General features: G+C 35.4%; 5 protein-coding genes across 5 annotated transcripts; 3 read left to right on the forward strand and 2 right to left on the reverse strand.

The window, feature by feature from the left end:
* The first annotated feature begins 7,156 nt into the window (after nucleotides 1-7,156).
* LOC144450669 (acyl-CoA 6-desaturase-like) lies at nucleotides 7,157-26,165 on the forward strand. Its single transcript, XM_078141317.1, has 12 exons — nucleotides 7,157-7,454; nucleotides 7,734-7,937; nucleotides 14,705-14,857; nucleotides 15,134-15,280; nucleotides 16,412-16,513; nucleotides 16,870-16,929; nucleotides 17,958-18,084; nucleotides 19,144-19,226; nucleotides 19,681-19,778; nucleotides 20,718-20,894; nucleotides 21,685-21,810; nucleotides 22,159-26,165. The coding sequence occupies exons 2-12, from the start codon at nucleotides 7,743-7,745 to the stop codon at nucleotides 22,223-22,225; spliced, it is 1,335 nt and encodes a 444-aa protein (XP_077997443.1). The 5' UTR covers nucleotides 7,157-7,454; nucleotides 7,734-7,742; the 3' UTR covers nucleotides 22,226-26,165.
* Nucleotides 26,166-26,967: 802 nt separating this feature from the next.
* On the reverse strand, nucleotides 26,968-31,185 carry LOC144450751 (ran GTPase-activating protein 1-like). The gene has a single exon (XM_078141454.1). The coding sequence runs from the start codon at nucleotides 31,066-31,068 to the stop codon at nucleotides 29,347-29,349; it is 1,722 nt and encodes a 573-aa protein (XP_077997580.1). The 5' UTR covers nucleotides 31,069-31,185; the 3' UTR covers nucleotides 26,968-29,346.
* Nucleotides 31,186-31,486: 301 nt separating this feature from the next.
* Nucleotides 31,487-56,573, forward strand: LOC144450505 (uncharacterized). The gene is made up of 21 exons (XM_078141145.1): nucleotides 31,487-31,652; nucleotides 36,657-36,846; nucleotides 37,279-37,445; nucleotides 37,882-38,055; nucleotides 39,194-39,259; nucleotides 40,109-40,213; nucleotides 40,617-40,715; nucleotides 41,569-41,751; nucleotides 42,392-42,557; nucleotides 43,066-43,121; nucleotides 43,616-43,715; nucleotides 44,033-44,084; nucleotides 44,365-44,542; nucleotides 45,359-45,583; nucleotides 45,980-46,071; nucleotides 46,551-46,769; nucleotides 47,468-47,629; nucleotides 50,871-51,112; nucleotides 51,856-51,942; nucleotides 52,362-52,523; nucleotides 53,390-56,573. Exons 1-21 carry the CDS (start codon nucleotides 31,647-31,649, stop codon nucleotides 53,467-53,469), a joined length of 2,811 nt encoding a protein of 936 aa, XP_077997271.1. The 5' UTR covers nucleotides 31,487-31,646; the 3' UTR covers nucleotides 53,470-56,573.
* Nucleotides 56,574-57,568: 995 nt separating this feature from the next.
* LOC144450765 (uncharacterized) lies at nucleotides 57,569-77,435 on the forward strand. Its single transcript, XM_078141476.1, has 11 exons — nucleotides 57,569-57,887; nucleotides 68,381-68,460; nucleotides 69,083-69,180; nucleotides 70,124-70,208; nucleotides 70,983-71,046; nucleotides 71,253-71,385; nucleotides 72,501-72,622; nucleotides 73,400-73,644; nucleotides 73,979-74,984; nucleotides 75,466-75,591; nucleotides 75,893-77,435. Exons 1-11 carry the CDS (start codon nucleotides 57,783-57,785, stop codon nucleotides 76,073-76,075), a joined length of 2,247 nt encoding a protein of 748 aa, XP_077997602.1. The 5' UTR covers nucleotides 57,569-57,782; the 3' UTR covers nucleotides 76,076-77,435.
* Nucleotides 77,436-108,635: 31,200 nt separating this feature from the next.
* Nucleotides 108,636-113,506, reverse strand: LOC144451010 (mesotocin receptor-like). The gene is made up of 2 exons (XM_078141768.1): nucleotides 112,462-113,506; nucleotides 108,636-109,093 (listed from the first exon to the last, which is right to left on the reverse strand). The coding sequence occupies exons 1-2, from the start codon at nucleotides 113,504-113,506 to the stop codon at nucleotides 108,636-108,638; spliced, it is 1,503 nt and encodes a 500-aa protein (XP_077997894.1).
* Between the last annotated feature and the right edge of the window lie 30,673 nt (nucleotides 113,507-144,179).

The following is a 144,179-nucleotide window of genomic DNA, read 5'->3' on the forward strand; positions in this document are numbered from 1 at the left end:
GAAGAACTAAATTTTGTATACCAAATGTGATGCAATGGAGATAAATTTGCATACTTGCATTCAGTTGTTTGCCATGTGATAAATATGCATCTCAACAGTCACATGATAATATTACATCTCATTCTCAAGTGATGCACATGTGATTAATTAGCATCACATGCACTAAAATGTTGTCATGTGATGCACATGTGATAAATTTGCATCTCAAAAGTCACATGACAATATTACATCTCATTCACTTAAAAATATGTGATGCACATGATGAATTAGCATCTCATGCACTAAAGTGTGGTGTGTCATGTGATACACGTGATAAATTAGCATCTCATGCACTAAAGTGTGGTGTGTCATGTGATACACGTGATAAATTAGCATCTCGTGCACTAAAGTGTGGTGTGTCATGTGATACACATGTGATAAATTTGCATCTCATTCACTAAAAGCACAATAATTGATGCACATGATGAATTTGCATTTCGTTCACTACAGTGTGACATGACGTGATACACATAAATTTGCATCGCATTGCTGTCATATCATGTGATCAACATATTGATAATACATATACAACTCTCTGTGAATTGCATAAAATCTTCGATAAATCGTGTTTGACATTTTACAACTTAAATATGATATATTGCAACTTGGAGTAAATAAGACAACATTTTATTTCAATTTCATTTGAACTCAAAATGGATACAACTCTGATTTTTTTTCCCTTTAATTTTCATACAAATAAATAAGATTCAATAGAATGTAGGATATTCATTCCAAGTAAGCTTTTCAAATCATCCAGAAATATTAATTCCATGAAAAGTTAGTGTACAGTTTTAATGATTACTTTATGTTTAATAGACTATTAATTAGTAAAGTCTGTAGTTTTCAGCAAATATGGGGTGTATTCATTGTGAAAATGTTTTTGTTAGGACGGTTTTCAAGTTGATGTAGTGTTGAGTTTGTATATTTAGTTATTTATGTACTATGCAGTTCTTGCTGCAAATAATGTGTACACGTTTTCTAAGCTTTTGAGCTGGGAAATAGAGAATCCTAAGAAGTAGGCATACCTTTATGAACCAAAAGTGAATTTTGTTTTTGAGTTCTTGATTTCAACTCTGCAGCAAGTCATGCAGACTTTTAGTAAATCTTTGCATTAAGTGACAGTCAGTATGAGGGCGACGAATTTATATATAAGTAGTAGTACGTAGTCTTGATTTATGTGTACAGAACTTTTAGCCAAACAACAAAAAAGAAGTTTAAGGCCAGAAAAAAGAAAAGAATTGTTTCTGGTCAGGACAGTTTGTCTAAAATGGTGCGACGGCACGATTTTTGAATTTTTTTGATTCTAATTCTCAACAAACCTGTCACTCAGTCTTCTATTTATGGCAGTTACTGTTCTTTTTATATGGTACTTTAGAGCAAGTGTGTATGTGGGGCAGATGTCATTTGCTTGTTCATGATTGGCTCTGCAGTTGTCTTCACTGAAGTGGGGGGGGGGGGTTATTTTTGTGTTTCCCCATGGATCTGCAGACTGCATGGGTTGGACAAAACGCACAAAAAAGACATGTGGGTATTTAAGTGATGCGCGAGCTGATCACAAACAATTCTCTCTTTTTTTGCCTAATGAGACTTGTCTTTTTGTTTTTGTAGTATTTTGTACATGATAGAAAGTCTGATAACTTTCAAAAATCCAAAATATTTTAGTATTTCCATCAATATGATGTCTAACTTTTTATGGCTTTGATATGCACTTGTTCAAACTATGATAACTCAATCATATACAGTCATGATATTTGAAGGCTTTGTCTGAGCTTTACACATCATGTGACGTGCACTGTTGAAGGATAGTGATTTGATTTGGCTATAATTATTCATATTGCATACTTGTACACACTGTTCAAATATGGAATTAGTATGCTGATGTCCAAATATGGATTGCCATGATGTCCAAATATGGCATTTGTGTACTGATGTCCAAATATAATATTGGAGTGATGTCCAAATATGGCATTTGTGTACTGATGTCCAAATATGGTATTGGAGTGATGTCCAAATATGGTATTAGTGTTCTGATGTCCAAATAAAGCATTGGGGGGGGGGATGTCCAAATATGGCATTTGTGTACTGATGTCCAAATATGGTATTGGAGTGATGTCCAAATATGGCATTAGTGTTCTGACTGAATCAGTAATGGGAACAGAGCTATGGACAATGTCATACTGATTGTGATCATCAACCAGAACAGACCCTGTTGATCTTTTTACTAAATTGAACTGAATTTAAAACGTTACTTTGTAAATCATTTGATATGCCAATCTCCAGGTGCTCAAGCTAATGTAAGATATTTTGAAGCAGACATAAGTATCAAATATCAGCCTGTCACAAGTTCAAAATCTTAAAACATAATTTTCAAGCTCTGTTTCCAAGTTCCTTAGTTTTAATGTGTACAAGTATTTCCTAAAAAAAAAGAAAGAAAATTTACAAAATATGTAAATATAAATATTTGTTGCCAAGTTGTGTGTTTTTTATGTTTTAGTAAATGAATGCCAAAAATAGTAGCTTCATCAATTCAAGTTAGTCTGTCACATGTTCAAAATCTTGAAATGTAAATTTCAAAGTCTGTGATCAAATTGTTCTTTGTTTTAATGGGTACTTCTTGAAATGAAGGAAAATTACAAAATCTTGAAATTCGTTTCCAGGTTCTACCTTTTTGAATTATGCATTCTATAAAAAAAAGAAAGAGATGACAAACTTGAAATATATTATTTTTCAAGATCTGCCTCAAAGATATTCTTTTTAATATGGCCAGTATTTCCTAACAAAAAATTAGGATATAGCAAAAATCATAGTCTGTAAACGCCATGTTAGGGTGCCCTCACACATCAGCCAATCCATTTTGGTGGATGTGTTCATAAAAACTGTTTGCAATGAGTTAGCTGAACTGTCCATGGTGCTGGTTCTATGCTAGCTCTGGTGTATGATGAGAGTTAGTGTTGGTACAGCTAAGTGCCATGGACAGGTTAGCTAACAGATCGCAAATTTTCCTGAACTCGCACGCCCAGTGATTGCTGATAGCATGACGTAAATGTCATATCTTACAGGCAACAAAGATCATTGTCATGTTGTTTTGGGTTCGATCCTGTAGGGTTAGTTCAAAAGTAAGCTCACTTGTGATGAAAAAAATCACCCTCGTTTAAGAGTAGGCTAACTTGATGTGATTAAATAACTTATTTTTTTTACGTTTATGTGATTTGTTACATATTGATCAATGCACATGCCATGATGTTCCATATGTCAAATTTTCTGCAAAGATTTAAATGAGAGAAATTTTACTGTCCTTTTTTGATTGTCACAAATTGTGTTGTTTTTCTATTGTACATCAAGAAGACATCTCTGTGAAACTTGAAAATGAAATGAGTTTTGTTTTCTGTTACAATATAAAAGGGAATGATGCTGTGTGAATTCACGTTGTTTAATAAAAACTTGTGTTAATTTCATTAATTTTCACGTATCAATATGAAACTGGAATTGGTGGGAACTTAGATGGAAGTGATGTGTGAGACTTGCAAGGCAACTTTTTGTTGGACAATCAGTTAACATTATACTGTCAATGGCAATGCAATGCAAGACTTATTTGTCACTTTCATTTAAAGGGGCACAGGCTGAGTTCAGACGGTTTTAACTTTGGTTAGTAATACAAAATACTTTTACATAAAACCATGGCTAAACTAATCAAGTATAGTGTTTACAACGATTCATGTAGCCATGACGTGTCACTTTTTACCAACCATCCAACAAATGCGTTGTTCGTGTAATGACAGGGCTTTCCTCAGATTTGTTGATACGTACCAACAATTATGTCATCAAGTCTTTCATATATTATATCTAAATACCAGGATTGAGTTATACCAGTATCAAGTAATGAATGAGTGTGCTTCAGTAAGTAGAATACAATATGTAACACTTCGTAGGCAACAAAAATTGTGTCCAAAAACTGCCTAAACTCAGCGTGTGCCCCTTTAAGTTTGGATCAAACACCAACTCTGTACTTATATATATATGTGAATGAAACAAGCATTTTATTTTATTTAACATCTAAGGTTTTAGTAAATATTGTGAATTCACAAGATATCCTTTCCCTCTAAAGTCCAAATAGCTGTAGCTAAAATGATTTTGTTTCATAATTTTGTTCTTAATTTTTTATTGATTTATGTTGCTATTCTCATTGTTAAAAGTATGAATGATCATGCAGTTGATCCAACCTTATCAGCATACATTGAATTTATGAAGTGTTGACAAACAATTACATGGTTAACTTATTCACACTGTTTATATATGGACATCAAGCCAGTGTACGCAATAATGCCAGTCACTTGTAGACAAGTAATTTAGCTAATTAGAGGGATTGAACCATGCCTAATTCAGGTTTTGGTGTATATGTCAATTGGCAGAATTTAATAATGAAAAATTACAGCTCAGCTCAAACAGTCAAAAAATTCTAACTTACCTCAACTTTCATTTTTTTTGTATTACCTTTACATTATACTTGCACGTGTTGTTTACCAAAGTTTTGTCAAAATATTTGTCAACAGCATTTATTTTAGCTGTAGTGTTTTGTGCTGAAAAGTACAGTTGTTGACCAAGTCTTATTTGTAGGAAATTTTGCTCAGATTTTCATTAACGATTCAAGAAAATTAAAAAAAAAACTAGGAAATCTTTCTTATCAGAATTTTGCTGAATCGAAATAATAATGAACATGACAAAAGTATGTTACAAAAACAAAAACAAAAACAAACAAAAACCTCTGACATAACAATGGGAGACTGTGATAGGGCATTTGTAAAAATTTGAAATTAATCTCTTCAATCACAGTTCCTCTCAGTAGAACAAACTACATAGTTGCCTTGTAATGTCATACAAGACTTTATTAATCTTAACTCTACTGCCCCTTTGTATTTATTTATTTCTCTCTCTACTTTTCAATTCCAACATATAGAACTGTACAACTGCCATTATTACATAAAAAATATTATAAACTTTTGATGTCTGTGTTTGTCTTTTCTTGTGTTGTATCACTGTTAACACCACTCCAGGAAATGAAGGCATTTTCAGAATAACATCTCTAATTGTCAAAGCATCCCAGCTAGACAATGTCATTCCAAAAACGATAGTAATAAGTAAAGGGTTGTTAGAGGGCGCAATTTGTGTCTAGCGCTCATGTGGGGGGAGAGAGAGAGCAGCTAACTCGCATGTTCTACTTTGAGCTCGTTATTTACATATGGGGTTATTTCTGACAAATCAACCAAATGATAATAATGATATCTCGACTGATCAGAAAAAAATACTTGTTTAATATCATTTGGAGGATGGGGTGGGGATAATGGTGTGCGTCATGTGCCATGCCGTGTACATTTCATGAAATTATATACCGGCATGATGACAAGCTAAGAGATACATTTATGTACAAAGTTTATAATTAATTTCTATGTATACGTGTGTACGTGCACGTGTGCTTGTGTGTATCTTGTTTACTTTTTCGGTAGGGTTATCGACCTCTTTTTCTTTTACCCAAAATTAGGAAACTTCAAATGAACATCATAAAAATATTTTTACTTCTAAGTAAAAAACGTATGTATACTATTTTGATTAAAAGTAGCATAATTAAGTGTGCAATGTTATGAGCAACTGTAAAATTTGGTTTACACAGCGGTGTCACTGTTACATCATGAAACTTAATTATTAATAAATGGAGTTTTCCAACATTTCCCGTGCGCTGACGTAGTGATCATCCTAAATATGAAATATACTTCAGGTACAGCAACTAGCTATAATAGAGGCCAATGTGAGACACTTAAAAATGTATTATATAATTACTCTAATACACGAAACTTACTAGTATGTAGTGTTGTGATTTGAATCTTTCGGTTCCATAAAATCATCCAGACTTTATTTATTTTAGACTATAAGATACGTCGTGTATTGTTCAGTCCTATCAGGCTTCTTAACTACTGATAGCGTAGCACGAATGTCTGTATCTCACAGACTATATTTATTTATTTACTTATTTCATTTTAACTTTCAACAACAACAAAAAAAGGCCTAACCAGCTAAGCTTATAGCATCGCATCTTGTTCATGACTTTCGTGCCACTACGTTTCTGTCAGGGACATCAAAGTTCAAACTTTCGCTTCGCATTCTATTGTCCATGGCATCAACAAATTGTTCATTTCGCTAATGAAACAAATCTCGGGAACAGGTTATGATAATTTTTAAACAAAAGTCACATAAAATATTAACTTCAGATCAGGAGTGATTCCCTTTTTAGTTGGGCTAAATTTTAATTTTAAAAATCACGTAGGCTTAATTAAAATTCATTTTTTTTCGTATGGTAAATAATGCTATTACATAATCAGCAAGGGAATATTACGGTGTTTTGATTGTGGTTTAATATTACCGTGAAACACTGGAAAATAAAAGTACAACTTTTGGTTACACTTCTGATATCGACCTCACACAAACCACGCCTCGCTCAGGCTCGCCCCCCCCCCCCCCCCCCAGAGGAGGTTACGTGCAGCTGGTTACGTGATAATCTATAAAACACGTAGGTGCCAGGTTTGCCATTGCCAATAAATCCAAATGTATCACGATCACGGTCACCGTGCGATTAGATCCCGGGTGCTAGACCAGCTAAGCTCTTGCGCCAGACATATAAATATGCAAATGACGCCGTTAACGACACGTAACGATGGACTTGTTTTCCATTAATCTTTTGTCGCTGGGCTTTGTCGGTAGAAAACAATTCTCGCAGTCATCTGTGACGAGAACTAACTTAGGAAAGTTTGGCGAGATATGCATTGTAATGTGTCACCGTGCTCATGTGCCATGCAGACGATCACGTCACACGGACATACTTTCCGCCCAGGCTGGGTTCAAACCGATAAATGAATGAACACTTTGTAATTATTTATTAAACAGCAACGCTATTGATTGGTGGACATAGTGGTCTGATAGCGATTAATATGCATAAGGTGGAAACTGAATACTTTAGATTTTACTATAGTTTGAATTTCAATATGTTAAAGTATTCGCATTCCCTGGCCTTCTTATATCAGTGCAGCTAGCAACAGCGTGTACCCGTGAGTACGGGTGTAGGCCGAGTTATTAGGATGAGGGTAAAGTTCAACTCTTGCTTCAAAGGTTGGGCATGCTTTGTTGCAATATAGGGCTAGGCACGTCACCGGTGTGAATATCTCAGCTTGCTCATCGACCGGCCGTTTGTAAATTTTAGATCGTAGCTCTACGTCAAGTACGTTGTGTATAGAGTTTCTTGAAGATAACGTCTTGAAAGCGTCTTGACACCCTTACCCGCAAGTGCTAACACAGCCGTACAGCCAACTCTTCTGTCTACACGTTCGCTTGTCAGTCGCGGCGTTTTGTAGGACACGATAGACATAAGGGTAAGAGTATTTGATTAATATATTTTACCTCTAAAAATAAGCCAAGCAGATCTGAAATTTCAAATCCTTGGCGAAGTAGAACTTGAGTTGAAACACACAACATGTCATTAAGCCAATACGTTTCATTTATAATATAAATCATAGTATGGTCCATTCCAGGGGATTCATTGCTGAAATTAGTGTTGTGTCGTTGGGTACGGACACAGCACTACCACGGGGCAAATGTTAGATAACACCATTGAATTCTTGTCGAATTAACATTAGAAATATTTATTACAGACATCAAAAATGGGCAAAGGCGGCGACAAGGTGGTTTCGAATGGAACGGAGAAAGTTTTTACGTGGGATGAAGTAAAGAAACACGCGAGCCGAGACGATAAATGGATTGTAATCGACGATGAAGTGTTCGATATTACTCGATGGAGTCGAAAACATCCTGGGGGAGGTAAAGTTATCAGCCACTATGCTGGACAAGACGCAACGGTAAGATATTTTTTGCGCGTAAATATAAACAGGGGTTTGGTAACCTTTCCAAAATAAAGTAGGTCAAAGTCACTGGCACGGAACTACAGAAGGACTTAAATTTCGCGAATTTGTCCAGACGATGTTAAAATTTGACCGATCTGCACAGTCCACTTGTATAATTATGTTATAATATGCTATCTTTCATCAGATTGGACTTGAAGTAATCATTAAAAATTATGGTAAATTGCTTGGTGTATTTTTTTTAAAAATTTAAAGTAATTTCCATAAACATTGTTTTTTTTTCTAATTTGTTGCAAAACAAAGTCAATGGTGCATGGTGCTACTTATACACAATTACATGCGACAGTTTATTAGATGCACTCACATGCCACTGCATGTACTGACAGCTCTGCTCTAGTCTATGTGCAGTGTAGTGTATCGAAAGCGAGTTACACAAGCAATCATTGCATTGGTGTTTGTCGAATCATTCCAGAACGATCACGGGCCTTCAAATCTAAGCCTTCCCAATGAGATTTTATCAAGCCGACAGGCAGTTTTCACGAGCAAAATGTAGAGCTGCTATTAAAAAACTGAGAGGAAAAAAAATGGACACGATATAGATTTTCCATTCTAAAAATTATGCAATTGTATTTTTTTTGTTGCCAAGAGAATGGCTTTTATCGGAAATCACCAAACCCATGTTGATGGGCAACAAACGAACCGGATTGTCTTGACCTTAGTTTACGCAAGGCAACCTGTTTTGTTATGCAAATTAAACATAACCGTTCTGTCGATAAGCGTTTACAAAAACTCACGAATTTGCCGCCAGAGAAATGTTAAACCGCATAGCTCCCTAGCGTTTACGTTTTGAAATGTTTATATTTAATTTTTAGGGTAAAATTTTTGTTTTTTGATTAGAATTGCTTTTGTAGGTTCGTATGTTTTGACTTATGCAAGGCAAACATGTAACTGCACACAAGTTGAACACGTGTTCGTCGAATGGTCTGTAAAAAACGTACGTCACCCATGAAGTAACATCTCTGTCACTGTCAGTTCTCATCAAAACCAGTATTTTCTTTGTACATGGGAATGATTTACATTAAAAATTAGTGCTGCCGTTACATGTGACAAAAGAAATCGATAGTTTAATAAACAACAATAAACATTTGTGGTCTATTTACCTGTTGCCTGGTAAATTTGCATATCAAAGGAGACCGCATACTATTACTTAATGATTGTAAACGCTTTCAACTTTCAGAGACCCTCTTTCAACGAAATTATTGTTCACAAAAATCACAAGGTCGTTAAACTTTCAGTAAATGTAACACCCAGTGACATTTTATTTTATTCCTTAGTGTATTTTTATCCCTAACAGAAAGGTATTCAGCCATATTGTATGGCCATATTTGTAGACTATCCAGAACTTATTTTTTTATGCCAATGTATTTAAATGTTTGTATTGGAACTTGATTGTAGTGTTGCCAACACAAACTTCACACTTAAATGGGCATAAATATTACAACTTTCATAGATTTCACCCTTTTCCTAATTGTTGGGAATAAAACAATTAGCGCCGTCTGGGAAAGGAGTTTGGGATGGAAACTGCTTACATATATACTGATATTACTATTGCTAGTCAGAGAGTTCAACCTTGTCAAGGGTTGAAATTCTGTACTAACCCAGATTACATAATGATTGACTGTCATAAATGATACATTTTAGACATTTAATAAAATTACATTTTAATCACATGTTTGTGTTTGATACAGAGAACATTTTTCAGGGATACACATCTTGAAATTAAACGCTACATTTAAACACTACATACTGACTGATAGTTACTCAAAGTTTTCCAAACACATACCGATACCGATATATTTAACAAGAATAATTAGACTAGAATATGATAAATGGCACTTCTACAGAGTACACTTTTAAGATCAGAGTGAAATTTATTGAGATGAAGGAAGTGCTAGAATCATTACCTTAGTTTGCAGAAAAAGTTCTCAAACAAAATTATGATATTTTCATGATCTGCTCCTCTTCAAAGTTTACAACCAGTGTGTAGCAGATTATACGTTTACTTTTATCCAGTACCTTGGTGGTTTGCTCTTTAACGTTAGGTGGAGTGCAATTTTAGTGAAATTTCGATATAACCAGCAATTCTTCAATTGAGGATCTCTGTGTATAACTGGCATATACAATTATTGTAACACATGATGGCTGCCATGACTTTTGAGGGTTGGGATATTTTTAGCTTACCTTTCCCCTAAAAATAATCATCTTTTTAAAAATAGTTTGCATTTTATATGATTTTGTCATTGATTGACAGTTGCAAATAAAGTATTGTTTTGGTTAGTTAGTGAACTGTGCTAGACCTGTGGACAATTGTGTTAACTCATAAAAGTGACCATAGATTGCATACCAGAGCTACATTCCATAGAGATTCAACAGAGATACTGTCATCCATAGACTTGTTTCAGGAACAGAGATACTGTAATCTGTACAGGCTTTTGTAACCCTCCAAGTGTAGATATTATGAGGTCTTTACTACAAGAGTATGATTCGGTTAGCTTCAGAATCAGAATCAGAATCGGAAGCGGAAGCTGAATCTGAATCAGAATCGGAACTTGCACAGCAGTTAAAAAAAACCTTTCATCATATGCAATAAAATCTTGCCAAAATTACTTTATCATTTGCCAGAATTCTGAAACTTCATTACAAACACTGCAAGCTATGAGATAAATTTTATATGAATATTTATTTAACTGAAAAAAAAAGTCTTTTATGTTGGAAGAAATTTGCGATAATTTGATCCAAAATGTATTTTTATCAGAATTCATGTGTTGGCCCAGATAGAACAGCTGTTTGAAGGTGACCTTGATTGAACTTCATCATAATTATTTTGACATGGGTCTGGGATTTTAAAAAGATGAAAAACTTTGATTTGATTATGAGTTAATTAAGGTTAAAGTTATAAATAATCAAAACAAATAGATTTGAGATAAATTTTCTGATAATTTTTTATTGACGTGTGGGCAGTCTTAATATTTGTTGATTGTTTCAATTGGTTTGTAGGAATGGCATGATGTGATAAAAAATAACCTTTTACAATAGAGTCAATGACATGATAAACTGAACTTTGATTCACAAATTTTATCAAAAAAACAATAACAATACGTCATTTGTCTTTGGGACACCCCATCTGTGGTTTGGTGAAATGCCAAATTTTTGCCAGTCAATAAACTATTAAAGACAGACTTAAGACAAAATATGATTTGAAAAATCTGTGTGTATTTTTGGTGACGTGCTTAGGTTGGTAAAATCTGAAAAGGACACCCCAAAATCTAAAAAGAACAGCTCACCCCCCCTCCCCCCCCCAAAAAAAATAAAAAAAATAAATAAATATATTTTTTATTTTTTTTTACTGCGTGTCAGATTGGATTTTTTTCTTTTTGCCATTCCCTTCTTTGTGCTCAGTTTTCAGTTTTGAAAGCTTAAATAATAGAACCATTCTCTAATGTATCAACTACTAATTTTTGGAATTCGAACTCAGTAATTTGTTTTTGTGAACTCCAGATGTGATGACTTGTAATGTTGAAAAACATCCATAAACAACATTTAAGAGAAATATAGGAACCCTTTCTTATCAGATTGATGTGTTGGACAAAAATATTTTGTAAATTGAAAAAAAAAAGAAAAGAGGGAAAAATCAAATTCTTCATAAATTTAATGATGGAGTCACAGGAAGTCATTGATAGTCAAATTTAGATAGCCCTGATACATGATAAATGACACAACAATACTTCAATGTCATGTACATGTACACGGCATGCTTGCCTAGAGCCAGAGACATCTGGTGAATTTACCCTGTCTTCTACGTCATTGTACTAAATCTGAATTTTGCAGAGGAACCATCAGATATTAAACCTGGCAACTCCATCATCATAAACCATATTAGCCTCTTTGAATAATGACACTTTCCGCTGTGTGTCAACAGGACAAATTGTACACTGGCTAAGCTTGCAAAAATGTGCACTTCTGGTAGATTTTACTTTCTGACAGTCTTCAGTGACAATAAAACATGAAGAGAGGCTAAATTTTTAAGGTGTCGTAATCATCTTTAGAAATCATTGTGTTGTAACTCATGATTCTGAAGTAATGGTGAAAGGTCAGACTATCAAATAAGATGTGTACATAGCTATCAATGCCAGTCTGCTTACCAAGATTTGTAATCATGGGTTTCCTGCTTGTTGTCATAGATACTGATTACATGATTTAGATAATTGAGGTAACTTAGCCTAAATTGTATTCTTGAGGGTCAGCTGAGGGATGACAAGCAAAATTCAGAAATTCAAAATGTCATTTATAATCACTTAAGATGTTAGCAGTTCCTTTAGGTGACCATCAAGTCAACAGGTAGACTGGGGGTGTAACTGAACCGTCAGAAATTTGTTAGGGTGTGTTAACTTTCCTCCAAGGCCTCTACCTGGCTGTCTTGATTATAAATTTAGACAGCAAATTTTTGAACATTTGTAAAGTTGTTTATGTCTTAAAGGCCCATGATTTAATCCCAGGTTTGTATATCATTTCAGTAAGCCATTGTAAGGATTGTTTAAAATAATTTATGATTATAAACAAATGTAATAAAAATTTATAAAAACATTTTTTAGTTAAATAATTTTGGTAGGAAATTATTACAGTTTTAGTATGAATTCGTAAATCAGTACTATTTGTATGATTTGAGGATAAAATAAAGGGGAAACTTGACAACAATTTACAGAAAAATAGGAAATTCTGTACTGATAATTTTGGGCAGGAAAGTAAAAATTTTAGTGTGAATTCTTAAATAAAGATCAATGTTTCTAAAACGGTCTAAAATGAAAATATGACGTACTTGAAATTTCAGAAAAACAGCAATTTTGTACCTGCAGACGTCAAAAAGTGTTAATTTTCAATTTTTAGTGTCTTCAATCCAGAACAGGTGTAATATGACAGCTCAATGTGAGGTGATAAACTGCAGCTCCTATCACTTTGGAAAAAAATTATTAAAAACTATTACTGAATATTCTGCCAACTAATGTAACAAATTCTCTTCTTTATCATTTGTACTAGGCTTGGACATCCCCTTTATTAAAAATGGTCAAAGTACTTTGCTTTCACAACATTAAATCAGAGAACATTTATAAACAATGAAGATTAAGATCTATTGCCCAATTGTCCAAGTAACAGGGACAATGCCAGAATCCTATCCCGACTGACTCCATCTGCAAGGAGGACTAATTTGAAATATATACCTGTAGCAGCCGGTGTCATGACAACATAAATTGAACCCTTATTTTAATTGACCATTTGTTGTCAGGATTGTGTCCAAGATATCACAATTCTTTCTATAATTATCAAACAGGCAGATTTGTCTCTTAATTGTTTGTTTACCAGTTACGTGCAGATACCCACATATTAGTTGTGACCTTTAACCTTTAGAATTCAAACGTCAGCCACTCATAAACTAGTTTTCGATAGTCTCAAAGTCTAAGGCCCAACCAGTATCTACATATATGTAATTAAGCATTAAGTAAACAAAAAACAAGTCACCTCACTGTAAATGGGGAATTAAATGTGTTAAAACACTCGAGAGAGACAGTTGTAAAGTGGCAAAATGACGAAAATCACGAACTTTGATTTATCATTGTGTAAAATGAGTTTGTGGAAGATGACATTAGGACAACCCTTTGTATTTCTGTGGTTCTAATCATAACATCTGGATTTTGAAATGATGGTTTGGTCGGTTGGTTGATTAAAAATGTAAATGCGTTAGTCGGTCAATTAAAAATATTTTTGAAAATATTAAAAATCTGTAAGTTTGTACAATATTAGTGATGCTTTCAATTCATAATCATTCTTTTAGTAAGCTGTCAATCTGATTAAAATCTGATGTGGTGAAAGTGGCTAAATACCTTAATTTACCTCTATTTCCATCGTTTTGTGTTGTTTGTTTTGTTCTGGACGTGGGACAAAACAAACGACACAAAACAATGGAAATAGTTGTAAGGCAGCTAGCCACTTTCACCACATTAGATTTTAATCAGATTGGCAATATGTATGATAACAGTCCCAAGATATCACATTTGTATGTATCAATCAGATGGCACAAGTGAAGAATTTTATTACAGGTCTCTCATTTCTGCGAAAATGATAATTTTTGCCCATATAGGAATTTTTGGAGTTGCCATCTTATCATAAGTGATGTTGCGATTTCTTTTAATCATTCCATAGATAGTCAATTTTTTCCGATCATTTTGCTGGATTATGAAAATTTAGGGTGGTATTTGCACTGGAGTGCAATATTGAAAACATTATTGCATACTTGTATGCAAATTATATGCAAATGAGGACGCAATCACTCGTACCCAAAAGTATGTGAACTCATAGTGTCATTTCTACGGAAATTTGTTGTTTTTGATACATATATGTAATAATAAAGAACCCCAAGCCATGCGAGTGCAAGTGTGGGTGGGTACTCAGGGGTATTTGCACTTGTCCTTGCAGTGTTTTCCTGCTACACTTTCACGTAACACTCGCTACGCTTGTGAAAGTACGGGCGCAGAGAACACAGAATACCTTGAGTACGCCACACTTGCACTCATGTGTCATGGGGTTCTGTCCTATAATTTCATTAGCAGGATATATTAATTATAAGCAGGATACATTCTTTGTCAACAAATAACTAAGATATAAAATTCATCGATACATAATGTCTGTATGTTTGATAATTTGATTTGCAGGATGCATTTGCAGCCTTCCATCGTACTCATAGAAGAGCATTTGTCAGTAAATATATGAAACCCATACGTGTCGGTAGACTTGCACCAAATGAAACCAAGCAGCAAGAAATTGAAAAAGACTTTAGAGATCTCAGAGAAGTTGCCGAAAAAATGGTAAATATGACTTTAATTGCTTCATTTCTAGGACATTGTTCTGAAAGGGAAACGATACCTTGTGAATTCAGTGTGTTTGATAAAAATGTGGATATCAAATGACTTAGATGTGTTGTTTCATTAACATTCATTTTCACTCGTTAAGGGAGCACAAAACTGGTATTCAGTGCTGTTCCCCAGATGATTTTCAAATAAGATGGTTTTCAAATATTAGCCAGAACGGTTCTATTAAAAGTTAGCATATTTACTCTCAATTCTCATTCTGTTTGATTTCAGAACTTATTTACACCAAGTTATTTCTTTTACCATCTTCACATCGTAATCGTAGTGCTTTTTGACATTTTTGGATACTTGTTCTTACAATATTTTGGCGTCAACTGGTTAACGTTTATTGCCACAGCTCTTATACTGGGATCTGGAATGGTAAGTATCAGATTTGTTCTTTTGGGAAGGTATTTCCTTACAGTTTGCTGTAAGGTATAATACTGTAAACCTGGAAATGTTCGTGTAAGATTTATTTTCGCTAATTTCACTACAAAACAAAAACACGAAAATAAGTAGTAGCGAAAATGTATATTTCTGCATAATGCAATGTACCAGTATTGTTATAAGTGAAAATTAATCTTTGTGAACTACATGAAGACTGTAAAATCACAAAATTTTCTAGTCGTGAAAATATGCAGGTTTACAGTATTTCGACCTTTTGTAGATAGATTTCTTCAAAAATATATTTAAGTGAAAATTTTTATCCATTTGTAATTATTATACTTTTTATTTTGAATTATTGTAAATTGAATAGAAATAAACAATATAGTTTTTAAACGAAAAATTTAATGTATTTTGAATTATTGTAATTTGAATAGAAATAAAAGAGTTTTTAAATTGTAAATTTAACCTATTTTGGTACATTGAATAGAAATATAAATGTTTAAAAGTCAGAAATAGATGTTAATGATTGTTGGAATTAATGATTTCTGTCAGAAGCTTTTTGACTTTGTTTTGAACAGTACTGAAAACTGATTTAAAGTAAATTGGTATTCTCATAATTGTACATGATGGATCTCCATTGTTTGTGGTGACATTATTAATCATACTTTGTGAATTAGTCACTCAACAAATTGTCGTTTTTAACACAAATATGGACAAATATAGAGAATTTTGATAGCAATCAATGTAGATGGCTTGTTTCTATTATTCCTGTCTAAAATGGAGTTAGAATGTGACAAAAATTGACAGAAAAACAAAAAGTGTTGTCAAAATAATTTTGGAGGGAAAATAATCAGATTTTGATATCATTTAATAAGTTACTCATATTTGTAAGATTTAAGTCTAAAATTAATATGAATGTAACATAAATTTACAGAAATATAAAAATTTTTGGTGAAATAATTTTGGCGAGATAGTAATTAAATTTTGAAATCAATTCGTAAGTTATGAATATTTGTAAGCTTGTAATCTAAAATAAGTTGAAATCCGACAAAAATTAACACTGTGTGGGTCCTCATGTAAATGAACGCCTAAGATTAAAATTGAAAATCTTTTATTTTTGTCTAGGGGCAAAGTGGTTGGCTGCAACATGACTTTGGTCATTTGTCAGTCTACAAGTCAAACAAACTCAACAATTTCGTACACCATCTTCTTATGGGGCCACTCAAGGTGAGTTATTTTTGAACAATGCCAATAATTTGGTCAGATGAGCACTGTCTAGAGACATGATGTACTCTGCTTTGACTCTGATTTCATTATTCAAGACAAAGCACATTTATTTATATATAATAACTTTACATCAAAATCCACAAGATCCATTGCCTTGGTATTTGTTGAGGAATTTACTCTAGTTTCTAGTTGTAAATTTGTTCCAGGGAAACCGATTTAATCAACGGGACTTTTGGTAAACAACTACTTTTGGTGAAAAGTTTTACACTTATCATTGAATCTTTGAAATCATTAAATCATTGTGTAAAATATGCACTTATGCTGTAATTACATTTTTAGTACTACATTTTTTATAGGGTGCATCTTCAAGTTGGTGGAAACACATGCATTATCAGCACCATGCCAAGCCTAATGTGGTAAGTATGTCTTCAAGTTGGTCTTTCTGTATGTATGTATGTATGTATGTATGTATGTATGTGTGTGTGTGTGTGTGTGTGTGTGTGTGTGTGTGTGTGTGTGTGTGTGTGTGTGTGTGTGTGTGTGTGTGTGTGTGTGTGTATGTATGTATGTATGTATGTATGTATGTATGTGTGTATATGTGTGTATATGTGTGCATGTTTATTTGTGTCTGTATGTGTATTTGTGTATGCGCGCGCGCGTGTGAGTGTGTGTGTGTGTGTGTGTGTGTGACTGTGTTTGTGTTCCTCCCCTACTTGTCTTTGTTTATCAATCCCTGCCAGTCACAACTATCAAAGGAAAGTTTAATTTGAACACACTATGTGTCATCTTCCGACCACAAGAGGGCAGGCTTTGCTATAAATTGTCTCCCCTCTCCCGATACGGTATTTGTATACAGTTTGCTCGTTTTTTTTGATGACAAATCAGTCACTGCCTTCTATAAACATACTGATCATATATCCAATATGGTGAATATGTATCCTGTATCGCCTGCTCAACGGGAATTTGGGCAAAAGAAAAAAATGTTGACTCGTCAAGTCTTTCCATGAGAAAAACTTTCGGAGAGAAATTTGTAAAATTTTGATGTTTTTGTAACCATGTCAGCTTACCAATACCAAAATACCACTCAACCACAAAGGAGTTACTATTGTGAGCATGTGATTTCTGTTTTGCTGCAGCTTATCATGAAGCTGCTTCCTGATTGGTTAGGCAGTGATCGAAACTGAGGGGTGACAGATTTTTGTCAAGGGATGGGTAGGCACAGAACAGACTAAATCATTTATTGACAAGTCCAGATGAATTTCTATATGTTTGTGTGTGAATACTGTTTGTTCATCATCAACAAACAAACATTTTCTTTCAACTTAGAGTGATGAAAAGGAGAAATTTAGAATTCACTCCATCCTTGAATGAATTACAACAATATACTGTGTTTATTGTTTCCAACACACCTTTGATATCATTCACTCCAATGTTTGATCTACAGATGGACAAAGACCCTGATGTCAGAGTAGAAAAGGTATTTGTTGTCGGTGACAAGATGCCTAAGAAAGTTGCTAAGGAGAAAAATTACTGGTTACCATACAACCTCCAGCACAAGTATTTCCCCATCAGTGAGTTAAACATCTATGTTATAGATCAAACCTTATTGATTATTGTCAAAAGTACAATATGTCCTAAATGTTTGTAAACAAATATGTCTTTAGTTGTGACTTAAATGTTTCAATTGATGCAGTTGCTCCTGATGTGAATTGGGAGAGCGTTCCATAACTTAGGACTGGCAACAGAGAAGGTGCAATCACCACACATAGTTGTTGCAAGCTATTATATTTAATAAAAACAGTTTTGAAACAAATACCAGTCGCAGCTAGTGTAGCTTCAAAAGTATGACAAGATGAAAAGAACATATATAAACAAACTAAGCCAAACTACACACCAATATCTAATTCTTAATAACAACATAGGGTATGTCAACACACATGCATGACTCTGATTTTGCAAGTCTCCACATGACATCCAGTGACCTATTAAATGACTAATTTGCATACATCTAATTTGCATGCATGATTACATCTAATTTGCATCCATGTATTGTCAGAACAGAATGGTCACTGTACAATGACCAGGGAGAAGAGTGATGATGCAAGAGGTCAATGAACTTTTAAGTCTTTAGAACTAGCTCATTCTCTCCTGTTAATACATTTATCATCTTCATTTCCATTATTAATACAGAATAAAATTCATAAATATAAAAATATAATTGTTTGTGTACATTCCCTATCTGCCAATTCTTTTTTTTTGAAGAAAATCTGTTGTAAATTTTGTCATCAGTGTCGTAAAATGACAACATCAGGGATAATGTTGGTGACAGTTGATCACTGGCTATGTTGTGTTACATAACGTTACATAAGAAATGTTAGCATTAAAAGACTAATATTCAAAGTGAAGATTTTTAAGAAGTCAAGTTTTACATATATCAAGAATGACATACACAGACTTGGTCAATGTTGTTTTGTGTTCATTTTTCAAGGAGGAAGCCATGATAAAATTGTTTTATAAATTAAAAACCCAAAATAGCTCCCAAATCCTCATACATAATTCAAACAGATCACACACACTTTAATGTCTATGTGACATTATTTCAACAACTTTTATGTGTTTTCATTTTTCAGTTGGACCACCACTCCTTTTCCCCGTTTACTTTCAGATTATGTTGTTCAGATTCTTTTACCAAAGATGGCGAACTCATTACATGGTAAGTTTTAAATTGGTGACATAGAAATAAAAAAAATGTACCATTAACTTGTAAGTCTGTTATTAGAGAAGGACGGCCGCCACTTTCTTACTGGGTTAGGAAGTGAATACATACAAACATGTACCGAGTGTACCATAACAGATAGAAATAAAAAAGTGTATCTAATGTACTTGGAAGCCTGGTGTGAGAGAGGGAGGGGTGTCATTCTTTTGTGTGTGTGTGTGTGTGTGTGTGTGTGTGTGTGTGTGTGTGTGTGTGTGTGTGTGTGTGCGTGTATGTGTGCGTGCGTGTGTGCGTGTGTGCGTGAGTGTGTGTGTGAGAGAGAGAGAGAGAGAGAGAGAGAGAGAGGAATTAGATGACAAAGTTAATCATAATAAGACCTTTTAATAGTGTTAAAATTTTATTTGCATAAGAATCAAGGAAAATATAATACCATTGTGTCTGTTTTTTGCAGGAAATTGCTCTTTTCCTGACTTACTACATTAGATTGTTCTACTGGTATGCTCCCATGGTTGGTATTCCTGCTACATTCTTACTCTATGAAATGATCAGGTAAAGTATACAAATTGAAATCCTTTAATAGACGCTTTACAACTGCAGACATCAGACCTGGAGGAACAGAACCTGTTAGAAACAGGGAAAGTAAACAACTGAATTGGATTAATAACACCTGACACATCATGTTGGAAGGACAGAGACTTGTATTACATTACATCATTTGATAAGACCAGTTTTATGGCCCTTTTGCATAGTAGTTAATGTTCGCAAACAAATTTCTAGTTCCCCTGGCATTTCATGTACAGATAAAGAGGCCATAAAACTGTTCTTATCAAACCATGAAATGTAGTACAATCTCTACTGTTCCAACATTCTGTGCCAAGTGTTATTAATCCAATTCAGTTGTTTACTTGCCCTGTTTGTAACAGGTTCCATTCTCTATGCTCATGGTGTGATGTTGACAGTTTTAATTTGGCATAGTCTCAGTCTGAATGTTTGTTGCAGTGATATTTCTAGTCTGTAAGGTACACCGTGACGGGGCGCCCTCAAACATCAGGCAACCCCTAACAGACTAACAGAGGAGACCGGTAAATGCGAAACGTCATGCCATATCTTACAGTCTATGATATTTCTTGTTATTTCTTTACCTACCTAGTTCCTTTCTTTTGAGGTTTTGTGATCAGAAAGAATATAAAAACAGACAGTAAAGCTTAGGAACAGAGTTTATTGCCATACTTTTCAGTTTTAGCAATGGTACCGTACACATAAATATGACGATTTCTATAGCACTGTATCTGAAATGATTGAAGTAATGTTTTGGAGTATTTAAGAGCACCTGGTTCACCCAGGCTTCACAATCCAATAACAGCTCACAGTTTTAGAATTGTCAAGAGCACCTAGTTCATCTGAATTGCACAATCCAATCACGTTTGACCTTTTTAGAGTAGTTGAGACATCATGTATAACAGGCCAATCATATCTTGCACTTTTTAGAGTGGTTGAGAGTACCTGGTTCACCTGGGTTTCACAGTCCAATCATATTCCAATGGAGATTGATCAAGACCAAGAGAGACCATGGGTTCCACTCCAGATGCACGCGACCAGAAATATCGAAAAATCATTCTTCAATGATTGGTTCACTGGACATTTGAACTTCCAAATTGAACACCAGTAAGTGAACATGTGTAGACTCTTAATGTAAAAGAATATCATGTGACCCTTATTCTATACAATGATTGGATAATTTCAAGTCATGTGATTGACATTGAACCACTTGATTGGTTACTTTACTCCACATGATTGATATCATGGCACATGATATGGTTACTTTGTTAGGAGCTAGTACCCGCCAACCAAGTGATTTGCACATGACCTTTGACCTTGTTGGTGATGAATTCATACTCAATGTAGAATTCATAATGCTGGCTGCAAAAATTATGATTTATGAGATTTTTACTAGACGTGATATAAATTGATAATATTAATGCTGATAAATATAAATTAATTTTAATGAATATTATGAATATTACAAAGGAATTAGCATTCTTATGTGGGTGGGAAAAAACTATCCATGGATATTTCAGTTATGGAGTCATGATAAGCCATTGTCACCACCTTGATTTATTCGAAACAGATCAAAGTTAAATTGCTTCAAAATCAGTTTATGTTCCCGTGAGAAAAACTGAGTAATAGATTTGAATCGATCCACATTAGCTTTTGCATTAGTTTCCAAACTGATTTACTTTGAAGCAGTTCAGACCCCCCTCCCCACCGAGGTGGTTTCAAACTGATGCAGCTAAATTGGTTTAAAGTAGTGTTAGTGCATGTAGGGGCAGGAGAACTGACTTTGATTCAATGTCAAACCGCTTCCAAACTGAATCAAGATTCCATGTGGGTACAGGTATTATGATGCTGATGTGAAATGACGTTAGCATTTATTGTTTATTTCTATCAATTACAGTCTGTTCCCTACTATGCCGCGTCATAACCTGTACAAAATCAAACCATTTGTCAAGGAGTTGTGCAAGAAACACGGACTCGAATACCAGGAAGTCTCCCTGTCTTATGCTTTTAAAGATATCTTGAGGTGAGTAACGGTAGCAGAGATTTCAGTTATTTTATGCTTTTATCATTTGTTGGTAACTACATCAGCTTTAGTACAGTGAAACTTGGTATATGCTTGGAAGTGAATAGAGGAAGAAACATAAAAACAAAGTAATTTTGATTGGGTGTATAGAGGGCGCTATACACATGGCAAGATTCTGGCGTCCGGAGCAAGCATAACTGAACTACTGATATTTAAGGAATATTGAAGTATTTCAGTGTCTCACAAATTATATTTAACCATCTTGTTGTAATTTTTATCGTATCAAAGTTCTACAATATTGATTAAAATTGAGAGTTCTTATCATTTTGTCCGTATCTGTCTTTACAGGTCTCTGGAAAAATCCGGACAAATGTGGTTTGATGAATACTACCATTATCATGAAAAATATGAATAAGAAGTCGACATCAACATATTTCCTATATTCCCAACAATCAAGAGTACATTGTATGAGGATAACTATCCATTTAAAAAATGTGACGAGTTAAAAAATCTAGATAAATAGTCGAGAAATGGGAATTAAGGTCGATGAAAAATTTGAAGAAAAATTTCCATTTCATGTGTAATGTCACAATTCCAGATGTAATGGGAATGAAATGGTGGGTTGGGGAGGGGGAGAGGGATTTCAGTTTTGATTGGATGTTGAGAGCACATGGGCATTTACATAGTGAAGGTTAGGGTTCTATTCATATAAAAACAAAAGAAGTCAAGAAGTAAACACTGAGGGTGTTCTCTCATTCTGCAATGTTTTCCCCATTGATTCTGTTTTGCATCCCCAGTATACTACATTCTAGTGATATGATTTGAGGGTAGTCCAGGAGACATCCTAGTAAGAAAATACACACGTTAAAATCTGCTGAGATGAACAGTTGCTATTATAAGAGAAAGGAAACCAGTAAAATATATTTTGAAAAATTGTAGTCATTCTTAGACTTAATAACTCAGCAGCAGCTATTGACATTAATGATATGTGATGTTTAAAGAAAGCCATATACATAGTATAAAAACAAAAGAAAAGGAATTTTGTTGTAGAGGGCGCTATCACCTTTCATTTCATTTCAAATATTGCAATGGAAGGCCTACAAATGAAAATGTGACTTAGTGGCACAATAGGACATTAATACAGTAGTTGTAGATAATATTATTAGAGTGACATGAAGTAACTCCTCGCAGCCTATCGGTTTTAAATGTCACCTTCAACAGAAATTATTGATAAAATACATTTGCAATCTGAAATAATCTAAAGCAAAAACCTGAAATGAACAAATTTCTTTACGAGATTTGTTGAATATTTGTGATTATTTGAAATAAATATTGTGTAATATTGCAGGCATGTGATTGTCTAACAAGCCTTTCATATGTTGGACGTTCATCGTTGATAAAAATCAGCATATTTGACCTGAAATGTGTGAAATTTAAAATTTAATGCTTGTGTGGCCGGGCATTATTTGATAAGAGCTTACTTAATAATAAGTGCATTTGTTATTTTCAAAAAGTTCCATGTATGAAATTGACATGTCACAACTGAAATTTATCATTGTCGTGTATGTAAATAACCATAATTTGTGATTTTGAATTATTGTAGATTTCCCAGCAGTGCAATTTTTTGTTACCATCCACTCTTTTTTTTTCGGCGTATGGCCTTGAACCAAATGCTAAATATTCCTGTTTCAATTCCGGTATTGATAAAATGGAGGAGAGAGGTCGAACAAATTTGAATGAATCATTGGAATAGACACCAGTGAACTTGAACGTCACTCGATGTTTCCAAAAAAATAAAAATTGATAGTCGGTTAATCAAAGCTGCACTAGCTGCAATTGGATGTGTTATTTTAAAACTGTTAAGAGATAATGACTTAATTGCAATATCGTACACCCTGCACAGTATTGAATCACATGTTGGTAAATGTATTTGTGTAGCAGTACACATAGTATGATACAATATGTCTAGTCATTGATTTCGGGTCCGCACCCAAAAATCAGTGCCCCAATAAATGACGATTTCAGTTTGTTACTGTACTAGTAGATGAAATGAGACCTCTAATTGACAAGCACAATGTCTAAATGTTGATATTTTAACAACTTTCATTAAATGTATGTGCTAGTTTTGTGATAAAAAAAATACCTCAGTTACAGTTAGTGCAGGTTTAATATTTACCGAATCTGTACTGGTAACAGTAGAGTGGTTGTGGTAATTATTATTTTAGTATAATGTTTATCGTAGATTGTAAGATACGTTGTGCTGTGCTGCTCCACCCTCACTGATGTGTGAGGGCGCCCCACCATTGCGTACCTTATAGACAAGGTATATCAAAAAACGTGTTACATTATAAGGAGTTTATTATTGAAATTGCACTGATTGTATTTTAACTTGTTGAATGAAGGGTGCTATAAATGTTTTGAGTATTAAAATTCTGTACACTTTTTTGGGGGAAGGGGGTGTTTGAGTAAATGTTCAGAATTATTGTAATAATTAGTTCTTGTGTCATGACCAAGGAATCTAGATATTTACAAGTAACATGTGACCTGTTCAGGTTGACAGACGAGAACTGCTTATTACTAAGTTGTACTGACCTGAGGAATACATTTCAAGAGTGTAAGATTATGATTTTGAAAACTGTACCTTGTACAAGAAACGTTGAAAGGAACTTTGTTATGTGATATAATTTTGTGAAAAAACTAGTTTCAGCATTTTTGTAGCCATGGTTACTTTGAATCCAAGTTGGTGAAGAATTGTGTGTGACTAACGTAGATTTATTTGCGTAAAGGATAATTTGTTTTCTGTGCCTGTGTAAAGAGTGGAAGAACTGATGTTTCAGACTCTGAAGGGGATGAGTGATTGTGAAAATTACTAATCTTTGGATGCTAGTGTATAATCTGTTGCTATTCTTGACTTGGCCAATAATTGGTGCTTTACGAGAATGGACTCTTTTGTTCGTAGTTAGTCATGAAAATTTCTACACACATAGACAACAATTTGGTTTGAAGTGAATCACAAATTGTCACTGACTTGTCAGCATCATCAGGGGTGTACTACAGTGGGCTGTTGTTTGACAGATGTGAAATAAGCTCGAGAGAGAAGCCGCTTGGATCTTGTTATCGACATCCTAGTTGAAATCGTTCTGTCTTTCGGAGTAGACATATTCATTAGTAGTCAGTGCTTTGATTTCTTAGGATCTGCTTGATATTTTAATCACCCTAATTAATCACTATCTGCTTGATTGAAATAGACATATTGCTATCTGAAACAGAGTACTTTTATATAAATAACCTCCAAGCCAATGAAAGATTCATGTTTTCTTGCAAATATGTAAATTTAAGGAGAACACAGTGGCCAATCAATGGCCTTTATTTTACAGCCAATATTTAAATAAATTTAAAGTGAGCATCTTGGCCAATGGAGGGTCTCTATTTTCCAGTTAATATGTCAATTTAAAGTGAACACCCTGTCCAATCAATAGTCTCTATTTTCTAGTTAACATGCAAATCTGGAAAAAAAAGTTGCCAAAACAATAAGTGCTCGCAAATATGCAACTACGAAAAAAAAATCAGTTTAATATATTTCATGTTTCTGCCATGTGTAGTATCATAATCTTTACATAATATATTATATTTAAGGAAGCAACCTGCTTGATTTGCATGTATTCTGTTCAAACCAACTGTGGTGTCACGGAAGATAGACACAACTGTGTTGCTATAGTTACATCTATACACTTTGGAATCTTCAATATTAACATTTTGGACTTAGATGTTAGGTAAATGCTAGCAATTGTGTTTTAGGTTTTTATGATATTTGGGAGAATTGTAAATTTTACTTACTTTTACAGTTCTTTGGTCTTAATGTTTGAACATCAGCAAATAGAGATGGGTCAATAATGTCTCGTAATATACTGGTCAAATATCAGCCATTATTTTAATAAGGTATGCTTTGAGCAAGGCATTAGCAAACCAATATTGTCCAGTAGTGTCAGAAAATTTGGTTATAGCGCCACCAGTGGCAACATTGTGTAATTCTTTCTTTTCAAATCATAGGTTTCCATAAACAAAATTTCCTCAGTGAAAGTGGTTGATATCAAAGTTATTTTCTCCAAGATTTGTCAAAAGAAATGATGTAATTTGACTTTAAAATGAGTAATAGCTTAATTTATCTTAAACATACTTTTCAGTTCATGAGATATTGTCATGATTTGTGTTACTCCTGGTTGGAATACATTAAATAGTAATGCAAAGCTAGCACAGACTTAGAATTGCAGTGTAGTGTATTACATGATACAGTATTATAATGTTGCACCTTGCTAATTTATTATGTTCACCAGTAGTTATTGAATAAAGGTAATTGATGGCATTAATGATCTGTTGTGAAGATTTTTACAGTTGAACCGTAGTAAAGTTTGTGTTTTAGGGGAATCTCACTTAGCCAGTTGAGTCGGCTCTAATCTTACCTAACATAAACCACCCCCCCCCCCCCCCCCCCCCCAAATATGAACAGTTAAGTGGGGGTGGGGTTAAATTTAGGTCAGGTAAAAGGGGGGGGGGGGTGTCCGTAGAGTTGACTTATCTTTTGTGTCTGATACAAAATTCCATTTGATTACGTAAGTGTGTTTAGTTTTCTCCATAAGGAGGGTTTCAGGGTTAAAGTTCAGGGTTACTGCTAAATGATTGGAACAAATGAAGGCCATGCTAATATTGGATGACTTTGGTATGTGATAATATGTCAAGTACAAAAATTCAGTGTGAATGGTGTCTCAAATCCAGCTTATTAGTTTTACTACTTTATGTCACCTCAGAGTGAAACTAGTTGTAGTCTGAACATAGTATATGTGTTATAATAATAATAATGTTGGGTTCTTATATAGCGCTTTTCCCACGCCATATTAGTGTCTGTAAATCCCTAGCCCAGTCTAATTAAACTCTGGAAAACAAACGACAAGAAACACGGAATTAGAGGTAAATGTGGAAATCAAGCTGTATTCCCATATTTTTTGCCCCTCGCGTAGACACTCCCAGTTGGCTTCCTAATCCTATCCCCTGCACAGGGTTATCAGTTTTTTTACTATTAGTGTAAATCAGTGTTGTAAAATAATTTGAAAGTCGAGACAAGATGTATCAGATAATAACTGACTGAAGCAAGACAGTCTTCCCTTTATTACAGTACATGAATGTGATAGTTCAGATGACAAAATAATTACATATAAAATATCACTATCAGAGATGAGAACTGACGAAACATTCATGTCGCGAATATTTCCTGGTTGAACGAAGACAAATTTTGCAGATTAATTATACCAGGCTGTGTAAGGTAAATAAACGTTTTGGTATTTAGTCAAGAATGGCAGTACTAAAATGTAAACACATGTTGTGTGACAGTGTGAGCAGGAAATTAAACCTGCATTGTTTGTTTGAATGTGTACAACCTGACTTGCACATCATGGTATAATATTTCAGGTATACCGTATGTAGATAAGGGCCGGCAGCCGGCAAAATGAGCCAGCTATCCCACAATGTTTTGCCGACTACAATTTCAGAATGTCTTTGTTTCAAGAAGCATATTGCCATTGGTGGACAGATTTGTGGCTCTTGTTCTGTTGATTTTTGTGTGATATTTTTTTCATGTGAAGAATTACCCATGTTAGTGTACTTCCAAAAACATGTTCACCACCAATTGCTGTGAAACCTTTGGCATAGCTATAACAGTTAGACAAACCAAATTAATGATTCAATAAGGTATTTTTTGACTGCTCCCTAACAGTACTACTGCCAACAGGATCATAGATAAAATGTACATGTAAACTGTCAATGCCATAGGGATACCTTTATACTCTTTCAAGGCAAAACTCAACATACACAAAATGAGGTTCATGGATGTATTCAAAATTTAGACAAAATTGTTCTCTCTCACAACTATGTCCCTTTAACTAAATCTATACAAACGTTTATACATTCAACTATTTACACAACATTTTTCACTAAGTATACAGATTTCAGTCATGGTTGTATTCTCACGAGAACTTTTCTTTGGAGAGCAGTTCATTGCATACACAGTACCACCATCTTGAATTATCATGTATTGTTTAATTCCATACAAGCCCTTGAATACATTTGCATAATATTTGTGTATCAAGCATGCCCTCATGTGGCTATTCTGATTGTACTCAGTAAGGTACACTTTATAGGGGTGCACTAACACATCATAATAACGTGATTAAAATTCTCCTCTATTCATAAATTTTACATATCATATTGAAGGTGCTCCCAGAAATATAAAATAGTAGTGTCAATATTTCCATTTCTGGATTTGCATATATTTCATACTATTGTGTAACTTTCCGACAAGATAATTCTGTGGAGAATACCTAATACTGCGAGTGAAGTCACTAAAAACTAAACTAACAACGTTTCGTTTGAATACAGTGTGTCAATATGGATGATAAGAATATACATGTAGCATACTGCATTCACAATGATCTCCGTAAAATCTATTCACAAGTGGGCTCAGAGGCCTGTAACATCTTCTGTAGTCTTGGTTACCCAGACTCCACTGAGTTCTGACTTTCATCACCCTAGTCTCAGCACTCTGGGGAAAAGCTTCGTATGCGATTGTTGGGCAGTGGAAGTCAGAACCCACAGTGGAGTCTGGGTAACAGTGACTACCAAGTTGTTAGTTGGCAATAACGGTGAAAGGAACCTGGTCTAGTTGCTGTTTTGATGTAACATTTTTGGATAAAAAGAACATGTCTGGAGCATGATTTTGTACTTTATCAAGTGATCAGAAATCACAACAGGGCTTGGCAACCTTGTTACTTCATTTAGGGAGAACACTTTTATAACAGTTCTTTTTTTTAAAAGGTTTGTTCTACTAATCTACGAAAAAATATATACTATGCTGCAACTCAAGAAATGCTTGTGAATTACATCTCCTTGAAGTTTCTTGATACCTGAATTTGAAATTCTTAAAACAAAGAAAAATATTTTCCGATATGTAAACTTTCATAAATATATCTTTTAAGTCTGACACTTTGAATATATAGTACAACTTTCAAATATAGAACAAATGTAATTTCATTCTCCGAGAAACAACAAAATTTTGCAATCACAAATATTTCAGGTTTACAGTCAAAATAAAAAGTTTGTATAATGCCTGTAGTAATGCTGTCGATAAACAGAAAAATTTAATAACTGCTTATGTTGATGTACCGACAGGAAAAGTAAACACACTGTGGTTGGTGAAACAAATATGTGATAGGGTTTTAATACTTAAAGGCCCATGTACCAACCCCACATGCTATTTTATCAGTGAGCCATAAGGATTTGTTTAAGACCAACTTTTTCTATAGCTACACATGTAGCTCCGCCAGATAATTTTTCTCACTTTAATCTTAATCCTAATCCTAATCCGACTTGGAGCTTTTAACTGCCTCTAATCCAGACTTTTAACTGCCGAGCTTGATCACACATTTTATACAGTAGTTTTACTTTTCTGTTTTCTTACATTTTACATTGTTTGCTTTCAATTTGTCCTTAAACTGCATATAAGGCTTGAAGCAATGCATGTCTTGCTTTTTGACTACTTTCTAGCCTAGGATGGGCTCTTGACAGGAAGGCAATCAATGATCCAACTGATGATTTGGGGAAGTACTTCTGGGTTACAACGTGAGCGAGAGTCAGTAATGGACCTGTGATGTCTTGTACAGGTTTAATCTTCTCTTCACTCTTCAGAAGTCCTAGATGGACAAGCAAACTGTTCACGATATCACTTGGTGCTACGTTTCCACTGGTGTGGGCTTTTGACATAATAGCATCAGCGCAATCGTACACAATATTTTTATCGTTTTCCTTATCGCTGTCCATCACGCTTGAAACTCGTAGGAATGCCTTGATGACGCTGTCAGCAGAATCAATCTTACCGAGGTCATCAGCTAAGCGTTTTGCCCGATTCTCACCTAGTTCGCGCAACGTAGTTGCACTTGGTAACTGGTAAAATTTATCCAGTGAACATTCAGCTGCTTGTTCAGCTTGTGGACTCCTTGGAGTGATGGCTGTACCCTGGATAGACAAAACTGGATCTTGAGATATTTCTCCTTCTGTTTCTTCATCTGCCTCTTCCTCCTCCTCCTCCTCCTCATCATCATCATCTTCATCCTCATCCCCTTCGTCATCACTAAGTGACCCCAGACTTTCAATTTTACCGTTGCTTTCCAGTACACCTCTAAGAGACTCAATGCCCTCATCACCAAAGTAGTTACCATTTAGATCCAATTTCACTAACTGGGTCTTGCCTTCAATGCTCTCTGCAAGTTTCATAGCAGCCTCTATTTTGATTTCACCATATGATAAATTCAGCTCTTTCAACTTAGGTACACCAACTTTTAATGCCTCTGCAATAGCCTCTGCCCCCTTTGACCGTACTAAGCAATCACCAAAATTAATCATCTCTAACTTGAACATCTTGTGGAAGGCTGTGGCCATAGCTTGTGCCCCTTTCTCGGTAAACGTATTGTCATTCAAGTTCAATATCTTTAGCTGACTGTTCTCTGCGAATGCGTTGGCTAATGCTGATATCCCAGGGTGATTTATACCATTTTGTGGCATTTCAACACGCTCAAGGGTTCCGATTGCTTTAAATGCAGCTGCCAATGCAGTAGCTCCTTCATTTTCTAGACGGTTTCTACCAGCGATGAACACTTTCAGGGACAGCGGCTTTCCTGCTGACAAACTCTTTTTGTGGCATTCCAAAAGGGCTGCTGACAAAATCTTACCACCTCCTATACCAAGGCCATTATTGTTGAATTTCAGCTCTTGAATGGAGTAACCGGACTCACTTTGTAGTAACTTCGCACATGCTCTAACTCCATCTGGACCAAAGGCATTATCACTCAAGTCAAGTTCGACTAAATGTGCGCCAGACGTGATAATGGCTCCACACATGCCTTCCAACGAGGGTGGAATCTCAGATCGTAATCTACCGGTGAACATATCACTCCATTTCGCTCTTTTAAACCCTGGTTTTCTTTCTAAAGCTTTGGCGATCTGTAGAGCTGCGGCGACACCGACAGTATTTCCTTCTAAACGTAAACTTTGTAATCCCTCGCATTCGTTGATAGCTTTCACGATCTCATCGGCATCTTCCGCTTTGTCAAATTTCAATCCCTTACCGGCGAACGACACTTCGTTAGCTTCTTCGCTGCCTAGCGTTGCTTTTGCCAACAAATCAGCAACATCGATTTCACTTCCTCTTGCCATCTTTGAGACTTTATCGTTTACTGGCTTATAAAAGTCACTGGAGTACACGCCGTCAGAGTAGAAAATTTGAAATTCAGTGGCTCACAGAAATGGCGGTTTACAACGTGTGGAGTTTCGATGACACGAACAAACTGGCTGTCGTCCCCAAAGAGGTGCATCATGGGTAACGAGTTATTCTATTTTCAGACAAGGGCAATTATAAAAATGGTCTTATGGTATTCATGAAAGAAAAGGAAAATTTTATCACATGAAACATGAAGAATTTAATAAAAATGTTATTATTTAGCAAAATATGATACAATATGGCAAATTACAAAATTATTTTATTCCTCCATACTCTCTTATATAGCTCGACACCCCTGTTAATTAATGCGTATTCCTTGACAACACAACGTCTAACTTCCGGGACTAGGAACAGTGACCTGCAGCATAATCTCGACTTTACAAACTGTGTGGTGACACAGCATACCAAAATGAGCAGCGTTTTACCCTACCGTTACCCAGAGACTCGTCCATGAAAGACTTTCCGTCGAATCTGCTTCCATAGTGAACTGGGTGCATTTTGACACCGGGCAAAAATGTCGGTAAGTGAACCGCACGACTTTTGCTTCACTGAGGTTGCAACAAGTTCGAGATAATACAATGTAGCCCATGTACTTATGGACTTTGGCGACAACTCTCGTACATTAGTGTTGAGCTTTAGTATTTGAGCCATGGATGTATTACTAATACATTCATGTTTGAGGTAGCATGTATTTGCTGTGTAATTTATGATGCTTGCTCCCGCCTTCGCAGTATTACCATTAGCATTACTCCTGTTGAAACTTGAACTACATTCTCAGGGCCAAATAGTTGAAATACAAATCCTTGTATCCTTACTTCTCACTGGTTGAAAAGTAATTTATGATATTGGTAACGCAATCCCATTGTTTAAATTTCCGTTCTTGCATGATTCAACGAGATAGTCATGCGGAACACTATTTTCCACCTATTCATGTATTCGTACAGATTCACCAAACTGTGCACGCCTAAAAAAACACAACAGTAAACAGTAACATACCACATACAGTAGTGTTAACTTGTCAACATACAGTAAATAGAGTACAAACAAACGTGTTATTTATACTGCACGGCTTTTGTATCTTTTAAAGCTCAAAAGTGTGAACACATTTTGACACATGTTGTTGTATATTATGAATAATTCATATATACAGACAGACAACAATAAGATGCATTATTTTTAGCTGCAATACATTCAAACATAGACCCTCCTCCAGGGTGGAGGGTCTGTGATTCAAATCATAGTGATACAATATATATAATATATATCAGTCACTTTGCAATGTTGAGGTTATGTTGTTTTGATTTTACTTTCATGTACATCTATATGTCTGGGCTTGAAATTAACAGTAGTCCCATGCCCACAGACTACCAATTCTTGTCATGGGACTACCATAATTTACAGCTGGTAGCACACTCAGGCTAAATGTACCATTGATTACAAATGTATGTGATGAAGATGGAAGATTCATGGACATGAAAGTATTTTAATAACACATATTTCCAAGAGAGGAAATTTGTTTACAGTTCAGGAATCTGGGACTACAGGTCACAATCCTTGGGCTACCAATTTCTGAAATTGATAGCCCACTAGGACTACCAAAGAAAAAAGTTTACTTCTAGCCCTGCATGTGTTGATCTTTTGATACACATTTTGATCTTTAATATTATCGTTACTATTAGTAGCTATACCTGTAACATTTCCATTTCATCAGTAAAAAAATGTGCTCTTGCGTGCTAGAATGAGTTGATATATTACTTGCAGCATTGAATTTGATAATGAAATGAATGAAACAAACTGAGTATATGTAGCTAATCCTAACAAACTTACAGAGAGACCAATATATTAATTTAAATGTTTGTTAGTCAGAACTTTTGCTGGCTATTTTGTGCAACTACTAATCTTCCCATCTAAGGTAGTGTAGATGCTATCAGTGGCTTTGATTCTCAAGATCCAGAGATGATTTGATGCCACGGATAGCATCTCGACAACATCTAAGGTTACTAAATTTTAAATAAATGTTCCAAAAATTACAGATCAATATATTGGTCTAATTGGAATTATGCACCAGAATGTCCAGATGCTGTAAGATATCATAATTGATACAATTTAAAGATGTTTTTAAGAAAACTCATTTTGAAATTTTAAATTGATATTGTTAGACAAGAAATTTCTGCACAGCTTTGTTATAATGATTGAAAATCACTTGTTGCCTTCTGATCAACATCAGTGATATGTAAGTAATAATATGAAATATGTAAAACATTCCATAGTTATCATACCACAAGGATACATATGATGAATATTAGTCCTACTTCAAGATGGAGTAACTTAGTAACTTAAGCCTGGACTTGATTCAGCCATTCAATGTCCTTCTCCTTAGGGACATCGTCAGAATCAAGTGCTATACTTTGTCTACATACAAGCAGGACTAAATAAATACATAATATACAATCTGATTAACATCCGATGTGGTCAATTATTTACCTCTCTTTCCATCATGTGCTTTGTTTTGTTCCGGATGAGCACCTGGTACAAACAAACATCACAACATGATGGAAATAGACATCTAGCTGTTTTCAACACATCATATTTTAATCAGATTGTATAATATATTGATGCAGTATTCTTAAAAGCAAGAATACATAATGGTTTTGAATGCAGTACATTTAGAAAATTTCAAGGCAGGAATGTAGAACAGTAGACCGACTGTACAATATATAGACACTTATATTCAACTAGGGAGTTAGGATTAGCATAGGTTAGATATCGGAATATAATTTAATATGGATGGACTCCCTAGCACAAACCTAATTTGTATTACCTTAACTCTTCAGTGGGTTGACAGTTTTCTACGTGTGTCCTCAAATTTCAATATTTTTCAAAATTGACTATGACCGGTCAATATTAGCAGTCTAAATACCTTTGTCAAAATAAAACTTTTAGAACTAATGTTGAACCAGTCAACAGAGTTGATGACTATCCAAATGAAATGTTTTCCCGTAAAAGTGATAATTTCAAGATGATACCATATCTATTGCTCATTAGATTTGCATTAGTATCATCAAATTCTAAAAATAAACCCTGAATGTTAGACCTATACATTAAGGCACTCATTAAATTTACTCATAGCATGACTGTTATTTTGTTGCTATGGTTACATAATGATCAATAGCAAAATTACATAGTAAAAGGTTAAAAGGACATAGTTCAACACTTTAAATGTTTTCTTGTCATTTTTCATGTATTTTTAAAATTGGTAATTGTTTTACTCACTAACTATTATAATAGTTATAGATAATGAGTTTTTGATAACGGTGGTACTCAACTCCTTGTAATTTCTGACCTCATGCTGAACAAGATGACATGAGCACCAATCACTATTGTAATTTATCATGTGTTCCCCCTAGACAGTAGTCTGGATACCAACTGTCGTTTCTAACCACAGTTGGTGAAGTGAAGGTATACATTCTAATGATACTGTATAGGAACTAGACTACTTAGACAGAGGCACTATGGTCTCTTGCCATTTCTAGGACATTACTCTCTCTAAATAATGTAACAGGGACATTGGGCCCTTTTATAATTTCTATGTTATCTCTGAACAAGGCAACAAGACTCTGCACCCCAAGTAATTGTTTTGTTCTCTGTGAACAATAAACAGGGCTGTGAGCCCTCTTGTAATTTCTGTGTTCTCTCTGAACAGTGTAATGAAGTTCTCTGTGAACAATAAACGGGTTGTGAGCCCTCTTATAATTTCTGTGTTCTCTCTGAACAATGTAATGAAGTTCATAGAATTTCTTTACCTTGTAATTTCTATACTCTCAAAGAACAGTGTAGCATGGACAGAGTGCTCATGTGTTCTCTCTGAACAAGGTAACAAGGGCTTAGGCATGAAGTTCTGTAATTTTTGTGTTCTCAAAGAACAGTAAAAGTATATACTAAAACAGGGACAGAGTTCTCTCTCATCTCATGATGGGGCAGTGTATGGTATTTTCTATGTTTACACGCTTTGTTGAAATATTAATATTGACGGTATCTATATTCAATAAATTTTTGAAGTACCTAAAATGTATAATATTTGCATTACAAAATATACATTGACAAAAAAACCCACACAATATGACTGTGACAATACATGTACATCAGTCCTCAATTTTGCCAAAATAATCTATATACCATTGTGCCGTAAATCTTAAAAGTTTTCATCAAAACAAATTTTCCTTTATTTCTCAAGTAAAGAAAAATGCCACAACATGCTAAGCTGATAAGATAAATTATGACATAACTGATTATCCTATCAGCAATGGAATGTTCTGATTTCCGCTGCTATCAAAATTAAGAAATATGTCAACAATGTGATTAATTTGTATTTAGTTTCCTCGTTTGTCTACCATTATTGATAGCTGTGGCTCAGGTAGAATTATAATATTACAAAAATGAATAATGAAATAGGACTAGGCCAAGAAAAAAATATTATTTGTCTCTGATTACATGTACATTTGTATATCTCACCTACCTTGTAAGTTTTTCCCACTACAACCATAGAATTAGAAGTCTAGTCTATGCACTAACCATTAACCTAGGAGTGAACTGTTGGCTTGTAAGTACAAGCAAAGTAGATAAAATCAGTATATTTTTCAATGACAACTATTTACAGCAAAATTTTAGTATCAATAAATCTAAGGCTAGTATAACTCTGAAGTAGTCAAAGATCAAAAGTTATTTATATCTGTATTGATTAGTCTCTAAAAGGTACTGGTAATACAAAAAGAACTACATAGGTAATAAATTGGAAGTGTTTTCTGAACTATGTGTGTAGTATATTAAAACGCAGATTGACTTTGATCAGAAGCACCTGTTGATCAGTAAGTTTTCTATAACGGCTATTTTGTAACAAAGATTTGTTTCTTTTGGTAAAATGATAATGTTTTAAACATGTTTAGTGATAATTTTTGAAAAAGAAATTAAAGAAATTTATCCCAGTGGGTTATTCTGGTACAGTTCTTAAAAGGAATATAGAATCATTGTGTGGTCCAGAGTCGACATTGCTAAATTATGTAACACTAACAGGGAACTACTCAGTCATGTTTCATATACCCCTATGATTAGTACACAATACACACACACACACGCACGCATGCACGCACGCATACACACACACACACACACACACACACACACACACACACACACACACACACACACACGCAAGCACGCATACACACACACACACACTCACTTGCACACACACATGCAAGCACGCATACACACACACACACATACACAAGCACGTGCGCACACACACACATGCATGCACACATTCATTTTGACATGGACACATTGTACTTGCAGACACACAATAAATGTACAGACACATAATGTATGCACATAGATACACACACAGACATAAACACATACTACAAAACATATATATACATCTCGACAAACTACTACCCCCATATTGATATAATCTATGATGAAAACACAAGTTAACCTCACTTTTACAACTCTGTTCCACTTCCAGTCTAAAAAAGAACAAAGAAAGATATCAAAACGGGAAGCTAGTAGGAACATTCCCAGTTTTGAAGTCGCTGCAGGTGGAGAAGGAAATATCGGATCTAATACATCTCTCAGAAGAGAAGCTTCTCCTGCAACACAGATCCATGCTGCTGCCGTCAATGGTGATAAAAGTGCCCTTCAGAAAGTCATAGCAGGTAATCACATTATCCAATGTTTATTATTGCCTAGAATCCATCCAGTTATGAAAGGTGTTTGCCATGATATAAAGACACTATGAAGCCCAGACTATGAAGACACTTTATTCCATCAAAATGTTCATGTATCAAAGTGAAGCAGCTGCTAGCTTGTACCTCCATAGTCATCGTCACAAACCATGACCGTTTTATGGCACCGTTCTTAATTAGCCGATCCCTATTTCCAAGTGTAGTGGAAGAAATAATAACTCTGGTTTGCGAGAATGCTCCATAGTAGGCTTGACGGTTGACCATTCTTGCCAAATAAATAAGAAAAAGAACACTTTTTCATGCTAATGTCTTTTTGTGCATTTTATATAAAGTGCAATTCACCCAAATTACACAAATAAAAGTTACTGAAACTTAAAAAGTATACCAATCCTTATTTTTCAGCAAATCCTAAACTAATAGATGGACAAGATCAGTTTGGTAGAACACCTCTAATGTTTGCAGTGTTAGCTGACAGACTGGAGTGTGCTGAGATTTTACTCAAAGCTGGAGCTAGAGTGGATGCCAAGGATAGTGGCGGAAGAACTAGTCTACACTGGGCTGCCCATAAGGTGAGACAAACACACACAATACCTGGAATATTTCAGTTTCAGTAAGGCAAGGGTTAACAATAAATGAACTAACCTGGCCATAGAAGGCATTATTTTTAACATAATTTTGGTCTGATTTAAAAAATATAGTGTTGCCATGGTTATGAAAAGCAATGAAATAATAGGACTGCCCTAATAAAAATCACTCTTGTAAGATTTAATAATCATGGAACTAACTTTATTTCAACAGAAGCATTCACCTTTGTACCAGCTATACAGTACAGAAAAAATCTCGCTTGTAGTAAAGACAGTCCAAACCTTGTACAAATGAATAACCAGCTACATAAAAATAACAAACACTTTGAATTCCACCTTTTGACCACAGCATAGATTACAGACTAGTAACACACTGTGTATAGATCAATGTATTTTAATGACTGTATTCAATTTTTTACAGGGTCATTTCAAGTGTCTGAAGTTACTGATATCAAAGGGCGCTAATACTAAACAGAAAGACAATGAGGGACAGACATCATTACATCTATCAACACGACATAAAAATACTAAATGTTTAGCTCTGTTGATGAAACAATTGGATTTAGGAGAAGTCGATGAACAGGATACCTCCAAGGTAAATTAAAAACACTTATTGTACCTCCTGATGTAGTCTACATTCTTGGCACTCAAAGAAGTAAAACTTACACAGTAGTGCAGTGAGAAAAGACACTAAATAAATTGGTTTAAGGGTGGTAGCAGATATTGGGAATCCTGATAAATTTGTGTGGTTCATGTACTTACAAATATAGAAACCCAAATAGCTGTTGTCATTGATGGTGCTGTGTACAGTTACAGCTACAAGGGCTTACTAGCATAATGTTGTAAGGAAAAAGTGATACAGTCCATTTCAATTTACCGTTCACCCGCTGTGTTTGATACAACCACACAGAAACCACTAACAATGCATATTATACACTAAGATTATCTTAGATAGCAAGACCACAATTTCTTGCTACATTTTGTATATTATGAAATAAATGAACTGCAACTAGATGTAGAGATGTTGGTGCATGTTTCAATTCTGCATGGTGGCATACTAGTTCTTTTCATTTAGACAAAATGTTGCAAGAAACTGTATTCATTCAATCTTGCTATCTTAAAGTGTAGCATGTGCAGTTTCTTATTCAGTTATTGGTTTCAGAGTGGCTTGGTTTGTTGAGAAAACTGTTATCAGTCCAACTGCGAGTGCATGACACAAAGAAATTTCAAGGCTGGGACTTGACATGAGTATAACATAATGATATAGTTCAAGGAGACAAGTCCAAGATTTACTAAAAAATGGGCATTTATTAAAAGTACGAGACGTTTCAGTCTTACACAGACAGCCTTTTTCAAGGGATGGAACAGTAAAAAGAAAAATAGCCAAATTAAAAATCGAATCTGTGGTACGAAATCATAGTGAAATGTAAACAGCAGATCTAAAGTATGGATGAAAAGTGCTGGTATAGCAGTGAAATAACATAGAGTCATTTCTGAGTGGTTGTATAAAACAGAATCGGTGAATTGGTAACTGGAAAAAGGCTGTAAAATGGAGCATTTTTCTACCTTCTATATACAAACTTTATGAAAAGACTGATTGTCTCTATTGAACAAGCCTCATTGGTATGGATATGAGTGTACAGTTAGATATACCTACTTGTGATCAGTTATCTAATCAAGTGAGTTCTATGATGTAAATGTCTAAATGTTGTGATTTTGTTTTGTGTTGACAGAGGACGGCACTACATTGGAGTTCTTCATATGGTAATGAAGAAGCTGTCAGGATGTTGATAAAACAGGTAAGGCTTAAAAAAAATAATTGTTTGGTTCTGGTTACCCGACCCACCTAGTTTTTCACTGCTGTCCCTAAACTTTTTTTATGTATTCAACAAAAAATAAAAAAAATTGCAAAAATTGTGACGTCTCCTGAGAAATAGTGGATGCGGAAACTAACATCAACTTAAAAAGAAAATATGAAACTGTTCTTCCAATCTGTAATGGCTGTACATCTGATAAGAAGAGATCAATAACATATGGAAAACAACGGAAAACATAACTAAAACATAACAACCTGAACTAGACACGGACAAATGAAAAAAAAATCTCCCCCAAAAATAAGTGAAAATCTACCTACCCCACCTATTCTAAGATTGAGCGTAATCGGAGTTACACAATTTTTCTTTTTATGCCGAAGAGAGAATATATTGTATCATCACACATCAAGAGTTTTGTGCTAGCAGATTTGAGTTTTCCTGAATAAGTGACATTCTGGTAACTTTTAATTCCGAGGCACATACTATGTTAAATGCAGACAATGTGTCAAGCATTCATGTAGAGGAGTAAACTAGAATTTTATCTGACATTATGAAAACACAGTTTGTTTGAACCAAACAATTTCTATGCAGCTACTTCAAGTACTTGACACAAATACATGAGGTTCATATTTGCCATGAAGAAAGTCTTCAGTGAAAGCTATGTAGTGGTTATGCCAAGTCTACAATGTTCACAAGCTGGGCTACTTTTCTATTCACACATGTGTTTTCCTACCTTGAATATGTTCATGTAAATGATTCCAAGTATCTAATTTACATGAGATTTTCAGCAAAACTCAGACCTATTTGTGACTTTGACATGTGTTTATCCACCAGGACTCCAACATTGGTATACCAGACACTGAAGGCAAGACACCATTACATTGGGCTGCCACTGCTGGTAAAGATAGCTGTGCTGTTAATACTGTCAGATTACTGTTGGTAAGAACATACTATTAATTCTACCAGTATTATTATTGTCTTGTAACTTTTTGTCACGGCATTCTAACCTAAGAAATGCAGCTAAGATAAAATCAGCTTCACTTTAGTTCTACTTTGAATTTCTCTTGATCACTGAATGGCAAATTTTCAAATGCACTATGTATACCTTTTTATTTTTCAAAATGTCCATTTGAATTCCTGGGCACAGCCATATGATAAAGATGGTATCAATCTGTCATACAGCAAGTGGAAACAAATGACCCCAGAAGAGTATTCAGAACATATTTCAGCAATCATGATTTTTAAGTGAAATTTTTGTAGACGTCACCCAGTGTTGCCCTTCCAAAATGCTTGGTGATCATATGTTTATTTACTATGTACATGTATATTTTGTGACTGACAGGAAGCAGCCCCTAGTGTTATCAACTGGCAAGATTATGAAGGAAGAACAGCTTTACATTTGGCAGTAGCAGATGGAAATGAACCCATTGTAGATGCCTTGGTAAGTTGATAACTTTATGAACCCACAGTAGATGCTTTGGTAAGTTGATAACTTTATGAACCCACAGTAGATGCTTTGGTAAGTTGATAACTTTATGAACCCACAGTAGATGCTTTGGTAAGTTGATAACTTTATGAACCCACAGTAGATGCTTTGGTAAGTTGATAACTTTATGAACCCACAGTAGATGCTTTGGTAAGTTGATAACTTTATGAACCCACAGTAGATGCTTTGGTAAGTTGATAACTTTATGAACCCACAGTAGATGCTTTAGTAAGTTGATAACTTTATGAATCCACAGTAGATGCTTTAGTAAGTTGATAACTTTATGAATCCACAGTAGATGCTTTGGTAAGTTGATAACTTTATGAATCAACAGTAGATGCTTTGATAAGTTGATAACTTTTTATGAACCCAGAGTAGATGCTTTGGTAAGTTGATAACTTTAGAATTGTCCTCTGATTGTGACCTGGTGTGTGTGTGTATATATATATATATATATATATATATATTGTGTTTATTTCATTTGTATGTGTTTGCTGCCCAAAGTTGAATATGAATCTGCACTTAATTCAGCTGAGGTCACAAAGCTAGATTTAATGTCAGAATATAAGTCTGAACATGAGTTAAGTCGACAGATATCATCATGATGTTTATTTTGTTTACAGTTATTAGATGTGAATGTGAATGTGAAACTAGTTCAACCGAAGAGGTACACTATTATTTTTACTCATATATGAGGATCAACTTGTGAATGTAAATCTGAATCTAGTTATAGAAATGATACACCTGTAGCACAGAATGAAGATATCCCTGTAATAATGTTGTGTGTTTCTCTCTTTTTCATCCCCAGACATGTATTGATAAATGCAATGTGACTGCTCTGGATAACATGTTTCGTACTCCACTACACTGGGCAGCAGTACTGGGTCATACTAAGATAGTGGAATTATTACTAAGCCGTAAGGCTGACTATGCTAGTACTGATTCTAATGGTGCAACCCCTATGCACTATGCTGCTCAAAATAATTACTATGTAAGTACGCATATGATACATCATTGGGCACTTTTGAAAATGTCAAGCAGGGAACAAGCTGCCCCTATTACCATGTTATGGTAGAGTAAGGCTATCCAAAGTTGCATGTCCTCATGACACAAGGGAAGCTCAGGGACCAACCTGACTTAACCTCAAGTGGGAGCAACATGCAATTAGCCATTTGTATGAATTATGGTAGAGTGGTGCTCTTTTCCAGAGCTCTGACTATATTTCAGGACAAAAAGATTTTCCCAATTCAAAAATGTCTTTAAAAATACTTTATTGTTAATTGTACATTTAATGCCTGTAAGACTTGTGTTCCTCATGGTATCCCAAATATGTTTGGTTTTCATGACCCAAAACTATCATTGTATCTAAACTCAAGGCTTCCATGTGAGGTAATTCTTGGTACCTGCAATAGCATTTCACCTCATGCTAGGAAGTCCAAATAGAACAAGAAGATCTCATGCACGCCTATAGTAATGCATGTGAAGCACATGGAGTGGAAGTTATGGTGGTGACCAAAAAACTGAATGCATTGTTTTTATACCTAGGCAATAATATTTTATTTCGGGTACCAAGAATTGAAAAACTGTGGGCAGATACAATGCATATTTACTTTGCTTAATTCCTTATCCAGAAAACAGTTGATGCCTTCCTCTCAAGAGAAAATGTAACAGATGAACCTGACTTAGAAGGTAGAACAGCTTTGATGTGGGCATCTGGTAAAGGTGCTGATGAAGTCATCAAAACTATACTGAAACGATCTCCTGATATCAATGTTACAGATAAGACTGGTGGTACAGGTGAGACACTAGTGTTCATATTATCTAAAGAAAAAACTAAATGATATTAGGATATGTATGTGGAGGGTGCACTTACATAATTTATGCAAGTCAAAATGAAATGAGCTACCATGGTGAAGTTTTTTGATTTTTTGGAGAACTCAATAGGGAACTTGCAATCCAGACTGAGCATGCTCAGACGCTAAGGACTATGGGATTATCTGTGGTTATCGTAATACCTAATCTGGAGCTACTGATAAAATTAACCTCCCACAATTGTAAGAGTAACTATGAATTGATTATTTGTGGTTACAAACAATGTATCAACATTGTTTACAATACTAATTGATTAGTATTTATTATAACATTTCCCATGATGCAACATTCAACATGGCGGGTTTGCAAGTTCCATATTTTAATCTGTGGATGGGATCTGATGTTTTGTTTCAATTTGCGCAATAGGAAAATGATGTAATTAGTCTAGCGCTACATTGGTGTTGATACACTGTACTATTTTTATGTTCCACAGCCCTGCATGCTGCAGCATTATCAGGACATGCCAAGTCAGTTGAAATTCTGATGGAGGTAAGAACAGCACCTTTCCTCTGTAATATTATCGTAAATTGACTTTGTTTCTACAGCTACAAACTTTGACATTAGAAGTGTTATCTAGTTGTATTCTTCTAACCATCAAAATCAGATCAATCAGGGAACTCAGATCTATGTAGATTATGCTATTAATATGGACATATTGGACTGGAAAGCAGTGTCAAAGTCAGTAAGTCTCTGTCGACTGAGTGAAAGGTTATATCCTGTATTAAAAACAGAAAAATTGTGGTGCAGCCAATGGTTGCAGTAAATGGGACACCTAGTACCCAATGTAAGAGTACTTAGTGATTATATATGAAAATTTATGCAAGACTATTGTGATATTCAAATTATATGATAATGAAGTGTTTACTAAAATGCAAGATTTTCTGTGGCCCCAGGTCTTGCACTCAGTCTAATACAGGATGTTTGGAAGTCATGTACTTGAATATTAGACTTGGTTAAAATGTTGATTCTGTTTTCATCTTTAGCATGGTGCACAGGTAAATGCTGAAGACATGGTGAAACATACACCACTGTTCAGGGCATGTGAAATGGGACACCTCGAAGTTGTGAAGACACTAATGGAAGGTACGGATATACAACAAGAAATGTTTCAAAGTAGATTCTAAGATGGTGCCAGTGCTAACAATGCTATGATGCTAGAAGACCTTTTCTAATGCCATTGAAGGCATACACTTACATTAACATTATACTTGAGTAGACTAATCAAAGTTTTATGTATCTTTTGCAAACCACTCATGTAAAAAAGCTGATAAACTTGAAGTTTGTGCTACTTATGTTGGCATATGACCCTTTTGAAGTTTTTCAGTATCAGGAAAATACAGAAGTATGTATTAAGGTATGTACAACGTAAATTCTAACCTGCAGTGTCTTTTGACTTCCAGGGGGTGCAAAGGTCAATATAGTAGATCAGGATGGAAGATCACCTTTACACTGGTAGGTACTTAGATTGTAGTTTTGGTAGATTTAGTAAAATGGACGTGTTCATGTGTTTTCATTTTTACACATGTCGTCAAGTTTGTTGGTGTGCAATTAACTTGATGAAATAAATGACAAGATAATAGCATAGTGGTGTAAAGTGAGACCGCCTTCCATAAACATACTTGATATAGCAATTGTGTCAATCGAGTCGACAAGAAATTTGAATGTGATTGCATGTCAGTTACATACTGTAACTAATCACAGTTAAATACATATTATCATGTTTATTTATTAGGGCTGCATTGGGTGGCCATGCAGTGATCTGTGAGACATTGATGAAGCATGGTATAGGAGTAGATGTACGTGATCATATCGGTAGAACACCTCTACAGTGTGCTGCTTATGGTGGTTATATCAATTGTATGTCATTACTCATGGAGAATGGAGCAGATCCAAATCTACAGGATCATGAGGTAATAAAATGGAAATTTTGTGGTTTTTTGGAGGTGAAGAAATTTCGTGTAAGAATTTATCTTGTTTTGTATCCAGTGTGTGTCTAATTATTGTCACTAAGAAATTTATGTTTTGATAGATTCTAACAATATGCTGGAACTGAAAATGGAATTATAATACAAGTGTGTACTGTACTCATCCAATGATAACCACCTGGGATTGGGGAGGGGGTGGGGTGGCAACAAAAAAGGAAACAAACCCAGGTGATGGGTTTATACATGAGCATGAAGTTATACATGGATGAGGTAATGCACTGGTAGTAGTTATCTTTGTATCCGACCTTTGAGTGTTTTCTTCTAATTGTATGTTGAAAATGCTCTGAAATGTTATCTTTACAAACGCACTATTAGTCCTCAACAGGGGCACAAGCTGAGTTTATATGTGTTTAGGTGTAATTTTTACTGCATATGTAAAAGGCCGGTACTCGCATTATTGTACCCACTGAAGTACCGGTACACTTAATTAAACACCACAAATCCCTTAGGTCGTGAGTATTTTCCATCTGAATGAAGAAAAATGTTAGAGAATAACATACTTGTATCAGTGCCAGTAATATCAAAGAAAAATTGGGGAAAGTGATTGCAATTTTGAATGTTTCGACTCGTATTTCGAACACAGCAGAACCAGTGATGTAGACACACTTTGTTGTGACATAGACATGCATTGTCATTGGATGTGTGTTGCCATGGTGTAGAATGACCAGGGTATAAATTCCATATTTTTCTGTTCAACTTGGCTTATGTGTGGTATAATCCTTGTTATTTTAACCACTACAGGGTATGACAGCATTACATTGGGCCTGTAGTTCTGGATGCCTGGATGCTATCAAGTTACTGTTTGAATACAAAGCCTTTCCTAACCATATGGAATTTAATGAAGATAGATTTACACCATTAGACTACGCCTTACTTAATGATCACCATGATGTAGCTCAGTATATGATAGAACAAGGGGCACTATCAATCACTGGAATACAGGATATTGCGGCTTCTAAAATCCAGGTAATGTGATGTGTTATGATATGATGTCATGTCATAAAGTGTGATATAGGAATGTTATGTAACATAGTGTAACATGTCGTGGTGTTGTGATGTGATGAAGTAACACATAGCCCAGTTTTAGTGTGACATATTGCAGTATTAGGTGAGGTGTGTGTGTTTGATGAGGTGATGTGAGTTAGGTTGAGGTGAGGTTGATGAGAAGTGCAGTGCAGTGAGTCGAGGTGATGGTAAGTGAGTTGGGGTGAGGTGATGTTTGAGCTGGGGTGTAGTGCGATGAGTTGAGATGATGTTAAGTGGTTTGGGGTGAGGTCAATTGAAATGAGGTTAGGTGAGGTGAGATGAGGTGAATTGAGCGGGTATGACAAATTTTAAATATGTTCATTTCTACCTTTATAGGCTCAATACAGAGGATACAGGGTAAGGAAGACATTCCTTGAAAGAAAGATGTTATTAATGAAACATGAACAACTCAGGAAAGATGCAGCAAAGTAAGTTATTGACTTTGTCTCCCTGAGAATTATTGTGAATGCTCTTCTTTGTCTTCATCCATAATTTGATTTTGAAATGCTGTGATAATCTAAGTATACTCAAAGTTATACTCTCAGAGTTTTCATGAGTTTGATGAAAAGTACTTTATTGTGTTAGTATTAAAATCAAATTCCTTCAAGTTCTCCTGGTGTTTTGACCACGGATCATCTCCAAAGTTATCATTACATGTATGTAAACTGTGTATACTAGATTTGCCATATACTATAGATGCCACGCATACTGCCATCTAGTGGTGAACAATAGTAATAATCGTCACTTTGTTTGAAGAAAGGCAAAAGTATTGGTGACACATAGACATGAAAAAAAGTGTCTCTGGTAGGAATGAATGAAAATTATTTTAATTATATCATATGTGACTTCTTTCAAATTATCTTTGTGAACTTTCAGTAAAATTGTTGTTTTATTTTTGTCTGTGTAGGAAAAGGGAAGAGTCCAAGAAAAGACAACAAGAGTACAGAAAACGAGAGGAGTTGAAACGACAGAGAGCAAAACATGGAGATAACGAGAGTTCAAGTGAATCAGAACAAGACACTGGAGAGTCAATGCAGAGAGAGAGTGTTGCTAGTGACACAGAGGGATCTATCACAGCAGTATCTGTTTCTAATAGGAGTGAGGAATACAGTGAAAGCTTTGAAAGGTACAATATTTATATGATTCAAATCAGTCATTCACTCAGTAAATAAATAAATAGAGAAATGAACCAGTCAGTTAAAGTGGCCATATGGATGAGAATTTGGTATTTATTTTGGATTTTTAATTTATAAATGATTTTTTATGGCTTCCTACTTGAAAAATCAATGTGAAACAACATAGGCAAAGTCCGTGTTTAAACTCAATACATTGCAAAAAGCTAAAAAATGTGTAAAAAAGTTTGTTATTGTACATACAATAACAAACATTTTGCACACTTATCAGTCTTATGCCATTTATTGAGTTATAAACAAGGACTTGGCATATGTTATTTCACGTTGATTTTTCAAGTAGGAAGCCATGATAAACTTGTTCTATAAATTGAAAATCCAAAATAAATACCAAATTCTAATCCATGTGGCTACTTTGAGCAGTTATACAGTTAATCAATCAATTGCTCCAATTAAGAGTGAATTAGTCAATACATCATTCAATCAGTAAGTCAAGCAATTAATCAATCAATCAATCAATCAATCAATCAATCAATCAATAGGTTGTATTTGAATTATACAGTGCATTGAGCATAGTCTTGTAGTTCAACTTAAGACTTTTACTTCTGCGGTGCGTATTTCAATTCTGTATAAAACTTGGTGAAATTTGAAAGATGTGTATTTGGTTTTACATGTGATACATTTTGTCTTGCAGGAGTTCACTGAAATCTGATGTGGATGAAGAGTTGGTAGACAGAGAACGTAGAAGTAAAGAGATGAGGCAGAAGAAAAAAATGGTTGATAGAGAAAGAATGAGAGTAGCCACTTGGAGAAATAGAAACAACGCTGCTGCTATCATACAGAGAGCTTGGAAAACGTAAGTTGTATGACGTAGGGTAAATATTGGTTTTAGTGGATCACAAACTTCTTGGCCATAGTATTATGTGACCATTGCGGTGTGAAGCTCCTAACAATGTTATTTCCCAGAATGCCTCAGTTTATTTTCCAGAATGCCTAACCAATAAGCATTGTGTGGCTATTGCATTAAGAGGTGTGAAGCTCCTAACTTTGATTATTTCCCATCATGCCCTATTGTTTATTTCCCATCATGCCTCATCCCAGTGTACAGCAGGCCTCTTCAAAACTGGAGATATAGGGTTGGAGAAAATGACTTTTTACAGTTCCCATAGCATGAAGAAATGCAACTAACACAAAATGAGCTTCACCTTTGTTTCATTTTAATGTATCAAAGTGTTTATTAATCTAAATGTTTGAAATGTGTGAGTAAACAATTTCACATTTCTTGTATGTGTAATGTCATCATCTCCTTGTTTTTTTCACCATTGTTATTAATACACCATAGATGTTTTTTTTTTATTTTTCCCAACCATATTAACTCACCACAGGTTTTGTTGTGTTATTTCCCTGTTGCACTGTGTTTTTGTATCGCAAGAAAAAACATGCATGTGATTGTGTCGATAATATCTAGCCTCGTTCCCATCTCCAGCCATAGACATGTACATTTCATCATGAATATGCTTGATTGTCCCCTCATGAATATGCATGATCTCCCCATCATGAATATGTATGAGCTGTTCATTCATGTATATGAATATGCATGAGTTGTTCTACTATGAATATGCATGAGTTCTTTGTTCCTTATCTTGTCTTGTCTTTTTTAATATTCCTGTGATGTACTTGTATTGTAACTACTGTGCATGAACATAAATTATTTCTTTTAGCTGTCAAATGTGCTTTTCCAAAAGCTTCATAATAACTGTAATATTCCCATAACTTGGAAAGATGTAGACTATCACATAGTCGTTGCTGGTGCACTGATTACATATACTACATAACTAGTCTCAGTTATCCAGACTCTCATAGTTGGGGGACTACACGTGCCTAGTGAGAGTCTGGGCAGGTGTAGCTCCCAACAACGGGAGTCTGGGTAACCAAGACTAGCTGTGTAATTTGAAAGTGTAGAGCACCACCAATGATTATTTTACGGTCTGCAAAAGATAGTGTGTGCTGTGGAATACTTTATTAGTGCTGGATTGAATTTTTGAAAAAATGGTAAAAATGTCATGTTGGCACTAATTTAACTTCACACACACATCTTTCTGTTTGTTGATGTGTAATTAGTGTGTCAAAAGAAATCATTACTAAGGCAACAAGACACTAACAAAGTGAGATCACCTTCCATAAACATATTTGATGCTCTAACTTAAGTGTCATTCATGTCAGCAAGGAGTGTGATAGCGGTTGTTGTGTAATACTCTGAATATCTGCAAACTATAACATAGAGCTACTGCAACTTTAGCAATGCTGCTTGGACAGTTAGGTCACCAAAAGTCATGTATTGTTGAAAGCCTATCAGTATAAAACTGGAATGAAATTTGTCAGAAAATTTGCCATCCTGAAAAGAGCTGAAAATAAACTCCAAGCAGAAATAAAGTATTCCACAGTATAATCTGATAAGTGAAATCATCATTAGCAAGCTCCATTCTTAGGATCCTTTTCAATTCTCGTTACCCAAAATAGCATCTTATCACCTTGGCTCATTGTTATGAAAATGTTTAATGGTTTCTGATCCATGCACGACATATGCATTACTATAGATTGATCTTTTTTAATCTAATTTGATCTTCTAGTGCAGTGTTTTTGTTAAGGGCAGTAAGTAGGTAAAATCTACTTGGGTTCCCATGTCATTTTACTGGGTTCCCAAACAAATTTACCATAGACACTTTGGGAAACACTGCCACTTTTACCCCTTTCCCCATTTCGGATACCAGGGTTCCCCAACCTTAGCGAAAACACTGTCGTGTGACCAGTGTGCCCTCTAATGATAGCCAAATTTTGTTGTTGTAAGTCCATAAAAATGAGAAAAACTGGCCTTTTTTGTTAGTCTTCACATAGAAAGAGATGGAGGAACACCAAATTTTAGTGTGTCAGTAGAAATTGTGTGCGTCAGTGGCACGTCATATTGGCTTAGAGGGCAAACTCAACACATAGTAAGAGATAGGGAAACACCAAATTTTGGTGCGTCACTAGAACGTCAAATTAACTTAGAGGACACACTGCGTGTGACATAAAATGCTATTACAAGTTCCGGGAATTCTATTTAATTAGATACAGTGATACTACAAAATGTTTATCCTTGAGACCTTCCTCTATGAATATGAAAGTCATCCTTTGAATGGAGTCGTGCAGAAATGTTAAAATTAACTGTTAAATTTAAAATAGCTGAAGAATACTATACGAATATATAACACAGAGATAACTATTGAAAATATATATAAAATTGTGTAATGTTTAACAAAATAAATGAATGTAAAAAACTTTGACTATTTCATCTACTAATATATGGGTAAGAGCCCCAAAGATAATGCAATAATTAGAAGTCTGGTATCACACTTCTTGTTATTTCTGTGGGCCTTATGCATACAAGTAAACAGATTTGTATCTGGTGAAATGTTACAAGTTATATTCAACTTTGTAGTCTAGATTTGATAAATGTAATTATTTCAGTAATATTAATGCATGCTTTCTCGATAACTTAAATATGTGCCTCTTAATGTTCTGTCTAAACTATCAACGGTTTTCATCCCATTTCCAACTTCATTTCAACCCAATTTTGTGTATGTAGCAAACTCCAGCGCATGACCAAATGCGATTTTTGGACCAGAAGGCTTCTTTCGTACTAGTAAAAATCAGTGCCACATTTACCAATTACCAATATTGTGGACCAATCAGAAATGTTCTCTTATATTAGACTAACTACCATGTTGACCAATTACCTTATTGTGCAATCATAGACCAATCAGAACACTTTTTATATCAGAAAAAAAATTGGCACCATATTGGCAAAGTCATAGCTTCCGTATACAATGTATGGCTGTTGTTACTTGAAATTGACACTTACTATTATGAATTAATATATATGACAATAAGTTTTTAAATGCCACCAATGAGATTAGCCATGTGAGGGTGTGCTACATACACAAAAATCTTGCCAATGCCTTTATAGGTTGAAATAAAATTGGAAATAATTTTTTTAAAATCTTGATGGTGCGGGCTACTCTTATTTCTCTAACCTCCTTACCAACTGTATCTATCAGTTACTTGTTTCGACGGACTGGCATATCTAGGACTGCAGGTGAGGTGGCTAGGAATTATCGGCGTTTGAAAGGTGAGGAGGAATACAGGAGACAGATAGCAGCCTGCGTTATACAGCTTGCATGGCGAAAGTTTATTCATAGGAAGTTACTCAGATCACTGGGAAGACGGAGGAAAATACTGCATACTTGGAGTCCCACTGTGAGAGCAGAGAAACAGAGGACGCTGATGGAACAAATTTATAGTAAGTTTAAAGTGAAACGCTGCTTCAGGAAATAAGTGCATTTTTTAAAACTTTTGGTTTCATGGTTTGACATCACCTACATAAACCTGCGACCACTTTGAACTGCTGCGTAATTTGGAAATGTTTGCAGCTTCAATGATATGAAGGTAAAAAGCACTTAGACGTCAATAATCAGTGTGCCCTCTAATGATAGCCAAATTTTGTTGTTGTGAGTCAAAATGAGAAAAACTAGCATTTCTTGTGAGTCACCACATAGTAAGCGATAGGGGAACACCAAATTTTGGTGCGACACTAATAATTGTGTGTCAGTGGCATGTCAATTTGGCTTAGAGGGCACCATGAATATTTGTTGTTCACCTATTGTATATTCATTTCTACTGCCATGGGTGTACGCTGAAATTCATTTATAGTAATTCATTTATCAGTCAGAAAATAAACAATTGCAGCCATTAAAATCATCAAGTCCATGTGTAATGTTTGCATTAGTAGCCTGTTTTCACTGCACTGTGAAAGAATAGCAATGCTTATCAGTGTTCAATGTGATTGGGCAAAGGATCCTGCTTTGTGTGTTGCATCTCTGTTATTGTTAGTCTGAGTTGAAATATATCTATCATTGTGTCAAAAATGTAATGTCCCATGAGTGAAACACCAAGCCTACATCATTTTAGCTGTAATGTCCCATGAGTCCACATCTCAAGCAAGTATTGAAGTAATCCTTACACTGTGTATCTATTGGTTACTAGGTGAAGTAATCGTAGCGCCTGAATGGTATCCAGATCTACCAAGAGCTATCAGACCTGACTATATGAAGTATATGCCATCAGCTGCAGGTAACTATGACAACAAACATGACATGATAATCACACAAACACCATACTTTTGTAAGCCTGGTATTTGCTAAAGGGAAGGGAGGGAAAATATGAAAAGTGGGTAACATCTGTCAAGGTTCCCAAGCCATTTCTACAAGGTTCCCAAATGAAATTATGAGAGATTGTAATCCCCTTAAAAAGATATTAAAGTGTAATTATTAGTATTAGAAATTACATGAATTTCTAAATCATACCCCCCCCCCTCCCCATCACAAAAAATGACAAAATGAATAAATGAAAACAAGAATCCCCATTTCTACCACAATATTGACTCTACATAATTTTGTAATATTGTGTTGTAGCATGTCATACAGTGTTTCTGTGGGCCAGTACCATCCAATGCTATGACGTAACTATATAACTTACAAATTGTGTTGTAGCTATGTCATATAATTTTGCTGTGGACCAGTACCATCCAATGGTGGCTAGACAGGGTGCCAATAAAGCTGAGAGAGTGCCGTCATGGAGTCCAAGAATGAGATCTAGTGCCATGAATAGAGATGAATATGGATGGTCTCCAGAAGGAGATGACTTCTTTTATGGTAAGTTTCGTTATTTTCAGAGTAAACTTTGTGTCGTGTGCAGTATTCTCCACTAAAATCTTTGGGGTGGGCTCACAAACCCCAGCGACACCTTCTGGAGTTGCCTGTTTAAGACCAGGAAGGGAGAATTTAATTTTTCTATGGTGGCTGTTTTTATACTAGTTTTGCAAGATTTGCTAGTTGAATTGTTCATCATAGCAAGAGGTTGCTCAGAAATTAAAAGAGAGCTTCATACCCCATGTTTCCTAGTTCAGTGATATTGCATATAAAATAAAAAAATAATAAAAAGGTTGTATTATATAAGGTCCATGAGAAAGTTCTATGTTAGTTCCAATGTCTTTACTATGTTCTACAATTCAAACATTTATACAGTTCTCAGCTATGCTAACGCTGCCTACCTATCTTAAACACGATCTAAACCGTCCTAGGAACATATCCAGAAAATTAGTTGATAATGAAACCTATGAACTATCTGATAACTCTATATTGTATAAAGACACAGCGTTTAAGACTGCTTCAAAAATTATCAAAGATTAAACACATCCACTACATACAGAATGTGGCCATCGCCTCAGAGTACTACATGCACGTACACACAGGTTTAAGTTTAGTCTCGTGCCAAGTTCATTTCAACTCATTAATCACATGTAATTGCTGCTAAATGTAAATGTATAAATGTATTTATCTATAAGTATGTTGTAACCTTTATCCCTGTCAATGCAAAGGAAATTTCATGACGAATTGTGAATAAAGTAATTATTATTATTATTATTATTATTATTATTATTATTATTATATGACTAAAATATGATATCGTTATTTGAACTGTGGTGATAAAATTCCAAATGTTGTCTGTTTGTTTGTAGATGAAGATCTGAGGCAAATGCCACTAGTAAATGGAAGAGAGTCTACAGCTGATCATTTCTCATACAACCTCCATAGGTGATAGTAAATATATCAAAACTGAAACATTTTGTGTTCACTTCAACTGTCCTCTTTAAATATCTTGTACTGCATATTTTTATTCTGATAGCTGTCAGCCCCATTGTGCCAAAACGTTTTCAGTTTGCTAATTTTGATTAGCAGAATTTGCATACAAGTACTATATCCCCATGTCTCTTTAACCTGAATAATTTAGTTACCTTTTCCTTTCTCAACACATATCCCTACTGTATCCTTAAAGGCACATGCTTCATTGCTATGTTATCAGTGGAGCTATAAGGATTAGATAGGACCATTCTATAGTCTTACTGGGTTAAGGATTTATCCACCAAACTTTTAAATCTAACTCACATTGGGCCTATAAATAAAGGTTTTAGATGTGTATTGTCCCCATTAGGACACTTACATGTAAGAAACCTTATGAGCAGATGAGATGGTGATATGTACACAGTTCATTGCATTTCACAGGTTACATACACCCATTTACTGTCGTAAAAGACTTTCCATAGCTGTGAAGGAAATAAATCTGCCTGTAAAAAGTGTAACAGATTACTTTCATAGCTGTGAGAGAAATTACAGGCAAATTGCAGTTAGCTTGGTATTTCATAGACGTGACATTTCTTACACAGAATCAGATAATGTCAACTGTAAAGTACACATTCAATTATAGAGGGACTGCACGTGTCTGTATGTAATCATTTTCCCAACAACCTGTTTCTACTGCGCACTGTAAAAGAATAGCAATGTTTATACTTTTCAATGTGAGTATGGCAAAAAAAGGATTCTGCTGTGTTGTGTCTCTGTTAATGTTAGTCTAGAGTTGAAATGTGGCTATTTTTTATGCAAAAAAAATAAATCTTGTCACAGGAGTAAAACACCAAGGCAACCCAAATTGCACTGTAAGTCAGATTCACTATTCTATCACCAAGTGACACAAGCTAAGTTTACAAGCTTTTCACTAAAGTGCAAATACTTTCAAAAATTCATTTCAACTATTCTAGTATAATGTTAATGTCAATGCATACTTTCTATAACATTACACTTTGTGTTCTGGCATTCTTAGAACAGTTGATTGCATAGTAGGGCATCCCTGTACATTGTTTGATATGTATTTTAATAAATTACGTCATGGGATCATTTATAATTTATATCTTAATACCAGGTTTGAGTTCAGTCAATTGTAAGTGGTGATTAATTATACATCAGTAAGTAGAATACTGTGAGTACCTTTAGAAAAAATTACACCCTAAAAGAATATAAACTCAACTTGTGCCCCCTTAACAATAAACCTATTATACATTTGAAAGTTATTTCATTTCCATACACCTAGTATTAATAACCTGTCAAATAACCTTGAGCATATCAATTTAGTTATATAATATTACATATTTTTATTTGAACGTTTACTTAAACCCATTGTGAGAAACATGGATTCATCTTTTCAAAAATACAATGTGAAATTTTGATTTCATTTTACTATATTGAAATGGTATTGTTTCCTACCAAGGTTTCTGTACATTGTTAAACATGTTTCTTTTCACTGCCCTATTGTCTTTGTTGTCATTTATATTTTGGGACACATTAGTTAATGCTTATTGTTCTTTTAATCCATATTGTATCCATATATCACATGAGGTTGTAGCAGTTATATATGCATGGGTAAACCATGTGGATTTTTAAAATTAAAAATATTTAAAACTCGTACAGGCTCATCACATTCTATCTTCATATTTTGGGACACATTATTGCTGTCCTAATCCCAGGGGGATGGGGTGGGGTGTAGTATTTGACTTAGTAATAGATACAAGTGAACCTTGGCAGATCAAATGACAAGCTCAAGCAATAAACATTTTAAGTTTTAGAAAAAATTGAAATTCAGCAACTTTGAAACAACATTGCTGAAAAAAATTTCAGAAGAATTTGAAATTGGCAACCTGGAAACTATGTTGTTCAAAATATGGGGTGCAAAGTCGTATGTGGTTTAAAAGTTCTTAAGCAAGTTCAACACTTGAGACAGCTCTACTAAATAGTAGTTCTCTAACCTATTATAGTGTCATACTTGCCACATGTGCCATAGTATTGCCCATACTCATTCCTGGGCATAGCATGTTTCTCCACAGTAATTAGGATAGCATGAATTCCAGTCTTTCTCAGTGGTATACTATCAGGGTAAAAAATGAATTTTGATTACAAATGATACGTTTTTTTAACAATATGTATGCACTTACTATTGTAAGTAAATAGTGCAAAGTTTCACAGTATTGTTTTACAGTGAAATTAGTCAGAGAAAAGTTAGCGGAATATGAAAGTTTTAAGATCAGTTATGAAAATTAGGTTTTCATAAAAATCGTGAAAACAAGGGCAGAATCACATTAGGCCTAAAAAAACTGTTTGGTTCCAGTTACCTGACCCCCACATAGTTTTTTATGTCGACCGTAAACATTTTTTTTTACATATTCAAGAAAAAATCAGATAAAATCGCAAAAATTGTGAAGTCTCGCAAGAAATAGTGGATGTGGAAACTGACATCAAACGACAATACAAAACCGTTTTTTCCAATCTGTATTGGCTGTACATCTAATGAGAACAAACCAATAACACAGAGACCATTTGGAAAACAATGGAAAACATAACTACCTGAACTAGACACTTACATATGAAAAAAAATATATATAAAAAAGATGAAATAACAAATTTACCTACCCCACCTATTCTAAAATTTGGAACCACACAATTGTATTGTTAGGCCTTAATTAAGGACAAACAGTTATCCATTCCAATCACAAATAGGTCTAACAAAATGAAAAGTAAATATACCCTTTAATCCTTAGTTTTAAACAATACACCAACCCACCTGTCAAAAATAAATGGGGTTATTCCATTGTACTTGTAGTTTTAGGGGGGGGGGGTTGGGTTTAGAGTACTTGCCATTTTATGTGGAATTATCACTTTTCAAGTTGAAAACAGGATTCTATATTGGTACATTCATCATATGATGTACATTTATAAGTATTTCCAAATGTATATGATCCAGCAAATGTCTAGGCTGTCTTCATTTTAGACATTTTAGTTTTATCATTTATGAGAATTTTACTGTATGTAAATATGAATTTAGTATTGAGATTTTCTACTGGAAATACAACTTGTACTTGTAAATAAATATTTGAATACAATGGTTGTGATTCTTTGAGACTAATATTAAAATAAAAAATATTCTATGGAAATATGTATGTGTGTGTGTGTATGTATGTATGTATGTATGTATGTATGTATGTATGTGTGTGTGTGTGTATGTATGTATGTATGTATGTATGTGTGTGTGTGTATGTATGTATGTATGTATGTATGTATGTATGTATGTGAATGTATGTATGCATGCATATATATATATATATATATATATATATATATATATATATATATATATATATATATATATATATATATATATATATATATATATATATATATATATATATATGTATATACTTACATACATACATATATATGTATATCCAAAACTCAAGGAATTAAGTGACAAGTTGTTACAACTTCCTGTAATGACCTACTACTAATATTGCATTGAGCACTGTTTTCTTCATGAGTGAGATGCCTCTATCTATTACAAAAAAAAAAGTAGTTATATAAAGTAAATTTAAATATATAAGGAATGGATTCGTATTTCTACATCAGATTTTAATCAGATTGTATACTGGTGATGGTCTGTAAATGTATACGTCCTTTGGCGAACTTGCTCGTTCTAGGAATGACATTGTTGATCCCGACATGGGTGTTTCCTCAAACGCCTGCTCTAGGTCGAATGACTCGTAGTGAGGGAGACATGAGAAATGCTGAGCAACGACTGTTATTATATCCATTGTAACGGCATATTGAGAAGGCCCTTCATAATGTTGAATAGGTAATATAATCGGTATATCCGGTGAAAGAGGTACTGCATTGTGCAGTGTTTGAACTGTTGACATTCTAATTTTGTTATAGAGTAGGGCCTGTCTCTCAAAGAGGTGTGGTAAAAGGCAAGTTATTCTGTCGTCATTCATACTAATTTGCATATGAACACAACAGAACACTTCCCGCCCAGCGTGCTTGTGTGTACAGTCAACTTTCGTACAGTTGTAAACTGTTGTGGACCATTAGTATGACCGTGACGATGTGCCCGGTGTCTCTCTGAATAATTATTTGTAACAATTAATCACTTCCACCGAAACCAGGACTTTTGGATCGAGAGGACAAGCTGTGTATCGAAAAATTTGGGTTTAATATCAAATCTGTGGTTAAATTCGTCGGTCGGACGCGATCATGTTGAAGCACTGCACCCAGTACAAGAATTTGCAGAAGGCCAAGTCACTTCCTTCTTTGGCCCAACCTGAAGACTCCTTTACGTGGGAGGAAGGGGAAAGCTATGTAAGTAGTGTACTCTGTTTGTAAACAAAACACGCGATATGTCCAAGTGTGTTGTAGTTAGCTCAACGTGTTTAGTTCTTTAACCAGTTCAACTTAGTAGAAATATTACAGTAAAGTTTCTAAATTTGATAGACAGTTTCGAATATTTTGAAAACCTCAAAAATATATATGCTTATCCCCCTGTTAAAATAATTGTGTTTTTTATAATGGTTTCAAAAACACTAGTAAATGCCGTCCCCCAATTTTAGCACATCGCTTGATACAGTAGAGCATTGTACGGTTACCAGACGCCCCAGGCCACGGACTCGACTGGGTAATAAATCACCAACGTGGTTGTAGCGTAAGTTACGTCCGGAGCAACAGGTGTTTTATACTACACATAACCGGACTTCACTGACTGATCAGAATATCGCATGTTAAATCAGTCTCATTTGACTGTGTTTATTGTACGATCGAAGTAAACCAAACACAGTTACATCATTAAAACTCCACTCGCGGGGATTACGCTGAAATGTCATTCTTTGAATAGTTGGTCGTGATTTCTGACTCCGAGACGATTAAACGCGGTATTTTCTCACAGTTGCTGAGTGAAGTTGTCAGTAAAAGGTGTCCTTGAATCTCCAATCATATGGGACTGCCCTAAGTGAAAAGACGGCTTGTTATTCCAGTTTACTTGTCAAGAAAAGCACTTTAATTCTGTGTTTGACCACTCCGAGTCAGCGAAGCGATGAATACATCTGAATTGTGATCAAGAGGCGAATCGATCGACCCAAATGGTCTCCATTTGTAAATCTCTTTACGGAAAATATCACGAGTGTTTTTTCAGTCTTTACCGATAAGTCGCTGATTCCGGTATGACGTAATTGATAAACACTTTCACTAGTAGCACAAATATAAATACAGTACACAAAGCCGGGTGTACTAACACTTACTAACGGAAGTCTCCTTCGATCAATAGGGTCTATGGTTAAATACATTGTAGTAAAACGCTAACGAAATGACAACAGTTTCACGCCTGTGATTGTTCTTTGATTTCTTTCAATTTGCACCTGAGGCAGCAAGCAAATTAACACGACCCTGAGGTGACGTCAGAACTGAAAGTGCACAAACAACTACTAGTACTTCTCCCACCGAAGAAATCAAAACTTTCTAGAGATTTACTAGCTATGACGTAAAACGGGGTACAACCTTTGAAAGTAAATTGTTCTCACGGGATTTATGTATGTTTAGAATGGAAGGGCAGGTATAGGGTAAGGGAATTAAGCTTACTGACTAATCCTGCTTAATTAACGCCCCCTTTGTTCCAAATTATATTACTTGTGAAAAAATACATGTTTCAACATCTTCACAAGATGTTGGTGGATGTAAATACAACAGCAATTAAAACAATGCCAAGTACTAAAGAATCGAATGTGTGATTGTTCGTCTGTTGCTTTTGTTTTCGGGTCCTTAAATTTATTTAAATTCTGACGTGAGATTGTTGCTGTTAATAAACATGTTGAGACTAACAATGAATGCGCAACAGTACCATAATATCGTCGTAAACGCCGGTCAAGCGAGAGAAAAACATTAGTGTAGCTGGTGTAATTGAGAGCGTGTAGTATTGTTGTAGATCTAATTAAAACTTTAAAAAAATAACAAGTTCTAGTTTATCAAACTACTTATATGTACGTTAGACAAAACTTCAAATACCTGGTGTGAGTCTAGTAAGAAGGCTCATTACACCACTTACAGGCCTATATCATGTACTTTCATTATATAAGTTGGACAAGGTTTTGTTCAAATTACTTGTATAAAATAGTTCTGGCCCATTGATTTCCCATCTCCAAATACCATGACTTAGACCACTGGTGGTCAAATCTGAACAATAAATGTCATGGAAGAGCGCTATGTTTTCGATTTGGGTCGCTAGATTATTGCATCATGATCCGTCTTATTTCTCATGTATGAGGCATGATTATGTAGTCCAACCATGGAGACAAAGCTCACATTAGTATTCTACACCTTACTTATCAATAAACTCGGAGGTTTGGTAATATACAAGAAACAAAACACTGATTCAATTACGATCGTCCATCCATTTAACTGTAAAATAAAGTGGTTTTATTAACTACTCTTTTCTCTATAATATTGCATCCATGGTATGGGTGATGAGTGGTTTGTGTGTGTGGGGGGGGAGGGGGTATTATTTTCCAATCGTTTCATAAATTGTTGGTTTTCGTCGGTGACTTTATAGTACATGTACCTGCATACAATGATCTTCAACTAATTTCAGCGTATATAAACACCATATACCTCAAACTCAACATTTCAACTTCATTAGATATACAGTAAGCTTATCTAGGATTAACAATTTAATACATTTAATTTATTTTTTTGTTGTATATAAAATAAAAAGAAAAGTGGCGAGCCTTTGGTACTAAAGCTCGTAAGCTTAATATGTTAACAAATAAATATCTACTATATTATATAGCGACCTTCCCACAACTGGAGTAGAATGTATCATTGACCGCTGGCTTATTTGATTTCGAGGACGAACATACAATGTCATAACAGTCACCTTAGCTTTCACCTTGGCAAATTTTATAGTATTCAGGTGATATGATATTCTCCTTTCATTGATAAAACTTGATAATACTAATAACACTGAATCCGATATAGATATAAGTATATGTTGTTTATTCCGTTTTGGAATGCTCACTATCAAAATAGTCAAGAGAAGTCAATGTCAATAGACTTAGAGTTATTCGTTGACAGGGCTAGGTTGATATTAAGGTCGTTCCTATCACTATCAAATTGTTCATTAGGAAGGACTTACAAAGTGTCCTTCAGATGCACTTTTTGTTGTGAAAATAGTTTCTAGTCGATATCTGGGATACTTGGGAGACGAAAAGGTAAACACGCCGACGCGCGTATGGTATTTTTAGCGCCAATATTTCGACCTTAAACATTTCAAGACCACCCAAGAAACTTTTGTCACAAAGCTAAATTTGTGGACATTGCGTAGTATTTGTGATATTTTTGAGGGGTAAAAAATAAAGTCTTATCAAAGGAGAATGAAACAGTGGTCGTTGTTTCGGAAGTTATAGTTACATATCCCATTAAAGTTACACTAAGCGGCTGGATTTTATAATGTAACAGCCAATTGTTCAGTCTATTGACTTTGTAGCTAACGACCACAACAATTTTCGGATTGGTATAGTAGTGAAGATATTCAGATTCCGAGATGAATGAATGAATGAATGAATGAATGAATGAATGAATGAATGAATGAATGAATGAATGAATGAATGAGTGAATGGATGGATGGATGGATGGATGGATGAAGGAATGAATGAATGAATGAATGAATGGATGGGTGGGTGGATGGATGGATGGATGGATGGATGGATGGATGGATGGATGGATGGATGGATGAATGAATTTCACCAGATAATACCTTGACCAAATTACTTTTGCAAAGATATTCAGGGTAAACCTTAAAAACAAAGAAAGGTGTATAATATAACACACAAATATCACTTACACCATGTGGGATCTGTACTTTGTTTGTGTGTTATCTTTATGGTGTCTATCTCAACATGAAACCTTGTGATCAGGCTCACTGATCTTGATAGTTTATTTAATAGCTTTGACTAGGTTTGGGAATAGCACTGTAAAAACCTGGGAGTCTAACCCCAGTTTGATCACTAGCCCAATCCTAGCCTTTACCCCCCCCCCCACCGCTTTAATACAAATGTGTATTGTACACTGAGGCAGTCTAATGCACACCGACATAAATATTCATGCCGTTCCGCAGAACCCTGATTTTTGAAAAGGATAAAGAGAAGGACAAATTATAACAGAAACTGAACGATTTACCTCACGCATTGCTATCAGCCTGGAAGGATTATTGGAAGGTTTCGAAAATCTGACAGAACCGGAAATTTTGAAGGATGTTTTCTTTTATACATAGTACATTTTTAAATTTCTATTTTTGAATTGCCAAGGTCAGAGTAGAATAAAACTGTTCACAGTTGTAAACTTAATTAGTGTCCTTTTATGACATGGCAACGCTGTATCACCTACGATCTGATTTATCATGACTTACGAGAATGCGATTCTGATGAAAAGTTAAAATAGAAGAAGAAGGGGGTCATATGTAACTTGGTGATTTCCGACAGACATTGCCTCCGGCTTGGAAGGATCCGGATGTATTCAGTTCGGTCGTTCGATTTCGGAAATATCTGATGTTAAAAGGGTGACAATGACATTATCTCAGCTTGTTCTAGTTGCATCCGTTGTTAATCAGTTGTCTAAAATTGTATATGTCGCAATTCATGCCTTTTTCTAATTCCTGAATTGTATAATGTCGCAATTCATGCCTTTTTCTAATTCCTGAATCGAAAACATGACAACCCAGCGATATAACCTGTATGGTGCCCAAATCTTTCATGTATTTTTGGCAATTACGTGGTGCGCTGTCTAAAATCTAAATTATAACGTTGGTATAGAAGTTCAGTTAAAACACGACTGACTTGTTATCTTTACGTTTATCTTTATGGATTTAACGCTAAATGGGGATGATGTGGGGGATGATGAGGAGGATCTAGGAGGAGGAGGAGGAGGAGGTTGTAGTGGGTGGGGATGACATCTAACATCAATTTTTTAAAAGTACAGAAAATTAATCACGCTGGGTTTTTTTTCGGAGAAGTGTTCTGAATCGGTGGTTCGATCGGGAAATAACCACTGTCTCTTCAAATCTGTGATTTTGTATGTGAAAGGTTCGCGCTACCTAAAGTACTATGAACACTAAATTAGTAAATATCTACAAAGATTGCTTTATCAACAACCAAATACGAGATGCTTATTTCGACAAAGAGAATGCTGAGAATTAAAAGAAAATGCTGGAAGCTGAATGCAGCTTTGATGGGATTTCCATCATCGGAAACAAGGAATTGCATCTTAAAAAGCGCCAGAGGGGATAACAGATTAGTGCAGTCTCCTCAAAGCAACTCCATCTTGGACCACTATGTATAGAATGAGGAGCAAGGCAGTGTAATTGTATGAGACAACAGAAACCATTTATACAACAAATACCTCTATACTTAGGCTAATCATCCTCCTTGCAATGATTTATTCCATCCGATATTAAACAATTGTTTTATATGTAGTGATTTGTACGTAAATCATAGGGGTACTTTGACGGTCTGATCGATATGTTAAAGCAAATGACACGTGTAGTCAACTAATTTGTCTCCGGATTTCGTGTACTCTGCTTTAGCACATATGCTGTGTTCCTTTAATAAAACAAATGATGCGATATTTTGCAACTGCATATCCGACAAGACTATTGACTTGAAATGTTTCTAGTGAATAGCTTGACTCCATAAACCCAGTCACATCGTAATGGACCAACATCTCCATCGTAAATCACACGGCGTTGACCCAAGGAGGTACCATCTAAGAAATTAAACGAAATACTTCACTGCAATTACCTTATTGTAATACAGTCCACTACCTTGAGGTAAATTTAACAATGGGCCAACCGAGCTTGATCATGTAAAAACGAGAATTAATTATTTAATTATTTGACCTGTTACCCCTTTGCACAGCTGAATACCAACCAAACACCTTATAAAGCTAATGCACTCAGGCTAGGCGATGGCTCATCAGTTCATCAACTGCCCATATATATCATGTTGCTATTTCAGCATCAAGTAAGTTATAAACCAATGAGTTAAGAGGAAGTAGCCCAAAATCTTTATTTTTAAAATCAGTTTTTTTTGTTATGATTATAATATTAAACCAGTCAGTACTCTGCTAAGTGAAACTTGCTTCAACATTTCTAAGGTACTCGCAAGATTCCAAATGTTCAATAAGAAATTTATGATGCCATATTTAAAGTCAAGTTTACGTCCATGTATCGTTAATGTTGATGACTTGGAATTTGAGCAAACCAGCCAACAGATCTATTATATCGGTCAACCCATCAACCAACCAAACGACCCACAATTACAAACCAACCAACATGTCTATCTAATAGACAAACCTGTCAACCAACCAAAAGCCACATTACCAACTACCTGCAACCAACCAACCAACCAACCAACCAACCAACCAACCAACCACCTACTCATCAATCGATCATCTCATCAACTAACGCATTAGCCAACCAATTAACCCATCTATCGACCTATCCCCAACCCATTAACCAACCAACCAACCAACCAACCAACCAACCAACCAACCAACCAACCAACCAACCAACCATCAAATCTATTCAAATCAAACCTTCAAACAAACCTAACAAAAGCATATACTAATCCCTGTATAATACTTGCCAAGCATCGCATTACGAATGTCTTCCAATCTACAACCAAAGATCCAACCACTCATCTAATCAACCAACCAACCAACCAACCAACCAACCAACCAACCAACCAGCCAACCAATTCAATGTCTTACCTGTCAATTATTGTCGATCAATTGACAAACAAAAGAACCAAACCACAACAGAACCAACCAACCAACCAACCACCATACTACAGTGGGTCTGAACATCCACCCATGATCTTACATCAAACATGCATCCATTCATCAATCCACTCACTACGTTGTGAAATATGTACATACGTACGTACTACGTACTGACACGCAAACTGACGACTGGTGAACTACCAAATAAAATGGTTCACACGTGTTTAGCCACATGTATCACTACCATGTTACACTGTCGAGGGCAGTGAACTAACAAATCGATGGTTACAATGGGGATCGCACTCCCTACGCAACTACCCCTTTCCCTCATGGGAAGAGTGTGAATTTACTTATTTTGTATCAGATGTGACCAGACCATCTTGCGTCAATAGCACCCTGGATAAATTAATCTCTGTGGACATTGTGAAACCTGTAACATGGTAACGATACATGATATATATTGTCAACACATCAAGGTGTAGTGAATTGATTTATAAAGACTACTTATAGCCACAAGTGAATTGTATTTGTTGAAACTCAGTGGTCTGAGGTTGAAAGTAGACCTAATTTTCTCTTATCCACTGTACAGTTAAAAAGGAACGCCGGAAGTTTTATTGTGGTGTGGTTTGGGGACATAGAATAGAATCACCTTCCCTATTGTTCATCCAATGGAGTTTCAACGTCTAGGGCATTCATCATTCACCTTACTATATGCTATTCACGACCTGTAAATATCCGGTGGTGAATAATATGTTTAGTGTACGGGCTTTAATGTTACTTTCCCACCAATCCGCGTCTTGAAAGTGACACAAGTTAGGTAGATATTTCTTTTCCTAAAGTGAGTTTATTTTATTTTTAATCAAGTCAATTTTCAAGTTGTTTTCAAACTAGATTAACTGTTCTCAGACTAGTACAATTTAATTTCGATGCATGCCTTTTAATAACATTACGTCTTCTGGCATTTTTAGAAAAGTTGATTTCATAGTAGGGCTTTCCTAAGCATTTTTATACTACAATGTAATTAAAATTACGTCATCGAATCGTTTATAAGTTGCAATTGTATCTTAATACTAGGTTCAATTCAGTTATACCATGTCATGACGGCTAAGTATGCTCCAGTAACTTGAAGTAGAACTTGCGAGTACTTAAAATATGTAACATAAGTGACACCCCAACATGAATAATATCAGCCTGTGTCCCTCTAACATAGAATCCATCTCTAAAATAAAGATCTTAATCTTTTGCTGTTACTTTGTTCCAGAAAACTCCAACCTATTTACATTTAGAAACCAAGAAAGAAATTTGGGTGTCTTTGTACAATTTTTGCCAAAATAATGTCAAATGAAGTCATCTTAGAATCTAATATACCCGCCGAATATTGTGGCAAGGAGTGACGATTTTCATGAAAAGAAGACCTGGACCTCTACTTTTTTGCTATGGATAAGCTTTCACATGGCAGAGTTTGGATAGATTTGTAAGAACTTCAGTTTTCAAGAAATGTTGTCCCAAGGTGTTTTCTATCCTTGCAGAATGAATTTACAACGTATCAAACTGCTCACCAGAGAAACCTCGATCACAAGGAACTTGACTGGTGAGAGTTTGGCATCAATGTGACGATAAATGGCTCATAATTCACTTAATGATTGATGTGGTACTACCAGTACCATAGGGTAAATAAAAGTCAAACCATCGTTGAAAAACCATTTGCCTCTTTACGACACCAAAAGAGACATCGTCGTAAAACCGTATGCCTCTTTACAACACCAAAAGCGACATCGTCGTAAAAATCACACATTTTTTAACGGCACTTTTTCTACTCGACTTACCACCTAAATTTTAATCCTTATCCGAAATTGGGCTTTTAATTTTGCGTACACTGAATGTCACACTTCTGCCATTTCTCTATCAATTATCGCAACGTGTGTTTTAGTAAAGCCCCTAGATGCGCTGTTGACAAGTTGAGGAAACCTGTTATGATATCTACGAAATTTTGTAAATAATCATAATGATCAAAAAACGTCGTATACGGTTTCCCTGTACACACTTACGTATTTCAAAGAAGAAAAAACATATTTCTACAGCTTCACAAAATAGCATTTACAAACAATATGGACACACACGAGTACTACGTAACGTTTTAGAGGGGGTACAGAACTAAAATAGTCACGACACGTGGTCGATAATGTTCATAACAATTATACATTTTCATTTTATGTTTTTTTTATGTATACTGAATAAGGAAAACATTTCCATATCTTCATCACGTACAATAGCATTAATAAAAATGGGCCACACACTACGCAGCATTTTGACAGGGTTAGGCCAAACAATTTCCGAAAGTGGTCAACAAATCGTGTACGGTTTCATTACGTACTTTTTTTTGAGGATGAAAATTTACCAATGGAGAGTAAAAGTTTCTTTCTGGTACTACACATATTATGAAATTTGTTCCTTTATATTCACAACTCATGCATAATTATTGAGGAGAAGCAGAACCAACTTTATTTAGAAGGTGACAGTCAAATTCTTTAGTAATCCGATACGATCATCACAAAATAAGTCCCAACATTATTTTCGACTTTTTACTCCTGACTCTGAAGTTTAGGAAAGAGATCGCGATATAAATCCTGGTGATGGAGAATTGTGCAAACTCACCAAGACGTTGTGAAGTATTAATGATCATTCTTTTCTTTTTATTGATGACCGTTTCTGTAACTGTTAAAATGCTGCTCAGTACGTCGCCAATTTGTTTATCAATGCTATGATTATTTTGTGTGATAAATATTTTAAAAAAATATTGTTCTCCCCGAAAATGCTCATCCAGTTCGAATTACTGCAGGATATCAAAATTTACATTTCAGGTTTATTTATCGGACCAGTTGAAGAAAGCGTATCTTATATAGTTCTATAATCGAGTAGGGGTGGGGAGGGGGGGGGTAGTGTAATTGCCATACAACATGCAGAGGAGTGAAGATTTATTAGTTCAAATTACGACGTGGGCTACTAATTAACCAATGTGTTATGACGCTAGAGTATCATTACAAACCACGTAGTAAGAATGGATTTATATGTCTTCTTCACGATTGTAGTTTGGAAAGTCGGAGTATTTTACCACATGTGTCGTATTTGTGAAAAATACTTGAAGCCATGGCATGGACATGACTCGGAGTAACATAAACAAATTTAATTAAATTATCAGTTTCACGTAAAATCGCCTTATTAACGTGTGAATTGACCTTCCATAGTGATGTAAGTTCCAAAATATGTATATATTTGTCTTGTAAACTTGAAGGTGAACCAGCGAATTAAAAAAGCAAAAACAATTTTCCAATTATAAAGGTATGAATATGATTTTTATGATTTTCTGACAACAAGGACAAATCATATCGATTGTATACGACGGTTGCTAAGGTAGAGGATCCGCCGTGGACCAATTTTCCGGAAAACATAAGTTTCAAAAATCTCTTGACACTTTACTAGATGAAAGCTTGTTCCTGGCCCTTTTGAAATAATAAAAGAAATTTGGAGATTCGCCGTCTTTTTAAAAAGGCAATGAACAATATTGTATTCCCCTATACAGTTGCCATAGTAATCGGTGGCCATATTGGATTCTACAATGGTTTAATTTTCATGTCATTTTGATCTCTATTTGAAAACTTTGTACGGTTACCCACGATTTGTTCTTGATTCTAACTGAGAACGGAGTTGAATTTGACCTTTATGCCAGGTTTGGTTGGATGCGGTTAGTGCATGCCAGAGATATGAAGGTAAACACATAAACAACAAATATGGCCGCCATTCGGCCATATTTGATACGGTCGTAAAACAAAGTGGCGTGCCTATTGAACAAAGTAACAGAAAAGTTTACAATCTTTATTTTTTCCGAGGCGTATGCTACGTCAAGATAAAGAATATCACAACATGACATCATGAAGTAAATTAACTACTAATTAAAACAAACACAGTAACAAAATGTTAATTGCTAGATTTATTACTAATCTATAAAATCATTTCTTTTTTTTCAATTATTCTAGGGGTCAATTAGAGTACATGCCAGTGTTCTACGCAAGGAATGGGAATATAAAACGTTCAGCATTAGTAGTGAAACTAAAAGGTGAGAGAGAAAGAGTAAAGAGAGAAAGAGAGAGAGAGAGAGAGAGAGAGAGAGAGAGAGAGGGGGGGGAAGGGAGAGCGAGAGCGAGAGAGAGAGAGAGGGGGGGGGAGGGAGAGCGAGGGAGAGAGAGAGATATGAAGACTGTTAATGATAATCTATTAAAAAGCATCTCTTTTTTAGTGTAAGGTAGTAATTAGTTATCATACTATGTCAGTTCGAGTCGAAGACGAAATATTGTACGACTGAGTGAAGGAAAATATTGGGAATGATATAAAATGCACATACAGCATGATTTATGAAAAAATGGGAAGAGTAATGATGATTTTGAACATTTTTACTCCATATCGATCGCCGCAGAACGAATTGTCGTTGTCTATCAGGGTATAATAGATCGCATACTTTCTTGTTCGAATGCTTTCAAGTTGGCCTGCATGCATGTGGAAATAAATATTCATGAAAGTTTACTGCATCTAGTTTTCTCTATACATTACGATTTTGTAAACGACAATGACTTTAACCTACCCCCTCCCCAGGCTACAGGCAGGGTTGTTCTTCTGCTTTACAGTTCACCTTTTTATATCAATTATACTTTTATACTTTTTATATCAATTATACTTTTTAGCAAGAAACTTGTGAATTTAGTTCTGGAGAAGTACAGATTAGAAAGCCATGACCCAAATCTTTACTATATCACCATGGAAACAGCGATAGGCAGACAAGGTAAGAGACAATTTCTGTGAACCGTTTTCCTGTTTTAAACTTACTGCACTAAATTGTACATATCTGGCGTCTGGTCTAGCTGTGATGACTATGGTATTGGTCGTTGGAACACGGTGTACTAACCAGTAAACATGACAGTAAGGATATAAGATACATCGTGTGTATATGTTCACTGATATTGATAATATCAGTGACACTAGACGAGTCGGAAATTAAAATGTAAAAACAACATATTTAATTCCACTTCTTGTCCGTAGACGAATCATAGTACGAGTACTATACACGTAGCACCTGGTAATTAACATAAACCTTACCAGCAACCAATCATGATAATCCCAATCTTATCACAACACCGTAAACGACTGAATAATGTTCAAATTGCTAATCAAATTGAGTATGCCCCATATCGCATGCCAATCGTTTTTTTTACTTAAATTTACTAGACCTTACAACAACAACAACAACAACAACAACAACAACAATAACAACAACATATCCATAACACAAAGCTATATAATGGATACTCCTAAACCAGCGTGACCTTAGAGTTTCAATTTGGGGGCACGATGTTTTACATATCACACAACGTTATTGCTAAAAATTACACAAACAAAATACAGGCACTGATAGAGCACATGCACATGAAATGCTACATTTTATTTCACTGTGAACACAAATAAACAGTTTTGTGTTTGAATTCTCCTTGTTTCATCCTACAGTGGTGCACGTTGATTTGTGTTCACAGTGAGACAAGATGTATCGTTTTATATGCTTTTGCGCTATCGGTGTGTATATTTTGTTGTATGTAATTTGTAACAAAACACGTTGTATTAGATGTGAAAAACATCGCGCTTCCTACTTTAAATCCTATATTCACTCTGGTTTGGTTGTAATCAACACGATAACATTAAAATTCATCGTTCTTATGTCGTTTTATATGCAGATCACTCTTTATCTACATCTATAACGTTAGAAGACGACACTAAACCATTGTTACTTCAGATGTGTCAGCCAATAGATACTGTCAGGTAAGATTGGCCAGTCATATATGACAACGGATACATATGACGGATATAGTAGACTCACAATTGAAATTGTACAATATAGTCCGGATATTTAGAGTGGATGTAATTATACATGGTCACTTGACCTTGATTAGGACATAGACCCACCACGAGGCTCTATGTTTACAGGAAAAATGTATTATTAAACAATAGACCCTCCACCAACTACGGTAAACATCGAAGGGTATCTGAATGTTTACAGTACGATATTCTATGGTATACATTAGACTAATTAGCCATTTCCTGGTGGACGGTATATGATTGAACAGATATAATTTACGATTAAAACATACCTACTACCTACCTACCTACCTACCTACCTACATACATACATACATACATACATACATACATACATACACACGAACACATACATACATACATACATACATACATACATACATACATACATACATACATACATACATACATACATACACACGAACACATACATACATACATACATACATACATAAATACATACATACATACATACATACATACATACATACATACATACATACATACACAAACACACACGAACACACACACACACATACATACGTACGTACGTACATACATACATACATACATACATACATACATACATACATACATACATACATACATACATCCATACATCCATCCATCCATCCATCCATACATACATACATACATACATACATACATACATAAATTATTATAATGAGATTATGTATGTATTTGGTATCTTTTCAGGTTTTCACTGAAGATAAAGAAAGGAGTCTTTATTAAAGTCCATGGCGAAGTACTCAATCCTGAGGTCAGTGTAACCATTTTGTAGAAATCACGTTATGCCAAAAAAAGTAAAACAAGTACTGTGATTATATTGAAAATTCTGAGATTTGGACAGAAAAAATCTGAAAATCTGTATGTTTGTGAACAGGAACACTAAGATATTTTGTGATAAATACATATTTTGATTGACAGTTTTCATATTAATACATCTGTTGAAATTACTTTTTGCAGGCACCTTACAAGACCCTATTTGTTTCTGAGAAAACCTCAAGTAAGGACATTGTTAGAATGACTTTACTGAAATATAAGTGCAAAGATGACCCAGCTGATTTCCAACTCTGTGAATATACACCTGACAATGATTGTAAGTAGTTGTTAACTTGACTTTTTCCTAGTTAGGTATTAAAATATAATATATGTATCTATATAATGTACTAATATAGTTGCTAAATAGATATGGAGTAAGATATATCTATTATACAAGTATGTTGATGGTGCAAATCTGATAATCTGATAGGAAACTTGGGAAATTGCCATTTTGAAAAAAAAAAACCGTGCATAATGTACAATGGAATATATGATAAACTATTATGAATTCCTGTTGTGAACAATTTAGTCATGGTTACCCTGACCATGGTGTTATGATAACTACAGATAACCCCATAGTCCTTGGCGTCTGAGCATGCTCAGTACAGTTTTCATTACATGTTCCCTATTGGCCTAGACGCAATAATTTCCATGCAAATCTAGTGATAAAGAACAGTTGGCAACAACAAGAATAAAAAAACCCACATAAAATAGTAAGTTTTCGGGTAAATCTACTACTATACCTTCATTTTATGTACATTCTAAACTACAGCTTGTTTCTCCATTTTTACAAAGTTTAATTGGAAAGATCATTAAACTGGTAGGTTGCAGCAATAAGCCTTCCCCGAGTTGATACACACCTTGTCTTTTGAATTATATCAACTAGTCAACTAGTTAAATCCCTAGAGTATACCATCTCTTAGGTGATAGATATGATATAAATGCAACGTCGGGCAAAATATGATATAACATCATATACATAAATGGCATGACATCAAATGATATATATATATATATATATATATATATATATATATATATATATATATATATATATATATATATATATATATATATATATATATATATATATATATATATGATAGAATAGAAGAGAATGGGTAGAATAGAATAGAATGGAATAGAAACGAAAATGATTTGTTAAACTGACCATAATGTAATATAATCTATGTAAAGTAAAATTGAAAAAAAAAGAATAATAGATACGAGATTAATTCAAGGTCCAGCGTGGGCGAATACATTATGATTGACGTACTTATCCACGTGGAGATGTTAGTGGGTTTCTCTCACGTGCAGACATGTTTTATAACATGCCCTGTACACATCACAATACAGCAGACTTAACCAACCTCTCTCTTACTTTGCACACAGTTGTATCTCTACCATTCAGAGACGATCATCTCCCTGTAAGCCAGTCCCATAAGCAAGCCATGAAATGCAATAATTTCCGACTCCGGAAACGCGACATGATGTCGAAGAGCCTAGAAGACGAGGTTTGTACATTTCTCTTTTTATTTGTAATATTATTTATTCAACATTGGTTGTCCTTTTTTAATTCGTTCGCATCACATTGTCAAGTTTTACACATAAAGATGATCGTACATGGAACTGATATACAATCATGAATTACTTTGTGTCAGTTTCCACCCATGGTGTCAAGTATATTTCAGAAATCAGACGCATGTAGCAAAATAGATTTACTTTCCAGGACAACTTTGGAGAAGTCATTCCGCTTTATCTGTTAGTAAATGATTCGCCGGTGTGCCAATAACTCGTTAGTTAGTAGCCCACGTCGCAATTCGAACTGTGTTGTATAATCATACAACTTTGTCATGAGATGTAAACTATACGATGATCTCAAAAATGATTTTGTTTGAATTCATTAACGAAGAGATTGATTCTTTTGTAAATTTAAGTTCTGGTCAGAGTTTTATATTCATTGTAAATAATTGTATTCGACGACTAGCAAAATTTATTAAAAGTGTCTTCATGCACTATCACCATAGCTGGTTCGCTCGAATCTTTGTTTAGTTTCTCTGTGGTCTGCGACAGAATTTTATTGCCCTTTCAACCTGGAACGTACCATTTGATAAGGGAGCAGGCGTGACTAAACAGTACTTATGCTATCAGTACATTTATGCCTAATTAATTTGACTATGCGTTATCTACTTAAATGATATCTTTACTAGACAACTGACACTTTAAAACAACTATGTACAATGAAAGTCTATCAAGCGAAAGTAATATGGGATTGGTTCGCTTATTTCCAGGCAAATTTTGCTAAACAAACCGACAAGTTGCACCTCGCCATGGTCAAGATGCAACATCGACAATGGATACGACGATGCGTATCTGAATCCTCAGCACCGAAAGGGAAAGAATGTGGGGAAAAGGCAGTTGAGAATACACCCAAAGAAAACCATAAAATCCAAGAAGCTATCAAGAATAATGAACAGGTCACTGCCGAAATAGCCCGACGACGTTTCCGGGAGGAGAAGAACAAGAAACAGACATGGTATGTATTTATTTCAAATCAACCATCAAGCTCAGAGTTTGTTTTCATTCAAGTTAAATATTTCTGATAAGCAAAATGAAAGAATTTCAACTCATAAATTGTTCACAATTGTTATCTGAATTAATTTCTTGCTAATATTACATCTGACTTGACCCCCCCCCCCCCCACACACACACACTTTTGACATCGTGGAGGGAGGCTAAGTGTGCCATATGAAAATTTGTTATATTCGAAACAGCTCAATTTTTCGGAGACGTGGTAAGTTTTGCATTGCAAGTTCGGGCACCATTTGTAGGTATAATTTTACAAACTTTCCTATCATTTTTATTCCCAGTGTTGTAGCACCAAGCAATAAACCGTTTGTCCTTGGGCCGTCAAGAGTTGGACGTGAAACAAACAATAACCTAATGCCAGCATCACCGTTTGCATCTCTAAATCGTACACAGACTGGTAACTCAAAAAAGACAGAGAGAAGTTCGATGTATGTCATAGGATCCCCACCGACGGACGACGTGTATTCATATCCGACATTCTCGAGGGATGACCATCCTCAGCTGTACGTCGATATCATCAGAGACGTTAGCGATATCATGAGAGAAAAACTTATAACAAGTGGAACCACGCCAACAGAGGAGGTCGGAAAATTTAGAATCCATCGGCACGAAAAATGTGATGGACAACCACAGAGACAACAATGTAACACGGTATCAAATGTTAACAGGCAGGACACACTTCCACGAACAGAGACAGTAGTGGCAAATCGCCATCCATCTGATTCCGAACAAGTCAGACACGACACGACCCAAGGAGGAGATATAAGAAACATCAGAGCAACGGCCAACGACACTCGAGCATCGCAAACGCCGAGACCAGTACATGGGTTAGACGCTCCAAAAACACCACCTCGGCTAACCAGACAACAGCAAGTACATAAACGACAGACACCAGTTTCACGAGCGATAGCAAAATCGTACTATACCAACCGACATTCGATGATAGACTTCAGCGGGTACAAGAGCACACCAATGGATGTCAACCAAGAAAACTTAGAAACATTGCATGGCTACACGATTCTAAACGTAGTAGTCATTAAAAGGTACCAGAGTGGGATTTTTCAACCATGGGGACTTCGCCTCACGGAATCATCAGTAACCTCACCACGGCAGGGAAGTTTAAGCATCCCGAGCAGTAAATGTCCGAGTCTTTCCGAATCATCGTCAGTGGAATCGGAGTCTGAAAATGACAGTCCCGATCCAGCGGCCTTCACCTGCGTAGCTGATCTAGGAAGAAGTATTAACACTCAACAAAGTGGTCTACAAATTGGGGATCTAATATTACAGGTAAATAAGTCTTATTTCGATTACAGTGATTCTACCCAGCTTGTATGAGAGAAATAAGTTCAACTTGTACAAAAACTGGATACTGTCTAATTTCATTTTATTTCAAACCAATGACGTGATTTTCAGTGCATTTTTTGACCAAGAATAACATTTCCATATCTAAACTACACATGATGACATTGTTCACATTATCTTGCATTGGTTAATTCACCGTACAGACAACCCAAGAAAAATCCCAACCAACTGCTGAACCTATTTACCAAGTACATTCTGAGTTACGATTTCTTTTTTGCAAAATTGACAATTTTGTATCTAATATGGTGTTAAGGGTTATAATTTTTATATTTACATTATAAAGTTGTCTCGATATTTTAAAGTTATACAAAAACCCGAAAATTGTCATTTCCCATTATTTATAGTTTTCTAGACCTGTCAAAGCGATGGTAATATTAATACACACATATTACAATTTCCCAACCAGGTTAATGATATTTCGGTTACACATCTACGACCACGAGATGTTGAACAGCTCATTCAATCATATCAGAAGTCCGTCGATTTGAAGATGTTAATCGCCAGGAAAACATCATCACTTCAATCATCAGGGGTAAGTTTGGATTAAGATTAAAATCAAGGTGAAAAACAATGGTCTGACAAAGTTTTAGAGGTAGTTGACTCAGAACAAAATAATTATCCATGAAATCCAGTGATAAGATAACACTAACATGAAAACCTGAGATTGAATCCCTGGCATCTGAGTAACAAATGACAATGTTTTCCTATGAGACGAATAACCATCCGTAGGCAAGATGTAGATTTCAATGTGTGATTTTTATGGAATGCCTTACCTCGTCATATGGCTTTGTTTGTGCTGTATTTTAACCAAACTGTTTTATTTTTCCCCACAGCATCCAACTACTGTGGTGACACTAGACAAGGATCTCAATGCGACCGTACGACTTCGCGAGACACGATCACAATTATACAGAGCTCGGAAGGAGTTAAATGAAAAGGACAGAAAAATTAACGTATTGCAACAAGAATTAAAACGACAGAGCTGTTTTGCTTCTTTACCTTCAGATAATTATTAATAGGGAGAGGAAACCTTCACTCCTTGAACTGAGTACCGAGTATGCATATGATATATGCATAGTGCCTCAGATACATCATGTAATTTGTATCTCAATCTAATTAGTAAACTTCTGTCATATTTGTGGTTTTCTTGTATGCCAGTCTGTCAGCCAGTAATTTATTCACTATGGTGGTACTAGTAGAGTTTATAATCAAACTAACATCAATCAGTCAGATTGTCAGATTCATACATTTTAACTCACTAACTCACTCTGCTAGTTAGTCACATAAGCAACAATTATGTTTGTCAATCAGTCAATCGATTAGTCAGAGTGTCACTCAGCAAGCCTGTCAGATTTAATTGTCTGATTAATTCAATCTTTTTACTCACGAACTCTATCTTTAGACCACAAGAGGGCGGGCTTTGATATACACTCCTTATGCAAGAGCGGAAGGATGAAGCCCACTAAGATTTCAAATTTATGTTAAATACTACAATGCACTAAAGTGACACACCCTCAGTTCATAAGCTTTATTACTTGCAATGTGTAAAATGTGGTATTCAGACTTTGGTGATTATTGAGTTCATTGTTACCCCAAAATATATCATTTTGTCATTTTTATACTCTCTCGAAGTTGTTTCAAATTGTTGGACATGTCTCTTCATGTCAGTAATTTCAGAAAACTACAGTGTATTTCAATTTCAATGAAAAATAGTTACAAAACTACACACGTTTGGCCAAAAAAGAGAAAGAATTGTTTCTGGTCAGTGCGCGCATCACTTAAATACCCACGCGTTGGTTTTTTGTTCGTGTTTGTCCAGCAAACACCCACTCTGCCGATCCGGGGGGGGGGGGGACCAAAAATAAACCTCCCCGGCGACTTCAGTGAATACAAGTGCAGAGCCAATCATGAACAAAAGCAAGCAAATGACATCTGCCCCACATACACACTTGCTCTAAAGTACTAAATAAAATGAACAGGAACTGTCAGAAATAGTAGATTGAGTGACAGGTTTGTTGAGAATTAAAAAAAATAAAAAATTCGTGTCGTCACACCACTTTAGACAAAATGTCTTGACCAGAAACAATTCTTTTTCCTTACGGACTACACCCTATAAAGTTATATGATGTATACAGTAGTGTTTATTTCTAGTTCTATTTATTTAAGTTGTAATCGTTTATTAAACTTGGGTGTCAAAAGATTTATCATAGATGAGATTTAGTAAAGTTCTATGTTTATTTTAAACCTTTGAATTCGTACTTTTTAAAACTTTTAATCATGGTGTGTTTTCAAGTCGTGCCAAATGACAAAGTTGTATGTCTTTCAGAAAGGGTTTATGTATGGTTATGTGCAATATGTGGATACACAATAAAATGTTTATGTTAAACGGCTTTGTTCTCGACCCTTTTTGCATGTTAGTGCGCCGTGCAATTGTTTACATATTAAAAGATAACGGCACTTCAGGAAACAAAGGTATTTTGCAATCATAAACTCTGGGTTCTGAGAGTTATTTCATCATTTCATATCACATAATTTCGCTCAGTTGCGAAGAAACACCAATCAAATTGAAAATCTTTTTCACCTTTGTTGTTGGCAATGCCTTATTTCCTTGAGTGGCGTGCCTCTTTAAGCTGCTTTCACACAAAACTACACGGGGGGGGGGGGTACCAAGACCCCTTATATTCCAAGTACCCTGAGCATCCCCCCCCCTCACTGACTCGGACTATCCTGCCCCTACATATTACAAGTAGTTCCGCCCCGACACGTCGCGGGTGCAAACAACGAAGAAACAATTTCATATGCCATACACTCCTATCACTTTCAAGAAAAAAAACCCATGATATTTGGGCCTGCCACACATTCGAACCAAGCTCCAAAATCAAGGTTTCTTGAGAAAAACGTGATATTTGGGCTTGCCACAACAAGGTTTTTCAGAAAGAAAACAAATGACGATTTTTGGCCTTACACATGCAATTGAGAGAGAGAGAGAGAGAGAGAGAGAGAGAGAGAGAGAGAGAGAGAGAGAGAGAGAGAGAGAGAGAGAGAGAGAGAGAGAGAGAGAGAGAGAGAGAGAGAGAGAGAGAGAGAGAGAGAGAGAGAGAGAGAGAGAGAGAGAGAGAGAGAGAGTTTGAAAATATTTATCTGCATTTGCATGTATTCTTCATCTGAGTCCAAAAATTACAAAGCTACTTTCTTTCTTCCTGCCTACCTATATTTACCTTCTACCTACCCACCTTTCTACCCACACGTCTTCCTGCCAACCAACCATAGTAACGGTTTGGAAGGGTACAGTGATGTTGTAATGATGATGTGATTAGCCATTTCTTATTCAACTACCAAACCAGTCACATCTGCATTTGAATGGTTTCATACTATTCATAGCCATATGCTACACTGTAAACATATTATCGAATCAGACCACAGAATCAACACTTTCAAAGCATTACTTAGACGTAATACACATAAGCCACATCAACTCTCATGATCTGATAAAAATATAGAGAACACTAAATATGCAGCGCCCTAACCAACACAACGATCGAAATATGCTGTGTACACGAAGTACAAGACGCCACAGTATATCAGAATTGGTTTCAAGTCAGCAATCTGGGAAAAGACGGACACCAGTATTTCGAGAAGGTTATGTAAGTAGCCAGTTTGATTTTACAATTACATATACTGTCCATTAGTGAAATTACATTTAACGGTGTCAGGATTTTAGATACGAGAGAAGGGTGCCCCCCCCCTACGTCAATGCTCACTTCTTTGTTTTACAATGTTTTTATGATTTTTAATTCCTTTGAGTAAACTTAAGCTAAAACAGGGAGTGTTCGCCAGAAGATTGTACATATAGGCCTAATAAAAAAATTGTGTGGTTCCGCTTACGTTCAATTTTAGAATAGGTAGGGGAGGTAGATTTTTGATTTTATTTCATTATATATGTTTTCTCTGTATGAGTGTCTAGTTCAGGTTTTCCATTGTTTTCCAAATGGTCTCTGTGTTGTTTATTTCTTCCTATCAGATGTACAGCCATATTACAGATTGGAAGAACAGGGTTTTTGTGTCTCTTTATTAAAGTTGATGTCTCAGTGTTCCCGCATCCACTATTGCTCGTGAGACTTCACAAATGTTTTCGATTTATATTTTTCCTGGAATACGTAAAAAAAGTTTAGGGTCGGCACTGCAAAGCTAGCTAGGGGGGGGGGGGGTCTTGTAACCGGAACCAAACAATTATTTTTTTAAGCCTAACATGCATTTAATGTGCGAAGCTTATCATTTGGCAAGTTCAGACATTAAGAACACTTTTATTGTTGAACAGAGTTGAAGTGCGAGAGTTTCGCTTCATTTTCTAAAATTTCCCGCAATAACAATCATGTTGTGTTCAGACATCTATATACCAGTCATTGCTAATTTATTGACAGGTATGATCAATTTTATTAGACGTGCAATTAAATGTTTCTAGATAGTGTACACAAGATTCGATATCCCATCTATTTTGTCAGTCCATACATCAGCTTGTCTCTATAGTGCTATAGTGTTTCCCTTTCTGAGGTTATATCATGTTCTATATATCATCACTCGTACACAATATGTTGTTTTTCTGCTCCGTGTAGTATAAATGTCTTAACAACAACAACAACAACAACAACAACAACAACAACAACAACAACAACAGATCTGTTCTTGTTTTCACGTGGGTGTAATGCCCACATGTCGTAGTTCATCATTTAGTTGGTTTCTCACCACACACGTCTGAAGCCCTAAACCAGACAACGTCTTTCCCCCGACCTTTTAGACTAGTCATTAACCAACACAAAAAAATGAGCATGCACAGTTCCCCCTTCCCCTAACTGGGAGATAAAGAATGATAAAAATCATTGTAAAAAATGTAATTTACAAAGGTTTGGGTGTATGTGTATACTGTTTTCCATATTTCTTAATAAATACATTAATTTTGTGTTATGATATTTATAACTTTGATTTTATTATGTATTAAAAACAAACATCAGAGTGTTCCTGCATTGACATTGGAGTTGTTTATGGTTCCTGGAACTAAATAAACCTATTTCAAGTCACCGTCGTGCAGTTAGAAGCCAAAATTCACCGCAGCATTTAGAAACATCATATTGTAATACAAACATGTTCACCATTTTATCCCCCCCCCCCATTAAGGTGATACTTTCTTATCTGTTCCCCATTACTAGCTGAGCCGACCGACTTTTTTTTAGATCTGACGCAAACATATAATTTCAAGAAAATATATGTAAATATAATGACCATGATAGCTTTCTTCATAATTTGTTTACTGTTGCAAATCTTCAATGAGAGTCCTGACATGGTACGCACAATTATTTTTGAAAAATGTGGAGTTTTTTTGTTTTTTTTAAAGGCGACTGTCAAAATGGATGTTAGTGTTCTTGGAGACGGGTGTACATACAAAACATTCATCATTCACGAAAACACCACAGGGTGAGTCTAATATCTTTACTACATTACTCTCATTGGTAAACCCTTTACAGTGTCGTTACTTACAGTATATTTAATCAGTTTGTCTTTTACTACGTTCTGGTTGGATAGCAAGCTATTTACTATGGATTTCTACAAGTGTATTCTTCGCTAAAAATAGTATGGCATATGTATGTATGTATGTATGTATGTATGTATGTATGTATGTATGTATGTATGTATGTATGTATGTATGTACAGTATGTATGTATGTATGTATGTATGTATGTATGTATGTATGTATGTATGTATGTATGTATGTATGTATGTATGTATGTATGTATGTGTGTGTGTGTGTATGTATGTATGTATGTATGTATGTATGTATGTATGTATGTATGTATGTATAAATGTATGTATGTATGTATGTATGTATGTATGTATGTATGTATGTATGTATGTGTGTGTGTGTGTATGTATGTATGTATGTATGTATGTATGTATGTATGTATGTATGTGTGTATGTATGTATGTATGGGTGTGTGTGTATGTATGTATGTATGTATGTATGTATGTATGTATGTGTGTGTGTGTGTATGTATGTATGTATGTATGTATGTATGTATGTCTGTCTGTCTGTCTGTCTGTCTGTCTGTCTGTCTGTCTGTCTGTCTGTGTATGTATGTATGTATGTATGTATGTATGTATGTATGTATGTATGTATGTATGCACATACGTATGTGACAGCTTGATTGTGTATGTGTGTTTGTTCATATATCTGTCTGTTTGTCGATCGATTGTTTGTTTGATATTCTCGTTCCGTCGCTTCTCTAACCCTGTGTCTCTTTCTCCCTTTCTTGCCAATTGCACAGCAAAGAGTTGATTAGTAAGGCTCTGATCAAGCAGCATAAAGATATCTTAGACCACAATCTTTATTTCTTAACCATGGAAGTGGATAAAAAATCATACGGTAAGAACTCCGAGTCATGTCAAAACTCAACATCAGTGAATATCAACGAAGACAAAGACCAACATGATTGCAACCAAAACACAAAATACAACGACTGACAGTGTTTATGAGCTTCTTTCATTTTAAACTCAACTAATAGTTCGCTAAAAAGTTACAGTAAAATATATTTTTAAATATGCCATTTGATGATCTTGGCACCATGCCAAGGTAAAGTTAAATCTTCATTTGCATAATATCATGTCATTTTGGAATTATACCGTTAACGCAATTTTCCTTTTGTTAAAATTATGTATTCTGAAATAATATCTATTATGTATTTTTTCGTAGATTCGTGTCAATCACAGGTACCGCTTTGTTTGGAAGATGAAGCTAGGCCATTGGATTTACAAGAATTTCAATCAGATGAAAAGAAAGGGTATGTTAATGTTTGACACTAGTTGTCACTTCAACACGACGTGTGTGTTACAACTGAAATTAATTATACAAGCTATAAATGTTGAATGTAATATATCTCAGACCACCAAATAGTCTGGGTGTTAGATGCGTGACATTCGTTCCTTTGTCAGGCGCACGAAATGTCACGAAGCCGCGAGATAGAGTAAGGAACTTTACTTCGTGTGTCTTACAGAGGTATGGATGTCATGCAGTCTGGCAGCGAGGCCGGCTAACCACCAAACCTCAGCTGTCAATTATTCTCAATGCTTGTTTAGCAACTAATTCACTAAATCACAGACAAGAAAGTGTCTGTCACTAAATGTACACGTAAGTTGTCGATTGCTCAGCCACATTCCGATCCCTAGTATAAATATCTATTTGTCAACCCATCGTACAATTTTTTTAATATTTTTTTTTGGGGGGGGACATTCTACTTTTTCAGTTTTTTGGGGTACACTACTGTTTAAATTACGGGTTAGTAATAACGGTATACCTACCCTCAGACCACTGAAAGAGTGGTCTTAGACTTACATGACCCCCAACCCTAAAAGCATTTATCGGGGGGGGGGGGCATTCTACTCAAAGTTTTTCATTTTAGGGGGTACATTATTGTGTAATAGAGTAAGGGCTAGTATTAACGTGTACTTACCAGACCCCAGCGCTAAAAATTGTTCCTTTCTGTTTGTTTTTGTTTTTTCCTTGGGGGTTCTACTTTTTCATTTTTGGGGTATATTATTGTGTTTAAACTAAGGGCTAGTAATTATGTTGCACTTACCTGACCTGGGTTACACATTAAACTTGTGTTTTGTAATATCCTCAATGAACGCCTTGAAGATGTCTTTGGCTTTATCCAATCTCTAAATGAAGATATAGTGTTTTCTGTCTGGTATGGGTACTTGATAATTGTCTCTTTACACACCATCGTGAATTGTTTTACCTCTTGATTTGGCTGTTTAATTGGGCACTGCTATAGGTCCAGGCTCCACTGCTGCTTCAGGTTCACGTTCAAACTCCACTTTCCGTTCAGGCTTCGGCTCTGCTTCTGGTTATGTCTCAGACCACGCACGCTTTGTCTGCTCTGAGTTCATGTTCAGGGTCAACAGCTGTCCCCAACTACGAGTAGTGCTAAACAACTCTAATGTTCTGTTGGGGTCAAACACACGTAAACGTTGACGTTTCCTACTACCCGTAACACTCTGTCATGAACGTTTTGGAGTACCTTGAGCACAGGGTATTAAAGTTTCCGAACTGTCACCAAGTTCCATTTAAATCTCCCGGTCAGAATACTCCATTGACAACGTTGCGTCATAATTATAATGCGCATGCGCAATATTGATCTCGCCGGATGACTTGTTACTTATGACGTCATTTGAAAATGCGCTGTAAATAGCGGAATCAGATACAGATAGAGATACAGAAGATCTACAGGTTTTAGGTTCGATCACCTGTACCAGAGATTTTTTTTTTAAATGTTTATTTCTTCCCCCTCCCCAAACAAAACAAGCCCAAAAAACCCCAAACCCCAAACACCAAACAACAAAAAACAACCCCCGAACAAAATCCTCTTTAAAAAGATTCTTTCTAGGAGGGGGGGGGGGGCAAAAGGAACTCGTTCCCCATAAATTAGAAGGGTAAACGGACACTTTGACAAAGGCTGTCGACCTGAACAAGCGAAACCGTGGTGAGGTTACTCGTATATTATAAGAACCCTTGGTCGAAGTACAAGAACGTATGTTTCCCATGTTTTACCATGGATGTATCCCCCAATTCATCCATTTTACCGACCTGATGAACGTGGTTAAGGATAGACGGAAATGTTTACAGAAGGGATTGAGATGCGGTTGAGCAGTTAGTTAACAACTTACGTGTACACCTGGTACCGATATCCGCTCAAGATAAACACTGGATATAAATTACACCATATATCTGATGAAACAAGCACTTAGTCTAATTCAACCATTCCTTCCAGGGATGATTCCTTCATAGTAAATCGAAACACTGTGGACAGCGCATATTATTCTTGACCCCTTCCTTCATTCATTCAGCGAATTTCATACATTTCATAGTATTTCTCTTTTTAAAAAAGTGTGCTAGCCCGATGCTGGTAAAAAGGCAATCAAGCTACTCGCGATCGTATGATTTTATTGCATACACAATGTAAATGTGAACACTAGCCATGCCAGGCAGAATAACAAGAAAGTCGGCTGGCCAATCAAATGGTTCACTTCATCTCAGTAGCAATTCTTGACGCAGTTGTTTATATCTATATTTACATATTTTAGTTTTACTCTGAGACTTCGACCTGGAATTAACATCAAGGTGTATGGTGGAATCCTGGCCCCTGAGGTACGTATGTTCTGTGAAAAAATAAATAAAAACAAAAGTACTGAAAATGTGCCGCTCGTGGCGGAACAATTTTGTGATTAAAAAATGACTCTCCAAAACCCAAAGTTTATGAATATACCTTTATTTCCTGGAGTGGCGTCCTCGACATTTAAACGATTACAGAAAACAGTGAGTTACTGCCAACGTGATGAACAGCGCCCCCAGTACTTTTTTTCTATTTAATTGTTTTTTTGTTTATTTCTCTAGGCGCCATATAAGACGTGTTATATCTCACTCAGAACGACTTGTGGTGAATTAGTCAAGTATGCTCTAAAAAGATACGGCTCGACGGAGCATCCGTCAAAGTTTTGCCTTCACCAAGTTTCATCGAAATACAACAGTAAGTTTGAACAGGACACTGATTAACTTGAGACATTGAAGACGTGGTAGTTTATTACTATCATGCTTGTGAAAAATGAATGTTAGACACTTTTAAATGAATATATTGAATTGTCAAAAAAACTACAAAAACTTGTTTGAACGTAGGGCCGTGGACAACTCGAGTGTGAGCTACCATATATCGAATATGCTAATGAGGAAATCTCTGACTATTTCATGAATGGCGATTCGTCACCATGGCGACGAATCAGAACATACATAATTAAAGTTAGCCATGCCTTCGCAGTTGAACAGTCTCACTACACTCGTCCACCTTATCTGACAGTCGTAATTTTCCACCAACAAGTAGATGCCATGTTTATCAGTAGTTTATGAGATGCAATGTGTCTGGGCACCTAGTACATGTAGAGAAGTGACTGATCATGACAGGGCAGCACGAAGCGACGTGATATATATCTTATAGTCTAGCGAACAGTTACATTTATGTGTTTTCCTAACATAAATTTTCTTTCAGCTCGTCATCTGAAGTGACAATGACATTGTTTACGTGACATTCTACAAATAAACAAATTACACTTCCACGGTTTCCAGGGTGCTTTGCCTGATTATATTTTGCATTTGTCTGTAGCTTCGAGACCGATCGACGACAATGATTTTCCGTACATAATTCAGATGAAATGGGGTGACGATGACGACACGTACTCGTTTCGTCTACGACGGCGGAATACCGGATTAAAGCCTATACTCAAAAAGGTAAGACCGGATATGATTAAAGGTAAGACCGGATATGACGTGGGGGTCGTTATCAGTTTAATGTAAAAGTAATATCTGCTTGCTTTTATTCTTCAAGTACACGTTATTTTTGTGTTTATTCGCAATTTTGTTTGCTGACAAGTTGTTGTAGAAAATATGTGTGCACGTTGCGCTATTTTGTCACAAGCGCCACACAGAATAACGGTAATATTGAAATACTACCAAACCAGAGTGACGATAGACTTTCAAGTAGGCGGCACGATATTCTTTTTCATTTCTCGTATTAACGTACAAATAGAGAGTTATATGTTTGAATCCCCATTGGTTCATCGGACAGCAATGTTGATTTGTGTTCACAGTGAGATAAAATGTATCAGTGAATATGCTTGCGCGCTATCAGTCAGGTGTATTTTGGTGCAAGGTGTATGTAATGAGTAACAAAAACGTTGAGTGAGACACAAAAACACAGTGCCGCCTAATTAAAACTCCATTCTCACTCTGGTGTAGTAGTACCACATGCCTCATTTGGAATAAACCAGAAAACAACCTCATATGGACTATAAAATTGTACACACATGGAAGATGTGATCAAAAAATAAAGTGAACAGACATAGCCAAAATGACGCCAACGTAATCACAGTTACATTAAAAATAAGCTAGTCAAGAGGTACAAGCCACACAAGTGTATATTCAACAGATATCGTTAGAGTTGAGATTAACTTTATAAAAGGTAAATACGTAATCTTTTTACATTCATTATTTAAGTTATTTTTTTTTTTGATATTTCATTCGTATAAGTAAACAATTAACGACGCATGGACATCTGCTAGACCTCTGAGTTTAAACAAACAAGGATAAGTACTTGTTGACACCAACCATTCCATTTTACGGTTCTACCTTCCCCCGGGAACAGGTTGAGATTTGCAATCAATGAGCATGTTGTTAAACAGCTAACGATGTTTTCAACAGTTGGCTATACGCCACGTTGGCTTATTTTACCTCGTGGACATCTAGTCACCCATGAAAGTGTACGACGCAGACGACATCAACGTTGATGGTAGTAGTAGCCTTGAATCAAGTCGTGAAGGGGATGTTTGGCTTTTGCCTCTTGGGGGAAATGTAAGACCTCACACGACTTGATTCTTGGCTACGGTGCTGGTAGCAGTTATTGTCTTATAAATAATTACAGATTTGGGGAGTGATCAGTTGTTTGTTGTACACTAAAGCGAGTGATATATCCGTTCTTGTCCATCCCCCAGCAAACGAGCGTTGAGTATAAAGATCGGAAGGAGAACAAAGACTGCAGAATGGAAGCACAAGGTATCAATTGTCAGCCGAGTTGGTCACACAGCATTCGTACCACCTCACCAAGCTTTCAAGAGAAAGACGGAGGAACTAACAAACATTTGTTTACAGACAACAACGTTACTCGTGGGTCACCACTCAATACATTGATGTATGTATGTGCAAAATTTTTTATCTTCTCTTTTTACCATCGACCCTAGTCAACAGGGGTCTCCTTCACTAACTGGAGTTTGTTGAACGGACTTTTGAATGTCACGTTTAAAGTCACCAAGGGCTAGATGTGAACATGTTTTTTTTTCAGTGCCTTCTCGCAAACCAGAGCTCTTATTTTTTCCGATATACTGCGAAATAACGATGGACGGCGCGTTTTGTACGGTGCCGTAAAAGAGGTCGTGGTTTGCGACGATGTTTCAGTGACGAGTTCGCTTGAACAAAAATGTCACATGTTATAGAGAAATATGTTTACTTGTCACTAGTAACCACACGTGAGATCTATAGTATAGTTATAGTTAAACTAAGAATTCGAACGCGTAATAGTATATTTGGATGTACCCCAGAAGTGCCACAGGCATTAGTATCGCGGACGAATTATAAATAAGGGGACCTGCCAATGCTATTAGGATATTTTATAGTCTTTTCAGGGTAGTCTAATTCCTGACGACCGTATTCCGATTTTACACTACGTTATCTTCACACATTAATGTACAAAGTAATGTGTGAAGATAACGTAGTGTAAAATCGGAATACGGTCGTCAGGAACTAGACTATTCAGGGCAAACACCAAATATTATACAAGATGGGTTAAATATAAAGTAATATTTAAAACATGGTTTGAAATTTTCAACAATAAAAAATTCATCTGTGTTGGTAAACCTAAACTTTTGTCCTAAATGCGAGCTTGAAAAATTGTTACCTGAAATCTTGAAAAGTGGGTCAGTTGTTGACAAAGAATGAAGTGTGCAGCCAAAAATTAAGGTAACAATTTTAAAGTTTGTGTTCTGAATAAAAAATTGATTCGATACTATAGGGGTTGAAATTTATATTTTTAGATCATAGAATGTCGTTCTTGTGGAACAGTGCTTTAAAGTTCGGTTGTCACCAACATGATGTTGGTGGTCCAAACTTGTTAACATTTTCAGATTAATTTAGTCACATTTTAAAACAATAAGTGGTCTGTCCAATTAGAGTATTGCAATATAAATTTGGACCCCCCAACCCCCCCAAAAAATGAAAATTCAGTTGTCATTGGACTCAAGACCACTACTAAATTTGAACCTTGTAAAATTTAGACAAAACTGTATCTCAAGTTGGACCATGATTTTTTTATAAATAAAATCACACATCATTCCATACCGGATGACTATTCCTTTGACGCCGTTTATGTCAGCTACGATGTTTGTTTAGTCATTGAATTAATATGTTTCAGTGGGACTTGTTAGTGGCAATGGTCAGGCCTTAAAAAAATAATTTGTTTGGTTCCGATTACCCGACCCCACGACCAGCTTTTCACTACCGACACTAAATTGTTTTTACGTATTCGAGAAAAAAATAATTAAATCGCAAAAATTGTGAAGTCTCAAGAGAAATAGTGGATGCGGAAACTGACGTCAACTTAAAAAGATAAAATAAAACTGTTCTTCCAAACTGTAATGTTGTACATCTGATAGGAAAAAATGAACAACACAGAAACCACTTGGAAAACAATGGAAAACCTGAACTAGCCACTCACACATGAAAAAAAAATATGAAATAAAATAAAAAATCTACCTACCCAACCTATTCTAAAATTGAGCGTAATCACACAATTTTTTTAATAGGCCCCATTAACAATTGTACAATAATATGCATTTTTACTCTGCCTTCTTTGAAGCCCATAGGAGTTGACAATTACAAGTACCTAGAGCATTTTGTTGGCAATGTATACTAGTTTGCTTTGCGCATAGACTTCATGTAGTTATCACAGCTTCAAGTGACAAGTGACTGTAACTATCAATAAGTATTATCAAAACATATTTTGCTATGGACTGATATGAAGGTTCTGACATCATTGAAGTTATATGGACAGTGGATAGTGATTATTTTATATCCAACAAACATACTCTCTCTGTCAACACTCAATATATATGTTTGCTCATAAGCTCGGATGTGACACCCCCGGGAAGTTTTTACTTGTCCTTGCTTGTACATAATTATATTTTCTATTCGTATCAAGCACTTGTTTTAGTTTTAATTCGCTGACAGTAATCCAAAGTAAGTCTGGCCTCGTCTTCAGGCCTTAGAACTGATGAATGACGTACTTCACAGTGTATTTATATGTTGTGAAGTAGTAAAACGTTATAACGGTATGTTTACATTGATTTGTTGGCACAACTGAGCTAAGATTCAATAAGTGTTACTTGATTTGCTTGCCTGTCAGTCAAAATGCCACACTCAAACACTACTTGGTGGATATGTCTAAAAGTTGGCTGGGATGTTTCTAGAGGTGTGTTGCTGAAGATGTAATTCAATATGTATTCACACATCTATTAATCCATACCCACAGCAACATCCAAATGCCAATATTTTTATGTAATCAAATGAGTGAGTACAAACAACAACAACAACAACAACAACAACAACAACAACAACAACAACAACAATACTACTAATAATAATAACAACAACAATAATAATAACAATAATAATAACTTGGAAATTAAGTCAGTTTTGGCACAACGACAGTAGTGTTATATAAAAATATTTAATAAATGTTTTTAAATAACATGCTGTTGTTATTGTTACAGGAACTTCAAACCTCTCTAAACAATTACCTCAGCCTTGTTTTGGCAAGTTTATGGAACTCCTATCTTTGTTTGTTTCCCATGACTCGCCCCAGTGTACAGCAGACCTCTTTTAAGCTAGATATGCCACTTGTTATAGCTCTATTTAAGAGAGGTTGCACAAAACATATTGGTGACAACGATTTTCTGGATTCCCCTAGCGTAATGAAATGCACCTAGGATATGATAAAATCAATCATATCCTGTTTACTGTGCTGTCGAGATATATTGTTAGCTGGTTGTACCTCCTAGCCCTATAGCCTGTTTACTGTGCTGTCGAGATACATCGTTAGCTATAGCTGGCCGCACCTATTTGCCCGAGTCTTCATCGAGAATACAAGGGTTAGTGATGTATCTTGACAGAGTCGTAAACAGGCTATACCAGTCCCATCTTTGATACCCTTTAATGAAAATGTACAAAAGAAGAAAATTCTTTCAACCAAAGTCCTAAATATGTTAATCGCCTAAAAGGTTCTCCACTGAGTCTGAAGTCGTTTATGCTGATATAAGGTGACATGTGATATAACTTCTCCAAGCACCTCATAAATTGCATCTTTGGCAAGCAAGGGTTCGACAAAGCTACTACCACAAGACAAGTAGCTGTGCTATCAGATTGTAAAATCTAATATATTTTTGTCGTTTTCGTATTTTAGCTATGGTGGTAAAACGAGAACTAATGCTGGTTGCGATGAAAGTATTACATCAAATAGGAATCTGGATCAGAGACGCCATCGGAAAGATCCAAACGGTCTAAGATCAAGGAATGGACCAGTAAGATCAAGTTGTTTGCCAAGTTTAGAATATGCAAGACCTGACTTGAAGATGCAAGACTCGAATTCTTTTAAGGATAGTTCAGTAAGTGTCGATTCCTTTACTTGGCGAAGTCATACTTTGAAGCGGGGTCTCTCAGAAAGTGCTCGTAACAAGCCTGCACAGAAGGGTAATAGTAAACTAAGTGGCACCAGACGACTCTCCGGATTTAGTGCAGGACTACAGATTCACGCAAAAGATCCTGATGATGAGTTTAACCTTGGTGAAGGAAGTAGGAGAAGAACTTGCAGCTGCTCAGAATACTATAACCGAAGTCGTTATAACAAGTCAAATAAGACCACTCAAAATTATGGTCGCTGTCAGGACGATTACGGGTGTAACTACTCAAGTACCTCGTCTATAGATAACATTTTAGGAAGTAGCCAGGGATCTGAACAGCCGCTACTTAGAAATATACGAAGGATTCGAACGTCTAGTTCGCAGCATGATAATTTGGCTTCTGTTTACAGCATTGGAAATGAACGCAAACTGTCACCGCGAGTTGGACATCTTCAGTTCAACAACTTGAACGACAACTCAGGCCCTTATACTGCCGTTCCAAGGATATGCATAGATGAAACATCAATGCCATCACGGTATATAGAAATAAGGTCGCGAAAAAACGGAAATGCTCAGAATTCTCTACAAGTCCCATCAAGAAGTTTGAACAAAAAACGACACGATCAACGAGTGAGAGAAAAAAACACAAATATGCCTATCCGTCGGTTTTCAACTATCACTACTCCTATGACAGCAGGACTAGATGGACAGCGACTTCCTGAACGCAAACGGCGTATAAGCCTTCCCGCATATGTGCCTAGGCTTAGTGAAGCACAAGCGAAGGAATATGCTAAGCAATTTGTGCCATTAAAAGAAGTAATGACACCCCTTGAATCTGAGGACGAGGATACAGGTGCCGGGAAGTCAAGAGAGAAATGCACTGAAGACAGAGGTTTCCTAAAACCACTCTTTGATGACGTTAAACGCAGTATTGCAGACATATTTTTTGCTAGAAAATCAACAGTTACGCCACCTACTGAGATAAAGCAATGGGAAGTGTCGGTAGGTGAAGCTAAAAGAACATATCCTGTGCATGCTTTGCCAAAAGAGGGCGACTTGGTCAATCAACGAGATAGGGATAGGGAAGACACCAACTCTTTAACAACCTTGGGGATGAGACGGCGACCAGGGTCTCAACATAGAAGGAAGAGGTTGTCTACATCAAGTGTTGGGACAGTCAGGGATAATGGACGTCCCCGAAGAGACAGCAGCCAATCTTCAAGCCCAAAAGTGATGTATGGACTCTTTGATCTACTTGATGGCAACACCATACTTCACGTTCACATGCTGAGAACATTTAGTCATATGGATTCAAGCTGGGGTATCCATCTGCAGCAGACGACAACTGCATGTATGGGTAAACATGGTCCATATGACGTACTGGCAACAAACAGTCTAACAGGACCGCCACCACGAGTGACAGTTAGACGGATTGCAAAGTGCAGTACTGCTAGCGAAAGTAAGCTACGTAATGGAGACACCATCATGGAGGTAAGACATTTATTGAATCCTTGAACCCCTGGCCAGCCCTAGACACTCTTACCTTTACCCATGACAAATGAACGGCAATGTAGCAATGATGAACCGGTTGGTTGCAAACTTTTTCTCGTTTACGATCAAGTATCATTACTTCGATGGGCCACAAAACACTGGCGTATTCTTGTAAACTAGATGTCCGCTGCTGCTGTGTGTGTGTGTGGGGGGGGGGGGGTGTCGTGTCATTTGTTGTTTCTGAGAAGAGGCTAGACTGTAAGATACGTCATGTTTCCTAGTCCAGCCAGCCATCTTAGCCACGACTGTAAAAGCTGATAGCGAGACAGTTTCTGGTTTCTAAATTTGAAAATCTATAAATAGAATTTTATAATCAATAATGAATAAAATATTTCGTAAAAACTGCTACTGAATGAAATCACATTTATAAAATACAGTAAGCTTCCACAAAACAATACATTTGTTTTCTTTATGTAGGTAAACCATCAAATCGTGCTTGGTTGTACTGTGCATGCAGTGCAAAGTCTAGTAGACTCTGCAATGGAACACTTGTTTCTTGTTGTTGCTAGGAAACCACCTACGTATATATATTCTTCATCATCTGACGCTGGTGTGGTAAGTTGTCTTTCCTCTCTCAGTAATGATTTCCGTAATATGTGTCTATTACCCGTTCAATCTGTCGAAAGCCAAGGATTTTCCTCTCAAATACAAACTACTCCTTTTTGCCTCATACAGATGCCAAACTACGATGACAATGTTCAATTATCACCCACACGTGATTGCATAATAATGAATCGAAGTTCTCACCTGAATAACGTAATGGGTGAAAATACTATGTCACTCTATGGGTAGGTGCTAGGCATCTACAGACGGAAAGCCAGACACAGTGATACACAGAGACACAGACACCACACCAGACACAAAACACACATACGTAACATAAGCACCTTTCATTGAACGTCCATGACTTTATCTTCGAATCTGTTCTTGTCTGTTTGCAGAATGAATCGGAATATTGATATTCCCGACACTTCGGACCATAAAGATGCATATACGCTTCCAGAAAATTGCATTCTGGATGCATACGATCAAAACATTTTGACCCCTTGACCCGATGAATTGTACCTATTGTACCCAAGTTTGCACTGACGTCATCATAACATGATGTCTTATTTTACATTGTCATTTCATCAACAACCAAATATAATTTGTTATATGATGCTTGTTTACTGTATTCATTTTTGATAAAAGTTGCGTTTTTAAATGTCTGATATAGCAAGAATATTTATGAATCGGGGTGAGGGTGGGGATGAGGGTAAGGAGCACCATACCAAACAATGGCGACAAAATCTTCCCAAAGCGCAAGTTTTCGCAACATTACGATGTCGGTCATTGCATACGTTGTCGATTTTACAGAAATAACTTTGACATGTAAAAGAGTGCAAATGAATTATATTTTTTGCATGACAACAGAGCACGAGTTACCATCGATTTTCGACATTGTCAATACATAATGATATTTGTTAGCTTGTGACGTCAGGGGTGGCATGTTGGCGCGAAAATTTTGGACAGCACAATATATTTACTTAGGAATGGTACATGCGACGTTTCGACCGACCTTGATCACGCAATGACTTAATTATTATCTGTTAAATCATTGCTCGATCAACTTACGGGTCGAAAGGTCGCATTCCTTATTTTCCGATTTACCGCCCCAAAGTAATTATATTTTACTGGCCGTGTGATTCTAGGAACCATGAAAAAAAAATATTCTCCAGATACATTTTTATGTCAGAATTTAAGAGACAGGCAATACGGTTCTGAATTTGATGTATGAAAATATTACGAACCTTAACCTGATATATACGAAACCCTGACATCAATAACATTTGTAATGTGTACCACAGGAAGGGGGGGGGGGTAGGGGGTCTAGGGTTTTGAGTGAGTAAGGGTGGTCACATAATTACTTACAAATGAATGAATTTGTTTTTGAAAGTGTTTTTTCGAGATGTTTTCGTATTTGCTCTTTTTCCACAGTTATCCAATACATCTGTCAATGATGATGTTTTAATGGTAACCAATCTGGTTACATTCTGATGTAGGAATAGCTATGGTTACCCCCATTTCCTTCATATATTGTCGTTTGTTTTCGATTCCCGCTCACTCCCGGAACAGAAACATATATGCATATAGGAAACACATAAGTAAATATAGCAATGGAGCCTATTCCTAAATCAGATTATAACCAGAACGTAGTGTAACATTCGTAATCTCAGGATTCGTCTTTTTTGTATATGAATTTACAATTCCATGTTGTAATCTGTGAAAATCATACTCCAAATGTCAAATAAACCTTGTATATGTTCATAGTTCATATCTTTGAATTATTTACACATGACTGAAGGAAACCCCCAACATTTACCATATAAATTATGTTCATTGTCGGACAAAGCTCCCGTCGGAGTACGAGTATGGCCCTGACAAATGTCACAGGGTTTCACGCCCTGTTCATGGAATATATCTTGGAAAATTGTCTAATTCATTATTATCATTGTCTTCAGTAGTTTAGTGTTTTCTATATATTTACAATTATCTATTATTTATGTTTTTGTTTCTGTATGTTGTCTTTGACTCTAGATAATGTATTTTTTTTACATTACTTCATGTCAAATAAACTCTACTCTACTCTACTCTATTCTACTCTACTCTACTCTACTCTACTCTACTCTACTCTACTCTACTATACTCTACTATACTATACTATACTGTACTTAAAAGTCATTCACGAATATTCACAAATTACCGTCACCTGTGTTTGCACATAAAAACGAGCTTTTATGTGCAAACACTGGGGACGGTAATTTGTGATTCTGAATATTCGTTAATATATAATAGCGTGATACTGATTGTGTGTATTACGACCATACTTGAATAGAATATTAATCCACAAGGTACTGTGGTACAAGTCTCTGCATTCCAGGACGACAATGGTACATTTTGTAGCAAATTGTAGTCGCGATCGTGACACATCTACATTTTGTCGTTCACTTACGTGTTGGAGCAAGTAGACAACCCCTAGCCAGTTACATGTATTAACGAGGCTAGTGGTAGTTTCGGTTACCCAGACTCTCGCCGCTGGGTTCTCTGCCTACGAGACTCTCGTCTGGGTGGTATCGTAGGAGAGCCCCTTGCGGTGAGAGTCTGGGTAACAGAGACGGCTAGTGGTACTTCGCATTATCTATCATATCTGTAACACCCACCCATTAACAAATCTCTTCGTTTGACCTTCTCAATATGTCATTTTATTTTGACTAGTACATGTAGGTAAATATTTGGTACTTCAGCCCCACTCTTCAGACTGCCAATACAAAATCTGAAATTAATGACTTGCCTGTCGCGAAAAAGATAACGCCATGATGAAACATATATATATGAGTACCTTTGAAGTGTATTGCTAAATATTTACTGCAAATTCAAATCTTGTGTAGAATCGCAAACTGTTATGGGAACTACGAGCACGATTGGCTGATGATTTTTTAGTTTACTCTCCGACTGGAAGGACACAGTGAGAGGCTGTTCTCGTGAACGAATTTCATACACTGTAAACGCAACAAGGACTATCAAGAAATCTATTTGATGAAGCGATGGAAATAACCCTCAAGTACATTAATTGTCTTTTAATATCTTAAATCAGATTTTGTGACTTGAAATACCATTTGTAATTAGAAACTCCATGGGTATTCGTATGGGGAGGTTCCGCGCAGATCCTCAAAACCAAACGTGTTCAAGTTGTCGTGCAGGTGATGGTGGTGGCGGGCTGGGGTGGGATGGATGGAGGAGGTAGTAAATACATGGCCAACGTCAGTCTATTCAAACATATATATAATAAGAGGATAAGCAGTATACACATGACAAACACAGTTGTATTACAATGTTTACCATAGAATGTCACATCACTGTATTCAAACACAGACCAGGTGGTGTTTGTGGTTCAAGGCTACATAGATTCAAAGCTAGTGGCAACCTTACATCAACAGATGTACAGTACGTTGCAGATTATTGTTCACTCAGTTTGTTACAACCACGTACAACTCAATGATAAACTGCACACGCTACGCTATGCGATAGTAAGACCGGATGAATATAATTTCTTGCTACATTTAGTTTAAATGAAATCAACCAATTAAACGTACCGCAACTGGACACAAGCATGCTGTACATTCCTGTACTCATTCAATCCTTGTTATCTGAAAATACAGCATAAACGGTTTATTATTGGTTTCTGCATGGTTGTATAAAGCAGAGAGTTAACAATAATGTACTCATGCAGCACATTGTTCCTGTGATTAACTACCACACTTAATCTTAGTACGATACACCCAAGGTATTAAAGATTGTGGTGGACAGCTTTCATCTCATACTCAAACGTCAGTGTCATGGGATATCAATTCGGAAAACGTAGCTGATATCCCGATGTTTTTTTCTCGCCCATGATAGCCCTAGCTATCTTTCTACTTGTTGACACACACATACAGCAACCAAATGTCGTTGCCTGGCAACTCTTGAGTATCGGAAGTAATATTTCCGACGGAGGTGTTAACTATTCCGATTAAAGGGATTAGGTGTAATTTATGGCTGCTGCAATAGTGCCAAGTGGTACACATCAGAAGTTGACCATCGTGACCTTAGAATACGGCTGTGGTGGTTGATAGGATAACACCTATTTTAACGAGTGTGAAGCTACCATCATATTCATATTCATCTTCACTTTCAAAAGTTGACCTCTACACTCAATGTGAATATGATGATAGCTTCACACTTTCATCATCAGATTCGAAGTATTCCGAATGGGTACGAACGCGCCTTCGGCAAATCACATAAGTTAAATCACATTGGCAGTTTACAACCGTCACCACAATTGTGTTTTGAATTTCATAAATTATGCACGTATAATTTTGATTTTCTCAGCTGGAAACTTTGAAAATAGTTGAGACAAATGGGCGATGGTGTTTTATGTATCTACTGTCAAAAATATGTTGATCTTTCACCAAAGTGTTACCCTCTGAAACATGATATGCAGTGAATGTTGAAGTGCGCCCCCAATAGTGATTGTATTGTGTTCTTTTGTTTACTAGACTAACAGTCATGCCTTCGCAATACGGCCCTCGATATCAGTTTGCGATTATACTATTACTAGTGTTGCGCCGGACCGGAGTTTAGATAAAACGTAGGGAAAAAGGCGCGAGCGACTGTCGACAGTCTAACCAGGTCCTTGTACGTAAATTTTAGCTCTCCCTGCATCTCCTTACAGCATCCTCACTTAGTCTCCAGGGACCAGGGTAAAATAGATATTCACCTGACATTCGTATACCGTATTGCTCATACAGCTTCTTCACAGTACACAATTGTGTTCTCATGCTTATCAAATTGTAAAGCAGGGACTTTCATAGTAGCTTTAACCAGTCAGAATGTACCACTCCATTCCAAGGTGAAACTGGGATATCACTGAAGGTTCCCCACTTTACCAAAACGGTTACCAATTGAATTATTCTACATATCTCATCATAACAACTTAATGCAGTTAAGGATATTTCCCACTCTTTCTTAAGGGTTTGAGCCAATCACGCCATAGTGTAAGTAAGATAGACAACTCGTTCGGTAGGGTAATGTGCCAAAAAACTCGGGGGCTACGCCCCATCATTTATTGGCACATAACCCTCCCGAACTCGTTGACTATCTATTGCGTATAAGTCTTCAAAGAAGACACAGCTTTCCAGTAAAGTATTTCTGAAATTGATAGTACATTGACCAATACACTTATGGTATTATAATTTATTTTCATGAAATTACTCTTAGAAAATAGTGCGCCCCAATAGTGATTGTATTGTGTTCTTTTGTTTACTAGACTAACAGTCAGAGGTGTATTTCTGAAATTGATAGTACATTGACCAATACACTTATGGTATTATAATTTATGTTCATGAAATTACTCTTAGAAAATAGGGTTGACATTTATATTTTTACTTGGAATATATTGAACAAAGTCTAGTAAGACTTATAGTGGTCTTTATGTGAAGTGGTACATTCTCATTGGTTAAAGCTACTATGAAAGTTAATTTGTGTCATTTATTTTGAAATTGTTTCAAAATTATAGTCTTATTGAATTAATGCTTCATTAGAATTTAAATGATTCTTCATTAGAATTTAAAACTGACTCATATTTTGAAATTGTTTCAAAATTAGTCAATAAAAAAATGTTCTAATCAAAAATCATTTGCAGTTCTTTTTTCCAACTCCAACTCCAACATGGGTCCTGTGATGATATACATTACTTTAAATGCTGTACATATTTACAATCATTACCAAGTAAAGAGAAATATTCTTCTCTAACTCTATCGAGAATTGAACATGAAACTGTATAGGCTAAGGGTTTGAAGTTGAGAACCAGGTGACTGACCAAACTCAGTTGATAACATCACACGCACGCACGCAAGCACACATGGGAAAAAATGAAAATATATTTTTATTACTTTGCAACTTAGATGCAAAGTAATTTGTCAAAATTAGCATGTGAAAAAGTCTTTGATACTGATCATAAAAATAAAATGGGAGAGTTGCGTGCAAATAAATATTGCCCCTCTGATAGAAAAATGATTGGACATTCCAAGTGAAATATTTTCATACCCTATTACATATACATCAAATATTGTATTCCAATATGTTTTAAATTCTAGTGTATGTCATCACAAAATATTCTACTTTCTCAATATTGCAGAGAAGGATATTAAGGAGCTGTAATGGACATTTTGTATCCATGGTTGCAGACACACTTGGCTGGCAAATGTTACCTTTAGTAGTCACTAAGATGTGATTAATATGGAAAAATCATGAAGTCATATTTTGACATTTAAATGTACCTCGGGACTAATACTCTGAAATTTAAATACTTAAATCTCTCCAAGGTTTGCCATATGATAGCTTGTTCCTGGCTTTTTTGAAATATTACAAGAAATTTTGAGCTTCACTGGAAATTAACAATCTTTTCATTCCCACAGAGAGTTAACAAAGTATTCGGCAGCCATATTGGATTCTGAAATAACTTAATTTTGATGTTATTTTTACCTCTATTTCAAAAGTGTATCTGACCCCCAGATTTTTTTCTTGATTTTAACTGAGAACAGGTGTAAGTTTTCCTGAACAAAGTAACAGGACCACTTACCATTTTATATTTCTGAGGCACATGTATTAATATGGTAAGCATGGAATACGACTGCAGCATCAGATTTTTATCTGAATAAGTTTACTTCACCAACCCTAGTTGTTCATTCAGTGTATACCCGTCTACAATTCAAGTTACTGATCACTCAGTCTTGATACAACGGCACAGAAACTAATAAGAAACTGCACTTGCTACACTTTAAGATAGCAAGATTGAATGAATACAGTTTCTTGCCACAATTTCTTAAAATGAAATGAACTTGTGTGCCAAAATGAAGACATCAAAACATTGGCACCCACATGTCTGTGTCTAGTTGCAGTACTTTAAGATGGTTTATTTCATTTAAACAAAATGAATCGAGAAATTGCAATATTCTTATAGAATATGCAGTTTCTTATTGGTTTCTATGTGGTTGTGTCAAACAGAGCCAGTGAATGATGCTAAAATTATTATGAAATTGACAACACATTGTAATTATACCAGGTTACTTGGCAACCGTCCAGATTTATTTGACAGATATTTCTGTCAAGAACCTACAATTACGATAATCTGAAATTTCTTTGGGAAAACTGATATATAGTGAAGACTATTTTTTAACTAGGAGGTATCGTATAAATAGATCAAAAGGGGTGTGTGTATGTATATAGAAAGAATATGGATATAGGTTAGACATCATTGTTATACATTCATTCACCACCACCACCACCACCACCACCACCACCACCACCACCACCACCACCACCATCACCACCACCATCACCACCACCATCCCCACCGGACGGGCGATATCTCTTCGTGCTTGAAATGGAAAAACGGCTGAAATCCACAGATGCAGCTAGTGATACAAATACACCCAACACAACTGATTTGAGTATTTTGGCTTTATTTATACATAAAGACTATAAAAACAATTACGCGTGTAACAGAGCAAGTTGAAAAATTATACATTAAAATAAAACTGTTTTTAGTTTAAAAGCTTTACCAAATTACATGTACATCATAAGTGCACTTAACCTTTTAAAGAATTTTGTACATGAATTATTGTGACAAAACGCACTTTAATTTGTTGACAACCTTACAATTTTAGCAATAGTGAATAGAAATTGTATATTCCGATGTGACATATGTCAAAGCTGGCCCCAGTTTAAATTTTGAGAAAAAATGTTGTACTGAAGATTAAATTTTGTATCTACATACATGAGTAAACCACACATAAAGAAAACATCGTACAATTACGTCACAGTTGTATGTAGATTTCTTTTACGTGTACAAAAAATCTTACTTTTTCACTGATTTCAGTTAACATAAAGTTGATTACGCAGTACGCCAACCACAAACTATATACTGAATGACGACTGATGATGACTATATATACATATATATATATATATATATATATATATATATATATGTAACAGATACAATCCGACCAATATGCGTCGAGCGGTAGCGAGGCGCATATTGGCCGGATTGTATCTGTTTTGTACACCGGCTAATTTCCTTTGTTGTGTATTGAGTTCGAATTCCAATATACTCCGGAGATAACTCATACACTGCTATCATACCACCGCAACAACAATAATAATAATAACAGTGTCTGCGCCATCGTGCATGTCTGCATATCTTCCGGGCTATAGCTAAGTAATACACATACACCCCCTAACAAAATTAGACACTCACTTCACACTACAAGTTCTCAAATACAGTGTCTGCTGTACTGTGCATTTTCTCAGAGGATATTTTTACATTGGAGTTAGAAGACATACATCAATGAAGTTGGATACTCTCTATACTCTCCATGTTCTTAAATGTAAACTGAGCGAAGCGTCGCTTTCGACAAGACATGCTTAGCTACTGAAAGGTTCACACACACTAACCAAGCTATTGACGTTTATTTGGTTGGGCTTTCGCCATCACCAATCATTCATTTTGACAGCTCTTTCTGGTTGATGACAAACGTAAACTCGATACTTCGATACAAACATCTTCCTGTTGCAGTCAATGTCTGTCTAATATACTCCGGATGTTGACTTTCATTACCATGTCTGTCTAATATACTCCGGGTATGGACTTTTCATTACCCGGATGGTATTTCTCATATTCTCAGCTCCCTGGATTTTGAAGCGGGAAGTTTGCGGACACCTGATTGGCTGATCGCCCGATTAATCACTGTCGCTTGACAAGTAACGCCCACGCCGGTGTACAAATGTATATATACATAGCTTTATAGTTATGGGGGCACAAAATGGCTATGTTTAACTTTAAAAATGTTCGAAGTCATTCTTTGTCGTTATTTCACAGAAACATTTTCTAAATGCGACGAATACATAACTATTTTATGCTACTAATAAATTGATAAACAGTTTATCACTTACATACCTAACATGGCAGACAGAGAAGAGTAATGCTTACAAGAGGTGTATTATGTCACAGAAGAAATGTAAATAGTATTATGCTAATTCGTTTTATACACTATACATTGACATTTTGCACTAAATATAACGTTGCCTGTTTAACTTAATGTACTGCCCAGTTTAAGATGTGCCCCCATTAATGTCTACAGCGATATCATTCATACGAATACACAAACACGGCTCATATACAGGTGTTGTATAACGGTACCACATACATGTCTACAGTTCAGGAAATAAGACTCTATAACAAAAAGAAACCTAAATATAGGTAAATGTCTACCGCCAGTTTTTGAAATAACACAAGTATGTACATTTTTAGATGATTTTTCGGCGGAACTAAGAGAGTCTACACTTTTTTTTTTTATAGACTGACAGATTTTAAAATTGATTACACACAATCATATGGATGCATGTCTCACAATGGAAATTTGACTACCGACTATTAATAATAAGAAATATATAATTATTTTAAAGGGATTTTCAGGAATCTCATCTTGATTTTTGAGCTGAACTAAGAGCTTTCACGACTTTATAGACTGATTCCAAAATTGATAACTAAAATGGATCAAAAGTTACACTTTTACTAGAGATCATATACTGACATATTGCCTCGGATGCGATGTTTCAAAATTATTGACGGCCATGTGAAATAGATATGTAAGGTTTGGAGGGTTAGTTATTGAAATGGTTAGTACAAGGAAGGTTCATTGATTTAAGATTTGTAAAAATTGTGATTGATTAGGGTTTGCTATCTAAACTGACTTTTTAAGTGTAGGCGGTTTAGTAATTCAATGGTTGGACCGGGAGCTGGAGGTGGATATGAGCTGGAGATAGGTGATGGCATGTCGTTTAAAAGGGACTGATGTACACAGTTTATAGTTCATTCGGTACAGTGCGGAATTAGAAAACCAACTATGGCAGTTACGATGGGCGAACAGGGCACAGAAGGGCAAAAGGCTGAACGACAAGACGGCGTCCGACTGTAAAAGAGATTACATTGATAAAGAAGATCTAAATAAAAAGAGACACTGTGTTAAGATTAATGGATACCAAAAGGAAGGGTAAATGATAAATGGTGACGTATTCCTGGATCGACAATGACTAATGATCAAACAGAACGGTACAAGTGGGATTAGGTTCGCACAAATTGACTAGGCGAGTAAGATTTACTGCATAGAATCAGATGAAGTGTCTGGTTGAAAAGGTGCTAGTCACTGGGAGGAGTGAGCGAACAATAAAGAAGGAGAGCCAATATACCACCAGATCGGTCTTTCAAGAAGGTGAAGGTAAAAGCTTAAGAATGACCTACATATGAAAATAATATGAAAGAATTGCTATTTTGGTTCAGATGATTTAAAATTCAAAATAAACTAATAAATGCTGTTTTTGAAATTAGGCCACATTTTAAAAAAGCTGTGAGTTTGGAATTTATGATACTACCAACCACTACAGCACTTAGGCCAAAAACAAGAATTGTTTCTGGTCAGCGCGCACATCACTTATATACCCTCGCGTCAGTTTTTTTTCGTGTTTGTCCTGCCCATGCAGTCTGCAGATCTGAGGGAAACACAAATATAACCCTCCTTACTTCAGTGAAGACAAAGCAGAGTCAATCATGAACAAGCACACACACTTGCTCTAAAGTATTAAATAAAAAGAACAGTAACTGCCATAAATAGTAGATTGAGTGACACGACTGTAGACAAAATGTCCTCACCAGAAACAATTATCTTTTTTTTGGCCTTACAAACTAAGCAGTTTTCTGTCAGTTTGGTTGCTCTATTGCACACATGTGCAAGTATCACGATGTTACCATACACTGTCTATTCAACAAAAACTACCGAATGCAAGTGGTGTATTTTCTTTGTCTACTTTTCCTTTTAAAACTGATTTGTTTAACGCCTACACATTTTGCAACTACTTGGATACTTGCTGTAAAGTTTTCAAAACTAAAAGCCACGAAGAAAGTGCCATCAGCTAAATTGCCTTCACAACCTGAAATAAGATGATGTATTATCAAGAAATAATAGTCAACATCTTGAAATGAAGGTTGAATTGAGGCGACATCTGAGAAGGATTAAGTTTGAGTGCAAGTTCTCAAGTTGACATATCATATCCATTAGATCTTGAATACTTCAAGTGTTGCTAAAAACGTGCTTGGCATCGTAGATCGCGGCTTGTTGACCTTGTGGATTACTTTAAATGAGAGGAAATACTAGCCGTAACGTCCAGCCAGGAATGTCCTTGGCAAAGGCAACCTGCCTTTAGTGTGTTCATTATGAATGCACATATACATACATACATAGCATTATAAAACACGCAAACCAAGTTGAACGAGTTCAAACCCATAATATGGACTTTACACCCTGATCGTTCTCCATCACATTGCGTGTTTACAGCATTTATTATGCCGCACTTGAAATATGCATCAACATTAATACTCCGCGATTATGTATTGGAAATGATAGATAGTTAACACAGGTGGGGAATGTGAGGGTTTGTAATAGTGGCTTCTCTACTGCATATTCATTATAATAACTATTTTAACGATTGCTAAGTAGGCATTGACGTACTAACATTTACATGGCCTCCTAAGTAGTTGAAATATGAACTAATACTTCTACAAATAATTCATCTCATTCGCCACTAGAAAGCCACACAGCTTGAGTTTTGAGAGTGGATTGCAATGATCTGAGTACTATCCCATATTACAAGTATTGGTTTTGTCTTATGATTATGTCGGTGGGCAGAGTACAGCCAATTTCACCTAACCTCTCTGAAACAGCATGCGTCACACACATACTTTTATCTTGGTTCATACAATATAAGTGTGTTAAGACAACACTTCAGACGCATTGGCTCTGTAGAAAATATAACACATTATTACCACTGAACTCTGAGAAAAATGCATATATACATGTTGAACGTTTATTTAGTCTACTGGGCCTGTATTTTGTTTTCATTTAAATGGAGTCCGTATGTCTGAAGTGTTTGGGCCACGATAGTTGAAATCGGCTGTAACATATTGGTATCTCTTAAAGGCATTGATACAGACAAACATATTTACCATTATATTGTAGTTTCTATGAAAGTAATTAGTTATGTACGCAATAATAATATGTTAATTTATGCAATAATGAATAAGTAATTACAACATATATAATATGGAAATACACACGTATTACCTTAAAATGGTTCTGAAACCACTTTGTTTTAGAATAAACTAAAGTAAATATAAATGTTTACAAAAAATAATACAAAATTAATATAAAGTCTCTTCGTTTCATCATATCTATTCCAGATAAATACCATGTTTGATATACAATATGTCTGGAGAATAGCACCATCTTGAATGACCAAGGGATTCTGACTACAATATGACGTCATCCCTTGAAACTCAGATCTTATTTGGAGGATTGCGCATGTTAGTACGCCCCTATATCCCATAATTATGGTTACTTTACCACATGGATGAATCAATGCCAAATTGGATCTCATTGTGGTTACTAAAGGTTGAAAAACAAATAATCTGTTATGCTCCAACGTTACCTCGATGGTGTAGGCTCATTCTTGCTTCTGAAGGTGTGTGTGTCGAAACAGCTTTTAGCTTCTTCGAAGTTATTTCAGTGGCAGTCTTGCCCATGCTTGTAGACAAAAACAGCTGATTCTGCTAGTCTCGGCTACCCAGGCTCTCGCCGCTGGGGGCGCTACCTACGAGACCTTCGCAATGACATTGCTAGTAGATTGGTCAGACTTACTAGATTATGACAGCTTAGACCGTTTGATGGCGTAGTAACATATTCGTCCATTGCAATAAGTACTTCAAAGGATGATGAGAAGAGTAGTCATAGTAAATATGCCTTGATTATTCAAGATTGGATAACACATACAAGTAAAATATTTAGCCAAGTATATCTGAAGAAGCGTAATTTATACATCTTTACACATAGCTAACCCATTCCTTTTTACCTTCAGAATATCTAGCCGTTTCATTGATGTAGGGTTGATATTGTAAATGATCTGGTGCAATATCTTGGTATTGTTCTCGGGCTTTATAACATCAAGAAAATGCAATGATATCACCGTGCACAATTCGAATCGACCCCCTAGTATACTCTAGTTATTAGTTTAACAATATGATTTCACATACTGTGTTCTTATAAGCTTGCAACACTACAAGCGATATTAGGCCCATATATTCCCTTTAGAGGGTGGCTTTATCTCCCTGCCTGCGAGAGCTACACGGTATATCTTAACAATGACGGTATAAATTTACGTCACCGGAAATTAGTAAACCAAGCCCTGAATCTCCAAGGTATCATTTGATCTCTGGTTGGAGCGGTATAGGTGTTTGATGTCGAATAAAAAAGACTGCTCTGGAAAAAAAATGCGATAGTCTACAATGTGATAAAATCCTCGCCATAGCCTATGTAGTGCACTTTGAAGTCATTGGCACCAACGACTTTGCAGGCAAAGTATCTTGTAGTACAATATTACAGATACAATAATACATGTCAGTTGAGCGAAAGGCATAAATTGCGTACTATTTGTACTCTAAAATAATTATGTCATAATATAATTATCTATTATTATGTCGCTAAAGATTATTTTAGCAAAAGGAATTTAAGTAACTTGTCAAAAGAAAAATGATAGACCAAAATAAAGGAATGTTCTCTAAGGTTATAATTGAAACATCTTTGGCCTCTTTCAGTTATGAAAATAAATTTACAATCGAACTTCTAACCTTTAGCTTTTAGTGCAAGCATAGAATTTTGAAGACACTATCATGAGAATTATCTCGGTGTTTCTATCTGAAGAAGCTCTCTACACCACCCAATTCAATGCAATCAAAGCCAAGCCTTTCACGCTGTTAGTACAAGAATCTGTTCTGAATTTGAAATTACCGCCAATTTAAATCTCAATGGATTGTAAGTCACTTGTGGACGCGATTACATCATAGGTGTACACACAAGATTCAATCAGAATTAGCACAGCTGTTGGGGGTGACTGTCATTTCAGAACAGATACCTGTGCTGCCAAGAGCTAAAGGCTTGGTTTGGTATAGCAAACTCCCTCACATAGTAACACTAAGACAAGTCTCTAGACTATGAAGACACAGCAACCATCTTATTATACAATAATGTATTTGACACTCTTTAAGTACATGTACACTTGTAGATTTGGCAAGACGAGCATTTACATAGCCTGCATGCTTAATGTACAAGTAAAGTAAATGTCTACAAAATGTTAGACAGTAAAGATTACACTAGAAAATACGGAATATATATATTTTTTATCAATTATATATTGATCGGTGTCATCACATATTTTAATTTGTAAATGTATCTTATACAGAAGTAATGTAGAAACTACCTCTTTCATAATTCGAAAATATTCAAACGTGTGTCCTATTTAGGTTATACGTAACCCTTTGATAATAACCCGTATCATGTAAAACATACTATTTTTTTTGTTGACTGCAAATTTGATTAATTAGCCATGTGAATGAGGATGTCATTTGTATTTTGAATTTTGAATTTATAATAATTTTTTTTATCATGGCTTGCTTATTATACGTGCAATAACAACTATTTTAATTCTTCATTTTTATAGCTTTTTGCAATGTATTGAGTTACAAACACAACAAAACTTGATCTAGCTTGCTTCACATTGAGTTTTCAAGTAGGAAGTCATAAAATTGTTTTATGAAAAAAAATCCAAAATAAATACGGAAGCCTTATCCATATGGCCACTTTAGTATAATTTTGTTAATTAATTACATTTTGAATAAGTTTGTTGGAAAATCTAAACTTGAATTCAAACACTATCTAAAGAAATGAATGGTATATTCCATATCCCTCATATCAAATACATTAGTATGTAAATTATGTACATATATAATACGACAATTACGTCACAACTCTACTATTCTGAATGTGAAAACTTATCAAAGTTGCTGAAATATTGAATGACAATATACAGGTGTAATTTCAGTTAATATGCAAATGTTTTATACTCACCAGAAAGAGATTATGTCTCTGAAAAAATAAGTCTTTATATTGGTTTAATTCTTTGACCATACCCTGCTTTCTCAAAACTGATTATTGCGAAATATTAACTTTTAAAGTCTGACATCCTATATATAGAGAGTACACAGAGTTACAGAAACCAAGTCATTAGACTTAAACAAAGGATATCTTAAGCATATTTTACTTAATAGTTCTGTAAAAATATATATCGTGGATAAAATTTTTGAGGTAAGAATGAGAGTGATAAAATGTTAAGGTAAAATAAAATTGAACCTAAAAAACAACATGAAAAAGAAACAAGTCTTCTTCGAATACAAACTCACTGTATAAAAGGTATACTATAACGCCATACATCATGTATGTCCACTATGGTGTATTCACTTTGGAACAAGTTTGAATGAAATTGGCGTGTGTGATGTCAGGTGTATAACTGTCCAGGAACTCACGTACGGACGGAACCAATTCCAATAAAGCCCTACGGACTTCTACTCTGAGGGTTAATGAACATACGTGAATCAGTAAGTTTGTATCCATGGTTTTTGCACAATAAGTTAGACGTTTGACCTGTGACATAATATTTCAATATTGAAAAATCTTAAAAATTTAACTTAATATATTATACTATACTATATTATACTATACTATATTATACTATACTAACAAAGGTTACAGGCCTCAATTTACTAGTAATGATAAACAATACATTTTACTTCTATGCAAACGATATATTGTTTACAATACTACACATTTGACAATTCATACATTTACTGATAACTGATAAACAAAAGTGAGTATTTGTCACATTTAGTTCATTTATGGATTCCCCCTCTACATTTCTTACAAATTCTAGTAATAACTTTTTCCTAATAATTAGTAAAGTGTCCTAGGGAATTCTATGCACACTTTCAAGTAGATACAAATGGTGTAGAAACTATGAGATATGCAGCCATTCTTAGAGAGTTTTGAAACTAAACCAGTAGCACCATGAATTTAATTAGCTACTAATATACTATCCTCACCGACAGAGAATGTGACATATGCGCAAATCAAAACAATTAACAGTTTGCTTGCAAATAGATTTTTGAATATAGTATTTCACAGCCTATACAGATGTGAACATTTCTACGTAAAGATTCTCTGATTTTTTGGATTTTTCTTTAGCTAGGTGTTTAGTATCTGATGACGAGGGTGTCGTTGGCAACGAGGACGAATCCCTAGCCCTGGAGTGAGACTCGGAGGAAACGGAAGTAACTGGTGGCACTTCACCCTCATAATTATAAGCACAGGTAAAGTTAACACACGCCGTTTTGTTCGGCATCAAAGATACCCCGGTTGTACAGGAGCCTGTCCGCGTCGCTGCTGTCTTGTAGAATCTCGCTGATCCATAACGGTCCCGATCACTTGAATTCATTGTTCCCGAACGACGAAAAAGACCGATTGTTTGTCCGCAGCATACATGTTTTAGTTCGTTTAAGAGATTCCCACTGAATGCCATATATATCCACGGATTTGTGCAACTATTCAAGGTTGCTAGAAGTTGTAAGACAACATTTACAGGAACTGGAATAAAAACGAGAAACGCATAAGTCATTGACTTCAAAATGGCCGCCATTAAAAATGGCCGCCATTAAAACAAATAGTGTGTTGTCATTTGAGATTATCATTAAATAATCTAAATTGAGACTACGCAGTACTTACGGCACTCACAATTGATTGAGGAGCAGATCCTTGTTTTTTTTTGTATAATTAAAACAGAGGTCAAGCAATTTCCAGAAATTGACAAACGAGTAGTTCCTTTAAAATTTCCGAAGATTGCCGAATGAGGCCCAAAGACACGCATATGAATTCGTCATAGCGTTTCGGAATTTCGGAGTCAACAGGTTACTTAATAAGAGGTGAAAGAAGATTACAACTTTGATTAAAATGATCCTAATCTCACATGCCTTGAGGTTAACATAAAGAAACATCTGTGTTCACTAACACATCGCCACAGGTGCACACTTTTGAAACTGCAATTTATCACATCAAGGGCAATGTCATTGCTAATGCCAGTGGGAAATCAGTAATGACATTTAAGCTAGATGTAAGTTTGGAGAGAAAATAGTCAAGGGTGTTAGTCCCAGCGGCGAAAATAGCGATACACACAAGGGTTATATTAACGTCAAAAGGATCATGAACGAACATGATCTGTTTATACAATTAGCTGTCCTTGATTTAAAAGTTAAGATATATATTTAATCCAAAATTAATTATGTGAGAACGGCGCATTCACTGGTCCATGAGTCATTGCTGATTTCGGAAATGTTTTGTCACAGGACCAATAGCTGACATTATACCAAATTATAACGATGTTCCATGGAAAGTCTTAATTTTGTTGAGGCGTGAGAATTGCCTTGAGAATTGTCTAGTTCTGGTAACTGAGATTATAACTACAAACCCAAAATTCAAATATGAATAATTCCGATTCTGATTTGTAAGAGGCTGAATATTTTTCAAGCGTACTAAACATAGAAATGGAGGTTTCTTTGCTTGACGTTGCGGTTGAATGTCTTGCTGGTAAAAATACATTGGTTGCATTCACAATTCAGTGCCAAACATTTGTAAAAGAACGTATGGCGTCATCCCCTAAAAATAGTAACATAAAATTGGGACGTATTTCAAATTGACACCAGACAAGAATTTTCGTTAAATGCTTTAGGCGGGAAATGATTTCGTTGATACTAAAGAAATTGATAAGGGTTATAGTTACACGTTGACGTCACAATGTAAACGTTCTTGGCACGTTCTGTTAACCAATTTGCATACTAAGTGAGAACAGCAGTCCTGTATTCCAAACTACAAACGTATGCGACAGATTCAGTCGAGTTAATAATCAAATTAAAAGAGGTATTTCCTAAGTCCTGTCATCAAACGTTTAAATGCAATTAATGTAATTATATGCCAGGAGTTAGCAATTCATTTCATTACCTGAAGTGGTAAAAGTAAATTACTAATGATTGGTGTTTATATTTAGGCAAATCTGGCAGCGAACTGCTAAACCGTTAATCTGACAAATTACAGATTATAGTCGCTTTTTTTAGAATTGAGGTGAAGATACGAACAGTCTAAGATGTGCTCATGTTCCTTGTTTTTCAATTAATCTCGAATGCTCTTTAACAATAATTAAAAAAAAAATATGTCTTACTTTACGCTAAAAACCTACCAATTCTCAGTTAAAATCAGGAATAAGTGTGTGTGTGTGGGGGAGGGGGGGTTGCGTGCAATTTTTGAAAGTAGAGAAAACGATTATCAAAGTTTACCAGTGTTGCTCTTCAAAATGGACACAAAACATGATAAAAACAAGGTGGTGAATTGAACTATTCAGTGTAATGATTTCACAACAACCTAGAGCACGCTTTCACATCATGGTAAAATATTTGGTGACTCTATCTTCAAACAGATATTACGTCCCCGGGGTGTATTAGGTATGTATATCACGAGACGTACATAGACTCAATCCCAGGTTCTCGCATTAATGTTATCTTATCAGTGTTGGCAATGAGGATAAGTGGAATCCATAAGGATTACATAAGATTATTTTTTTGAGAAAGTAACTTTCTAGAGTGCTGCCAAACGACTGTTTTTCACACCTAATATTTTGAGCTAATCAGAACAGGGGCTTTGGTTCTATGTGACTTGTAGGGTTCAGTTACAGGTTCTCGCATTAGTGTTACCTTATAAGTGGGGTCATAAGGATTACATGTACATAGTATTATTGTTATTTTCTGAACCAATTTTTCTATATGGTGCTGCCAGACTGTTTTCCACACCTCGAGTATATGATATTTCCATACAGGACCAGGGAAAATTTGTCAATGTTTGTTACAAAATACCGAGTCAGACATATTCATGGTTCGATGGCCTTTAGGTTAAGGTTGCTTAAATAATTGTCCAAGCTCGAACGGTATGTCGGTGATACTAGGATACCATTGATCCTCTCTTGCACGCTGTGTGAAAACGACAAGTAACGAAAGATGGCTGGATGTTGTAAGAATTGTAAACGATCACATCGTCACGAATTCTTATAAAGTTAATTCACGCTATCATTGCATTGAAAACATTGGCAAGGACGTTAATTAGTACAACATCTGAAGGAAATATTAAATGAACAAATATTTAGTAAAAGTATTTGAAAATTTGGATTTTTTTGGCGCTAACATTACGTGGTGTAACGTTCTTACTACAGAGTTAGACTTGGCATGCGATGCAGTGTCGTTTTTCCCACGTTGGGCGTCATTCTGGATGACTGTGTCTAGGCTGTGCTTAACAACTCATTATGAAGCGGTGGCTGAGGTTATTTGGTGACAAACAGTTTGAGAGATGGATGCCCCTGTGGATACGCGATTCAATTCTAAATGCAGAGAATATGAGTTGGAACGTTCGTTGCGATATCCCCTTACCAGTATTTCAACATGTATGTATGTATGTATGTATGTATGTATGTATGTATGTATGTATGTATGTATGTATGTATGTATGTTATGTATGTATGTATGTATGTATGTATGTATGTATGTATGTATGTATGTATGTATGTATGTGTGTGTGTGTGTGTGTGTGTATGTGTGTATGTATGTATGTATATATGTATGTATGTATGTATGTATGTATGTATGTATGTATGTATGTATGTATGTATGCATGCATGCATATACGTATGTATGTTTTTATAATTCAATATACTATAATATGTACACAGTCATCTACTTGATGTGTGCACATTTATCGCAGTGTGGGTGTTTTAAATGTAGCTATGTGTATATTATGTGTGTGTGTGTGTGTGTGTGTGTGTGTGTGTGTGTGTGCAGACTTTGGGTGTTATTTGTTTCTTAACTCAAATGTTCTCAATTTGTTTATTTTTCTAGGATACAAAGTAATGATATTCATACCTTCAACGTTTACCTTTGACCCATAAGCCACCCACAGTTGTACGGAGAAAAACGGTGTCCAGCATAAGAAATAGACAATAACAATGACCAATGTCATTTTGGCCATTTTAATTTTAGCCTTTGTTATCCCTCTTCCAGAATAATGTGCCCTTGGTATCAATGTGCCTCTAGCATTAGGATGGAGATCACCATTCCGAAGACTGTTTGAAAAGCTATGCGCATGCCCATTTGCGTACGTAGGTCTGTGTGCTTTACTTTCCCATTGAGTTTTCAGTTGGGCATTTCTCCATACTTCCCTCCATATCATTCCATAAGCCCACGCCAGTATGATTGAAGGCAAAATGATCACCATGATTGTGACAGTAGTGAAGTATATTCTTGGTCCTTCTGTTAGCCGAATGAACCAGCGTTGAGACGAACAATACGGGAAATCGGGTGCGTGGTAGGCAAGGTGGAAGATAAAAATCTGAGGAATGCTGAAGATGAAGGACATTACCCACGCCGTTCCAATCATAATACGCACGCGCACTTGGGTTCCTTTCATACCTGACATAGGATGACAAATTGCCATGTATCTGTCTAAAGCCGTCATCACCAAAACGTACGTTGGTAAATACATGCCCATGGCCACTTGGACAAATTTTACAAAACGACAAATAAAATCTGGCGCCAAAAATTTAAAAGTGATGTCCCAAATAAGTTGAGGCATGACGCCAAAGAAGACACTGAAAAGATCTGCTATGGCTAAATGCATTATGAATATATGCATTCTGGTTAGCGTTCGGCGTTTTCTCCACAATGATATCAAAACACATAGATTTCCAATAAGTGCCAATACGATAATTATGACTTGCACAAGGATTTCAATCATCGCAAGGAACTCATCCCGCTCGATTTTTCTGGGTTCGGTCGCATTTGATGACGTATTGTACATATCCGACATGTTGATCATTGCAGATGTCGGAGTAACATACTCGCGTGTTCCGTATGCTACAGGTATCAATTCTGTTCGGTTGCCTGGATTATCCCCGTATCCTGTATTCATGCTTGTACGAAAAGCACGATACTAGTCCTTGCTATGAACGTCTGAGTGGTTTGAGGAAATGTTGATCAAAGTGGTGGCTGGCTCAGGTTGTTTACATTATGGATAATTGCTGTTCGATCTGAAATATAAAGAAAAATCACATATGAATATCATTTTCATAAAAGTGATTCTGTTCTTGTAATGATATACGCCCCACCTTGTTGGGAAACCTTTGTTGCTTATTGTCTTTTCGGACACATAGTGAATATAAATTGTAACGTGACGCCTACCTCACACATGTGTCTAAATTTAGTCAGTCCAATGCCACTTTAAGAACTCTGTCAAGAGCGTTTAAATTCCCCGAAATTTGCAACTGATCACGTATAAAACGGACCTTCAATCTGTTGATCCATGTTCGAAACCAAATTCGTCCATTCCCTGTATAATGCCGACAACATCGATATAAAATATTCCACATGTACACGGATCCGTGCAGCTCTTTCGTATGATGTCAAAGACTTTAATACAAACAATTAGGCGACCAGACTGAGTGCAAATAAATGATGTACTATTGAGGTCATCAAACCGACCCTATTAAAACTTAGTTAATTGGTTTTACATGGTAAATATCACCATTTCTATGACAACTGTTTAAATGTGAAAGTGATCAATTAACTGGAGCTTTTGTTCGATAAATGTCAGCACTGGCATGAGTAAATGTCAGCACTTACACTATGTATATTAAATGACCCCCCCCCCCCACTGTAAAACCGAAAACAGGCTGACCCCCCTATCATTTAATTCTAAAACATGATGACCCCCCCCCCCCCATATATCATATTCACATGACAGGTAGTTTTTGATCGTGACTCAGTGTGGACGGCTTGACCATCTTGCAAATACTTGATAATATCCCGGGATAGCACTATCATATAATTATTGACTACAAAGGGTAAATATATTCCAAAAAGAGTTTAATAGCAGCTTGACAGTGAAAAGTAGGGGGAAAGCTTGAGAAGGGAATATGTACACCTTTATGGGGGGTCCGAGGGGTCTCCCACTAGAAGCCCTGGAGGATACTTACTCTGAAAAGTCAATTTTGAGACTATTCAGAAACTTTCAGACAATAATTTAAAGCTTTACAAGATAGCACCAACATGTAAAAAGCAACTGCATAGGGTTGAAATATTTTTGAGATAATGTTTGACTGCAGCTTCACAATAAGAGTTCACAGTAGGGGCAAGAGCTTGAGACTGGGATATGTCCATCTCTTGTGGGAGTTACAAGGGGGTCTCCACCGAGAAGCTCTGTTTTTGTTTTTACTCTTGAAGTCAATTTTAGGCTATTAAAACCCTTTCAAACAATAACCTCGAGCAAGCTTGACAAGACAGCACCATCAAGTATCAGAAACTATTCTTTATAACTTACACAGGGTTGAAATATGTTCTGTTCAATTTTAGACTACCTTGGCAAACATTTCACATCTTTAAAAGACAGTATCATCTCATTTAAGCAAAGTTTAATACCATTATGACAGTAAAGAGGTTGGTGCATCTGATTGTTGGTAGAAGGCATACATGCATACATACATACATACATACATACATACATACATACATACATGCATGCATGCATGCATACATACATACATACATACATACATACATACATACATACATACATACATACGTACATACATACATACATACATACATACATACATACATACATACATACATACATACATACATAGGCATAGACATAGACAGAGACAGATTGTGGTGTTACAAATAAAAACAATTTCTTTTCTATTTTATCACAAATCGGCAGTTTTGCATTAAAGATGGGAATTCTGGTCAACTTCAAATCACAAGTAGTATAATACAATGTAATGTGATGTGATGTGATGTGAATTTGATTAACAGTAGTAAAGTACAAGGTTGAACATCAAAGATTTTATCGGTGTCCCAAGCTATATTACTCCTGGGAAGAGAAAAGAGATTGAAACTATCCATTATTACAGTCTCCATCGAATTTATATAATTATCCAGTGTTCTTGCTTTTTACATTCTCGTGTGTGTAAAAGTTAATTTATGTTTCTACTAGGCCATCTGTGTTTTCTAGTCCCTTGGCGATGAATACAAGTACAGGTTTATACAAATCAATTCATTTTCCAGTAGTATATACTTAATCTCTTGCCATATGTGGTCTGGCAGTTGACTGTCGAGTTGTATCATTACCTCACTAGAAATCGCCAGCAGTTCTCGCTACTACTACACACACACACACACACACACACACACGCACACACACACACACACACACACACACACACACACACAACGACGACGACGACAACAACAACAACAACAACAACAACAACAAAAACGACGACGACGACGACGACGACGACGACGACGCCTATAACAGCAGTTGACAACATATTCAAACTGTTGTTCTGTTCGGATTTTTGAAAATGATCATGAGGTATGTTGTTCTTACGCTAACTGCAACCTGAATGTTTTTAAAAAAAAAATGTTTTACAGTACAATAACTTACTCGTCAGGATAAAAAAATGGGTCCGCACCCAAAAATCAGCGCCCTCAATGGCGATCACGATTTCAACCTTTTCTGTACTGCTTGTGGATAATATCTACCACTGATTAACATGTACAATATCTAATTGTTGTTATTTTAACAATTTTCTGTGACTATATTGTGATGTTCTGATTGAAAAATGGCATTCCAGTTACAATTCGTACAGTTTTAATATGACAGATTCAAAACCAAGCTTTCGCTCAAGATTTAAACTTGCCACTAAAATACCTACATATATTTACCACTAATAAAGCTATACAGTTTCTTTTTATAAGTAATTGACCATTTTTTAGTGAATATATCTTTCGTTATTTGACGCAAAAAAGTCCAAGTAGAAGCTAGTGCAGGTTTAAATAAAGTAGTGTCGAGAGCTGATAGTTCTGTATCAAAGAACTTGCAAGGTCAAAGACGCATGTGTGTTTTTGAGTCGTGACGATGGCATGTTTTTATAGTTGGATTCATCGACCCCCTGATGAATTAATGTCCGTTGAACCTCAGTTATCACAGTATGCCCGAATAAATGAATCGAGGCATGTACATTAGTAACATATCCTGGAACTAGCGCGCAAAACGGAAGATATTCAAACGTAAACTGAATGCCTTCCATAAGAACAGACACCTTTTTGATTATTTTCAACATGCATTATCAAAGTGCGCAAGTCTGAGCTATCATGCATGGTATTATCCAATTAGTAATTTTAATTAATTATGCAAATGACTCATATAAATAAAAATACATTAATAAACAATCATAGGGCACACGATCTTTGTTATGACATTTGAAACTTGCGCTCTTTAGATATTACCCCATTACTGAAGTCATTATTTATGCAAATGCATCATTAATATTAACGGAATGCTTACTAAGTTCTTATCAGTTCTAACCAAAAATGTGTGCAGCAACTTTCATTTGAATGAGCCTGCCAGCTGTGAGGAAATGATGGCACATATAGACAGACAGCTAGCCCTTATATATACTGAACCTTTACAAAAGGTAAAAAACGAACTTTGTGCAAACTTGATATCAATACTTCAGTCTATAGCTATATCCGCACTGATAAATAGATGGCTGTGTGTGGACTTTAATACATTTACTGATTGTAACACTATGAATAATTGATAGATGCAAAGATGAAGATTGGAAAACTGACGCCACAATTTCCGTTGAATTTCATCATCCAAAAATGCTGTAAGTATAGCAAATCAATTATGTCAAAGATCTATGTATGGTGTAAACATTCAATAACAAGGAAATAAACCCTAGGATGAACTAGTTTGGGGACATGAAGTTCATAGCCATATTACGCATACAGTAGGATTTCAGGGAAGAAGAATTACTTGGAACTCAATTATTTTGTGATACTGCAGGTAACATTTTTTTATTTGTGATATTACATTATAGGACAGGCAATTACCTAGTATCGTGCTGTGGATGTTGTGTATGCCACCACAGCATATATCGAAATAATAACTAGCATCTCAGATCGAGTTTATTTTGCACATCACAGCAGATTTCCTTTCCGAGAGTCACTTAAGAGTTGTTACGGACGTTAGTATCTGCATGTAGCAGTATCCCGTGGAGGTTTACGGATATGTCATAATAACATTCTCTGATGTTCATTTTTTCCTTTTTAGACGCTATAATAACCAAATTGTAAAAGAACACAATTTCTAAAGCGAAACGTCAAACGTACGTCAACCTTGATTCTGTGGCTCAACAGATCAAACCCAGACTTCAGATAAACATATTGCATATGAATGTATGTCTGACTGCCCCAGTCGGTTTATTTCAAACCTCGTACAAAGATTACACATTATCATTCACAGGGTTGACAACACAGGCTGCTCTGTTTCCTATAAGAGTCATAATCGATTATTTACTCGCTTGGTCAAACATTTGCGTCATAATATAGTACTTTATCCACCCCACCCCGCCAAACTGTAGGGGAACTGAATCATGAATTCAGAATCTGAGTTCTTATATCAGTCGTTACTTATAACTATTTGTAAAACAGTGAATATAATATTAAACATTATATCATATTTATGTAAACAGTGTATCGCTTCATTCGTTTAGTGAAATGGGCCGGGGGATTGGGGGTTGGAGGGGAGAGTCATATTTATTTCAACTGTAGAGGCAGATATACGTCTATTTCAACTCTATAATATTACTTATTGTTTCTAGCGGTCAGACACGATTACGATAGCTATTTTCTGACTCCTATTATAAAAGTTAATTTTTCCTTTCGATATAGTACTTTTGTGATGTTAGTTTTTCTTTCAGGTAATAAATATCATTCAATTCAATTCAATTCAATCCAATTATGGTGATACTTATAAATTCATAAAATCGAAATGATGTGTTACCTTGAAGTTGTGTAAGGATTTGTTCAGTATCCATTTATCTAGCCTGTAAATGTCAATAAACCTGCACTAGTGATTTACCTCTTAACTGTATTCTCTAGGAAAACGTACGAGATTAATTTGAAGATTACTGTTACCGAATCGAAAACTTTATTGTCCCATCCAATACTGTGTACATCTTGCAATTCAATAACATTTAGATTCAATGATTCAATGAATGTAGTTGTGTTTTATTAGATTGGTGATAACTCATGCCTTCTAGATAAAACCAAAACTATGAAACAAAACCTACACTTCGTATGTACGATTGAATAACCAAATATTTCGCTTTGCCATCTCAGTTTCTGCACTTCTAAATTGAATGCAGGACAGTGGACACCATTAATCATGTTATTTTAACTATTTATCTATCAACATTCATTTGTGATTCCTGTGAAGCCTAAAACACGGTTATTAGGCTTGAGTATGCTGTCTGGTTGAAACAACATTGCCAAGCCTGATAGACAAATCTGTCAGGGCTTTGCGATTCTGACACAAGGTACAGAAAACTAGCTAAACCTATAACGCCAACAATGCCATTTATTTTCATTTCGCTAATATACACAAAGTTGCGCACCCAGTCTTATTCTTGGATGTTCATTCTCTAAATCAAGGAAAGAAGTATAGACATTGAGAGGAATATTATGAAAATTAATGACGAACTAGTACTTCGCATTTTCAAAGAATCTTCGTCGTAAAGCACAGCCTCTTTTACGGCACCACGGAAGAAATAACAGCTCTTGTATGCGAGAATGCAAAGAATGTACTTTAAATGATACCATCCAAAGAGGTTTTGTGAGTCTTTGTAAGTCTCAGAGGGTTTGAGTATATCGTCTAGTAATCTGACACATTGCTTCTCCTAAATTAGTCGACACACTTTTATCCCACTTCTCATAAAAAGTCCCGTCAAGTTCAATTACCATAAATCAGAATCGAATATTTACAACTTTAACAATTGAAAGCATGATGCTATCTGGATTTTAGAAGGAAGGTGACATAACATTGATCCGTGGAATAGAACTTGTAAAAGCTATTTAACAGTATTGAAACAGGGGAGGATGAATATTACTTTCTTTTAATGTGTTCCCTCTACGATTATGAGAGGAAAAAGCCCCCCAATAGAATTCATAACCGAACCTAATTTTAATGGAGTTATGAGAACAAATGTCCCCGATCTTATGACACTCGTAGTACACGTAAATTCGTACATAATACATTCAAAGAGAGACGTTTGCAAGTGAAATGATGTTTATGCAGTTGAATTAAGCTCTGTGACTTTGCATTGTTTCGTCGAATCTGGGCCTAGAAAAGCAATAAACATGTACTATGTGATACTCGATTGTTCACTACTACTTGCATTATATACATGTACAGACAACGGGATGTACACGATACACACAACGCAAAGTCATTACTCACTACCGTAGTTAGCGATTCAGAGAGTTATATTCTCGAACATTAATGGTAAGAGCGAGGACAGCAATTCATCATAAAAGTTCGTGAACTATAGCTTCCAGGTTTATGGAGTTAATTGAACTAAAATATACTAGGAAAGCTTTAAGAGGTAGCTTGCATTTAAGGAGTACTAGGCTATCTAATGGAATGTACTGATATATATCATGCATATGATGACATGATGTAGACAAAGTAGTTATGGAGTTAAGTCGTACATATCGAACGCTCTACTCGTTTCATGAAGTTTTAAAGCAGTATTCCACTCTCACTTGCAGGGAAATGTAACTTAGAGCTAAAGGCTTGTGAAGTGTGCGTGAATCAATTACACATAGCTACCAAGTGTCAAATAAATTAACTGAAGCTCTGAGTGGATCATTGAAAGCACTAAAGGGGTAATTCAAGACAGGACACGAGCTAGTCGACCAAAGAGACCGAATTTGAAACTGTTTTATCTTCTATGCACACTCCGCATTAAGTAATTTTAGCCACGAGGTATTTCTGATGAGATTTCACAAACAGAAAGATTAAAGTCACATATTTTGCATATACAGGGTAATCTTTACATCTATTACAAAGAAGTTCCTGCGAAATCTAAACGATAAGAAAATGAAGCTGATGAAAACACTAGATTGTGTAACAAATGAGAAACATTGCCATTATAATTGGTAGATTGCCAAATTCTTTAAACATGAGATTCCCGATGTATGCAGCTCACTACAAAGTGCAATCAAAGTTGCTTGCGTGTCCAACTTTTCCCTCTAAGATTGAATTCTACAAAATTCACGAGGAGAAACGTGAGAACTCCTGAAATCAAAACCTGATTTCTTGCAGTTGTTCTATTTCCTACACACCGACCTGATCATGACCTTTTGAGTTTTTCACACAGTTTTCCTTAATTCGTCGTAGTGTTAATTTGAAGTTGTCAAAATTAGTTTATGTCAAAGAATTTAGCGTATGAAGGAAATTTGGCAAGACAATGGGTGCTACTATCCGTGACCCTGTGCAGTACGTATACCATGAGCCGAACGTATCCCCGGTATATCATTTTGCAGTATAATTATTAAAATGTTAACAGGGTGCATTGCCCTTTGCCTTATACATACTATTAACACATATATTCATGGTATCGGTGTAATATCACAAACTGACCTGCTAACTGATTTTAGTATGTGCGTCTACACCCTGTGGTGTAAACATATCATCGGAAGCCATACCGTAGTAAATATAAAGTAAGACGAAAAAGGGGAAAGGAAGGTGAAAAAATAAAGACAGAAAGATGATTGTTGTTGTGGTGGTGGTGGTGGTGGTGGTGATGGTGGTGGTGGTGGTGGTGGTGGTGGTGATGATGATGATGATGATGATGATGATGATGATGATGATGATGATGATGATGAAATAATTGGAATATATGCTTATACAAAGAAAATGATGAAGTAGGTATTAAGGAGGTCAAGATATTGAGATTATAAGCAATGAAAAATAGGAGAATGAGGGAAGGGTGTAAAGTGACAAAAAGGAAAACAAGAAAGTTTAAAAGTGAAAAAAATATAGGGAATGATGAAAGAAAGTTATGAGAGTTTGGTATTTGGAAGTGGTGGCAGTAATAAATGCGATAGTCTTAGTAGTGGAAGCAAGGAAGGAGGGAGACTGCAGTGACACACAGACTGTCAGAGCAATGATAAAATTTGATATGAGATTTGAATTAGGATTATTTAAATAACCCATATGTAGATGTATATACTGAATATTCATATAATTACACTCATTCGAAATGATTTATTAAGAAATTGACTGATAGAGTGATTATTAAAATTTACTATAAGATGTGAATCGCTAAAATCATTTATGTATATGTATATATTGGATACCCACATGAACTACTTCAAAATATGTATTTAAGATTGAAATTGATTTATATAGGCACGTGCGTAATAGTTCCATTAATTCTGGTGAATCAATCATTCTAAAACACCGTAGGGTCATGATAACTGTTTCCACAATCCTCGAAAATCGTAATCTAATCGATTGGAATCTTCTCTTGAATTTAAACAAGACGAATATGAGATCTGAGTTGACGTGTTGGTCAAACATCATTGCCTTATTTCATACAAATGTACCGAATCATGACTTGTTTATTGTATTGATGACGTCATTCCAGAATGTGTAATCAAGTCAAACTAATCAAATCAAAGCGACGTGAATGGATTGTATTGGTTATACAAAAAGCAGTTCTATGTATAGACGATTTGTGAGTTTACCAGGAAATTAGTGTTAATGAAATATATTAGATAACCCCCAAGAAGAAGAAATTAGGCAACGGTTTGCCTTCTGAATCGTTGGAAACTAGAGAAATTAAATGTGGCGTTTTTAATAAAAGGTTTTAGTATAGTGCTAAAGTGCACATTAGTATAACTTCCAACAAGCCAAGTGCATTTCATATATAATTGAGGCAAATTTACTAGCAATAGTTTGTTTGCATGAGTTCCGGGCCTATGGACATTAAACAGGGGCAAACATATCAAGAACATCCTTTCGCATACATCAATGTTTTCTGTTTTGATAATGATTTAACGAAATCGTAAAGTATGCGAATGGCGTTTGAGTATTAAGTACAGCAGCGTGTAGATCTTACACCAAAAGGTAGTAGTACGTAAGAAGAGTAAATTAAAATTAAACTGCAAAGTGGAGCACTTACCAAGGTGAGTTCCAGATTCGAGTTTAACCGAGATAGAGATCAAACTGGCTGTCCTTATAGGTTGCATCAAATAATGAACTAATTTCATCTATGAATACCGATATGAAATAAAAAAACTTGGTATGTGTAGTATGTGTTAGTTCGTGACAACAGGAAGGACGAACCCCAACCGATTTGATGCTGTGTCCGTACTGGGATCATTTACTTTCCGCCTATATCGCACGTAAGTTGCAGAGATAGATAACACCAACCTATGTCATCAAGCTACTTCGAAAAAAACTCAACGCTGCTTGAAGTGTATTTACATGATTTTTCTGTGATGTGAAATTGCTATCATTACAAAGTTAGCCAGATGCCTTTCTATTTACTGTTTTCCAGTACAAAGTAAATTACAACTGTTGTATGTGCATGATCATACATGAAATAACCTTGAGAAGGAAGTCAAGGTTACATAACTTATTGACAAGACAAGACAAGACAAGTTCATCATATACTCTTTCTCAAATCATTAAGAACCTATGCACATTGTGTTTTGTGAAATTCAAATAAAATTCAGTCAAAGACATTCAGTCTCTATATTTGGCATTTTTATATCCCAACAGAAAACCCAATATTATCTATACAATGGACCCATTGCCCTTAACATTAAACAGTACCCAATTAGTATTCCTGGGCCCTACAGGGGGCATCTCATTTTGGCAAGGTCACGTGTTTGGTAATTTACACAATGAACTTTATCCGTGATTGCTGCACGACAGTACGTTTTAACTTCCTTCATATTAAACACGGTACAATGTACCCTAGATACTAGCGCCGAATTTGTTACTGTAAAATGTAAAATGAAGAATTGACCAAATTGTTGGAAAGAATCCCTAGTGTTGCATTTAATATGTATACTCATAGTGAATACCCTTATTAATTCCACCATCTTCAGATGTGTAAAGACCACGTGCATTGCCAACACTCTTCGTCACAATTGGTATTTGATAGTACATGGATTTAACGTGTTCAACTCCAGAATAGGTACTACGAAAGTAGTTCCAATCTATGGTTAAAACTAGTTAGAAGAGACAGCGTTGGTTTTAAGCAATATTGTTGATTGGGAAATCATGAATAGGACGTTCTATGGTAGAACAGGACAGCATATACTATTTAGTATAGAACTGGAGAACATGGATGACACTGTCCATGTTGTAGAACAGAACAGAACAGAACAAAACAGCATGGATTCCATACGTTGTAGAACAGGACAATATGAATTTTCATGCTATTTGCCAATGAAGTTTCTGAACATTTTTGTGCAAATTGACTTAACATGTGGGCTTGATATCTACAAGGGCGAGGTTTGATATTTTATTTCAGTAAGGCCCAGTCGAATACATTAATTAGTTATCTATGCGAAAGCAATTGCAATTTCAGAAAAAGGTTATCATCCTTATTTGACGTAAGCAGTATGTATAAGTGAAATATATGAATCGTCACACTGAAAGTATACTCAAAATATAACAAATTAAGCACACATTTCAGACATTTGAATATTCCTATCAGACCTGGTTTTAACTATGGATACCAAATATAGCTACACATTGAGCTATGTAATTTGTTTCTCAATGTGTATTCGAACACAAGCTGTTTGTTAGTTTTTCATGTTAGTTTATATGTCAAAGAAAATGATACATCTCAGATTATATCTTTAGAAAGCTTTATAACACAAAGAGGGACTTGCACACATCATTGAGAGGTGAGGTATCATTAACAGATATACGTGTACTTAGATACAGATAGCATTCTTCATATTATAATAAGGGGATATTTTTACTCTGTGTGCTTAAGGATATTCAACTTAATTTAACTCGAGTGACGCCTGTGGATGGATTGAGTTGGCCACCGGGGAGGTGTCAATTTCAAATGTATAATTGAACTTGTCAACACGCTGCTTTATATTTGAGAGCTTAACAACCGGCATTCTCTTTACATTACTTTTAATACCAATAACATCTAAGCATGTTGTGAGGAATTCCTATGATATTAGTGTTTGGACACAGTCATTCAATTACAGTAAGTGTGTATATGAACGAAATACAAACGAATCTCATGAAAAATTAGTAACTGTCAACTATATACATGTTTGAGTTTACTTTTTGACTCATCTTCATAATGTTAGTAGTCTATAGCTAAATGTTTAAAAAAAACCTGACGAATATAAGAATTGAAAAAAAGATGAATGACTCTATAGAGGTATTTTCCATCAAACCCGATATTCTATTCTCCATGATAGCCTGAGATAAAATTGCTACATCAACAAGTCAAGTTTGAATTAGCCATTGCATTCTTATGAAGCTTGGAAATGTCCCTCACATGTACCATAATAAACAAATATCGACATAATCGTGATAGTAGTAGTAGTAGTAGTAGTAGTAGTAATAATATTAGTAGTAGTAGTAGTAGTATGTTTATTAGAGTGACATGTAATCACATAACATAATAGTAACAAAACAAGTCGAAACAAGGAATTACCCAGCCCAACGGGCTTACAAGTCACTACAATCAGTGTACAATATACAATATACGTGATATTATGAGAATAAATTGTTTCATACATGAAGTAAAGTTTGTTTATGAGTAATAGTATTAATTAGTAATATTATTTGTATATTAACACATAAGATTACGTAGTCTTCAATACCAACGTAAGCGTTCCTGAATAGACAATATATAGCTATATATCTGATGGTTGAATATTGTTCATGGTTACAAGAATCAACAAGGTATTAAAATATGTTACTTTTGAACGGTAAGATAGAAACGAGTGTGACGTTTAGATCTGTTAACCTTGTTAACAATTTGGCGTTAATGTATCTCTCCTTATCGAAACGTTGCAATCGTTTCTAACTTATCATTCAAAATCAACTTTCTTTTACTGCCCTATTTTAGACTTCAAAAGAATTAAATGTCATGAAACAGAAAAAAAGAACCATAGTATCCTAGACATTATTCACTTGACCCATCAAAAACCTTAACGGGTACTTGGATGATGACATTTTATCATTATAAGTACTCTGAAGTTGAGCCCAATCTTAGAATTACTCAAAGTGTGTCCACTACAGACACTTCAACTTCCCCTGCGATGGTCTATCTGATTATAACAATTCCTTGAAGATTCAACGATCCCACATTGTCTAGTGGTTTGCCCCAGTCTTTGTTGCTCGGGGTGGGTAAATAAAAAAGTAAAACTAATTGAACGCTTGTATTGAGGGCCTAATTAAAAGTGGCCTCGAGAAATGTGGACATTTTGGGAATAAAATCCCCAATCAGTGCAATCTCAGCAATGTGTCCTGCAGCAAATGAGGCACAGAAGTGTGGCACATTGGCGACGCTGATGGATAATTTTATTTCCCAAATCATCACCTTGTCGATAACATTACAAATAATTGAAGCCAGTCCGTCGTTGTTTGTTAAACCTGTAAACTACGTGTTGTTGTCCGGTTTACAGGCAAATAACCTCTCAGAGAGAATGTTATTAAAATTACTAAAAGTACGAGCAGTGTTAATAGCTTCATGTGAAATGACATCTCTTTTAAAGGATCATGTATAATTGACAACTGTAGTTAAAGTTAGTTGTGAATACACGTTAATATTATTATAATGTTCATATGATGAATTCTGGAGATTTACGTATACATTGATCAACTATTGGAATGCATTATTTGCAGGAATGATTATATAATATGTAAAATAATGTGTATAATATTATATATTATCTAAAACAAAGTTTATCACTTCTGATTAAAATAATATATATTGGTGATAACAGTATCAGGGAATGCTTTATTAAGGCAACTTCTTTGAATAATAGATTGTATTATCTACACGGTAAGTTGAATTAAAGGTTGCTGCCAATTTACACACAAATGGAGTTCTACATAGGGAGGGTATACATCTGTGAGTCTTCATCCCAATATGTCGAACAACGTATTAACTATCATCAAAACTTAACTTCCCATATTCGATCTGTGACATCCACTTCGAAGACAAAAAAACACGAAAACAAATGTGTAACTTTTGCTACACTCATTTAACAAAATAATCATCATTAAAATGAATCATTGTATTCATACATGTGAACTAGTCAGTAAATGATTTACTCGATGAGAACGACTGCTGAAATGAAATGAAAGCATGAACTTGAAAAATATATATCACTTTTGAAACAGATTTAAAAGAAATCATATAGTGAAGGACAGGATCTGAGAGTGTTTGGATCCTAACGAATGATTGTTTACCCCTCTTTTACTCTAGTTATAACACATACTATTTCAGCATTTGAATATAATTTGGTCAAATCGTGGCTAACAGAAGATTAGATAACAAATTTAAATGATAATAAGTGAGAATTTGACGAACAATCTTACAAACATTAAGCATATGGTGTCAAAATGATATATTCTTGCAATACTCTGCTTTGTACCACATTACGTTCATCCGAGTCTTGCTGACATTAAAATATGTAGAAAATATTCATTATTTTGTTTTTCCAGATGTTTTATTATTACGGACGGTTAATTGGGAAAAGAGGCGAAACTTCAACGACCCTTGATAAACATACCTGGAGCTGTAGTCAATCTTTTAAAGTAATTGCTTATCAAATGTAGTTTCAGGCAAGGAAAAGGAAAACAAACATGGAAAGGTCACAAACGTAGTTTCCTTTCCTGTTCGAGAGAAATAGAATTAAAGAACTCAAAGATAACCTTATGATACAATTTGCCAATGTAATTATTGGGTGTTCTCAAAACACAAATTAGCAAGGTGAACACCCTACCGTCTTTATAACATAAACAACCAATTTTGGGTGAATGCCTGAATTCTGTTTTGTTGTTTGCATCAGATTTTATAATGGATATTTCAATTTAGAAATTGTATTAACAATTTTCCTGGGTGAACACCGTACCCTATTTACAATGAAAACAACTTATTTTGAATCAACATTTCTTTTTTACTGTTTCCATCATATATGTTGGTACGGTTATTCGAATTAATAATATTAACATATTGACGAGTTTTGTTTTTTGATCTTTAGAAGAAAAAAGAGATATCATCAATTATGACAAAGTTGTTGTGCTTTACACGGTCAATGTCATTATCTAGAGTATTCTTGAAGGTTAACAATCAATACCATTGATCCATCAGGTCACACGGTCAAGATCACAAGTCATTTGTATTACCTGACTCGAATAACTATGAAGAGTGACATAGGTAACACTTAAAAATTGTATGGATAGGAAACATATTCTACACTCATTAGTATGTGTCAAGTACTGTAATATCAGATTCAGACGTTACATATAAAGGGTTGTCCGAGGTGCGTATTTTTGCAGACATTGATAGATTATCTAAGCAAACTCCTTCATGACTGGACTTCAAAATGTCACCCACGGAAAGTAAAGATCGTGAAAATCAAGCAATCCCTCCATGTGTCTCTCAGTCACAATTTGGCAGACATTGGCACAAACAATCTTTGCTTGGAGCGCACAATCAAAATTAATCACGAAAACTTAGTGAGGTTTATGTGACTTCCCCTTGAATTGTTAGGGACAGTATTTTAATGTAACGTGCATTAGTCATCTTGAAAGGTCTAACAAAATGCTAATATGTATATACCTATATGAATAACCTTTAGCCATATTTGTGCAGATATGCCAGTTGGTGTGTTTCTTGTGTCGAAAAATGAAGCCAACTTGGTCGTTTCAATGGTAGTGAATTGCTTTATTTACGGCTTAAAGGGAACGTCATTCCAGGAAATAAAGACATTTTCATAAACTATGGGTTCTGGAGAGTCAAGTCATGATTTTACATCACCTACAATTACTTGCAATATCAGCCAAACATCAGAGAGGTTTTACACTGAATTAAGGGAATAAGCACTCAGGAGTCATGAGTATGTGAATATTGTGCAACCTTGAATATATTATTTCTGCTAACTACCATAGTCAACAGTAAAGATACCTATAAAGGCACAAGATCAACTTGATGTTTCTTTGAAGTAATTGTAAAAGAGATGTAAAATTGACTCAAGAAACAATGGTTTATGAAAATGTGTCTGTTTCCTGCAGTGTGTTTCCCTTTAATGTATTCATGCATGCGCTGGGTGTCAGCTGATTAATAGCAGCAACTTCACCCAGATCACCCCACGTGTTTAGTATAAGCTACACATACATACATGTAATTGCTTAAACATGCAAATGTTCCTAAACACCCATATGTTGTTACTGATATCACGTGTGAAAATAGCCTTCACAAACTAGAAGCATTTAAATTTAGATTGAGCTTAAGTTTACAATTCACAGTTCAACGGAAGTCTATTCTTGAATGGCGTTAAGGAGTCTGAATGTCTGTCATGATCAAACGGTTTACTACGCTTCATAAAACACTGCCTAATTGTCAAGTCATATGTTACACAGCGACCTTTACTAATCCTCAGACTAGTTGTTACTCAATAGCAACAAGCAGGTTCACTCCTCCAAAGAAATTACATGAACGAAACGATACTTGTTATTTTTAAAGTTCACATAGTAGGTTATAATACTTACAATATGAATAAATCTAAGGCAACAAGTTGTCCTATATAGTATTATCACAAGAGAACACTAGACATATACAGTGCCTTTTTACTAAAGCGAGTTTTGAGTGCAGTGACTTCGACGGCCTTCATATTATATATACAAAATTTACAACGTGTTCCTGTCTCTACCATTATTAGAAGGTTAACAGTTATGTTAGTTGTACGCCTTGATCAAAGTTATTAAGCCGACTTATTTCCACCAGTTACACGCACGTGTTCACTTTCCCAGAAATCCCAACAGGAAATTCATGCCAGTCTGTGACTTCTGAATAATTGGTCAGTTCTCAATATCAGTCGCCAGTCTGGCTGAACTCATACATAACTTACATCACGATCTATGCGCCTTCAAACAATAAATGTCATATTTGGTTTTCGACAACTTACATAAACGTGCTTTATATGGATTTAACTCGAGGTACACCAAGCACTCATTTGTAGGGCCATACCTAAGGGACAGGCATAACTGCATGTCTGTTTGAAATATCAGTATTTTCCTGTGCAGATGTTCGTCTGTTATATGACTTGGAGAGTTAGGCAAAGAATGTCATTATTTAAGATATACAACATCATGCTTTCAAATATCACAGATTACCCGGTGCTAAAATATATGCAAGGAATATATATGGGTAAATAAACCACATTCATTTTGTTATCTATATTATTTCAGCTGGCTACCCAGAAGGTAAGCATTATCATGACCTAACACATAAGAGGGTTTGTCATTTAAGTTGGCTCCTCTAGATAGTATCTTGTATCATTGAGGATTGCATCGAAATTACATTACCATGTCTATAATCTGGCTACATTCACTAAAAAATTTAATGAGGGATACTCGCATTATGGTGTCACATACTATAACAAAGTATAATGATATATTCAATCATTTGATGATATGAATATGGCATTAATACATGGATCATGATTGTGTAGTTTTTAATCGTATAGTTAACGTAATATAAATGTCTGTAAATATTGTGTTACAACAGAATAATGTTGGAGGAGGTTTTCCTTTGTTGTTAAGTCCCCTTATTGCTGTACTTGATCACTATGTACACAAAGCGAATATGTGGTTAACACATAGCAAATTAAATGAAATAGGAAATTATGATAAATAATATGAAGCAAGATCTACTGGTAAAAAGTGGCACCTTTTAGATATAAATACCTTAATATATTTGATTAAATTAATCTGAATATATTTGCTTTCGTGTGGACAATCTCTCATCAAAATGGCCTCAGAACTAGGTTAGAACTGATGAGCTAGAATCATTAACTTATTCATAGCCAGATTTGAAGGACAATGACATATTGATATTCTTGTAACCAACAGGAAGGAAAATGGAATCCAGATGGCCTCCATAAAACTCAATTCAATTTTTTTTTTAAACCTAGAACTTTATTCTATTTGCTATGATATAGACATTGTTATATGTCTTTATGCACTATTCATTAATATCAATACCATCCATGTTTGTTAAATGCAAAAGCTGTCATTATGTAACGAAACGACTTACAAAATCAATACATAAACTTCAATGTGTTCCTGATCAATGTTTAAATTGTGTAAATGACAAGTCTAGCAACATACTTATGAGAGAAAGTCTTGATTTGATCGACAGGTGTATTCATATAGATCAGCCACCTCACTTTATCCAGTCCTCTAGTAGGTTCTTTCAGAGCAAATGATAGGAAGACAAAATTATGTGTAATGCATTTTAACACTAATGTAACCTTTGGTATATTGCTATCCATTCTGATAAATTAAATGACATTTGACTACATTCGTGGAAATGCGAAGTCGCCACACGCTGGCAATTTGCTGCTGGCAAATTCATCAAGATCTGCAGAAATGGAAAATGAATAGCATGCATTTGCGCATTCACCAACCTAAGAAGAAATGTGAATACAAGGGCGTCATGTGAAACGTTACAACGTTCAAGAACAGTAGCTTTTCTCCATTCAAACATTTTCTGATAAAGCGTAATAACATTCTTGATTTAACAGTTTTGTAATTTCTTCGTTTAACCTGTCGAAAGTCATGTGGTAAACGTCAACTATTCTCTTCGTAAAAGTAATTTTTAGATCGTTGTTACCATGACAACCAATTTACCTGTATTGATTTCTGGAAATGTGAGGGAATCTTCACTCGATTCTTAAAATGATAATTTGAGGTTATCGTTACCCCTTCAGAACTAAATTTCCTCAGTTCAAACATAACCGTTTACTCTCGGTTTCTATTACGGTTTTGGATTTCAATGTTGGACACGACTGACATTTACAATATACAGAAATGCATACGCTCAAGCAGAATAACTCCAGGACGTCTTCCAGATGCCCTATGTGAGGATGTGCCAGAAGGTTTATGCTTTTGAAATGAAACCATCATTAGCCTTTTGTTGAGGCGGTTTTATACCTAACAAATTACCACATCATATCTAGCATATGCCAACTGTGTTCTCGTTCATGAAACTTGATGAAATAGATTTAGAGTTTGGTGTATCTGTGACGGAAACTACCATGACTATTCAAGTGGACTCATGCTGGTCTATCATACGTCAAATATCCGATTTGATTCAACTCTATATTGTAGATGTAGTATGTTAAGGAATCATTTCTCGCAATTAGATGAAAGCATTGCGACAACGTTTAATTCAACCGATTATGAATGTTGCACCCTGTTGATAAATGGTCGCTCTTATGAAGCTAACATGACGTAATCACTTTATTGCAATCACCACATAGTCGCTACTGTGTTGAATTATAGTATTATATCTCGGGGGAAATAAAGGTAATCTTCAAAAGCTTATCTACAAATTCTTGTTCATCAACTTGTGTTTCCTTTCCAAAGAATATTGAAGTTACGAAAACTTAAATAATTGACGACATCAAGATGTGCTATATTATATGCGAAAATTGAGAGGCGCGTTTGTCGATAGCTCTCATATGCCACTAGCACACGACTATTGCAATTTATTTTTGCAATCCACTAATCTTTAACAAAATGAAGTCCGTGTGTCGGTTCCATTGATTCTTTTTCACAAACCTGTAATAGGAAATAATCATATCGACTTAGACAAGATATGTTATAGGAGAAAATTGAGAGGAACGCTTGTTGATAGCTTTCATATGCCACTAGCACACGACTATTACAATTTACGTTGCAATCCACCAACCTCTAACAAAATGAAGTCCGTGTGTCGGTTCCTTTGATTCTCTTTCATAAACCTGTAATAGGGAATAACCATATCGACTTACACTGGCGAATTCGTTAATGAATAATCGTGAAGAGTTCAAAGAGCATATCATATACACAATTAGTGGCGAAACAATCATAGTGTGTTTTTCGTGCTCATAATAAACCTCTTCAGATCACGTTTTTATCATCAATTTATCATCAAGGCTTTAAGCATACCTTCAACTCTACATGTATTGTGTTTTGGGACGCTCCGATTTGTCGAATAAGATCGCCAAGACGAATTGGCGACTTCGATACTTCGATGGGGCTGATATGATTAGTTTACTGGTTAGATAAGGGCACTCTACTTTTGTGGTTGATTTCCCATGTGCACTGCTAAGAACACTTTTTTCCAGACACATTCCCAGCAATCAAAATTACTAAGTTAGTGATTGACATTTTATCGCATTACATCACTTACGTTTAGTCAAGTTTACTAGATAAATGTCGCAAATGTTCTCTTTGTTGATTATGTTTTGATTTTCGATACGTAGACAAACGACAATATTATCGCTAAACTTACTGGATAAATACAGGAATGTTTCGAACATTGGGTTTGCATTTCACGTTCTGTAACCCATATTAATTTATTGGTTATTGCTTTGCACGGCCAACGACATGTATAGATATATGACCGGCCATCATAAAAAATAAAGTAGCATAGTCTCGAGAAATTTAGATGATTGAAATATGTACTATGAAGTATATCCCTTGTGTCCATTAAGTCATATACAAAGAGTGGAACACATAAGTCCAGTGCCCTGGGAAGAACGAATGACAAATGTTGCGAACAAAAACTCTGAACACAGAAAAGGGTCAGTAGTTGTATAGAACTCATGTAGAAACATTTCGATGTTTGCGAACATCTAATTACCTTGTCAATGTCATTGTCCATGGAGTTGCTTTTTGGCTCTTAAGAAAAGTAAAAGATATTGGAAATCGTAAGACGTATCTGAATGTTCTTCTGCCATGTATTTATGTTAATAAGAACACAGTTTTCTATTCAAGACACTAGAACGTTTTGGGTGATTGCAGATGACAGACAATATTGTTCTTCAGATGCTCCTATGTAATTGTATATCACCAAAACAGTCTCGTCATTTTCAAAACTATTAGCCTTGATGAGTTAGTTAGTTTATCTATATTTGCCAGTAACATATGATAATAGTGTGCAGAGAATCTACTTTGATATCAATTTTCAACCATAAAAGGGACATTTTGCTCGGTTTTCTTTGCAGATTAAAAAAACATAAGGAAACATATACGTATCAATTGAGCATTTGTTCTCGGTATTTAAAGGAATCAAACATGTCGTTACAATCCCAACGAATCGCATTCAGTCGTGAAATTAAAAAGTTACAAACGAAATTGAAAATTACACAAATCTGAGTTGTCTGTTTTGACGAGTATTCAAACTAGCTTGAATGACGTGAAAGATTGATAAATAGCAGACAATAGTCGAGTTCCACTACATATGAGATAAACAATCTAGAGATTACATGATGCAATTATTTTTAAGGATAACACCCTAAAATCTAACACTGTTTTTCTTAAGAGCTTACCGGTAAGCTGGTAAAATCTACCGGAGTTTTCAACTAATTTTACCAGGGTTCCCAAACTAAATTATGGTAGGTTCTATAGGAAACTATGCAACATTTACCCTTTCCCCCATTTCTGTTATTGAGGTTCCCCAGCCTTAGAAAAATAATGTAACAGGTTAAAACTTGTGAAGCTATGAATGCTAGATAGTCAGTAAATTACTTTAGCATTTATCTTCAATTACATTTATCTTCAATTAGCATCGATTCGAGAGTATTTGTCGATGGTAATACAAAGAGATCCACAACCGTTTCCGCTTCTACATGAAGTCTCAATAGCTCTTCTTAATTTTCGAAGTCTTACAGTCCGTTGCCATAGTGATTCAATAACGCAATATGTAGAGCTGATGTTTTAACGGTATGTACTCTAAGACTTGATTTCTAAAGAAAAATGTTGGTATGCCTTTCTGCAGAGTTAAGCAATCAAGGGAGCCAGACCTTCTGTTATGCATGTATTCAAGATAGATGAACTTATCATGATGTTATTTCTAATCTGGTGCGCTGACTAAACAGATCCTGGAAGGAAATATTCTTGATAATTACACCCTTATAAGGTGTGGATTTCAGTTCAGAATAAAATTCCCTTGAACCCAGATTTTGAAAGAAATCACTTTCGTTTCTTATGATTGAAGTCATCAAATGTCAATTTCAGAAGAAAAAAACTTAGATTGGTAGAAACTGAATAGAACACCAAATTAGAATATCCTGTAGGTTTTGATGTTCGTTTTGATGATAACAACAAACAACATGGTAATCTGGTGCCTAACAGACCTGATTTCTACCTGGCACTATTAATAAAGACATTGTACCGCTTCAACATGACCAAAATACAACGTACAAAGAAAACAGATCACATCACACCGGTTCCTTCTGCTCTTCACTGGCTACCTGACCATTACAGGATTCAATACAAAGTACTACTGATCACCTACAAGGCACTCAATAACACTATTCCTGGTTACATCGCTGACTTGATTAACAGTAAACCCGCAACTCATACACTTCGCTCAAATAACAAAAGTCTACTTCATGTACCCCGTTGTAATACAAAGTCATACGGTGAGCATGCGTTCTCGTGAGCAGTTCCAGTGTTATGGAACAGTATACCACTTGAACTTCGTTCTTCACCAATTGTCGATAAATTCAAGAAGGACATCAAGACATATCTGTTTGCAAGACTTAGAGCTTCCTCTAATTGTTTACAATGATTACTATTGTTCCTGTTCAGCGCCATAGAATATTACGTCGTATTAGATTTGGGCGCTATACAAATTGTTTTGATTGATTTGATTGATTGATTGATTGATTGATTGATTGATTGATTGATTGATTGATTGATTGATTGATTGATTGATTGATTAATACATGTTCACTATATAAACTAAAGATGAGTACATGCCGTATAATATGGATATTTTATGTATTATATCAATTGGATAATGACTATATCTAAACAAGATAACAAAGAAAACAGATAAGACAGAAATAAATGCCCTATATCTATCCAAAGTTTTCCACAACTTGGAGGTAATCCGTGACTGTTACAGTATACATGTTTGAAAGTAATGAAGGTTCCGTTTAACAGGCATTATACCATGTATAATCCAAAAATATGGAATTTATTTCCAGGTCGTTCTATGTCACGACAACGCGCCCGTACCTCACGACAACGCGTGTCTGCGTCACTTGTTCTGCTGTGTTCAAAATATGAGTCAAAACGTTCCAAATTGCCAGTAATTTCCCCGATATTTCTTTGATATTACTGGTGCCGGTATAACTATGTTACGCTTCATTATTTTTCTTCATTCTGCAGGAAATTTCTCCTGACCTAAGGATTTTATCACTACGAATCTCTAGAGGAGTAGTGACAAAAGGCCCCTTAGGTCACGAGTATTTTCCCAGGCTGAACGAAGAAATACATCGGGAATAACATCTTATTATAAACATTTGGCATAATTCTAAATATCATTAGAATTTCCATTATTCCCAGTCTGAAGATAAATTTTATGCTTAAGAGAATTCAATACATAGAACACGTACCGTGTAAATCGGTTGAGCTGTTAGTTAATTTACTTTACAGTTATATTTGTAATGCTTCGTTTGCATGACGCATTTCGTAACGAAAGTGGGGATAAATTTTGCAAGAAATCGTGACAACGCGTGAAAACATACTTAAGGCATTGTATGAGGCGGGGTTTTTTTAAATAGAAAGGCCAAGACTAAAACGCTTGGAGTATTGGTATGTAATAGGACAATATCAAAAATAGCTCATATTATTTCTTATACAATTCACGTCAATGACATGTGAGTAATTGAGCTAATCTTATATTAATTGACCCTTCTGCATTTTCTTAACGCCTGGCTCTATTTAAGAAAAAACTATTTAAACACAACATTCAAGCTAATTGTGTTCTAGCTGAAATTCCCAAGACAGCGCAAAACAATTGTTTACGTAAATGAAACCTAAGAGTATTATAATCTACGGTTGATGCATTAATTGTGTTCGCTTTTCTAGCAAGTATCCCTTTCTTGCTGTGTTTGTCATAGATACTTGTATAAGAGGTAGTAGAGAAAACAAATTTATTAAAAAGCTAAACTTAAATGGAAATTGAACCATTCAATGAAGGTACTATTTCGACCAATTCATTTTCCAAGAACATGTCTATATATGGCTGAATGTGACGTTCTTAGTCATATAATCAACCCCATTTAGTAGCCGTCGGTAGGCGACAAAAAGACGCCAGACAAGATAGTAAGGAAACAAAAAGCGAAGTTGACAGTGGGATCCTGTAAACAAGTATACCTTTGATTGACAGGTGGCCATTAGAGATGTGACATGTGGTAAGAGGTTTATCCTGCTAGTCAGGAAATGATGCAGATTTATCACTCTACTTGCGCAAGAGATGGCGACACACTCATAATTTCTACAATTATTTCTGCGACCCTTTGCAGTAAATATATATCTTCTGGACAGGATGGGAAGAGTCTCAGCAGGTATAGTAAGATTCGTCATTTTAAAAATGTCAAGATCACCGTTGACAAATGAACCTTTGAACAAGACAACAATTACAACACTCTATTTGACCCAAGAGCAATTGTATTGCGGACCTCATGCCGTACATTTTGACACGTTTTACCTGTTCAACATACACTTGTTGTTATTTTAATGGATTTCTCGGATCAGGAGTTAATTGAATCGATAATTTGGTTCCCCCTGTGTTCCAAAAGCAGTATTTGAAAGAATTCATAAAGTATTCTCGACAAGTGAAACATTCTTCACGTCAGCAAGAGTGTAATTACCATACAAATCTTATAGGCTCCCCGTTGCAATAGTATGTGGCAAACGTAAATTACCAGCAAACTTTAACAGGATGCAACATTTTTGTCGCTAAAGGTATTTGAGATTTGATATAGTATATATTTATGTTGTTTGTAATCAGTAGAAAGACAATTCTCTCCCAGCTATAAGTAGGTTGTTTGTTACATATGACGATCATTCTCCCTGAGCTATCAGGAAAAGCGAGTATATCTTTCTAACTTTAGGTGTTTGTGAGGTGACATAGACGGTATTATAAATGTCAGCGATAAGACTAAGAAAGGTTATTAAGTGAAAATGCTAAAGTATCGTATTATCACCCTATAACTAATGGACATGGCTACGTGATCGTTTTATCATACATATATCAACACCTTTATCATACAATGGGGCTATCAAAACTGACTGATCACGCTCACTTAAGAGTTGGGATATGACATTTGAAATGACGAAAATTGCAATAAGTTATGCTACCATTATTTTCATACGAACACAATTATTCAGTACAAATGCCAAAGTATCATACCGTCACTTATAGCAAATGGATATGATCATGTGGTTACTCTATCATCCGTACTGTACGACTTATAAACTACTCCGGATGTATGAACTCATTCATGGACTTCACGATTTGCAAAGAACGCCCACAACCAATTTCATAAAAGTATGTCATTTAGGACGATTTGGTAATGAACAGAGGGTATTCAGAAAATATTACTCTCAGACTGTAACTTGCCATTTAAGTTACAATATTCGCGTTGTCGTAATATGCCATGTTGACGAGTAATTCCATGTTCAACCATTCGCTGACAGTATTACAGCGGCATTTCCCGAAGGTATTGATTAAAGAAAGACTACATTTACAGCATTTTCGATGACGTGATTCAGTAAGAATCTTTGATCTATCAGTGAGAAAGTAGACGCGTAATCCTGACGTAAAATACCGTTTTTTAGATCTCCACCAAGATATATATTTACACTTTCTATCACTGTTTAGTACTAAAACTTCATTCCTATTTTTATTGAAATTTATTACAAGCAATGGAGAGTGACATTACGATAAATTGGTATTTCAGTTCAAAATCAAACAATTTAGAGTTTGAATATGAACTCATGAAATCTACCTGAGCGTGTCAAGAGTCAGTATTTATTTAATCAATTAAAAGCAAGCGTAGAAAGTTTTACCATGACATTGAACTTGTTAACGATTAGAATGAAACAGTACTAGCTCCTACAATGCCATGCTAAACGTCGGAGAGACTCGATAATGCTTACGAAATAACTTGAAACACAACCCAGCCACTCAGACTACAACTTACATTGGCAAATATACATTGACAAAGATTGACATGTGAACAGAAATACATTGGTATTGCAGATACGCTTAGGCCAAGTGAAGGTAATTATTCCAGCGTTTGATCACCTTAGATAAAATAAATGAAACAATTTCCTGAACTCACCCGAGTTTGGATTATGCTTGACATGCCAGATTGCTGTAATAATATACCCTAGATGTACGCTTTGATAGTGCGACACACACATAAAGATTCAAGTGGTGCACTTGTACACTTCCTGGGATATCCCGTACGGATGTGATTTCATGGACGATAGCCGTAATACGCTAGCTTTCTGTCACTCTTTCTATTTCAATGGAGGCGCTTTCAAAGCAGGATTAATCAGGACAAAATAATCAGCTGTCTTTCTATGTGGCTATTGTTGAATAGACAGACACTAAAACGTGACATGTTTTCTGTTATACTTCTAAATCATTTTGAATAGGGGCAATGCTGATGGAGGCAGATGTTAGATGTTACGAATTAAATTTTCAAAAACACTCATACGAAATTTCAAGGCATTGTTTGAAGATCAATTTATGTTTCAAGAAAACATTTCATCGAATCAATATATGTCTCGACTCCTAATATGGAGTTAACAATGTAAAGGGGCAAAATTCAACACCTTGCGTCATCAATCAAGAACATTGATGAACCACTACACTTTACCTCTGGAATATGTACGCGTTCATACAAAAGAAACCTTTATTAGGAACAGTAAGCGAATAATTGAATGAATGATATCCACTCCCGAAAAGTATATTGCATTTATTTTTAGGAACTGGCGGTTACACATTACTTATACCCTTATGGTATATATTAATAGGTTGTCATCTAATTATGCCTGGTGACGCGTATTATGTTTACTGAAAATATTAAACTTAGGAATAAGTAGACATCCCATTTGACAATTTATTGAGTTGTTCAGCTTAACCCATTTATCCCTTGATGGATTGATAATCATATTAATGATGGTTCGTAAACAGTTGTCGGTATTACTTTATTGGGGAAATCAAACGTAAATACACCTTTCTTATTATAAATCAATTTACTTATTACGATGGAATATTGCAAGCTAGTTGAGTTCAATTTAGCTGATTGCTAGCAATGACGTCATGTAAAGCTGGTTTGAATTTAGAGTTAGGTCGTTGATGTTGTTCCTAAAGTCCAAATGACGGCGTGGATTTTTACAAGATTATTCTCTTCCATCGTGACTGTCAGCTAGACGACAATTGTATTACAAGTATATTGAATAACACTTTTTAGTGATAATGGAAAGGGAAGAATTCATATACATCAAATTCTACTGAACATGATAGACGTTGTCTTGGCTGGCATATCTGTTCGTGTGCATTACTTAGGAAACATAATATGCCAGAGGTAAAGGCTAAAGGAAAAGACAATACGTGGAAAGTGCAAGCTAAAACACACTTTTGTATGAAGTGGCTAATATCAGGTGTTACATACAAATCTCCCAAAGTAACGCATGGCGTTTTATTTGTACTTGCGCATTAAACTATCTCCCAACGCATACATAAAGTAAATTAAATCTCCTATGCCGCTAATATACATTCGTGTCTAGGCATCGGACAAGCCATAATAATGGACATAGACGTGACAAAACGAAGATAAAATCTTAAGTACGTGATGCAACTATACTTGTTAGAATAACCGTAAGCGAATGAAAATAGCAGGTTGTCACAGTGACAGTATTGAAGCATACCTACCATATATCTGCATAAATTTGGTTTCAATAGATTACTTTTTTTCTGACGCCTATATGCTATCGTTGCTATAATCATTCATTTCAAAGCCGATTATATGTTTTGCAATACGGGAAACTGTCTTTCTGCTTTGTCCCATCTGCATTTGTTTATTGAAATCGTATACTTTAAAGTCTTTCCAAATCCTTGTATTATAGGCTATGACTAGAGTATGACTAAAGTATGTCCCCAATTAATTCCCAGCTGAGACACTCCGCACAGTAACGAAAAACACCCAAACGATACCATGCAATGGATGTAAACAGATAAGGTGCACACATATAAGTACAAATTGCATCCCTTAGATCCGGCGTTAAAGAGTTTTCCACATGTTGATAGGGTCATAGTTATTGGCATTTTATTTTTGTACCGATAAGATTGACAGACCAAAGAATCTCGAAATGTTATGAAAGATTTGATCATATATACATCAAGTACAGAAAATTTGATAAAGATTTAGTAGCTTCGAGAACATACCTAAAGAAATGGTTGGTGAGAAGAACGTTAAATAAAGTATAATGTTTTAATGACAATTTGAAGTTGAATGTTCCGACTTGTTCACCTGTAACCTATGCTCGTCCCCACGTAGTACACGAATCTTAATCAGAACAAGATGGCTTTTTAACACGTGTAAAATCCCCAAACGAAAAAACAGTTCAATTCAGGAATGTATTGTCTATTCCTCAAGGTAATACCGTGCGAATGAGCCTTGTTCATGTTTGGTTGCACGTAATTAAGTTTTTCACTTTCAATCGGAAGTAATTCTGAAGACTCCACCGAGAGAAGTTGAATGGCATTTGTAGCAACTTGATGTATTTGTCATTCACACTCCACAATAAAATTATCTATCGAGTGATAATCATTCTAAGCTGAGTATCAAGTGATACATTTCGGCTGCATTATTTGTATATATTCCGTTGTAGAGTTGTTTTATATCCAATACAAGACATGATTTCGAAATGACAATTTTTTAGCGATTGAAATTGATACAGGGCTATACAAAACCATATAATATAATTCTCCTTCAAAATAGATTTCGAAAGTTGAGCAAAGCACTGCATTGCACGGACAGCTATTCAAATCCGTTTTTTTTTATTCTGGACTCGAAGTCCATTTGACTGTGTCATGTAGCATATTGCATATCTGACAATGTGTATGTTGACACTACATTCTTGGTTTCGCTATGAACGATATACTTAATTCGAAAAAACATAACATGTGTTTACTTCATGTTTATTAGATAGACGTAAAGGGAACACACAATGATGATGGTGATGAGGAAGGAAGAGTGAGGTTAGGAGACAGGGCCTGGTGATAAGCCTTCTATTCAGACAGCATTGTGCAGATAGGGATCATATGCGCAATGTTCATCTGGTTTCATCTTCCAAATCATAGTTTATCGTCGCGATGGGATACATATTGGGTATGTTTGACAGAATACCTTACCTGTTGTAGTCCGGTAATACTGCACGACGTCAACCCTTTCAATCGCGATAACAATCTCCGGTGGTGAATATTATGTGTGAAACAAGTTTGCACGATCATACTAAGTATCAATCCGCACCGACTATCTGATCCGTGATAACGTCACGCAAAATGTAAATTACTGATACGTGATTGGGTTAAAGAGGTCTAACCGTCGCCTAATCAGTTCTGATGTTTTAATGGCCAGATGATCTGTATAAAGGGTGACAGAAAAGTTGACAACTCTATCCTAGATTTTCTGTTCACTTAAAACTTATGGTTCGACATAAAATTGTAAGGTCCCTAAACAAGATGTGATTATTCGATCGGACGTGTAAAGATTTGGCGGGTAAATGCAATACATTGATATATATATATATATATATATATATATATATATATATATATATATATATATATATATATATATATATATATATATATATATATATATATATATATGAGTTGTCACATTTTAAGACGTACGAATCTAGTATAGACAATTTATAGCAACTATTTAGCCTTGCGTAAGATAAGTACTAATTATTGAAATAGTGACTTTTACTGAGAGGTTTAACATACGCACCATTCTTCTATTGATTTACGGAGAAATTCGATATTCTTTTCCATTAAATACAAATCCTAATATATGTGATACTTCTTTACGGCAAAGTAGAATATCAAACTGCTTAGCTGTACAATAATCGTTGGTCTGGGAATTTCAAAGTTGAAGGGGATCCATAAGATCGTGTGTTGAACGTATTACCCGAAGGGGATATACTAATAATATAAATCTATTTTATTTCCTTCTCATTGGATTGACTTTTATTGCATTTATTCAATATTTCAAAGGTATATGATAATTTACGAGACGTCGTTAAAGACACGATAACAATTACAAAGTTAATAGCATTTTTTTAGAAATAGATTTGTTGCTATGGAGATACCCATTTGGACACACATTCGAGCTATGTTTTACATATCTTACAGGTAAAACGTTTTGCGGAGAGAGTCAAATTGCTATCAAGTAGTTTTATTTGATCATTTATTTCCCAGCAGTGGTGAAAATCAACACTTTACTAAGGTGCTATAGATATTCGCGTAAGTCAATGATAACTGTTCAAAATTATTAATTATTTTTTTTATTATCCGATATTATCATGACCATTTTCCTTAATTAAAAATAAGCTTATGAATATAAGGTTATGAATATAATCCAAATTCATCTTAATAATTGTTCAACGCAACAAATAACATAAAGTAACGAATTAAAATTATACTTCTCTGTATAAATGGCAAAGAACTTTCAACATTACAATATCAACATCCAAGCTATGAAAAGTTAGGAACGTTGCTAATTATGGCATAAATGATGTGGACTTCATTCAGCTATTGTAACTGGATATTTTATAAATGTCACATTCCACTAAAAGGAAACGCTTTAGTTGATTTTGCATAGGGTGAGAGGACTGGATACATATCATGCCGTATTAACATATTATAAAAACAAAATATTTCTCAGACGTGTACTGTAGAGTTGAAATGGACTATCTTACCAAAAAAATAGTCATAGACGATATTCACTTGAAAGACATCCTGTATTTCAGATATGGAAAATACATCAGTTTTATGTGTTGTGTGGTTCTCAAATGTTAAGTGAGAAATAAAGGAAAAAATGGACATTTATCTATATTCAGACTAAAAGGATGGAAGAATAACTTATCATATTTATTAAAAGAAGGCGAAATGATGATGAGGAAGATAAGAAAGTGTTACGTAAGACTCTTTTCACTCATAAAAGATCTGCATTGTTTAAACCCCATTTGGCCATCATACCCTAGTCACTAGAAGCTTTTGATGTAAACAAAAACTAATTAGAACTGAAATTACATGTTGTTCAAAAGAACGTGTTTGGTTAGAATATAGAGTTTATGGAATCGCGAAAAAGCAAAAGACAAATTTGTAATTTGAAAGGTCTGATTAGATACATCAGGTTCGTGGTTTTACAAATTGACATTGTCCACCTAGAAATGCAAGGAAACGTACACTGTTTATTAGTATATGTAGAGTCACGGAAGTAGTTAAAGATTGAATTGGATAGTTCGCGAGCATCTGTGCGAACAAAGTAACAAGCGTATAAGGATGAACAAATAGCGATATTTAAAAATGTAATTTCTAAGAATGAAACAATGAGAAATATACTCACAATGAAAA

Source organism: Glandiceps talaboti, chromosome 20, assembly GCF_964340395.1.
Source record: "Glandiceps talaboti chromosome 20, keGlaTala1.1, whole genome shotgun sequence".
Taxonomy (NCBI): domain Eukaryota; kingdom Metazoa; phylum Hemichordata; class Enteropneusta; family Spengelidae; genus Glandiceps; species Glandiceps talaboti.

Excerpts from the sequence above, each read along its gene's own strand:
- LOC144450669 (XM_078141317.1), top strand. The coding sequence starts at position 7,743 with ATGGGCAAAGGCGGCGACAAGGTGGTTTCGAATGGAACGGAGAAAGTT. Across the intron at positions 7,938-14,704 it reads ATGCTGGACAAGACGCAACG|GATGCATTTGCAGCCTTCCA; the intron begins GTAAGATATTTT and ends TTTGATTTGCAG. Across the intron at positions 21,811-22,158 it reads GCTTTTAAAGATATCTTGAG|GTCTCTGGAAAAATCCGGAC; the intron begins GTGAGTAACGGT and ends CTGTCTTTACAG.
- LOC144450751 (XM_078141454.1), bottom strand. The coding sequence starts at position 31,068 with ATGGCAAGAGGAAGTGAAATCGATGTTGCTGATTTGTTGGCAAAAGCA.
- LOC144450505 (XM_078141145.1), top strand. Across the intron at positions 42,558-43,065 it reads AGATAAGACTGGTGGTACAG|CCCTGCATGCTGCAGCATTA; the intron begins GTGAGACACTAG and ends TATGTTCCACAG. Across the intron at positions 45,584-45,979 it reads TTGCGGCTTCTAAAATCCAG|GCTCAATACAGAGGATACAG; the intron begins GTAATGTGATGT and ends CTACCTTTATAG.
- LOC144450765 (XM_078141476.1), top strand. The coding sequence starts at position 57,783 with ATGTTGAAGCACTGCACCCAGTACAAGAATTTGCAGAAGGCCAAGTCA. Across the intron at positions 57,888-68,380 it reads GGGAGGAAGGGGAAAGCTAT|GGGTCAATTAGAGTACATGC; the intron begins GTAAGTAGTGTA and ends CAATTATTCTAG. Across the intron at positions 70,209-70,982 it reads CAGCCAATAGATACTGTCAG|GTTTTCACTGAAGATAAAGA; the intron begins GTAAGATTGGCC and ends GTATCTTTTCAG.
- LOC144451010 (XM_078141768.1), bottom strand. The coding sequence starts at position 113,506 with ATGAATACAGGATACGGGGATAATCCAGGCAACCGAACAGAATTGATA. Across the intron at positions 109,094-112,461 it reads GTCAAAGGTAAACGTTGAAG|TTCCTGTAAATGTTGTCTTA; the intron begins GTATGAATATCA and ends TTTTTATTCCAG.